The sequence below is a fragment of the Pangasianodon hypophthalmus genome, chromosome 12 (genome assembly GCF_027358585.1).
Source record: "Pangasianodon hypophthalmus isolate fPanHyp1 chromosome 12, fPanHyp1.pri, whole genome shotgun sequence".
Classification (NCBI taxonomy): domain Eukaryota; kingdom Metazoa; phylum Chordata; class Actinopteri; order Siluriformes; family Pangasiidae; genus Pangasianodon; species Pangasianodon hypophthalmus.
In genome coordinates this window covers 21631845-21776023 of record NC_069721.1, presented here as the reverse complement: position 1 = coordinate 21776023, position 144179 = coordinate 21631845, and the positions used below count along the sequence as shown (strand labels likewise).

The 144179-nt window shown below is 38.4% G+C and overlaps 2 protein-coding genes and 1 long non-coding RNA gene across 4 annotated transcripts; 1 reads left to right on the top strand and 2 right to left on the bottom strand.

The window, feature by feature from the left end:
* Positions 1-58300: 58300 nt before the first annotated feature.
* On the bottom strand, positions 58301-65768 carry kcnj2a (potassium inwardly rectifying channel subfamily J member 2a). The gene is made up of 2 exons (XM_026915823.3): positions 65338-65768; positions 58301-62231 (listed from the first exon to the last, which is right to left on the bottom strand). Exon 2 carries the CDS (start codon positions 61972-61974, stop codon positions 60691-60693), a length of 1284 nt encoding a protein of 427 aa, XP_026771624.1. The 5' UTR covers positions 61975-62231; positions 65338-65768; the 3' UTR covers positions 58301-60690.
* Positions 65769-68181: 2413 nt separating this feature from the next.
* Positions 68182-139577, top strand: LOC128319585 (uncharacterized). Of its 2 annotated transcripts, none has more exons than XR_008303052.1 (4): positions 68182-69094; positions 69446-69484; positions 69712-69797; positions 98185-102887. It is a non-coding gene; the product is annotated as an uncharacterized LOC128319585 (long non-coding RNA). The 2 variants fall into 2 exon arrangements; XR_008303051.1 differs by lacking the exon at positions 98185-102887 and adding an exon at positions 137566-139577 and having other exon boundaries at positions 68183-69094.
* On the bottom strand, positions 70840-94542 carry kcnj16a (potassium inwardly rectifying channel subfamily J member 16a). Its single transcript, XM_026915418.3, has 2 exons — positions 94050-94542; positions 70840-73121 (listed from the first exon to the last, which is right to left on the bottom strand). The coding sequence occupies exon 2, from the start codon at positions 73110-73112 to the stop codon at positions 71994-71996; it is 1119 nt and encodes a 372-aa protein (XP_026771219.1). The 5' UTR covers positions 73113-73121; positions 94050-94542; the 3' UTR covers positions 70840-71993.
* Positions 139578-144179: the final 4602 nt, after the last annotated feature.

Genomic DNA, 144179 nt, shown 5'->3' with positions numbered 1-144179 from the left:
TTAGAGGAACCATTTTTGGTATCCCAATTAGTGTGTATTCCCGCCTCGAGCCCAGTGTTCCTGCGATAGGCTTTGGCGCCACGACATTCCTGACCAAGTGGCAATGAATTAATGAATATTTGGTCTATGATTCTTTACACATTTTTATTGTTGCCACAAGACAGTGCACTCCCAGTGCCGGTCCCAAGCCTGGATAAAATTGGAGAGGGTTGCGTCAGGAAGGGCATCCGGCATAAAAAACTGTGCCAAATCAAATATGCGGACCAATGAGCCACTGTGGTGACCACGGATGGGAGCAGCCAAAAGAAGAACAACATATTAATAACATTTATGGTGAGAAAAAAATATTATTATTATTATTGCAAGAAAAATATTCTCTGTGGCACCAGCAATCTCAGCAATCAGCAAGATCCATCAACCAAATGGCACTACTTTAAAGAACCTAATTTCATTTTCACATCGTTTCAATAAAATATATTTATGCTTTCTTAAAGTTAATGTGACAAAGCATGTTTTTTTTGCCAAAAAAAGCCAATTTTAGTGGGAATTTTTTTGGAGAAATTTTTGTCCTTTTCATTTATTTATTTTTTCTTGGCTGTTTGGTAGGATTCAGCAACAACACTATCCGACTGCCACAAAAATATTAAGTCAAAGGATTACACTCTTCTTAAACAAGATTTGCTTTTATTTATTTTCTTGTTACTATCTTCCATGTATTGCTTTCTCAGTCGTCCAATCAGTACTTGAAGAAGCAAAGAGAAATCACTTAGTGTCTGGTCATCTCAAAACAATGGCTGGCCTATTACAACCCAAAGAAACATCTGGTGGCATTAAGGCATTATCAGATTAACTAAATTATATGATGTAATCAGGACCAGTAACCAGTGATCTCCTTGCTCATGTGGCTCACTGATCTATAATTAAGATAATTAAGGAAATAGAGGCAGAGGCCCAATCAGGTCCCAGTGTGTCCTCAGTTTTCCATGCCGTGTCCTCTATCGCTTCTCATGCCCTCCATCCAGAATGTTTGTGCCACTGGCATTGGTTTACCAGAGCATGGCAGGCTGCCATGCATCCTCTTTTAGTCCTGCTCTCACGGGGAAAGTCTTAGGATAACCAGGGTGTGGGCCAAGATACCATCTGTCTGCTCCTGTGCCAGCCGACCATCACACATGCCACTCCAGTGCAGCAGGTGTCCATGCCAGTCTTTTCACACACACCTTTCAACAGACCAACTGAACTGGCCACACACACATTCACAGAGAATGCTTGGGCCGCCTGCTGAAATAGAGGCACACACACACACACACACACACACACACACACACACAGTTGAACTGCTGGGTTTTGGATTGTTCTTGGATTATCAGTGGCTAAGGCATGTTCACCACTCTGCTGAATGTTTCCTCTCTGATAAATATAATATTAATTATACTATTTCACCATTATTAATTTCAGTTTCCTGGCAGATGTCTTTTTAAATTACAATCATTAATATTTCCTTATGGGCATTATTTTCCAATACAATCTGAGTAGCCCTTATTATTGCAATGATGAAACTAAAAAGCTAGGCCCTCATTTATAAAATATTAGTACAATCAGATTTGATCTTAAATTCCATGGATTTAGAATTTCTGTCTTCTTTTTTCTTTTTCTTTTCTTTTTATGATTGTGAGTTCTTATTAAAAAGCTTATTACTTATCAATTTAAACCAATGATTAGTTACTGATTTACATGAGAAGCTCAGTTGGTGGTGTAACTAAATAAACTCCATGGCTCTGGACCAATCATGTTCAAGATTAGAAGATCACATGGTAACCAAAAATATTAGTTATTTTGACTGGTTTTACTGATGTAAAATCAATTACTGAGAAAATGGCGATGCAAATCGAGACTGGAGATTGAGATACTGAAACCCCACTTGCGTCAAGATGCTATCTAGCTTACTGGAGGTTAGCTACATAGCTAGCAAAGTTAGCTAATGTTAGTGTCATTGGGCTAATAGTGCAGCATGACATACGTGTGTATCCACATTGCATATCTGTTCATAAATGTTTGGGTTACTTTGCAGTAAATTCTCTACAGAGTTCCTAACACGTTTTTTTTCCCTTTAATGATCATATCCTTTTGGGGAATTTTTGAATATTTGAATGCTGCAGCAAAACTCTATCAGTTTTGCTAAATTCCTCTAAGAAACGAAGAATAAATCTGAGTTAGTATTGACAGAGAAGTGTTACATAAGAGCTAATCATATTCCAATATGCAAACTCAGGCCCTGTAACACCTGTTTCCCAGAGCAGTTCTGTGTAGGAGTGGGACATTTCCAATTTGCATATTCATATACTCATATATTCATAATTTTCTCTTTTGTAATACCATTTTTGTGGTATTACAAAATATAATACCAATGGTAATACTATTATTTTTTCAAGAATAAATACATCAAGTACTTTATCATCCAAAATAGAAAACATATATGAGTTAATTTTGTTGGCAAAAATATTCATTGACATTTTTTCTATGATGAGTACTAAGCAATAAGTAAATGATAATTCACTCTTCCACTCAAATTATACAATGAACTGTAATGACATTTTTGCTAATGAATTAAAAACAAGATGAACCAATTGACTGGACAAATGGGAAACTTTTTTCCTCTCAAATATTCACCCCTCTTGAACTTTTCCACATTCTGTAATGTTACAACTTGGAACTGAAATGGACTTATATCTGTGATTATATCTGGGAAAATATCCCGTAATACTGAAGTGGGGAAAATCAGTATAGTTTGCTAAATTATTTACAAATAAAAATGGTAAAAGTTGTAATTGCATAAGTATTCTCCCCATAAATGATCTCTGGTGCAAGCAGTTAACATCAGAAGTCATGTAATTAGTTGAATGAGGTTAACCTGTGTGCAATTAAAGTGTGCCATGATCTCAGTATAAATATACCTGTTCCTGGAAGGCCCCAGGGTTAGTTAGTTAGAGAACATACCTAAACAAACAGCATCATGAAAACCAAGAAGCTATCAAAAGAAGTCCAGGACAAAGTTCTGGAAAAGTATCAATCAGGATTTGGTTATAAAAAAAAACTTTGAACATCCCATAGAGCATCATTAAACCCTTGATTAAAAAATGGACAGAATATGGCACAACCACAACACTACTTAGAGGAGGCTATCCACCGAAAGTCAGTGACCAGGTAAGGAAGGCATTAATCAGAGAAGCAACCAAGATGCCAAGGGCATTATTGACTATTTTGTGTAAATTCAGGACATATAATCCCACTTATATCCATTTCAGTTCCAGGTTGTAATACTACAAAATGTGGGAAAGTTTAATGGGGTGAATATTTTTGCAAGCCACGATATATAAGGGATTTAGATAATAGATAGATAGATAGATAGATAGATAGATAATAGCTAGATAATCTCTGGACCAGTCTTCACTCATCTGTGTATGCATGCTAATGTTAAAAGTTTGTGGTTGGAGAAGATGCTAGCAACCTTTTCGCATATAGTAACATTATTTTGTGATAATGTGCATTACTCGTCAGCCCCATCGGGCTACTACAGATAACATCATGCCGTCTTGATTGCACTCACCTGTTCTGTGTTTCACCTTGATTAGCATCCCTATTTAAGTTTTTAGTTTTGTTTGTTTAGGTGCTAAACTTCTGTTGTGTATATTGCGTATATGTACATATTGGGGGGGGAAAAAAAAACTCAAACCTGCCATTTTCATTAACCAAAAAACTATTCAGTATTAGTTGAGTAAAATTAATGTAGTTTTGCATCAACTAAATCTAAACTAAAAACTAGCAAAAACCAACTGACTTGCATATGACTATACAGTTACCTTTTCATTTGACAGCTAAATTAGCTGTCAAAATTAACACTAATAAATGGACTTCAAAACATAATTTTTGTCTTTTTGGTTAAAGCTGACTGCAAACAGCAATAATACTACACTACTAAGTCCAGGATTCAGATAATTTTATCTATCACAAATGTTAGGTATTCAAGTAAAATTTATGAAGGTCCGGCCATGTAAAATTTCTTGTCCAGATAAGCAGCTAACATGACTGTAATAGTGACCTTTTAATAATTAACCATTAGTGATAAGTTCTTGTCTTTTAATAAGACTCATTCATTCAAAGTAGTCATATTTAATTTCACATTGTGCTTCACGGATAGGAGAGATACATGAGTTTTGAAGTGGATGCTCATCTGTGTGTTTCTCTGTCCATTCAGCTTTAAACATTCTGTTGTTCATCGTTGATGTTGAGGTGTTTTTTTTTTTTTTTTTTTTTGTGCAAGTCGCTTTACTAGTCAGACCAGAAAGGGAAATGAAATGCAAATGAAATAAAAAAAATCTCTGAAAATTCTTATCTTTTTGTCTTAATGTGTCTAGCCCTGTAGCTAGGCTCCGGTCTGATGAGCTGCCTACAGCTAAATCATTTTCATAAATGAATGGGTTTTAATAAGCAGCAATAGTGGATCTGCTACAAAAGCTGCAATGGTTTATGTTTAGAAAACTAGAATCGCTGAACTAGTTTTTTGTGATGACCCCTGTGAGGACATACACACCATTCGGTGTAGTGAAGCTAAAGAAAGTTATGACCGATGTGGGGATTAGATATACTTTAAATCATCCTCTGTGTGAAGAGCGCTAACAGACTAATGAAGAAATAGAAACCTAGCGGAGACTCATTTACACCCTTTCATCACTATCCTACATCACTCACTAATCACTCTATTGCTGTGTGTGTGTGTGTGTGTGTGTGTATGTGTGGTTAAAGATACTTGAGGAACTTTTTTAAATAATTTATTTGTGTACAGCGCAGAGCGAACATGCATACATGCCCGTGTGTGGGATCTGTCTCTGCGCCCTAGCAACCTAAACTAGACCGCCCTAAATGGCCGGGCAGCTTGGATTGCACATCTGCATATGTGTGCGCGCGTGTGTATGTGTGTAAGACAGCAAGCATGAGCGATACGTGTGCAACATGTGTCTTCAGTGTGTTTATTTATTGCCTGGTGATGGCGGTCATCCTGAAACATTACCTCAGTGTCTTCTCGTGCATGTGAAGACCGCAGAGGCTAATCCATCTCGACTGGTATTTACAGCCACTGTAATATTTGTCTTAATTCGTGACCTCAGAATGAACGTACCATTATTACAGAAACGTGTGCATGCATGTCAACAGTTAAAATTGTGTAATTCAATACAGAAGGTCTGTGGAAAATGGTTTGTCCCTTCCCAGAAGTGGTCAGGTGGGAGCATATCTTGTTAAATTATGCAACCGCTAACATTTAATCCTGCTGTTCTGTAAATCCCTACTGTTTTCATCTGCATGAGATAAGTTATTCCACCACAGTTAAGATTTTTTTGAGTAAAATGAAAGAGTTTATATTAAATTGGATGAGAAAGAATGGGAATAGTTTATGTAATCGCCAAGCAGAGCAGAGCTCTAGTACTGTAATTTGATGACAATTGAACTATTTGATGTGATGAATCATACCGAAAGACAACATGAAATCTACTACCTACATTAACACCTCTGACTCCTAGATGTATAATGTTCCATGATGTTTTAAGTCCCTAGATCTTTCTGGCACTGCATTTTTATAGCTATGTTTCTTCCCATTCTGCTGATTAGGTAATATTTCCTCTTTATAGTAGCTGATATTATAGCTGTTATTTTTCCTGCTTTCTGTAGTAATTCCAAAGAATTCTTTCACATAGGTAGCTATCTAGACAGCTAATGAACCTTCCTTGTATATCCAGACGAAATTATCTCCACTGAGCTTGATAGCTAAATCTAAACACACATCTTCATAAAATATACTTATTTTATTTGAATTGATTTTCATTACATTTGTTAGGGAATTTGTCCAATTATGGTGGCTACTGTAAATTAATATGCAGTCAAAAGGTAGAAGAACATTTTGTATTTTTTATCCGTTTAAAGATACATTTAATGTTATGGAACATCCCTGAAGCATGTTGCAGAGAAACCAGGAAATGGCAAGTCCTCTGTCCTGAAGACTTTCCCAAAACTTACTGACTGTTACAAAGTGCTGACACTGGAGACTCCTTCCAAAAATGTTCATCATATCAACAATATGGTTTTCTTTGTTAAACACATTTCAATTTGTTTGTTTGGCATCTGCCATATAAGTCTCTGTGTTAGTTACTACAGTAAACAATATTGTAGTACAACAAGTCTATTAATATAAACCTGTGATTTGCCTTGCAGCTTGAACTATTGTCAGATCTGCTGTTATAGAATATTAATCAACACTTTCTGACCAAACAAATTTGAGAATTCAGCAGTGCTGTGATAATAACATTTACTGAAATTGCTAATCAGAGCATCAAATCTGCTGGTGAAAATATGATGACTTGATGACCAAAGATGCTAGTTTTGTAGTAATGTAGTAATTTGTCTGATATTAGGCTAATTTTATAATTTGGTGCTAGTTCTGGTCTATAAAAGAAGAAAACTGTGTTAAGACGAGGCTTTCCAAATGTAGTTAATTAAATGTAACCTCTAGGACAGAAATGTGAATATTGGTAAGTTGTTTAATCACGTTTCCATTATACAGACTATGAGAAGTTCATATAATTACACATAAATTAAACAACAGATTTACCACAGTGTTGGCATTAAAAAATTAGTGCTTCTCCACCTCCTAAATTCCAATTTAACCCGTGATTGTTACTATCCACTTTTATCAGTTATATAAAATATAGAAGCAAAAAATAACCATTGTCATAAAACTGTTCACTTGTGAAGACACTGGAAAAAATATTTGACTGACTGAAAAGTGACCCTGATATGTTTATCTCACTCCACACACTCTTGGCGTCAGTGGCTGTAGGACAGGGGTCCTGACATGGCCACAGCAGCAGGAGTAAACAGAAAAGTACTGCATGGACACGACCAGCTGCCAACTTGTTTTTGGAACATGAAAAGACAAATGCGAGCAGAGGGAAAGGTTTCTGTTTCATAATAAGGAGAGCGTGAATAAGAGGGATGTGCGGATTAGAGAGAGGTGAAATGGGAGAAAGGGCATGGGGAAGGGCAGAAGGTTAGTGTCTCAGAGTGTACGTGATAGCACACTTTCTCACCCTGTCTGTTTATAACTCATGAACGTTCATGCAAAGTGCTTTTCTTTATAATTGGGGGTATTTCCATCCTTTTTTTGTGATCAAATTTTTAAAATTAGTTTCCAAAAGGTAACATAAACCATCTAATTTTACGCATTCACAGCACAAATAAGCAAATGACATGAACATAATAACACAAACTGACAAACTGAAAAAACAAAACAAACAAAAAAAACAAAGCACATACAATAAACAGGGTGGATTATTTACTGCATTTATTAATGAGATAATATTAAGTCCTTAAGAGACAATGCAATCTCTGAGCAACTTGATTTATCACAGTGAGACAATACGACATTGTGATTGTGGATTAATCTACTCACTTTCAGTAAGCTTTATAATGGTCAGAGTCAAGCTGTGTCTAGAGCTTTTTCCAAGGAACACTGAGCGTAAAGTGGGAATACATCCTGGACAGGATGTCAGTCCAAAGCAGGGCACCATACACACATTCACACACTCATTCACACCTAAGCTGTTTTTTTTTCTTTTTTTGGAGGTAGGTAAAGATAAATCCAATTGTGCAAAAATAACTGTTATTAAGTTAAGCAAAGAAAATGTATGTTTTTCAGAGAGTGTGAAGTTAAATAGCTCTCATCACTTACAAACAAAATATAAAAACACAGATAGGTTCAGATAGTGTTAATAATACATTGTCCCAAAACTTGATAATCAAACCACAGTCCCAAAACATGTGCAAGTAGCTACTGACAGTGTCTGTGCTGGGAACAATCTGGCAGTAATTTTAATGTTTTTGACCACAGTGGTCTAGCACTTCCAATTTTGTGTCACAGCAAATTTTAGTCATCATTTTATTATATGTATGTGGAGCGTTTCTGAAAATGATTTGCTTGGTTTATTTAGTGAAGAGTTTAGATATTTGTCAAGTTTTACTCAGTGGGAAAATGGCAGTCAGAAATTTGGTATCAACCAGTAGACTGAAAACAAAATCAATGAAACTTATTTCTTGTAGCGTATTTCTATAAATTATGTTAGCATTAAGCTTGTATAAGCTTGTTATTGTACAGTTTGTCCCTTTAAGATTTTCTTTATGTCCAGACTCCACTCAAACCACACCTGAAAAGATCTCTCTAGTGATCTCTTTTTTTGATAAAATATATTTGTAAAAATATATATAGAAAAAGTAGACTTTTTCTTCTCCCAACTGGCTCATTGCTATTTTTTCTAAACCAGACAAAGTTTGCAATATTATGACCACTGATTGTTTTCTTGAAATAGTTTCATAAAATCTTAAAATCTTACTCGACCTTATCGTGAACAAAATAGATTTCCAGTGCATTACATTTTAAATAATTTAGCTCAATATTTGTTAAATCAGCAAGGCAATGCAAATGTACATTGACAGATATAATAAGCATCAGTGTGTTAATGTTATTGTGCTGCTGTGTCTGTGCTTTGTTAAGAAAATTCGTTAACATTTATTCCTATATCAGGATAAATTGTTTATCCAAAATACATTAACTATGTACAGTCCATCTTCAACAAGCAGTGGCTCAGTCAAACACACACTGCGTCCTTTACGCTAATTTTTTACACTAAGCAGTTTGATGAAATTGCACTGTAGGTGAACAACATAGTGTACATTTTAGGGAAATAAAAAGGAGAAAAACACTCACATATGGGAGTCAGCATTCACCTAAAAGTGTCATGGCCTGGTTTCTTCCATCCAATAGATTCAAGATTCAAAAGGTTATGTGCCACAAAAGTGCAGTGAAATGAGATGCGGAAACTAGGAAGACTGTGCATAGTGACAAAAAAATAAATAGACAATATATCAATGGGTATAGGGTAGGGCGAAGTGCAAGGCGAAACAAGAGTATACAAAAATACACATATGAAGTATGTATGTATCTGCATATGTACAGTAGGTGCATGTGTATATAAACTAAATGTGCCAGGTGTGTTCTAGTGTCCTGTGTATTTATTGTGTATATTTTGCACTCGTGTCATACTGTCTTGTCTTTGCACTTTATGTTGTCCTGTGTACCATGCTGTTGTATTGTTATTTATTACACCATGTTCCCGAAGAAACATTTTGTTTCAATTTTAAGGGTCATATGGAGGAATGACAATAAACCCCACCTGACTTGACCTGACTTGACTCAAAGAGCTTACTCCTCAATATTTGCACGTCATTAATGTTCTTTTAATGTTTTACCAAGAACTGAAATTTTGGAAGTGAGTCATGATTTTTTAAGTACTCGTGAACTGTAAATGCAATTATCGGTGACTGTATAAAGCTCCAATTACTGAAATTACGCTACATTGGAAGTTTTCTTTTAAATTAAACATAAACCCTAGCGCTCTGCCCTAGAACATCTGGGGGAAAAACCCAGGGCTTAAGGAAAAAGACGTCGTTTTCATTCACAACATATAACAAAAAATTCGCAAAAGTTCTCAGTTAATGCAACAACCACATTGTTACCAAATAATATTTTAGCAGATTTGCTATACTTTAGTTTTTGGGTTTGTTAAATTCCAGAAAAATCAGAAAAGTTGACTGGACACACTACTAGAATCTACTATAAAACTGGGACACACTTTAAGAGCTGCTGCGAGTCAAACTGGGATCCTTTAAGTGACATCTCATTATAATGAGATGAGATTTTCATTTATTAATAATGAAGAATACTGAAAACATGCACAACTAGCATACAAGTTAATATTTATTTAATTAATTAGGCTAAATTAATTTAGAGATACGGAACTCAGTAAGGCAGTGTTCAGGTCAGGGAACTGAAGCAACCCTCTGATGACAGACTGAAAAAAAATAATAATAATGCACCTCTGATTCATATCTGTATGTCTATCTGTTTATAACACATTGTCTGTTCATTTCAAATAATGTATTCATTCATATTTTGCTACGTTTCTATTGTGAATAGATTCCAAATCATGTGAACAGGATGTAATGTGTGTGAACTGTACGTGGGCAGTGTTTCTATAGAGTGTATGTTACAATACTATGTATGCACACTTCTGTGTGTGTGTGTGAGTATGTGTGTGTGAGTGAGTGAGAGAAAAGATGGAGAGAAAGGAACTGACATTTATTTACTGGACTTGAGTGTCGTATGGAGGAAGGAGAGGAGGAATTTCCCATGCGGTCTGCGGTGCATTTAGGAAGTAAAGAGAGCATTTATAAAAAGCCCGGGCGGAAACTGGGAAAGAAGGGAAGGCTCAGCAGCGGGCCAGGATCTGGTGTGAAGTTATTCCTGCCCTGAGAATTCCTCACACACACCGGATAAAAACACTGTGAAGAAATGGCCTGTCAGTAGCATATCGCTCCTCCTCTCCTCTGCACTTCTCGCCTTTGTATCGAATGACCTCAGCTCGCAGTCTTTCCACCAGCTCCATCTTTCGTGTCACTCGATACGAGCTGCCGAACCTGAGCTAACGACAAAACAGTTAAGTGAATGGCCAGAGGAGAGACTTGGATCAGAACGGACCTTAATGAATGCGAGAGCCGCTCTCGTGGGATCACATTATTATTTTCCGTATGTTTTTCAGGGCGCCTGCTTTTTCCATTTTCCAAGGCTGAGGTGGTTATGCTGCCTGATTGCAATCCATTTCTTGCTTGTTAAAATGAAACAGTCGGGGTCTGGTTATGGACTGACATCTTTGTGGTCTTGTATGACCTTTGACCCGAAGTTGAGTATTTCCGTGCCTCTTCCAAGAAAACCAATGTTGCAATTTTTGATACTAAGAAAAAACCAAGAACTCGTATAAATCCCTTGAAGTTCTGTGAGATTTTGAACAATTTTATCAGAATCTACTGAAAATGCCCTTCAAGTGTTCAAGTTCACTGTTTTGAAATTAATTAGTGAGCATGTGAATTTTAAAGCAGTGATTATTAGCTGTTAAAAGTTGTTAAAATTATCAGAATTTATTTTTTCTCAACTTTTCCCAGTCCAAACATCAACCTACCCTATAAATCTCATGATGTGATCATTAGCTGATCAGTCAATTAGCTTTCCACCATGCTGAATTTGTTCAATTTGTTCATGCTGATCTGGCTTTCACATCAATCAGATTACATAAACTCATATTATGTAATCTACATACTCAACACAAACACACAAGGACAGTGTGATTTGATTTCATTCTATGTCACCCCTAACCCTAATTACAACCATGAGACTGTTTCAGATAAATGCTCCTACAAAAATGGAACAAATTTATCTGTTGATATTTACAGTTACAGTTAAATAAGAGTAAATGGGCTCTGTGTGTGTCATGTAACTTAAATTTTTCTGAAAGTCTGCAGGACAGAGGAGTTTATGCTTTACTAATGTGACAAGCTGCAATTTTTGTCTTATTAACTTAAATCTGGGTTGCATAAAATTTATTTTAATTTCAAAATGTGTTGTGGACATTCCACAACACAAAAATGTAAGTATATATAAAAAGTATGTGTCATTCTTTAATGAATAAAAAATGGTAATCTTTGGTAAATTGCTGTGGTGGAAGGGGAGTAAAACACTACGGGGTGGTAAAAGTATCTCTGTTTCATGTCGGACCACATCACACCATCCTGGCATTGAATATTCTTCTATAAGAGCATGCGTAACAGAGTTTTATTCCTCAAATACTTCAGCACAGTTAACCTAAAAAAAGACTCACTTTCATCCAGCACAGACATATCTCGAAATTACTGCCTTACAAAAACCTATTTTTAGAATATTTTTTTCTTACTTTCAAGAAACTGACTGAGAAAAATGAGAAGTTGAAATATTCAGCTTCAAGTCAAAGGTCATTCACGACCATCAGTGCAAGCGCCAGGTAAAGATGTCAGTCTGTAACCAGACCCTGAGTGTTTCCTACTGACAGATTCAGAGTGTGGGGAAAAATCTGATCCCATGATAAACGCTGTTTCCATTAATAACCCCTGACAGATTGTTCTGTCCAAAACAGCGAAGCAAGAGAGAGACTGAGATGCCAGATTTTTCCCATCAGACTGGCCATTTAGCCTTCAGTAATGATGATGGACCACCAGTGGAGGAAATCTGACCATTTCACAACCCAGTCTTTTGCTCCATGAGCCGAGTTTTTTTTTTTTTTTTTTTTTTTCTCCCTCGGTCATTAGGTTCAGAGGATGGAACGGGAAGACACAGGATCATTGTAACACTTCCAGCTACAGTCCCCTAAGTTATAAGTATTAACCATAGGTATTAATTACAACTGTATTCTTCTCTGATCTCTCAGGACTCATTGCCTGGTCCAGATTTACATTCCTTACTCTTGTAATGACATTTTTATGCTGTTCTGTGAGCAGTACATAAAAAATATGCAACTTCATGTGTCTCAGAGGAGGTATGCGTTAGCCCTCATCCTCACAAAAAATTACATCAAGTGAAAATATCTATATTATATAATATAATATAGAAATGTATCTAATATTTTTGATAGTGATAAAAAAATATAAGATTATTAAGCAGTCTGTGTATGTAGTGTTTATTTTTTGTTTTGAAATTAAATTATTCGCAACCCAGATTTTTAGGCCTTTATATATAATATATAATATATAATATCTTCTAATAATATCTTGAAGGACCCAGATTTGTATCAGTAATTACTGGGTAGCTAGTAGCAAGAAGAGGTTAGATTAAAGATCGCTACTGGTGCCTGATGTACTGCACCATGGATATGGATCACTATACTCTTTTTAAAAAGAGGGTGATAGTAAAGCATATTGCTACCTATAAACATTTGCTCAAATTACCCTCAGACTAACAGATTGAAATGCAGTAGTATATCATCAATAAAAGATTCCCAAAAAATAAACAGTGAGTGGAGTATTAGCAGAAGTGCCTGAGACATGATCCTGCGAGTGCTGTAAGAAGACTTCACTGGCATTGCACAAGACAGTAGCGCATACCAAAGAGTTATTTACAATGTTCCAAAGGGTCTGTCTAATAGTTACTGCACGGCACAGCCCATGTGTGCGCTGTCACTGACTCTATACTATTTGTATTTGTATGTGTAGTTGCTATGGCAGGGGTATCGCCGGTATGGAGCTGAACGTTGTGTGAATCGTGGTGGACGTATGAAGCTGAGCAGTGTGTGAATGAATACACATTCAGGCCGTGTCACCCCAGGAGAGATGTCACACGGCAGGTTGTGACGTTCTCTCCTCCTGTCCAGAACAATAGAAGGAACCAGCTGTGGCAGGAGGCTATGTGACAGCAGAGGTGCTGTTTACACACAACACATCTCCCTGCCAAGATCACACACGACAAGACACAAGCAGACGTCAAGCACATATTTTCAAATAAACCCCCACTTCCACTGACTTTCATACTCAAACATCCACCTGTACCTTCATCCCAAGATGTGTTCAACTTGCCAAAACATTTTGGAAAGCCATCAGTTTACACTCTCCCTACACTCTTAAAAAAGCAGTTCTTCCAAAGATAGTTCTAGCTGGAATCCTTTCTGATGCATCCTTCTGACACACTCTGTTTAACTGTTGTCACAGAAAGCCAACCGGAGAACCGGTTAACCCTATGTTCACACTAGCAAGAGACGAAGTGACACAAGACCATTCATTCTCTACCCATTTTCAAATATGAGCAATTTCTTCATCCGAAAGTTACATGCATGGTTGAATAAGATTCACATCCGTATTTTTTTTTTTTTTTTATTTCCTGACCCTGAATCACTACATTCAACTTTTTGCTAGAGTCTTGTCCTTGATAACTGCTCTGCTGTGCTAGCCATGTGGGTAAATTTAAAATGATTTGTAACATTATTTAACATTAATGGCACTTTTTAATAAATATCTTATTTTGAGCATTTTTTCTGCTTGCAGTCAGTGGGATGCTGATATAAAGGCAGCATTTTATGACATGCAAATTCATACTGGGCACTTTAGACATTACAATTGTACCACATTGCCTCTGATTAAAAAATAAATAAATAAGATTTGATAATAATCACTTGGCAGGCTAAGATGGTTAGTCATTTAGCTTGTGTTCAGTATGTAAATCTCCACCTCATTAGTTCCTGATCTTTGGACAAAAAGCCAAAAACGCTTACATACTGCAACTACAGCCCACAAGTTCTCATTGGTTTGTGGTTCATTTGGAAGAAACACTCCTAAACACCCACTAAGTGTACCAGTTGGTCAACAGCATTTTCAGGTGTTTCTTGCGTCATTAATTGATGCACAAGAGTTAACAAAATATCAGTAGATGATTGTAGGTGTAACATTTGCATGTGGCCTGTAAGTGTTTCTCACCACAATGACCAACATGTTTCTGAACAAGAGAAATGTCAATGCTGAAATTTGAGAAACAGTAAGAAAGTACTGGTTAGATCAGCAGTAAATGACTAAAGAGTACTTTTAGTCTGGGGCTAACACAGCTCTTTCTATATAAATGTAACAACTTTAATCCTATAGTCATGATTTAAATTCAAATCCATAAATGTTGAAGTGCAGAAACAATCCAAATTTATCTCTCGGTGGAGTGAAAAAACCAATTAAAGCTTGATTGGACTCACACATTCTCCACAGACAGCTGACAGTATACACACACGACACTGCACTGTGACGTGCGATCTATTCCTTCATAGCTGCTAAGGAGCTCCAGGTAGGAATATATTCTATTTGAACTAAAGCAGTTTGCAAGCCAGTTTACACACTGCTTCATTAGTCTACTGTTTGCTGAGTTTTATGAGGCTCAAAATGAGAAGGCAGACAAAACAGGATGTCTGGAATAGTAGCATTCATTCATGACCCACCTGCCAGTTCTTACATGACAGAAAGCATTTATTTTGTCTGTGTGGAGAATAAGATAAGATAAGATTCCAGTGTTACAGCAGCAGACAAGAGACAATAGAGGATATAAGACAAAAGAAAATATAGCAAGCAGAAGACTATTTAAATAAGTTAAAAATAAACAACTATGCAAATATACAAAAAAAACAAACTGTAGAGCATATATAGACAGAAAAATATATTATGTGCAAAATGAGACAAAATGGCCACTGATACACTCATATGCAGGTTATAACAGTGTGCAAAAATGTTGTTTTGCAGCATTGGACTGAGCAAAATTCTTAAAGTGTGATATTTATCCTCCAAGAAGTAGTTCCAATGTTCCTTCCCAGGTGCAGAAGTTATGTGCAGAGTTGTACAGTTTGATGGCTGAAGGTAGAAAGAACCTACGAAAGTGCCGCACTCTGCCCCGAGGCAGGAGTAACCTCCCGTGTGCTCAGTGTGCTCCTCTGTGCAGTGAGTGCTGGATGGAGCGATTGCTCAGGATGACAGTGACATGATTCTCCTCTCAACCACCATCTCCACTGTGTCCAGTCTGGAACCCATGTCTGATCCAGCTCGCTTAATGACTTTGGTGTCTGTTGGTGTCCTCTGTAGTGATGCCACTGCCCCAGCACACAACAGCATAGAAAATGATTTAAAATGTTCGCTCTGTTTTTGTGTGGGTTTCCTCTGGGTTCTCTGGTTTCCTTTACCTCCCAAAAACATGAACTGGCTTGTCTAAATGACCCCAAGATGAGTATGCGATCCCTGGATCTACTTTGACCCTGCCCAGGATAAAACTCTTACTGAAGAAAAATGGATGAAAATGTGAAATAAAGAGAAAAAAACTTGAAATAGAGAACACAGCATGCGGTCTTTTATATAATAAATTACTAGGGTAATTAAATACAATGTACTATATAATTAAGAGTACAATAGACTGGTATCTTGAATAAACTTGTAATTTCCTCTTTGTGTAATATCAAATCTCTGCTGTCATTTTTTGCTTTATAATTTTTCTTTTATAGTCACATATATAATATATATGTATATATTTTTAAGCAGGATAATACATAATAAAAAAATAATTAGTTGATAATTATTGATTGCAAAGTGGTTACTGCTTTAAGTTACCGATTTAGCTTAGAAATACTATATTTAATTTCAAATACACTATGAATAATTATATACCTATTTCTAACATCTTCAGTAGTAACCTATGTCTCAGCCAGTAATATGCAATTAATTAATAATCAATTAATGAATAGTTATTTTTTTGCAACATTTTTGCAGCATTATATAAAATATATTTTAAACATTGGAAAATAGAATTATAATTATATAACTAGTTTTTATATTTAGTTATCATTTTGCAAACTTTAAACTTAGTTTTAATAAAAGGTTTTTATTTATTTAGTGCTAAAATATAATGCTTTATAATAAATGTTTCCTTACTATTAATAAAATAATGTTTTATTTAAATGACGTCTTAGATATTTAATTAGTAAAGTATGTATTATTTGCTTAGAAATATATATATATTTTTAACTGAATCTTAAATTATAGTTGCACCTTCTTTGTAAATGCTAGACTTAAGAAACTAGGACATGTTAATGGTCATATACTATTCAAATGAAACTGCTATCCGAAGGATAACAATATCAGCAACATGTGAGCATCTAGTAGGGTGGATAATTTGTAAATTATATATTCATATTATGCAATGCAGAAAGCTTATGGGAGGAATAGTAACAGTGGGACACGTGCGTACTTTCTCGTCTTTCTCACATCACCATACACACATACACACACTCAGACACGTGCACACCCACCCACACACTCTCTAGCTCTTTCCTGAAGGTAGGCCATGGCCCTTTATATTTAGATCACAGCTGTCCTGCATGGAAACATTCAAGGCCTTGAGCAGCCACACCGACGGGAGTGAGACTTTCACCACAGACCCCCAGACACACCACATCCACTACACAAACAAAAGTGTCCATGACTGGAAGACAGGCAAGTAAGCAAACCGTCTCACACCAAAAAGATAAAAATAATATGTACAGACAAAATACTTGGACTAGATCGCAGATATTTATGCTATTTCATATACAATGCATAAAATACATGATAACAGTGTGTGAAACAATGTGCAGGTGTGTTTTGACCTGAGAGGAAATTTAAAGGGCAGTCAAAATACAACTGCAGTTAACAGGAAAGATGTTACTGGAAAGCTGCTGATCATTCACATAATAAGATGTACACTTACAAAACGGTACTTAAAACGGTTCAAGGAGTTATGTAGGTTATGTTAGGTAAAGTTTATGGGCCTTTGAAAATTCACTGAAATTCACAACCTTCTGGTCTCTATAGTGCAGAGGTTTTCTGTGGTTATAGTATGCTCAGTGCATTGCTTTATGCACACAGCACATCCATTTGCACAAATGCATCCTAACTAAGTCTGGCTTAACCACTCGACCTACCTTTATTCATCTTAAATAACGAATAAAACATGACAGGGCATGGGATAGGGTGGTGTGTTGATTATGCTATGTTTTATTCCACTCATACCACAGCAATTTGCTGTGACATTCTTTTTATCCGTTTATAGTTACATTTAATATTGTGGAACCAGTTAGTTTCTGTCAGAGGTGTATTTAAGGGGGTGTGATTTTAGGTTTGAACCCAATTCCAATTGCTTATCCATGTTATTCATGTGTGCCAACATAACACACATACAGCACAGCTCATTGTATATACCGTTTATGAACATCACAATTATATAGCACAATTAATGCACATGAATGTTATGGAATGTCAAATGAGATTTGTGCGCAGTAATTGTGCTATAATTACATTCATAAAAGGTCAGCAGAGTCATCATTGCATTTCTATATTTAACTACCCAAATGTCAGGAACAAAAGGAACAAATCCCATAGTTTGTTTAATCACATTAAGAAGAAAGAGGATTAACCAATTAGTTACATCTTTACATCTGTCTGCTGATCATTTAATACTTTATTGGCTATCGATTTTTGAGTTTGTCTGCTTCAGTCAATAAAACCCTGCACTTGCATCCAAACCCTGTCCATTCCTTATGCATAATAACAAATTAAAAGAAAAGTCAACACTGAAAATATTATCATGGTATGTAAATGAATGTTTGGCTGTAGAAGGACGGCAAACAGATGTAAGAAAAAAATACATCTTTTGAAAGTTGTAAGAAATTAGGTTATAACTCGAAAGATCTATACATCCAACCAGCAGGGGTCCGAAACTATCTGTGTATTGCAATAATGTTGTACATAGTTAAATCATTAACCAGTGTTTCAAGTCTGTACTCATGCTGTGTCTCTTCTGAATAGCAAGCACAGCAAAAAGAAAAGCTGTTCTTTTATTTAACCACACAAAACTTATTGTTCTGCCATTTTGTTCCTTCATGTAATTGGAACAATATTTGCTTTGTCTATTTACTTCTGTTTTCTTGTCCAAAGACATTTTGAAAAATTATCGATTGTGAAAGTAATCTACCTTGTTCACTATTTTAACATCTGCAATTATATTTCATGTGCGCATCTCTTATGGAGATTGTCTGTTAATTCAATTCAATTCAATTTTATTTGTATAGTTCTTTTAACAATAGACATTGTCACAAAGCAGCTTTACAGAAATAAATACATTCAAGATATAAATTTTAAATGTATGATTTTATCCCTAATCAGCAAGCCAGAGGCGACAGTGGCAAGGAAAAACTCCCTGAGACGATATGAGGAAGAAAGCTTGAGAGGAACAAGACTCAAAAGGGAACCCATACTCATATATTATAAATAATTCCCTTTCATAACTGTGTACTACATTGACAAATAGTGCAATTGTGTAACCAGGAAAATCATTAAAATTTTCGCAGGAAGTATGTTTTGTTGAACTTATCCACTGTTCACTGATAGAGACTTGAGGGCAAAACTGTTTGTGGCAATTGTAGTCCTAAGCCATCATAGCATAATTGTTGACATGAATTGTGGTCCAAAGCCATCTTCATGGTTTTTAAGCGGTACCATCCTGAGTAATCTCAATGATCTTCAGGCTGTCCATGTGGGGCCATCCTCTGCAGCAGTGAGTGATTTCCAACTGGAGAGAACTCCAATCAGAAGTAGGGCATCAGGATGGATCAGGCAAGTCCAGAAAGCAAAAGGGGTCAGGATCACTGGTATCTCAGGAGTAGCATGTGTAGCTCAACAGAGGGGGGAGGGAGGGGTGGCAGAGAGATGGAGAGATTATTAGGTATGCTTATTGTCCCTTAATGGTTAAGGACAATGTACTTTGCATGCAGAGTGCAGGCAGAGCCTCTGGCAAGACTAGCTATAACAACATAACTAAAAGGGAGAGCCAGAAGGTAACATAGACATGAGAGCACCCTGGGACATAAAGTGGCCAGCCACTCCACCGTCAACAAACCTGAGTGACTGTATGAGAGTGGGTGGGTGACAGCATCCAAACATCCCAGTTCACCACAACACTCTATGCCTGTGAACCCTCCAGATATGCTCCTTCACCTAAGAAAAACATATTCACAAAAGGCTTGACCAAACAAATATATTTTAAGCCTAGACTTAAACAATTATCTAGTGTGTAGCGGAACGTTGAATCAGTTGCCTGATCAAGTTCTTTGGGATCAGATGGTGATCAGATCATAGTTGATAACTTTGGGAGATTATCAATAAAACACAATGTAGTAGCTGAATGTACATTTGACGCGGTAACGTGGCAAGGTGTATATATTATGATTAAGACACATTTTAAAAGAGATGAGATAATGATCTGAGATAGCTTCAGAATATATTTTCTATATTTAATCCAAATGTTAGTATTAGATCAAGAGTGTGACCACCATTATGAGTGGGTCCTATTACATTCTGATTGACCCCTACTGAATCTAGAATGGACACAACCACTGCTCCCAGAGGGTCTTCTGGGTTATCAAAATGAATATTAAAGTCTACAACAATTAATGCTTTGTCTAAAGAAACAACCAGGTTAGAGATGAAATCTGCAAATTGACAAAGGAATTCAAAATAGGGCCCTGGGGGTCTGTAAATAATAATTAGCAGAATCGACTGGGTAGACCTTTTTGGCTACATTTGTTAGGTTAGTATTAAAAACTTAAAACACGTTGAATTTATGACTAGGTTTTTGTGTGATGCCTAAATTATCATAATAAACAACTTCAACATCTCCTCTTCTGCCAGTTAGATGGGGCTGATGTATATAACTGTATCCAGGAGGACTAGTTTCATTTAATGCTACATACTCATTTGGTTTAATCCACGTTTCTGTTACACACCATACATTGAACTCTTGATCAGTAATAGTTTCATTAACAATAAGTGCTTTAGATATAAGAGAGCTAATATTTAAGAGTCCTAGCTTCAGCTCAAAGGTGCTGGCTGTGCATTCAGTATGATTTTAATTTTATTTTTTAATTAAGTTACTAAAATAAACTTTCTGAGTATTTCTACATTTTTGTTTAGCTCGGGGAACAGACATAGTCTCAATATGTTGGAACCTAAGTGATGACTCAGTGCAGCTAGCATACGGTCGGTTTAGCCTGCTTGTCTGCTCCCTGGCCTTGGCTCTGGATTGTCACCGATTAAAGAGGCCTGTTCTGAGACTATGTGCTATGCTGCAAGAAATGAGAGCAGCACCTTCCCGAGTGGGCTCGATACCATCCTGCCCTAACAGGGTAGTCTTGCCCTCCAAACTACTCCAATTATCTATAAAGCCCACATTGTTTTCGGAGCACCACCTGGACATCCAGCAGTTCAGTAACCATAACCTGCTGTAACCTACATTGCCACACCACTTTCGGATGGGGCCAGAGCATACTACTGCATCGCTAATTTACACACCTCTACAATGTTACTCTTAGTAACCTCTGACTGACAAAGCATATACAGTCAGATCCGGAAGTATTTGGACAATGACAGAGTTTTTGTGATTTTGCCTCTATACACCACCACAATAGATTTGAAATAAAACAATCAAGATGTGATCGAAGTGTAGACTTTCAGCTTTATTTTAAGAGGTTCCACAAAAATATGGCATTTACCATTTAGGAATTACAGCCATTTTCAACAAAGCACCCCGATTTTCAGGGGCTCAAAGGTATTTGGACAATTGACTGACAAGAAGTTAATTGACCAGGAGTGGTCCATTCCCTCGTTACTTCAAAACAAATGAAGCAGATAAAAGGTCTGGAGCTGATATCAGGTATTGAGTTGGCACTTGGCAGCTGTTCGACTGGAGCTACCAATATGAAGTCGAAGGAGATCTCAATGCAAGTGAAGGAGGCCATCATTAGGCTGAAAAAACAACATAAATCTATAAGAGAGATAGCAAAAACCTTAGGTGTGGCCAAATCAACAGTTGGGTACATTCTTAAAAAGAAAGAAAGCACTGGTGTGCTCAACAACATCGAAAGGCCTGGAAGACCATGGAAGCCAACTAACGTGGATGATCGCAGAATCCTTTCCTTGGTGAAGAAAAACCCCTTCACAACATCAACACAAATAAAGAATACTCCAGAGAAGGTAGGTGTATCATTGTCAAAATCTACAATCAAGAGATGCCTTCATGAATGTAAATACAGAGGGTTTACAACAAGGTACAAACCACTGGTAACATTCAAGAACAGGAAAGCCAGATTAGACTTTGCCAGAAAACATCTAAAAAGCCTCCAATGTTCTGGAATAAGATTCTTTGGACTGATGAAACCAAGATTAACTTGTACCAGAATGATGGGAAGAGAAAAGTATGGCAAAAGAAAAGAACAGCTCATTAACCAAAGTATACCACATCATGTGTCAAACATGGTGGAGGCAGTGTTATGGAATGGGCATGTATGGCTGCCAATGGAATGGGCTTACTGGTGATTATCGATGATGTGACTGCTGACAGAAGTAGCAAGATGAATTCTGAGGTGTATAGGGCTATGCTGATAGGACGCTGCTTCACAGTTCAGGTGGATAATGACCCTAAACATACTGCGAAAGCAACTCAAGACTTTTTGAAGGCAAAGAAGTGGAATATTCTTCAATGGCCAAGTCAGTCGCCTGATCTCAACCCAATAGAGCATGCTTTTCACATATTGAAGACAAATCTGAAGGCAGAAAGACCCACAAACAAGGCCTGTCAAAACATCTCCAGGGAGGAAACTCAGAATTTGAGTTTCGAGAACATAGGCTCCAGACTTCAGGCAGTCATTGACTGCAAAGGATTTTCATCCAAGTATTAAAATTACGGTTATATTTACAATTATGTCACTTTGTCCAAATACCTTTGAGCCTCAGAAAATCGGGGTACTTTGTTGAAAATGGCTGTAATTCCTAAATGGTAAATGCCATATTTTTGTGGAACCTCTCAAAATAAAACTGAAAGTCTACACTTCGATCACATCTTGATTGTTTTATTTCAAATCCATTGTGGTGGTATATAGAGGCAAAATCACAAAAACTCTGTCATTGTCCAAATACTTCTGGACTTGACTGTATCATTAGCTCCTACATGAAGTACTATCTTATAACCTACGCTTGCCTAAGACCTTAAGATTACTTGCTATGTCCGGTACCCTGGCTCCCAGTATATACCTAATTAAAACTGCTGGTGCCCCTAAAGGCCTAGCTAATTTGACATGCCTTCAGATAGAGTCTCCTATAAGCAGATCTCTTTCAGGTTTCCCAGCAGGTGCTTCACTGAGGAGAGCAAACCTGTTAGACACATGAAGCGGAGAGGAGTGGTGCTCCCATGGGTGAGCCTTTGCATTAGCTTTGGTTTTGCGATTATGCCACCAAGTTGTCACCCATTCGCCCCGCTATGAGGGCTCTAATGCCAGGGTTGGGGGATTGCTGTCTCCGCCTAAGGCACCCAGACTTTCCCCTACAGAAACTACGGACTCTTGCTTTCGCTATCTCTCTCTGGAGTGTGGATATGCTCCTCTAATGCTGCAATCTGCAAATTAGCACTAATAAAGCTATTACTAACGATGGGGGAAGAATGACTAAACATCTTGCACTCAACACACTGAACAAGCTGAATGTTGAACGTTAAATCTACTGTAGCCAAAGATTAGCTGAGATTATTTTATATGGATCCAGGGTGGATTGCTTCCACTCGCTGTCTTTAGACAAAAAACAAAAGAGTTCTTCAAAAAAATGAAAATATGGCAGAAGGGAAAGTGAAAAATACAACAGATGAAAACTACAGCACAAAAATTATTGATGAAAAAGAAAGAAACAGAATAGTTTAAATGGTGACACAGGCAAGAAACTCCTGGCAAACTATTTGAAGGAACTATGTCACCCGTCTGTTCTGGATGTGTCAGAGAAGTGGGCTTAAATAAATTAGCCTCAATGCACACAAAATCTACGAGATGTTACACTCTGTGTAATTCACCTGACACAACTAGCTGTGTGAGTCTACAGTTTGATCTAGAAAGAAATCAGCCCCAGCCTCACTTCTTTATACCATTCTGTGTATTTTTGCTTATTGACTGTTGCTGGTTCTTTTGTTCTTAGTTCCACATAAGTAAAAAAAATTATCCACTTTAAGCCATTTGTTAACAGCAAATAGGATGGTTTGGAAAAAAAAATATTAACCATTATTTAATAGAGGGAGGGCTTGGCCCTGGTAGCCCATTTACTCCAGCCATCAGTCCCTAATAATACCCTGTGTAAAAACCAGCAATAAGTATTGTTAAATCTAGCAAAACACATTAACAAATCAAAGTCGGTACTGCAAATCTGAAAACACAACATCAGAAATTGTAGGTCCGAATAAGTTTCTCCTTTTATTATAGCAAGGAGTAATTATTTCTTCTGAACAAGCTGGCTTCCTTCAGGCAGCTTTTCAGCATTTGCATAGTTATATTAATTCTGTGAAAAGTTGACAGCATAAAATATGAATGTCCTTAGTAAAAATAAGTGCAATTAAAAGCATTAATAGATCTATTTAGACACATAGTACTCTTACTGTAAGCATTCTCTAGCTCTCCGTTTCCATCGTCTCTCAGACTGACAGATGCTGTAGCCAATCACGAAGTCTACTCTAATTAAGTTATGCTTTTATATATATATATATATATATATATATATATATATATATATATATATATATATATATATATATATATATATATATATATATATATTTAAGATAAGATAAGATAAGATAAACTTTATTAATTTCAGTTATAGTTTCAGAAATTCAGTTATATGTGATATACATCAGGTATATACGATGATGAATTATTATTAGGGGAAAAGGGAATAACCAATGCATCATAAAACACACACGATTACGACAAGACGATTACGATGTACCTACCAGAGTGGACATGTGTCTGCTTTCATGAGGGTCAGCTGTGCATACCCCCTCCTGGGATTTCCCACAACTGTGTGTGCGTGTGTGTGTATGTCTAACCATACTGACTTTACTGACCTTAATGTGTCAGCACAAACAGCTGCTCTCTGCCCATTCTGGACAGACTTTGAGTGCGAATGAGAGGGAGTGTATTCTGGTTGTGTGTGTGTGAGGGGGGGAGAGTGTTGATGCTGTGTGTTTTTAAATAATCTGACCCCTTTTCAGAAATGTCTCACTCCCTGAGTCTCCAAGGGAGCTGCTGAAGTCATTTTCACTAGCAGAGTGGGAAAAAGGAGACAGCTGGAGTGTAACATGAAACCACAGCAGACAGATATTTAAAAGGAAAAACTTTAATGATGAACTGTTTTTGGCATGGAAAAGGCCACGGGTCAAAGGTCACCTTCCGGGAATTGTCCCAGTATTGCCTTTGTTTCCGTAATAGACAATATACCCTAACACCCTGTCAGTAACTACACGCACAGAAGTAATGCCTGTAATCTATTATTTTTGGTTTCATTTTACGCTTCAACAGCTGGCACTATGAAATTGAGGAAGTGCAGTTGAGTGCAAAAGTTTGCACCTCCCCACGGTTTTTGAATGGGAACATGGAAACTACACACCTATGTATTATTAATTGATTAATGATTAATTTATATCTTAATCACTAACTACATTTTAAATTAGCTCAATCAAGTTTAAATCATAATATATGACGCAGTGTAGAAGAGTCATACACGTTCTACTTAAAACTGCAATTTTTTTCAGCTCAAGTAAATGTTTCCCATTAGATGGTGGAATTCTGGAAAAATGAAATGTGGGTGTATTCTGCAACAAGACACCAATCCAAAATATGAGGCACAATCAACATAAAAAAATGATATGCTACAAACCTCTCTGACTCCAGTCCTGATCTGAAGAAGGAAATGCATAACATCTAGCAGAGTCAGAACTGCAATATACTCTCAAACTAAATCTGTCAACCTCTGTGTCATCGGTACATGTGTTGTAGATATAGATGTAAATAATGTGTGTCTACCTGTAAGTTACAAACATAAATATGAAACTTTCTTCTAGAGTTATAATTACTGCTGTGTCATATGGAAACATGCTTCGTTAACACTTCAGACATCTAAAGCAGAAGTGTGCTTTCACAAGAGTTGCTAGGTCTTCTATATCCAGTGCTTCTTACAGAAAGTAAAAGATGAAAAGGAAAAAAGTAAGAAGAAGTAAGTAACGGGACATATTTTAGACAAGATATACCAATCAGCCATCAGCCAAACATTGAAACCACTGACAAGTGAAGTGAATAAAATTGATTCTCAATTGAAATCTCATTACAATGGCACCTGTCAAGGGGTGGAATATATTAGGCAGCGAGTGAACAATCAGTTCTTGAAGTTAATGTGTTGGAAGCAGGAAAAATGGGCAAGCGTAAGGATCTGAGCGACTTGACAAGGGCCAAATTGTGATGGCTAGAGGACTGGGTCAGAGTATCTGCAAAATGGCAGGTCTTGTGGAGTGTTCCTTTATGCAGTGGTTAGTATCTACCAAAAGTGGTCGAAGGAAGGACAAACAGTGAACCGGTGACAGGGTCATGGGCGGCCAAGGCTCACTGATGCACATGGGGAGCAAAGGCTACCCTGGTCTGGTCTGATCCCACGGAAGAGCTACTGTAGCACAAATTGCTGAAAAAAATAATGCTGGCTATGATAGAAAGGTGTCAGAACACACAGTGCATCGCAGCTTGGTGAATATAGGGCCACGTAGCCGCAGACTGGACAGAGTGCCCATGCTGACCCCTGCCCACCGCCGAAAGTGCCTACAATGGGCATGTGAGCATCAGACCTGGACCATGGAGTAATTGAAGAAGGTGTCTTGGTCATGAATCACGTTTTCTTTTACATCACATGGACAGACGTGTGTGTGTGTGTGTGTGTGTGTGTGTTGCTTACCTGGGGAAGAGATGGCACCAGGATGCACTATGGGAAGAAGGAAAGCCGGCGAAGGCAGTGTGATGCTCTGGGCAATGTTCTGCTGGGGAACCTTGCGTCCTGGCATTCATGTGGATGTTACTTTAACACTTACCACATACCTAAACATTGTTGGAGATAAAGTATACCCCTTCATGGCAACAGTATTCCCTAACTTCAGCAGGATAATGCACCCTGTCACACTGCAAAATTGTTCGGGAATGGTTTGAGGAACATGACAAAGGGTTCGAGGAGTTTACTTGGCCTAAAAATTCCCCAGATCTCAATCCAATCGAGCATCTGTGGGATGTGCTGGAGAAACAAGTCCGATCCATGGAGGCCCCACCTCGCAACTTACAGGACTTAAAGGATCTGCTGCTAACGTCTTGGTGCCAGATACCACAGCACACCTTCAGAGGTCTTGTGGAGCCCATGCCTCAATGGATCAGAGCTGTTTTGTGGCACATGCAGGATCTACAAAATATTAGGGAGGTGGTTTTAGTGTTATGGCTGATCGGTATATGTAAAGAATAAAACACGACAGCATAGTGTTATAGGAGAATACTCAACTAGCAGGTGGTGTGGTTGTCTTATTATTTTCCTGTCGGATTTTGATAATTTAACAGTATTAAGATTTTTTATTCATTAAAGAACAAGTTCTACTTTTATCTGTTTATTGTTATGTTTATGTGTTGTGGAATGTCAACAAGTTACTTTTTGTTATCAATTATATAGCAGTTGTAAACACTCATTCCCTCACCAACCTTTCTTTTGCCCTCTCTCTTGAAGTTTATGAGACTAGAATTTCAGCTAGTCATGTTACAAATAAACTGCAAATTCCTGAAGACTTTCCTGTGTCAGAAAACCTAAAGTTAAAGTTTTACTCCTTACTGTTACAAAGTACTGACACTGGAGACTCATTCCAAAAATTTCCAAAAATTCTAAATGTCTTCTCACCATATTACACACACTTATTTAAAACTATATGTGAATCGTTCAACATAGGTGTAAATTGTTACTATAGAAATAATATTTGAACGAGTGCGTTAATATACAGAAACCTGGAATTCGCCTTGCTACTATTAGGGCTGCTGTTATAGAAAATTAATCAAGCTCCTCTGGCCAATGAGATTCGAGAATTTGACAGTACTGTGCTATATTTTTAATGTAGTCTTTTCAAAATGTTTGTTTGTAAGGTTCACTAAATGAAGAGATATTAGAAGAACATGAAGTAGCAATTTTGGGATTCCCATTCTCCAAAAAACTCTTTCTTGTTAAAGTGACATCTGCTCCATCAGTTCTCTTAATTGCTGTGGATTAGTTTTCTTGAAGCCTAGTGTAACAAAGTGGACTGGATTGAAAGGGGATGAAAGGAAAGTGTGTGTGTGTGTGTGTGTCCTGTAAATTTATAGTGGTTTGAATATGAGAGTTTTCTTTTAGAGAAACATTTTTTACATATGTCGCTCTGAGAAACTAACAGAGTGAATAGAGCTAAACTGATATGTAAAAACATCACAAGCCATTGACTATTATATACAGGATCTTTAATGTACTATACTTTAAAAAAAGTGGTGGGACAGGCACACTAGTATGTTAGCATAGTGTATATTACATCTTCAACCTAATTTATCTGCCTACAAACAAACACAAAAAAAAAAAAAATTGCACCGGTAAGCCAAAGGCTAAAATTAAACGAATATAGAAAGACAAATATATGTGCTTCTGCATATGTGTGTGTTTGTGTGTGTGTGTTTCCTTAAGTACATTTGTGTGTGTACGAGGGGTACAGAGGTCCTAAGACCCTTTCATCATTGTGTTCCCATACCATGGAGTATAAAGAGTGCTGTTCCTCAAGCTGAGGAACCAAAGAGGGCATTGTCTCTAAATTAGGGGCTTCAGCTCGATCCACAAAAGATCAGACTCAACCGCAATGGCTGCGGGTTTGAAGGAGGTCATCAAATTTCTCTGGAACACTCTAACCACAGTCCTTGGGGCGTTTGGCACTAAAAAAAAATCCCAAGTGGTTTTAAATTTGATCCTGGTCAAAGATCAAAGATCAGCCAGCGTGGAACAAGCGTCTCTTCAAGCACTGGTCAAGCTGAACTCTTCTGAACCGCTCTGATTTCCGTTCTCCTGAGACGTGGCCAGTTTAGCATGTCATATATCTCATTATGTCTTTTCCATTTGGACACTGCTGTTGTGTGTCTACTCATAGGTCTGGAAAATATACAGGGTAATTGGATAGCAATTTTATCCAGAGGAATCTAAGAGTGTGTTGTGACAAATGCTGCTTCATGCTACATTGATTTTTTTCTTCCTCTTCTTTTTTTGATGAGGTTTGAGCTTCATTTGCGACAGCTATTACTTGTGCAAATTAGTTATTAGGAAACGTGATGTGTTAGCGCCATTGTCGGTAATGTTTTATTTAGCATGCAGCTCCTTGCACGGCTATTGTTGTAGCCTAAAGGTGTGTTGCTGGGATCGTATTGAAGGCAGGGAGGTGTTGTATTAGGTTTCATGTAGTACAACCACAGCACCCACCACTATAGACTGTGTATAACACAAAAATGGTAGGATAGCATGAACATCCTTTAAAATTCCTATTCCTTTTTCATATTTTACACCATATAAACATTGCCATAACAAATCCTCTTATGGAGACATGGCTATTGACATTATAAGCTTCTTTTCTTTCAAATCTAATTACACTCTATAAAGTCAAATTTACTAAATATACTGCAGAGCTAGATATATAATTATCTAGCTCTAAAGGTCAGTTGTGAATTACACCAGGTAAGCACACAATTAAACATCCCAAAGGATATCTTCGTATGCTATAGAGTTACAATTTCCCTTCACTGGAACTAAGAGGCCCAAACCTGTTCCAGAATGACAATGCCCCTGTGCACACATGAAGCTCCATGAAGACATGGCTTGCCAAGGTTGGAGTGGAAGAACTCGAGTGTCCCGCACAGAGCCCTGACCTCAACCCTACTGAACACATGAACGGGAACACCATCTCGAGGCCTCTTCGCCCAACATCAGCTTGATCTCACTAATGCTCTTGTGGCTGAATGGACACAAATCCCCACAGCCACACTCCAAAATCTAGTGGAAACCTTCCCAGAAGGTTGGAGGTTATTATAACAGCAAGGGGAGACTAAGTCTGGAATGGGATCTTCAAAAAGCATATATAGGTGTGATGGTCTCGTGTCCACAAACTTTTGGCCATATAGTGTGTATTGCACAGACAAAAAACTCCATTTTGGAGTTTTCATCCTTTCTAGGCTGCTTTAACTCACAGACATAAAGCTCAGCAACTCTTGAAGTGGTTTAATTTGTGGAAAAATCTGGGCAGCGTGAAAATCTCAGTTGGAAAGTCTGCCCGTACATCTTTGTCTCTCTTTGTTTTTCTCTCTCTGTGGTTTCCATATCGTGACAGCACACAGGCGCTAATGTCATTTCCTATTTGGATGTCTTATTAGCTTTCATTAGTGCCACACTTCAGCGCTGTTTTAGCTTTGGCATTGTCATAGCGACCAGCTGTTTGAATGCCTCTTAGCTCTTGTGTGGGCAAAGCTGGCTTAATTTGACACTCTGCCTCCAGAGCCATCATCCTTGTTTTTGTTCCTTTTGAAAGATATTAGATAAAAGCAAAATGGAATTTTGTTTTTCAAACCAAATGAAAATTATAGCATGGCCTAGAAACCAGTCAAGTGGTGGTTTTTATTTCTCTGTGAGGAGAAGGACAACTGGTCGTTACTTTAGGTCACAAATGTCTCTGAAGCATTCTAGCTCAAAGGTTTTGCCTTGAAGGCCTGCAGGGAGAAAAGGAGATAAGTGCAAATGATACAAACTGAGAAAGGTTAATTTAGGGCACTTGAACCATGAGAGCTCCTCACATATCTGTGACTGGAAAATCCAAATGCCATTTATCACTTTCTTAGAATAATGTATCACTATTACTGTATAACTGTATATTCATAATTCCTGGAAACATGACAGAACATATGGTATAATGAAGCCCCACAATTAATATTTGGTGAAGCCTCCTCTGGAGAGAGTAGCATCACTTAGCCTCTTAAAGTTGGAGACATTTGTAGATGGATTTTGGACCCTCTACAAACTCTTTTATGTTCCTAGGTTTGCACATGTGAAAGACCTCATCAATTAACAGGTTTCAGTAGGATTCAAACATAGATGTAATGTGTGTGAAAATCAGTGTGTGGTTTATTCAGAATTGTGCAGTAGTCATAGTCAGTGTTCCAGACAGGGGTCAAATCACAGGCAGACAATATTAAAGTTGGATAATCCATAATCAACAGTGTAAACACGGGCGTAGGTCAGAACCAGGAAGTCACACGAGAAACAAAGGTCAGGAAACAGGGGAAACAAGAAACTCTCAGAAACATACAATACAATCGATGGGACTTGACAACGAGACAAAGACACAGGAGGATATAAATAGATTAATCAAGGGCTGAACAGAAAATAGGTGAGAACAGGACAGGGGCAGAGCAAGATTAGAATCATAACCAAGTGCACATGGTCAGACACAATCACATGACATAAAACAAAACCGCATGACATGAACTCAAAACAAAACATGCTTGGAACTGTGCTTCACACTGAGAGGAGGAATTTGTGACACCAGAGACTCAGTGAGCCAAGGCAAAACACAGATTTTGTTTTCCTGCAACCATTTCCTTTCAACCATTTGGGATCATTATCTTGTTAAAAGATTCTGGTACAGGTAAGTTAACCTCATGGCATATGCAACCAGGATTTAGGGTAAAATATCCTATTTTTAAAAAAATATGGTTTCCACACAGGCCACACACTTGCTTGGACTACTGCAACTCACTCCTGGCAGGTCTGCCTCTGAGCGCCATTCGTCCTCTGCAACTGATCCAAAATGCAGCTGCACGATTGGTTTTCAACCTTCCTAAATTTTCCCACACCACCCCATTGCTGCGCTCCCTCCACTGGCTTCCTGTAGCTGCCCGCATCAGATTTAAAACACTGATGCTTGCCTACAAAGCCAAAAACGGACCAGCACCCACTTATCTCGAAGCACTTATCACACCTCGCACGGCACCACCCCCCCTCCGATTCCTCTAGCACTGCTCGACTGGTCCCACCATCTCTCAGGGTACAAGGAAGGCATGCGTCGAGACTCTTCTCTGTTCTGGCACCAAGGTGGCGGAATGAACTTCCCCTAGATGTCCGAACAGCTGAGTCACTGGCAGTCTTCAAACCACGTCTAAAGACTTAGCTCTTCATAAAGTACTTAAGTTAGCAATTACCAAAAAAAAAAAAAGAAAAGAAAAAAAGTATCGTCTGAGCGCTTGTCTATTACCTCCCCAGCAGAGTTTTGGACTGATGGTATTCCTAGTTTGTGATCTAGTGAGCCAATATCAGAATGTATTTTTGATAGACTTCAAAGCTATCACTTGTAGGTCCTTGTAGGTCCTCTGGATGAGGGCGTCTGCCAAATGCCATAAATGTAAATGTAAATGTATCCTGCCCTTAAAAAAAAAAAATTCAGCAATATTTGCAGACCCATAACTTTAAAAGAGCCATAAAGCATCGGTATAAAATATCATGGCCCTATTTTGCAGAGTTTGGAGGCTTATCCTTGTATGCGGTCCACAGTCCAAATTATTTTTTTCAAGGACGAAAATGTAAATTGATTTTTAATGTTTAGAGGTACGATTTGAGAGAAAACAGAACACTGTTATCAAGAATTCTTATCAGATTTGTTATTAGAAGAAAGTGAAGTAGTTTCTCTTGTTTGAGAAGAAAACTATTTCCTCAATCTCTGCCTGTAATTCTGCATATACAAGGACTATGCATATACATGCAGAGGTATGTATATAAGCCATATAACACTCAAACATGCATGCTACCAAAGTCACAACCATACCCAAACACATCAGTACACTCACCACCAGCATGGGGTTACTCATAAGGGAACATATACAGGAATTAATAGTCTGGCATAGAGTTAAACACACAGTGGAAACAATCCTGGGTTTGGACTTCTCCTGTTACTTCTACTGATGATTAGATGTGGAAAACCAAATCAAGTGCTCTCCTTATCTCGCTGGAACCTTTGGACACAGTTAGAACCAACAAGGTTAAAATTACATTAGGACTGAGTGTGTGTGTGTGTGTGTGTGTGTGTGGATGCCCAGTGCATCAACAGGGCATGTCCTTATTGTAATGGGATCTTGTGCAAATAAGATCATCAGGATCTGATATGGGTGTTTGACTTTGTGTGTGCATGGGTGAAGACACACTTTCATTCATCACAGTGAAACTGTACACGGTGCTGTGCTGTAGCTGTACTGAGAAGGCCTCAGTGTCACTGGCTAAGATAATGTCTACCTGCGCTAATTACCCTCCAAGCCAAATATTTACCTTTACGATCCCCTGTCTCTATTTATACCCTCACAGGAAATTAATGGAATATTTTTTCTAATCAAGATACGAGCACACACAATGAAGCGAATGGAAAATATAATAGAAAAAAGTTATAAAGTTGAGAAAGTTCTGGAAAATGTTTGGGTTGGCATTTCCTTAGAAATCCATTTTGGGGTTGGAATATTAGATTTCTTAATTGCTTGCAAGTGTGTAGATGTTAAGTTAAGGTCAGCATAAAGTATCATTGTCTCTTCTTAGGAGTGAGATCTCTATATAAAAATGTTCAATTCTGTAAAAGAAGTTGTAATTCATGGAAATGAATAACTTACCTTTACCTAATAACTCTTGTCACATGAGTCATGATCATGTCAGTGGTGATTCATTCAAGCAACTGGAATCCATGTGAGCTGGATAGGACATGGAGTTGTTGTATTGTTGTATTTTCAGTGTACTAAGCCACTATGAAAAAAGGTACCATTACTGTGACCCTTAAGGGTCTGTACCTTTTAAACCTAACTTATTTAGAATAATCTCGTACCTTATGAACTAGACTGTACCTTAAATGTGTTTTAAAGGTATATCTCATTCTTTTTACCAGGTAAATGATGCATACAAAAGGATCTCAAGGCATACCCGTAAGGTGCACCATTGACAAACAATGGTACATTTCAGTACTGTGTGCATGTTTGATGCAAAAAAAAAGGGTGTTTAGTTTGTTTTTTAGCAAATGACAAACTGGATTTTAGCATAAAACACACTGTAGTGAACTGAGCTGCAGTAAGAGAAGGAGTTGCCATAGGATTTAATGAGCAGAACCTTTAATTGGGTGTCAAAATAGCAGGCGGAACACACACCTCGTGATCAAACATAGCATTTTCATTAACACCTGCACTTCTGTCATATTCAGCTGACAGCATGTTCGATGTGCATAAACTGCAGGATGGTGCATGAACCACACAACAACACATAAATTGTACAGCGTGTAATATTCTGTTATAACATGGTGCTTCTAGCAACAAGGCCTCTTATGTGCTCTTTTTCATTTGTTCTCTCTCTCTCTCCTGAGACTTTACCTGTGTAGTGTTTACCTGTCTCCCACCGCCCTTGCACGTTGCTATGGCTGTGTGTTTATGGTGGAAGAAGCAAGCAAGCTGTAGCAGCAGGTCAGGTGATAGAGGCACACACAATACACACACACATGCACACAACCATTAGTGCTGCAAAGAGCTTGGCCTGTCAACATTAATTTCCCGCCACCCCGTTATTGCAGAGTCTTAAGTAGAAAAGCGTTATCACAAACGAACATGGTGAACCTTTCCATCAAGCCAGATTGTGTGTGTGCAAGCACATGGTTAATCCATCATGTTGGAGGTGCTAGGGATTTAAAAAGTCCCTGCACCTCTACAAAGTTTGCATTTTGCAAACCGCTAATAAAGTGTTTTTAAACCATAGCCCATGTGATTGCATAGGTGTGTGTGTGTGTGTGTGTGTGTGTGTGAGACTAACATCCTCTTGGTTCCACCAATCCTTCATCTTCAAGGTCTGTGTGCAGTTGCCATGGCGTTATCCAATGTTCCATGTTCTATTATTGGATGGCTAATTGGTTTTATAGAGACAGGTTTGCTGATGCCATTATGACAAGCAAAACACTTCTGCATCACCTGATGTCTGATTTTCTTCTGAAAAAAAGAACCACAAAATGTTTGACTTGGACTTACAGCCTAGCACACATGCATAGACACTTGGACAAGTGCTCTTTAGAGAAGAATCACATTTAATTTAAATGAATACGTTACACAGGCTGAAGAGTACACAGGCGTGTGCATAGGATAAGCTCAATTTGACTAATGCAAGGGTAAGCAAGAAGTGTAGCTTTTTTTTCTGATTAGTTATAGAGACATAATGCAAAGTAGTATGACAGGATTTTCTACTGCAAAATGCAAGTACAATGTCAACTCAATGGTAATACAACATGGTTAATTTGGCATCAATGTGAGTTTCTTGTGGTGATCTGCTATGCGTATATTTGTCATTAGGATTTATCTGGAACCTTCACCCATCTCTCTATGTCTTGTCTTCTCTCCCTCTCCATCTCACTCTAGAGACCTTTGGCATGGCAGTGAAAGTGCAGAGCACCAGTGTGTCAAGTTTTGTTTCCACAGCAGCAAAGTCTTACGGAGTGTGGAGTTGTAACAGTGCAGACTCAGGAGAATTGTCAGGGTCCATGTGAAGAAGTTTATTTGTGTTTCTATCAGTTCACAAAGTCCAGTGCAACCAATATCCATACTGATGAAATACCTCATTAAAAAGTACCACTGCCACAGCAGTGCAGAATTCAGGCAACACAAGTATCATGCAAGGCTTGGACTTAGTCAATGACAGCAGGAGATGGTTTGAGGAGACTGGCAGGGACTTGTCTACGGGGCTTAGATGGAGGGAAAAATTTAGCAGTCTTCGTCAAAGTTTGTAATCTCTGCCTCAGGGAAGGAAAATAAAACTTCTTTCCCACCAGGAAGTCTAGATTTCCAGAATTGAGCAGGATGGGAACCAAATAAATAAGGCCTGGGCACATAGGTGACATGTGAAAAATGATCTGGATCTGTGGACTGTGGTCTGTGAATTACTTCTGTGAACACCCATCACTTATACATGCAGTATATGTAAGATACATGACTCAAACAAGCTAGTTTTCTTCTAATTTAGTGCCACTGGGGCCAGGGATAAAATTGGAAGGTCAGATCCAGGTCAATTGGATCAGAGCCACAGAGCTCCACCACATTTTAGCTAGTTTCATGAAGAGGTTTATTGACATTTCACCATATAATAACACATAAATTGAAACTATGATAGAAATATAGCTCCCCCACCCCCTAGATCCAGTTTAACCCCTTGATTGGGATCATTATGCTGTCATAATATTAACTGTGGGTAAACATAAAACTTTATATGATATGATGTATGCCCTGAACAACTTTCACATACTTCATGTCTGTGTGATCACTTGTTTGCTGTAATGGTGGGGGATTTAGTTACCAGGCATGAAAAAATATTGTTGTTGGGTGATTTTAACATTAATGGTTGTTGTACTTCTAAACCATATTCTGTAGAATTTTTAAATTTGATTGAGTCATTTGACTTTGTTCAATGGGTATCTGGTCCCACGCATATCCACGGCCATACCCTTGATTTGATTTTAACCCATGGGTTTTCTGTTTCAGATATTGAAATCAGTAGTCCAACTTTCTCTGACCACAAGCCTGTACTCTTCATGGTCCCTCCTACTGGCAGAACCCTCAGAAATCCATCCTTGGCACACTTAACTCACTCTCTTACTCAACACTCCAGTGAAGAGTTTTCTGTAGCATACCAAGGAACATGTAACTCCCTGGAATTGGACTTCACTCTACATAACCTGGATGTGGATGAACATCTTAATCTTTTTAATTCCACCTGTGCAGATGTTATGAACCTCATCGCCCCCCATGATGTATAAATCTCAGAAGCCTACACCAATGCTCCAGCATACTGACACTACACGTTCCCTTAGACAGGCATGTAGATGTGCCGAACGTAAATGGAAAAAGGACAGACTACAGGTTTCTTATGAAATTTTGAGAAACTCTTATAACATGTTTCAGAAAGCTGCTAAGGCTGCAAAATGTAAATGCATTTCTGAACTTATCACAAACAATTGTCATAAACCTCAAGTTCTTTTTTCTACCATTAATTCGGTTTTAAATCCTCCAGTGCATTCTTTCTCTGAGCCCTCTATTTCTCACTGTGAAAACTTTGGGAAGTTTTTTGTAGATAAGATTACAACTTTAAGATCTCAGATGTCTAATTCTATACATACTCTGCTAGATGTTCCACTATGTTCCTCCACTTGGTCTGAGTTTGACTATTGATCCGGTTTTATGTAAGGAAATTGTTGGTCACCTAAAGCCAACTATATGTCCCCAGGATGTTATCCCGCCTCTTTTCCTTAGACAAATCATTGACACAGTTGGTCTTGGCTTGTTATTGGTCATCGACAAATGCTTATCTATTGGTTCCTTACCTAACTGCCTTAAGCATGCTGTGGTGACACCAGATTCTTTGTCTCTGCCTAAATTTCCTCCTAATTCTAATCTACCTTTTATCTCAAAGATTCTTGAGAAAGTTGTACTGATTCATTTACAATCATTTGATCATTTGATTCAATTGTAATCTTATTTGACTGTAAACTCTATCCATGAAATATTTCAATCTGGTTTTAAAGCTTTACACAATACCAAATCTGCTCTTTTAAAAGTCTCAAGCGATATCTTTACTGAAACTGATTCTGGAAAATCAATGGCCTTAGTCTCATTAGATTTGAGTGCTGCGTTTGATTTGGTTGACCATGAGGTCTTGTTGACTCGTCCTGAGATATAAGTGAGTGTTTCTGGCACTGTATTACAGTGGTTCCATTCCTATTTAACTAACAAGTGTTTCACTGTTCGCATTGGTCATCACTCCTCCTCTAGCATACCTCTTAATTGTGGAGTCCCACAGGGATCAATCCTCGGGCCAGTGTTGTTTTCCCTGTATATGCTCCCTCTGGCTTCCATTTTTAACAATTATGGAGTGTCCTATACGCTAATGATACTCAGATGTATCTTCCCTTAAAACATAATAATATAAATGCTTTACAACCAGAGGTGGCCTGTTTAAAAGAACTAAAGCTATGGCTCTCAAGGAATTTCCTAAACCTAAACAAGAATAAACCTGAAATAATTCTATCTGGGTCTAAGGAAAATTGTGTCATTGACCTCGACCTTGGTTCTCTTGCTCCATATGAAACTCACTGTGCTAGAAACCTAAAGTAAAACCCTTTTAATCTAAGAGTAACTTTCAAACTGCGATTCATGCTTTCATAACATCTCGTTTAGATTATGGCAACTCGCTTTATTATGGTGTCTCTCAGTCTTCCCTTTCCCGTTTACAGCTGCTACTAAATGCAGCTGCCAGACTTCTTACAGGGACTCGCAAGTATGAGCCTGTTACTCCTATTTTAATTGCATTGCACTGGCTACCTGTTAAATATAGAATTGATTTTAAAATTCTACTGTATGTTTATAAAGCCCTCAACAATTTGGCCCCTCAGTATCTGACAAATTTGCTCCATCCATATACTGTACTCCCTCCAGAACTCTGAGATCTTGTGATCTTGGCTTACTTTCTGGTCCCAGGTCCAGACTTAAAACACGAGGTGATCACGCCTTTTCAATCGCCGGTCCGAAACTCTGGAACAGTCTACCTCTCCATATCAGATTAGCCCCTTCTATTTCAGTTACTAAGTCTGCTCTGAAGACATATTTATTCTCTCTGGCCTTCAATATTCCATGAACATTGGTTTGAACATTGTATTTGCCTTCCTTTGTTGTCTATTTTGTTTTTCTAGTAGTTTTACTTTTTGTAGTTTTCGTAGTTTTATTCTTTGTACAGCACTTTGGTCAACCTTGGTTGTTTTTAAATGTGCTTTATAAAAAAACATTGATTGATTGATTATAAGAGATGGGTCACCCTCAAGCCTCCTCCTCCAAGATTGCTTTAATGGTTTACAAGTTCCTACATTATATGTATTTTTTCTATATGAAAGTGAATCTATGGTGCAGAAATTGGTGAAGCTGAGATATCTTGTACATTCTTTATATTTTGAAACCTTCTGTAATTTATGTGAATTGGACAAAACTTAAATTTCGCTTTGACATGTTTAATTTGTACACCCTGCATGCTGACAGTGTATTTGAGAAGCAGTATGGTGGGTTATGGATTTGACGTTTCTGTAGTTTCACATTGAGGTACTTTTCCATTAGACATATGAGCGCTTGGAAAGCACATGACATGCTAAGGGAGCATTTATCACACCAAATAACATCACTAAAAATTCATAGTAACTTAATTTACTATTGAATGTAGATTATCTGCAGTATGTAAGTGTAACTTTGTAAACATGTTGGCATATTGTATAGACATATTTCAGGAAAGGAATACAGACCTATATAAGGGCTGAGACTATCATCCGCATTTTGTATACAGAAAATAATTTGTGTTACTGGGGATGTAAAGTGCATGTGCAACCTACACTCTTAGGGTAAAAAAAAAAAGTTTCATCGTTTTAACCATCACCCTTAAGCATTCTTCAGTTTGTCAATCTGGGGAATACTAAAAAAATTACCGTAGAACCCTACAACAAATTATTTCCTGAGGAGAAATACTGTATAGAGCTAAGAATCCTATCTATTCAACACATTCCCAAGGAATCTTTCTTTTTTCTAAGAGTGTAGTTTGGGTGCTTTCTTCATTTATATTTTCATTGCTCAAGTATCAGGCAGTGATTAACTTCTCGTATTAAAACCATGGTCGATAGGGAGATAGTTTGGCAGCTTTGTTTTTTTTTTTTTACTGAACATTTCAGCAAGGTCTTGAGGTTCTTTTGTGATTGGGATTCCTTTCTCCTATTGAGGGATTTCAGTGGGGGAGATTGCATGTGACAGGGTAGGGCTTGACAGAAGAAGTGACATTTGGGCCCAGACCATTAATATCTTGTTTGTCCCCAAAATGTCAAGGCTATATAAGGCAAATCAATGATTTATGGCTTTGCGTGTACTGGAGCTATAAGTGTACTGAGTAATTAGAGGAGATATAGTTTTATATTAAAGAGCAGACCTGTGTATATGTGAATGAGGATGTTGCTTTGCTGTTCCTCACTGTATCCAAGGGGCTGACCAAGGCCTTGATGTTGGCAGGAGGTGAGCAGGGAAATAAGGATGGGAAAAAAATTGATAGAATAAGTTCCCTGCATTCCCAGATCTGGTTCAGGAAAAGCAAACATCATTTGAGCACTAGGATACTCTGACATGAGGGCATATCAAACTCTTTATTCTACACTTGTACACACAAAGGAAGTCACCAGTTCAACTGGAATCAATGGCTCTGACCTGATTAAAGATAAAGACTCTCTCTATTACTTTTCCTTAGCTGATACTTACCCAGTTTATCTCCATGGCATCACTCTTTGTATTTGAAATTGGAGTCTGGGACAAGGAAGTGAACTTGGAGAAAGGATGTCTGGCTTGTAAGTACTACAATTGGCAGCTTTAATATAACCAACTACATATTTAGTGCATTTTTTTGTAGTTCATTGTGTTGAAGCTACTGATTTTTTTTCAGTGTCCTGAAAAGGCAAGCCACTTCCTACCTTACTAGTAGTTCTTAATAACTAAAAATTTAGGCAAGGGACTAATATAATGCCTAACTTGATAGCAAAGTATTTCGAACTAACCGAAGCATCCTACAGTTGTCCTCAGGATGCACAATAAGGACATCTGTTTGATCTGCATTCAATTAGAGAAAGTTATGAGACATCCTATCTTTAATGACTGCCAGGGAATGAATTAGACTGACAAATTTACTATGGTCATTTCAGTTTATGGACAGGTTTATATTTGGATATCATCAGCATAAAAAATTAAGGGAACTATTAAAACTCTGTATTATGTGACAGGTATAGTAAGTAGACCACATTGGACCATATTTTGATTTGTCCCTCTGGGTAACACCTATTCCTGTTTACTATCCAAGAGGGCTCCAGGTAAAAACCCTTTAAGAAACTAAGAACTGTTCCATAAGCTTTTCTTTTTCCCCCAAGAATTTACTTGAGGAAGCACATGCAAACTACAAGATGAAGTAGAGTTTAACATTAAAAACTGGAAATTGACGTTTCTGCTTCGTGCTAGTTTGATGCACTAGTGCGACATTATTGCATAATTGTGTAGGCGTTTATTCATACAGTACTGTGCAAAAGTCTTTGACACCATACATATTTTATGTAAAGTTTGTGTTTCATGCTTATTTTATGCCTACTTATATTTTTAAAAAATGTTCAAATGTAGTGTTACAGAGAATGTTTTGTATTAAGTAATAGACTGCACTGCCGCAAAAAAAAAAAAAAAAAAAAAAATCACCAATGCTGTCTGGGATTTTACCCGCAGAAACAGAAGTTCTCCAAGAAGCCTGGAACAACCTACCAGCAAGAAAACTGCTTAACAATCTGCACACATGACATTGTACCTAAGAGAATATATGTCATCTCATTTTTTGATTAATTATTTTACTATTTACTGCTCAGAATAGTAATTATTCAGTTCAATTCAATTCATTTTTATTTGTATAGCGCTTTTTACAAAGGTCATTGTCTCAAAGCAGCTTTACACAAACAAAGTAAAATGAATAAATAATTATTTTGATACTTAAAAACGTTTCATTTCATTATTTCTTTAACTCATTTGAGCTTCACAGAATCTTGTAGAACTCCTTTAGTATTCTTAAATGCCTAAGACTTTTGCACAGTCCTGTATATTTCATTTTACCATTACACTTTCCAGGTTTCATGGCAAATGGCTGACAAGCTTTATGTGTACTCTTATAGGAAAATAATACACGACAAGGTGGTACTGAAGTGGATTATTTTTCTCTAACATGTCCCAAAGTGTTTTATTCATCTTATACCACAGCAATTTACTAATGATTAATCATTTTAAAATTTATTACTGAACAACACATTTTTATCAGTTTATAGGTACATTTATTGCTGCGGAGCATCTGTAAGGAAAGTTAGTTCCTATTATCACTTACATTATAGCAACTATAAACAGTCATTCCCTCATCAGCCTTTGTTTTGTTCTCTGTCTTAAAGGTAAAATATGGAATTACGTTGGTATCAAAAGTATCAAGTCAAGAGCAACACAGCTTGTCATGTTAGTAAGAAACTGGAAAGTGTAAACACCCTTTGTCCTGAAAACTTTCTCATGCCACAAAATTTACTGATTGTTACAATGCACCTGACACTGGAGACTCCGTATGCAAATGTGAAATAAACATCTTCTTACAGAAAACTTCACCATAACAATTATGTTTTTCTTTGTTAAATAACACCATGTTTGTTTATCCATTCCTTATTAGACATACTGTAGATTGTCCACTACAAGTCCCTGTGAATGAGTTTTTGCTATAGAAACAATAACCTGTTTGAAAGAGCACATTAATATAAACCTTTTGAATTACAGAGAAACCTTTTACAAACCTTTTGAATGACTGTCAGAGATGATGTTATAGAATATAAACGAAGACCTTCTGACCAACCAGATTCAAGAATTCAACAGCGCTCTGGCATAAAAGCTGTGTGGTATTTAAATCACTTGTGGTCCTTCAGCAACATGTCACGCATCTCAGTATAACTTCTCTCTCTCTCTCTCTCTCTCTTTCTCTGGTGTTACATCGCTGCTGTCTGCCAGACCTCTACCACTCCTGTGTTTACGCTCCAAAACAATTCCATTCTCCTCACAGCTGTTGTTTTCTCTCTTCTAGTTTTGCTTTTTCATACCTGGCTTCTGTTATTATTGCAGTGAACCGAATGTAACATTACACAGTCCTCACTGTTCCTCCGCTCAGCCATGCTAATCTGCTCTGTTGTTTGTTAATATTTGGCATATGCATACAGCCTCTTTCACGCACACACACACGCTGACACGCACACATATGCAGTGACTCTGAAACCAACTTCTGCATTTATAATAAGCATCATGAAATCTGTTTCTTTCAAACCAATCCTAGATATTTTTCAACTTGTGTAATGACAGGAAAATTAACTTTATAGCACAGTGCTTGCACATACTGCCATCATTATTAACTACCAAATATCTTTTTGTTAATGTGAAATTTACATTCTGTCCCGGTAATCAAGATTAAGCCTGGTTCCCTCATCCACCAAAATGATCGAAATATTAACTAGTCTTTACTGTCAGTGTAGCTCTTCTATGTTGAACCTTTCATTAATGTTAGCAGGACTGATCTTATATAATACCCAGCGGAGCACACATTTTTCTCTAGAGTAACACGTTTATGATCAGGCCAGAAGGCAAGATTATTTTTACACCAGGGGGTTATTTTTACATCGATACACTCTCACACTCAGAGCAATATAACTGCTGATTGGTCATATATTAACACCTGTAACATTACATAGAATGTGATAGAAATGTGAACTCAGAGTTTGGCCCTAATGAAATGTTCCATATAATCAATGGTGGAATTGTGAAAAAAATTGAAGGGGGAAGAACAGGTTAGTTAGCTTACCAGCCTATCTATGTAGAGTCATCTAAATAATACAATGTAATGTAATTAAATACTAAATTAAATATACTGAGCACTATAACACACAACCACACAGTTTTGATCATATGTTGTTGAAAAGAAGATGGCTGTTTTACTAGACAAATAATTTTTTTTTTTAAATTTATTCCTCCTCAAACCGAGCCCTGTATACACTCTAAAATTGCTGAGATGAGGGGATTGCCATCTTTCTGTTTTTTTGTTAATATTATATTACCCCAGTTTTTAAGTACTTAACAACATAACAGCTGGGTTACGATTAGAACCCAGCGATTTCATTCCTGCACTGGTGTGTGTCGACAACCCAGCATATTGCATGAAATTTTGTACTTGGTTTTAGTGTTTAAAATTGACCGGATTATTTAACACAGGTCTTGTGGCAAAGTAATTGCAAACTTTGGGAAAAAATTCAAATAAATGGTAAACAACTAAATACATTCCAGAAGAGTAAAATCACAACTTCCATTGATTTGTTTTTATTCTAACTAAATGTATTCAAATCTGCTATCTTGATTAGAAATAACCATGAATAACGTGAACAACCCAGAGATAAGGATAAAATGACCTGTGGCTGGGTCTTAATAAAACATTTTTTGAGCAGTTAAAGCATCCCAGTACATTGGCTTCTACATATAACCCAACAGTGTGTAGTCAAATTAATCTGTGTGTTCTGTCATATATTGACCCAAAACTGGGTTACATGAATGACTCAAATTGGGTTTCATTTAACCTAGCAATTTTTAGACTGTAAAATCAAATTGTTGAATTCAGACCCATGGTTTGTGCAAGCATTTACCTCTGCACTGAAACACACCATCTGTTTTCCAATAATGAGTTCTTCAGCACTGGAAAGAAAGGAAAGTACTGAAAAAACAAAATCAGGTGGTTATTCAAACATTAAATATTTTTGTGTACATTGTATATATTGTTACATGGTTCCCTGGTGGACTAGTGGCTCTCGCCGCTGTGGCCCGGCTTTGATTCCCAGTTGGGGAACCAGCCACTGGAGAGTTGCACAAGCCAGTGCACTCTCAGTGCCGGTCCCAAGCCCGGAAAATGGGGAGGGTTGTGCCAGGAAGGGCGTAAACCTGGCGTAAAACTTGTGCCAGAATCAAAATGTGAGGACGGATGACCTGCTGTGGTGACCCTGAAAGAGGAGAAAAAAGTATATATCATTGCATCATTAAAGACAAACATCTGCATGTTTTATGTCAAATCAATAGACCTGATTGGTGTGGAACTCCAAAAATTCTAATCATATCATATGCCAAACTATAATTATAGGTTAGCAGAATGTTTTTTTTCAACATTACAGTTATAGAAACATAGTTTGTAGAAATGGTATATTCAATCTATCAAGTTTTCTAGGTGTCCTAAAAATATTTTTTTTTACATATTTTTACATTTAACTTTATAAATGTTCCTACAACATTGCTGTAGCATTTTAGTTTTTGTCTAACTGGGAAAGTGGTTTGAGCAAACGATTATTACTGCAGGTGTTTACAGCAGGAACATTATTTCTTAGAACCTGTTGGATACTCACTGAACTTCTAATAATGCTTTTTGTTAGCTGGGTGTTCCTGTGGAGATCAAGGGTAAAGCCAAATGCTGGACGATAGTTACCCTTTCCCTTGTCAGCACTCGGTTGTCAGACCATTGGAAGGACAAGTGCATTACCCGAAGTCCTTCCAGAATACCGTCATTCACATGGAGAGGAACCTGCACGTCCCTGACCTTAATCGAGCAGTGTTTTTAGCCCGAGACCCAAATGTTTGGACCACTGTCACTTGATCTGTGGAAGTATCAGATGCATTTAGGGTAATCCTGCTTGATATCAAGGCCAATGAGAGGTCTGACATTAGAGAAAGTGCTGAAAGGGGCTTGAGTCTTGGTAAGTGTTAGACCGACTTGATAAACACTGACGTGTACACACAACCATGCCCGCATGCAATACAGACATGGGCCATGTGATGATGGGTCACTAAGCAAATGCTGTGTGCTCGTGACCTTGCATAATGGTGTTTGGCAACTCTGCACAGTTATACACATGATAGCTAACTGGATACCCATGGATTTCCTGTCCTTAATGGCAATGATAAGTAGCATGAGAATGTCATCCTCTATGCTGTATTTAAGGACAGGAGTATTTTGTTGCCCTGTGATTTCTCAGTTGGTAGAACTTATATCTTAATGGTCTAAATGTCAAGCCAACAACTCAGTGTGCATGAATGAACTGAATATAATAATAACATTTAGAGAAATACACACCAAGCCTGATTATATTTGATAAATCATAAACCAAATAATCATAAATAAATTATAGAACATTATCTAATGAGGAATAAATAGGACTATGTCAGTGTTAATGAAAATTATGGGAAAAATAATAAGGATAGACAGGCCTAACATGGATTTAGTTCATACATTTATTCATCTTTAATAACCTCTTTATCCAGGTCAGGGTCGAGATGGATCCAGAGCCTATTCCGGGAACACTTGGGAATACGCCCTGTGTAGGATGCTGGTCCATTACAGGGCACCATGCACACACATATTTAAGGGCAATTTAGCATAGCCAATCTACATACCAGCATGCGTTTGTAAGGTGTGAGGAAAACGGAGAACCAAGAGAAAATCCACATGAGGGAAACATGAGAAATTTCACACAGCTCAGGATCAAACTGGTGCCCATGGAGTCGTGAGGCAGCAGCACTACCCACTGCTCTACTGTTGTACCCATGTGGATTTAGTGTAGAATTTGAAATTTTATTTTCCAAATTTACAGGCCTACAATGTATATAGTCATTTAGTGCCGTATATATTGGTACAATCTTCCGTTAGTGAGTTGTTTTTTTTAAAGTTAGCGTGAAAGGTTAGTAATCTAGTATATTCAATGCTGTATTTTTAAGATTTCATTTTCATAAAGAGTGTTCACTGAGATTTTGTATTTGTATGTGTCAGGAACTCGTCTGATATTTATCTAAGTGTTAAGTCAGTAAGTGAGCATGGCCATTTTCAGATGTGAAATGGGCCATTAAAAAAACAACATAAGAAATGTACAAGTATGTTTTTTTAACAAAAAAAATAATAATTCGAGTGATATTCCCATTTCCTGTTTCTTACATCTACCATTTTTGCCAAATTAAACACCTGCATTCAGTTTAACAGTTAAAAAAACTGATATAATGCAACGAGTATCTTTATCTTTACTTACTATCTTTACTGATATAATGCAACGAGTATCTTTAGATTAACTAAAGGTGTAACCACTTTGGGTATTACAACTGACTCTATCACTCTTAGTCTGCTGAAAATATTGATAATAATTTTGTAAAGAGTGGATTACAATTGATGCCACTCCTTCAATGATTTAAGCATGTGATCTGTGAGCAATAAGGCATGGGAAATTATCAATAGTTACATAAGAAAAAAAAATTTGGGACATGCTGTTAAAGGCATAGTAAATGATGGGGCGGTGTGATGAAGCGGAGATACTGTTAGCACCATGACGCTGATTAGTGACTTATAACAGCATGTCCTGAAGTGTTTTATTCCTCTTATGTCATCTTACCACAGCAATTTAACAACAAACAACAGAACAACAGGTTGTCCATTTTATCCATTTATAGTAACATTTAGTTGTAAGTTGTGGAACATCATTGTCCTTATTGGCTTTCATGTTACAGATAAACCTAAAATGCAAAGTTCCCTATCCTTAGACTTCTCATGGAGGAAAAAACTAAAGTTAGAGCTTTACCTCTGACTCTTACAAAGTGCTGATACTGAAGACTCCTTCCAGAAATGCTAATTCAATAAATGTTTCCTCAAAGAAAACTTCACCATATCAATGATTATATGTTTTTCTTTATTAAATAACAACAAATGTTCTATCCATTTATTATTAGTAATGGATTATGTGAAGTGTCCACCATATAAGCCCCTGTGAATTAGCTGTTAACATAAAGATGATAACATATTAGAACGAACACATTTATATAAGTCTTTCATTTGTAGTTGGCACGGCTATCAGAGCTGCTGTTCGAGAAGATTAATCAGTAGCTTCTGACCAATCAAGAGTCAAGAATTCAAAAGCTCTGTAGTATACATAATAATAAGCTATGCAATAAAAAAAAACAGAGGAGCTACTTGATGTTTACCATCATTTCTGTTCTTTTGGTTAATACAATCTGCACCAAGAAGAATTTGAACAGGATCTATTTCAGTTCTTGTCATCATTATTGTCGTCTTTGAAAGACAGCTGATTATATAACAAAAGGATAACTGTTGGGAGAGCAGATTAGCTTTGGCAGCTACTACTGCAACTGCTGAGCTAAACGTATCCTGAGTTTATCTCGCAGTCGAAAGCACTGCTAGCTCCAGCAGACAGAAAAAGCTCTTCCCATTGTTCTGAGCATTCCTGACCTTCACAGCTCCACTCACTGATGCAGCAAACACACCCACACTGATGGGTTGTAGGATTACATCTATCCAGGGCGTTGCCCATGGCTTACACACCCTGCAAATGAGACTCAGACCAGATTTACTGCCCAGTAGTCTGCCACTGGGCCACTGGTTTCATGTCTCGAGTTATTATTAGACTGCTTTATTCACTACAAGAACGTGGTCAGACCCAATTAGCGTTATGCTCCACCACCCAGCCTCCCCAGGCACCTGATGGTTTTGATATTTCTAGTGATTGTTTGCTCCACGCGCCAAGTACCATGACTAGCAAATGGACCAGGAAATAGAAACTGATTGCACAGCACCTGTAAAGAAAGCTTGAACCATGTATGGCTTGTTTTTATTTGAAACACCTGAGCAGAAATTACAACGCAGCTTCGAAACCCATAGTGCACTTCACCATTAATATAATGCAAAAAAAATAATAAAAAAAATTTAAAAAGAGGCTAAAGTGCACAGGTAATGAAACTAAAAATGGCTAACCCCCATTCAGCATGCAATTATATTTAAACAGAATTGCCACCTAAAAAAAGCTTCCATCTAAAAACAACAATCTGTAGGCTGTGTGGAATGGGATATATTTAGTAAGACTTTGAAACCATTTTGTATGGGAAGCTCACACATTGTCATGACTCATAGAGGACAGAGAGTGACAGCTGGAATTTCTATCATTGCCTTTCACATTGATCCAGAAGGAATGATTTTTGTATATATGGCCATCAGATGGGTCTCCTAAGCAGAAACAATCATGTTAACTCATGAATGAATGATCTAACTGTAGGTTGCATGACTAGAAAAGATGAATTAAAGTTGTTAGTTGATATATATCCCTTTTATTTCCTGTGGGAGAAACCACTACCGAACTGTACAACCCATTTTTTTGTCCAACGGCAGTTCCATTTCATGTTGAACCAGACATGACTTTGCAGTTGTGCAATCTTGTGGTCAATTTGCCAGGCAATGCAGTCCTCACCACACACAAACACATTCCCTGGACTACACTAACCACATGTTATTGCTGCGGGAATGTTGGTGTCATTGTTTTTGTTTATAGAAAGAACAAAAAACCCACACAAACGAGTGAGATTTGATTTGAAACGTGGGCTCTCAATATCGAGTAAGGATGTGTCATGGTCTAAAATAAGGCTTGAGGGTGGCCAAGATCAAATTAACACAATGATCTAGCTCCATTATCATCATCATGATGGTTCTGCTGATGGTGATGGCCTTTCTTTAATGGCTTCCCTGCATGTTGGCTGGTGTGTGTTATGCGTTTCAGGAGTTTAGATAGTGCAGCTTCAGAACACTAGGCTAAAGCCCAAACCACATGTTTGTGTAAGTCCATATGATGCTCAGGGTGGAACCATGCACAGCAGCCATTGCAAGGCAATTATTTCCTTTTTTTCCATCACTAATTCTATCAATATTTGATCTAAATGAAGAAGGATGATGGTAATGCTAATATTATTTCCTGTGCTATTTTTGGAATTTTCCAGTTTCCATTTGTGGCTACAGCAGACACACAAAGGGCCTGAGATATTTCAGTCAGACATCTGCTATACAAGAAATTCTCCAAGCATGTTTTGAATTTTTAGCATCTTATTTGGACCATTTGGAGAAAGTGATATAATAGCATGCTGCCATAATAGACAGGGACCAAGCACATACTCCAGTGTATATATAATCAAATATAAGTCTAATAATTTAATAAATTAATAATATTTAATATTTAAAATTTAATAATCCAAAATATATGTAAACACAATATGGCATGCTGTTATGGGAAAATAATCAACAGTGTGGTATGATGTAGTCCAACACAATGTGGAGTTACTGTTACCACCCTGAAGTTGATGATTTTCCAATAACAGCACAAAGTGTTTTATTCATTTTATACCATAGCAATATGGCAATTCTAACAATTTTTTTATTTACTACGTCACACTTATTATACATTTATAGTGACATTTAATGTTGTGGAACGTTCACAAAACAAGCTCCTTCCTGTAATCACTCATAGCGCCTGTAAACAGTTTTTTCTTCACCACTCTTTTTTTCCCTCCCTTGAAGATAGTACAACAAAGAAATGCAGCTTGTCATGTCACTAAGAAACCAGAAACAGCAAACTCCAGTCCTGAAGACTTTCCTGTGTTAGAAAACCTGAAGTTATATCTTTACCTCTGACTCAGTCTCCTTCAGTAAACATTATATAAATGTCTCCTTGCAAAAAACTTAACCATATAAACAATTACACGTTTTTTTAAAAATAAGTTTATGTATAGTGTCCATCATACAAGTCCCTGTGTAAGTTATTACTATAGAACAACAACATATAAATCTGTGATTTGCAGCTGCACTACTGTCAGAGCTGCTGTTATAGAAAACTAATCGATTTATAGAAAACTAACCAATTAACCTTCTGACCAATCAGTATCCAGAATTTAACAGTCTACGCAGTGGCAGGTAGCAGTATCTTCAACAACATGTTCATGTGGCTATGATTATCAAATATCAAGTCATCAGGTAGATTATATCCACACTTAGTTTCTTGATCTGAGGTCTTTAGCAACCTGGATTAGCACCTCATATCCAATGTCACAGCTGCTTGATGTAAACAATATTACTGCTATAACAAGAGGGGATATTTCAGACAAGAGTATTTCAGTAGGCCAGATGGATGGAAAAATACCTAATTATTCCCTATTTACAATAGCCATCTCAGTGACCTTATCCAGGATTACTTGAGAGCTAATTAGGAAAAAGCATGTCGGCATTTGTTTCTGAAGTTTTGGCAGCTTATGGGTTGGATGATTTATTTATTCAGAGCAGTGTAATATATCTTTGAGATGTGAGCAGCAGGTAGCAGATCATGATTATAGATTTTGGTGGGGCAGGACAACCTTTATGACAGCTTCAAACAAAATTAAGTCGAAACACACTTGACTTATGCTATAGGCTATTATCTAGTGACTTTTGAGATTATTCCCCATAATCTGCAGTTGATCTTCGACAATACTTTAAGAAACTTGAACAAACTAACTATGTATGCCAGTTTTCAACAAGAGAATAGAAGTGATGTAGTCTGGTATAAAAGTCAGCCCCCTAGCATCGACGAATAGCCTAAAAAAAGTCAAACAAATTTCCTTATTTGATCATACTGTTTAACTTTGCCTCGTTTGTAAAGAAATTTAGCTAGTTGATTTTTTAGATATGCAAATTTTTCAATCACAGCTTTATTGAAATTATATGTTATAATTTTATAAGCAGTTGGTGTAATTACGATGGTTTCTGGCTGTTAATAATTGCACTCCAAAGACACAGTAGTCATTGTATTGTAGAGTCTTGTGCTGTCTGCACATGTTTGCACTTGTGCACTTTATGTATACATTTATGTAGTCCCTTGTAGTTCTGTGTTGTTCTGTGTTTGTCTTATGTCGCACCTTGGTCCTGGAGGAACGTTGTTTCGTTTCACTATGTACTAACTGGTTGTATATGGTTGAAATGACAATAAACTCCACTTGACTTGACTTGAAGTAGCTAGCTCCATAGCAATGTAGAGTTAACTTGCTAATCTTTCTAATCAAGTAAAAGACTGAAACCTACACTTTTAATAGATTTCATTTTGATAATGTATGTTCAGTTGGATTTTTTAAATCAATATTTATGTGTGATAGAGGAGGTGTGGTTCCCGTTGCCATTGTCAGTGTATGAAATGAATACAGAAGATGTAAATTCGTTAACCGTCCTGCCCACTGTTCACTCCCACAAACAAAATGTTCATATTGCAAGCATAGGGCAGCATGCATCTTGCCCCAGTAGGCCTCTATAGTATGCTAGCTAATGTTATGTATAGCTTCCACCCTGACTTCCAATTTAGTTAGATTTAGAATTTTTTTTTCTTTAGATATGGATATGTTTTGGGTGGCCCCAAGGAAAGATAACTCTTGCTCTCATTCATGTGTGAGGCCAAGCCATCTTTCCCAGAGCTGCCTGGTATAAAAGGGCACGGCTGGGGAACATTTGTCAAAGTTTGAAGCCTGGTGTGGAGCTCAGGTTTCCTGCCAAAAAACAGTTGCCCAAGGCCTCCTCTATTCTCCCGTCCATTCTGCCTGGCTGTTACTGTAGCCAGGTCAAGGTCATGTCCCGGTTCCAGCTCCTGTCAATCAGAGCTATATCTGGCCATGAGTGTAGGTGAAATGATGTGCATTTGGAGGAAGGCATAGACAACAAGAAAAAGCAAGACACCAAAGTTCATTTCAGTTGTCCGTTAGGGAGCATTTGTGTTGAAAGTAGGGGTATGATGATACTATCTCCATCTGTATCTGTATTCAACTTTAAACCCAAAGTGGGGTGTGGCCTAAACCAGAAGGCTCATTTTTTTAAACAAACCCTACCACTATGTCCCTGAAAACACTACAAAACATTGGGGAATTCTGGCTTTGACAGTTCCTCAACTTTATCTACATCACTGGGTTCATAATTAATTCATAAATAGTGTTCTCCTTCATTAGACTCGTAAGCATGATGTTCTAGTGGAATGTACCTGGATTGTCTTCAGCTACAAAATGGCCATGGCCATTTTTTTATTAGGTCGATTTTGGACTGTCAAGTATAAAAATTGTCCAGGTATCATCTGGCTTCATGCACGATTTACAGGTATATCATAGTTTTATGTCAGAACTAAATATTTATGTTCCCTAGTTTTGATTTAATGCTGTGAAACTGTGCAGATGGGAGAATGTACTAAAAGTTATTAGTTAGAGAGAAAGTCTGTTATGGAAACTTAAAAAGCAGGATCCTCAGTTTTGCCAGAAAAGACACTATTTTAGTTAAATACCTTGTATTGATTTTTGTTTTTACCTTTTCCACTGAAATAGCTCTAATGTTTATAGCTTATTGGTTTCCCATTATCATTCCCCAGGAGTTTGGTCACATGGGTAGCACACAGTGACAACTAGCACCCCCAAGCAAAACCCTGTCTCCTCCAATTAACAACCCCTTCTCTGGCCTCAAATAACATCTCTGGGAGGATAATTCAGGCAGAATTAATAATAAAAAATTTCCACCTCCCAAAATCATGCCACTAGTTGGACAGGATATGCCAAATTGCCCCTAGGCTTGAATGAGTGTGAATGTGTATGTACATGGTGGTCTACAATGGACTGGTATTCTGTCCAGGGTGTATTCCCACCTCATGCCCATTCCACCACAACCTTGACCAGGACAAAGCACTTACTGAAGATCAGTGAATGAATCTAAAGTAATAGATATATGTCACTTTGTGTCCATAAATACTTTGAACCAATAAATACGTCAAATATTCTGCAAATACATTCTTATCCGATATATAAACAGATGGTGCCACACCTTTGTGTGTTTGCGCATATGCAGAAATATACCAGGAATAGGACAGACACATACCTTTTTCTGTGCGTCACTAATCGAGCAGTCCACTTTTTTCACATCTATCATGTCTTTCCCGTTTTCCCCACTTGAACGTCAAGACTGAGCCTACATTTTCCATCTCTAGATCTTGCTTTAGACACTGGATCTCTCCTTACCATAACAGCAGGAGGACTCATGTTAAGGAACCAATAACACTACCCCTTACACCATACAATGAACAGATGTAGAGGAAGGAAGTGGCAATCAGAGTCTCCACTCCAGTTTCTAGACATGTTTCTGAAGAGGAAAGTTGTATACAATAGTATAACTGTGTGAGTAAAATACTCCAGCCTTCACCACATCCACAGAAGAGTCTAATTTGTGTTTAAGGCCAGACTTATTCCTGTACTAATTTGCACTATTAATGGTGATTTTCCATTTTCCATTGAGGGCACAATATAGTCAGAGTCTAGAGGATTGGTTCCTTAAAGGGAAAATCCACCCTGAACGATTTGCATATTAACCTTGATAATTAATGTAATTTTCCAAGCATGCAAGATTTATTTTGTAATAAATTCTGAGTTGACTTTTTTAGTTTAACCTTCTTTCAGCATGTTGGTGTATTAACAGTTTCCTACATTACCCTCAGTGATATTCACCAGTACGATTCAGCCCTCATCTGTACCACTTCTTCGTCATTGTGCTTGTCATCTCATAGTTTGCTAACTCGCCAAGCCGAGTCTCTGCCAATGCCTGCATCACATCCTGTAAGTTTGAGTCCAGCATTTTCAACAGCGTCTGACCTACCTCTACCTTTACCTCTACCTCTATTAACATTAACATGACATTGAATGTTGCTGGAAAATGGTGCGTGAGAAAATAATCTCTTGCTCTTTTGTTTTTAAGGGATAACAGTGAAACCTGACCATTATCACTTACTGTATGTTTGAGATTGTAGACATTTTTTCAGCTATTAAAAACCATTGTGATTTGTATCTGTGACATCACCATGGCAGACAATAAATTAGCACCAGAATCACAGAATTTCAGTATAACCATATTTAATGTGTTTCATGGTGGAGTTATCTACACATGTTCATACTGTACATGCGGCTGCCATTCTGGGAACTTTGTCAACAATTTGGCAGCATACTTCACATGCCTCATAGGAAGTGTGTGCCTTTCTCCTAGAATTGTACTCTGAGAATAAGAGATGATTAATCTTATATTGTGTATTCGGCATGGTCCAGTAGTCTGAATCATTAAGAATCTAAGAACATTTTTTACCAGCTTGTTCAATAAGAGAATCAGTCACTGATATAAGTCTCATCATCTCATGAATCATGAACTGATGTGATCTGCAAAACTCTGAACTGAAAAGCTGGGATGTTGCGGTTGCACGGTCCGTGTGAAGCAGGAAACCACCTGATCCAGACAGACACAACAGTGGAGGGATCACAGAAGGTCTCCAAGTGTGTGACAGAGCAGTTCCCAGACTCACACTTCTTAGAAGGGTGTTTTCCGGTTATAGTTTAGAGAATGGATTGTTTTGTGGTTGTTTTGGTGAAGGAAGCCCCTCAGGCCTGCATTGTTTACTGTTGCTTCTGATCACAGCTGGTCAGAAAGGTTTAAAGTTCTAGTGACGTATTGAAGCTCTGAAACAAAAAAAAGATGTCACTGAGGACAAATCATCAGTTACACGAGAGCGGCTGACTGACGAATTTTATCCTTGCGCTTGTTTCCTAAAACCAGTTCCTTGAAAACTTGGTATAAAAATAGAATAATCAAACAGGCATGTTGTGGTTGTAGCACCTGCACACCACCTGAAAAGCTTTTCTATTCCATACAGCTTTCATTAGTAGGCACTACGATTTGCTGAATGAAACAAAGACCTTTTTTTAAAAATACATTTCAGGGCACTTTTTTTTTGGCAAATTTGCATAAGATTCAGATAGATGGTGTCACATTCAACGTGCCTTTTTTCACAAGCACAATTTCACTGGAAAATGAATGTAATTTATTTGTGTAAAATGAATTCTTTGGATTTTTAGTACTCTTCAGTCTTCTGTGTGAGAGCCTGAACCCTTTACCCTGACTCACAAAAAAAGGTTAAATTTAGCTTTGCGGTAAAACTGCCTTTATTCTAAAGCTCCAACAAGCTTGACAGGCTGCCTCCCATAAAGGGCCTTAAAGTCGAGGGTGGGGTGAGTGTAGAACAGCATAAACTCACCACCTGCTAATCTCTCTAAGGCACTTAACAATGTGCACTACTCTTCCTTTCCTGCAGGAAGTACTGCCCCAGTGTGCCTTTCCTGGCCACCGTGTTAAATTAATAATTCAATAAATAAATGGAATATTAAATGGTGTGACCGGAAAAGGGTGACGCTCGAATGTATATTTTCCCACCAATAGAGCAGTATGACTAGTACACAGTCAAGCCCAATGTCATAGACTCCTAGAACACACTCACAGTGTAAACCTTCAAATGTGCCTACTGCCCTTTTCTGCAGTCATTACATCAGCGGAAAGAGTTCACCACTGCCTTTAGAGCGTCACTGTTCACTGCAGTTTGAGTGAGAGCCATGCATTTTTTCCCTGTGAAACTAGAGACATCAAGCTACAAAGTGAAAGTCAGTTTGTCAGTGTGAAACATTTACATAAGGAATAAAATACAACAAGGTGTGCTGTTATAGGAAAATAATCAACGACTGGGTGCTGTGATGTTTGTATGGCCTGACATAAAGCTGCTCCACCCCAAAGCTGAATTTTTTCCCTAGAACATCACTTCCTGAAGTGTTTATTCTGCTTATACCACATCAATTATCAAATTACAGGTTTGAATTTATTACTGAATGATACTTTATACTTTTAACCATTTATAGTTACATGTAACGTCAATGAGACAAGTTAGTTCCTGTTATCACTTGCAGTAGCTATAAACAGTCGTCCAAAGTTGTCTAAAAACAGACTTACAAAGAACGTTCACTTTTCTGTTATTAATTGTGAATTCTGTGGAAGTTGCAATTTAACAGTGAATGATGTCACAAGCCTTCAATATTAAAGTAGTTACACATGTAGAAAATTTAGAACACTTACAGGTCCTTAAATTGGCCCAATTGGGTAAACCTTAAATTTTCCATGTAGAACTCCAAGTAGAATTGTTTTAGGAGGCCATTACATATACATAATTAAAAGTTGTACAATAATTATACATAATTACAAGTTGTAAAAGTTACACATAATTATAATTGTTGTTGAATTCTCAAATCTGATTGGTCAGAAGGTGTTAAGAACCCTTAATTATCCAATGAGCCATTAAAGAGTGTACCAAACCCTGACAGGTTCTAGGTATTACAAAGAAAATAATTATCAGTAATCTGGAGTTTGTACCAAACACTTGACCAGTTAACACATACTCCATAAACAATCCTAACAAAAAGGGTTCTTCAACGATTCCTTAAGGGATTGTTGTAATAATTTAAGTGTTCTTAGATGGGTTCTACTTAGAATGGACTTGAAGTGTCCCCCCGAGAGGGACAACTGAAGAGCCCTGAAGGGTTCTAAACTGTGTAGGGATGTAGGATTATTAGGGCATGTCAATGTTTGATACATCAAACATTTAGAATAATTTTCTAGTACTGATGCATAATAATAGTTATAGTTTACCCTTCTACCTGTAAATTTGTTAAGGCATTGTGTGCACGTCCATAGTAATTACTTATTTATGAGGAAAACAGTTGATACAATAAATAATGCATAATGGAACACAATCAAAGATTCATTCCTTCATCTTTATTAAGAGATTTACCCTGATCCTGGTCGTAGCAGATCCAGAGTCTATCCAAGGAACACTGGGTACAAGGCAGGAATACACCCTGAAATGGACACCATGTATACATACATTCACACTCGTTCACACCTAGAGGCAATTTAGACATACCAATCCACCTATCTGAATGTTTTTGGAAGGTGGGAGAAAACTGGAAAACCTGGAGGAAACCCACACGGACACATCACAACATGCGCAGAAGCTCCACACAGACAAGCAAGCAAGTGTACAAACAAACTAACAAAAACATTTAAATTGTTTTCTTTTCAAGTTTTTGAATTGTCGTATAGACCTACATCCAAGAATAACCTGACTTCTTTAATATCCTAACGTTTTCATCTTCTCTAAAACCACATTGAGAATGTGCAACATAGCAGCATGTATGAGGAAGGCTGTTTCTTCTAGTGTCTATACAGTAAAGATTTACTTTCTCCTGTAGCTAATAATATGCATAAGAAACACATGCCTAAAAGATGCAGAGCACATTTATTTCTCATTTCATTATCTGATTATATTTTTACTGTCAATAAAAATTATACATATATTATAACCATCAGAAATAAAGTTATAACATACAGATATTGTCATGTTTTTAGATAGAAAGATAGATAGATAAAACAAAGGCACATCAAATTACGACACACGTAAGACAGTAAGAAAGTAAGGAAGGAAGGAAATTAAATATTTAAAGTAATGAAAGAATAAGTAAAATGATTGTAGCGAAAGCAATCAGAAAGATTTACTATATAATGGAAATTATTTTATATTTTCGTTGGCTGAGAGAAACCATCTGCCTTCTCCTCTGTCTCCCTCTCCATCCTCTCCTTGTACTTTTCCTGTCCATCTTTCTTATTAATGGATCTTGTAATGACTATTAGCAAATAAAGGAGCGATCTCTCACATACGTACACACACAGACACACACTGTGTTACCCTCTTTCCATTGGTTTCAGAAGTCCAGGCTCTTTAAGTTGACATTAGTGTCCATAGTGCTATCCTGTGAAGGACGATTTTTTCCATCGAGCTTCCATCACTCCACTAAAACATGAATCACAGCCTGAGCTTGTCAGGGGAAGCGACTAGAGCCAGAGTCAGCTCATAATACTCAAAATGAGCCCCATTTCCTCTCATGAACGTCCTGGGACTTCTCACCTCGACATAATGACAGAAGATTACACAGCACATTGCTCACGAGCGCAAAACCACAGCCTTTTACGTTAAGCATGAGGCACATGAGGAGTGCATAGGTATGAAGATAGTATTTGTCTATTGTTTATGATGGTAGGAGCAGGAAAATTTTTGGTCAAAACCAAAAAAATTCAGAAGGTAAATCCTGCATCTGTAATCACATCTTCTTCCGATAAAGTGAAATGGTAAGCAGAAAGAGAAACGCAAAAAGTGTGAAAGGAAGAGAGAGGTACTGACGCTGTCTGAGATTATTCTGCCTAATGTCCAAGGTGAATGTTTAAAATAACAGTTGTCTAATTCATTGCCAACCTTAAGCTTTTTGAACTTTATCCAATCAAACATACAGTACATGGATAATTCCAATACAAATATGGCAAAATAAGAAGTTATAAGGATTTCAGGGGAGCCAATACTTTGGAATGCTAGTCTACAGGATTATATGATATCTACAAGCACACAGTGAGAGTCAAGCAACACTTCCTTTAATTCTTCATTCATATTTTATTGAAAAACAGAAATAAAATAGTATGTACAATAATTATTACAACAATAATAATAACTTCAATAATATTAGTCATAATATAAAAATCTGTACATTCCATTGTTTTTTGCAGTACAAGGAAGACTGATAGAAAAAACAGACTGCAAAAAGTACTGGGATATTTACAAACCAAGGAGAAACTGCACACAGACCATCAGTCATTGAGAAGGGCTTCTTCAGTTTGATAGGTCAGTATTCATCAGGCCTATTGATTCTGGCAAATAACCTAGTGATGTTTTTTTCAGATAAATGCACAGAAATAATAATAATATTAAAAAAAAAACAAATGTAAAAAAATACCCAACCTAACGCAAAGCTAACACAAAAGCAGATACCGATTCTTGTTGATTTGTACGCTTTTTGAGTGTAAAGCTTTATTTTAAGCAACCATTTGTTGATCTGAATATTATTATCTCCATTTAGAGAGCATTGGAGAATATTTGCTCTGCTATAAAACTTCCTGACATGGAGAGAGGCTGGTTTGTTAGCATGACATCGGCTGATAACATGAAATCTCAGGTCATGATCCATCCTGAGCTCAGTGCTGGTGACGTAATCTTGGTCTAATTACTCAGTCCTACAGGTTTCAACGACCCAGCGCATGTAGTAAATGAGCCATTAGGGTTGAACTGCAGTTCCTCAGGTAAAGCTAGACCTTAGTGCTGTCTAAAATGTCATGAAAAAAAAAAACTAAACACTGTAGGGGTAAGAACATCTATAACAGTGCTGTTTCTATCCAATTCTACAAAGATTAGCTACCTTAAATCTCAAGGCCATAATACAGTGCAGTTTTACATATTGAACATTTAGGTTTTGTTGTAAAAAAATATATTTTGAATTCATACAAGTTGCTTGTATGCAAATCTACACATTTCTAGCAACCTTGGAACACTTACTTATGCAGCACTAATAATATAATATAATATAATATAATATAATATAATATAATATAATATAATAACACTGATGTTTAGGGGATAAGGAGTTTTTCAAAGAGGCTACCCTGTAGCCTTCTTATTTCTTATGATCTCTGTGATATTTTCCTTTAAAAACATTTGGCTTTGTATATGAAAAAAATATCTGATAAAATAAGCATGTTTAATGATGAACAAACAAAACCAAAATCCCATCAAAATATTAAAAAAAAATTTGTACTATAGTCCTACATCTAATTTCTTTAAAATAATTTGATGCCTTGTTTAGAATACTCTTTAGAATATTTCAGTCTTCTCCAGAACCCTATTATAAGATGCAACATAGCAGCATGTATGGAAAAACATTCATTAGCGCATTCTCACTCTCTCTTCCCCAGTGGATGGGATGACTGCTGTGTCTGGCTTTGACACCGGTCTGACCCTGTGGGAGTTACCACTGTAAACAGGCATGTTCCTTGCATTTCCCCCAGCTCCTGAGCCTGCTGCCAAGCCTGCAATTAAGCCCAAATGACCCACGCAGAGCAAACTACTCGTTACATTAATAGCAAGTAAACTGTTTGTATTGTGGCCACAGGTCACACACACACACATCTAAATCAGAAGTCCCCAACAGGACTATTTCAGGGATACTTTTGACCCCAGGTGAGGCCTTTGGAATCATGCTAACAAGAGTTGGTAGAAACGGTAATACATTAAATAATAGATTAGCCAATGTTCATCATTCTTATGTTAAAAATTGGACTTCTGTATATCTATATGACATGATAGGACTCTATAAGCACAGGTATTTATCTATACTTACATCTGTCTGTACTGAACAGGTGTAAAGCTTTCGTGAGGTTACTGCCCTATCTGGCAAGTAAAGATTTTCTACATCGGAGATGCTTGGCTATGTAATACGCATAAATTAAGGTAAACATGCACACATTATTCTCAGGAAGAGTTTTGTTTTTTCTCCACAACATATACGTATAAACCGCAATACATGATTTGAGATCATTCGTGCATCACTAAAACACTTTTTTTTAGCCTATTCGTATCAATCGGCCACTGCTGGACAAATGCACAGGAAGACATGCCTGATATTTTCAAGTTTTACATAGCAGTTACATCCTCTCCACTGTGTGCCATCGGAGAGCAATGGTCTAAAAGGTAGAGTTGCATAACTGGATAAACCCACCCACCCCTTTATGTGCACTCATCTTCAGTGCAATGCCTCTTTATAAACTGGATATATTCATCATGAACGCTCTTGTTCAGTTCATCTCTTAACCTCTCCTTGCAGCTGTACCGTCAGCTTAAGTCTGCATCCCCTCAGGACCTCAGTTCAGCTCAATGTGCCTATTTGATCAACAGGCAATTACTAAACTTTTCACAGGAGGCCTATACAGTCATATTTCTGATTCTCGCCTCAGTGGCCGTGACTCTAAGGGAACATTGGCTTGATTGTGGTCAGAGTCTGAGCCAGTGTCAGTGTGTGTGCTCGTGGGCACCAGTCCACCCCCGTCTCCTTCCTCCTTCTCCTCTTTGTTCGGAAGCACCACCTCATTCTCGTAACAGAAGGAATTGGAATTGGAAAGGATGTATTTTTTCTCTGCAAGGTCCCTGGCGCTGCACAGCGGGGTGCTGGGCACCTCATAGGTCTTGTGAAAGCGCGAATAGTCCACTTTGTAGTAGTTCTTCTCCTCGAACAGGACTGGCTCAAAGCGGTGGCCCCAGAGGATCTCGCTGGCCAGATATGAGCTACGGCACTGAGTTGTCATGGCTGTTGCTTCCACCATACCTTCCAAGATCACCACAATCTCAAACTCTGAACTGTCTAGCTCCTGCTTGCTCATGTCATAAAATGGGCTGTCCTCGTCAATCTCGTGGACGATGGTTATTGGAGAAACCAAGAAGATACGGTCAATGCCACTATCAAATCCAACATCAATGTCTATTTGGTCCAGGGGGATGTATTCCCCCTCTGCTGTAGTACGGGACCTAAGGAGCTGAGCCCGAACATGGGCCTCTACCAGATGGCTCTTGCGCAAGTTGCCAACCCTCCACATTAAACACAGCTTGTTGTCCCTCATGGCCACGGTAGCATTGTGGCTGAACACCAATGTCTCGTTTCGCTTCTTAGGCTTGGCCATCTTGGCCATGACTGCACCGATGATGAAAGCATCAATGATGCAGCCCACGATGCTCTGAAAGACCACCATGAAGACGGCAATGGGACACTCATCTGTCACATAGCGGTAGCCATAGCCAATGGTGGTCTGCGTCTCGATGGAGAAAAGAAAAGCTGCAGTAAAGCTGCTCACATTCGACACACATTTCGGGCTGTTGCCTTCCAGGTCTCCGTGGAAGATGGCCACCAGCCAGAAGATACATCCGAAGAACAGCCACGAGAGCAGGAATGCCAAGCAGAAGATGATAAGCATCCAGCGCCAGCGAATGTCCACACAAGTGGTAAAAATGTCAGCCAAATAGCGCTGACCCTTCTCACTGACATTGATGAACTGTACATTGCAGTGTCCATCCTTCTTGACGAACCTGCTCTGGGGCTGATGCCGAGTGTGCACCTTGCTCTTCCCGTTTCCATAGCCGTTCTGCACCGCCATAGTGGCCAACTTCATGCCGTCCTCCTCTGATGACACAATGCTGTAGCGGTTAGCCCGCACACTTCCCATCACCTCTGTCTGGGAGGGCTGTGCTGCTTCTGCTTTGGAAAACAGTCTGAGTTTCTGGAAGAAGCGTTGGAGAAACAGTTTTGAAACGCTCACGGAAACCAACACAAGAAGGAAATGGTGGGACTGTTTACAGCCGGACGCAACAGGCGTCACTCTGCTCCAGTTAGACCTTTCGATTGACAGAAAGGTCTGCAGGGCCTAGTGTGCGCTGATCACTCTGCTCTCATCTGCTCCTTCGTTCTCATCAATGAATTGTCCTAACAAAAACAAGAAATGCAGGCAGACAGTTAGTTTTAATTTGCTAAATATATTGCAACATTTGAGACCAACACTGGGTTAAATGTCTGTTGGAACTAATACCAACCAATCTTAACAGATGTTGATACAGGATACACAAAAAAACCAAAATCCTACTACGAAGCCAGTGAGGACTCTGACTAATCTCTTAGGTTAGTTCAGAACCACAGAATGTGCCAAAAATATTTCATTTGGTTCTGAATAAAATAACAATGAGTAACTTTAGCTCCCATTCCCCAGAGCTGAGAGATTGTAAGGTAGTTGGTAAAGGTTTGCTCTGTAATTTTTGGCAGCATTACAGTTATAAGACAATTTCAACATTTGACTCAAGGTCATAGTGCTTCCTTGAGATCCCATGGAAAATCTGGCTTATGTCACGTCAGCGTTACATTGCATTTGCTGACTGCGCTTGTCTAATATGGTTTTGTACAGTTCCACCTGTGGAACAAACAATAAATGTGTTGCTGCAATTATGGCCTCAGCAGCAGAATGGATAGGAATTTCTACTTTCCCTGAAGCACAATGCTGCTTTCCAGCAGTCGCTTGCAGCACTTTAATGCCCCACCAGTGTATTTGTCAACCTGTTCGCTCCACGCTCCACCAGCCTTACTGCTCACTGGTGCATTATTAATGCCCATTTTCACATACTTTGCTAATCACACAGTCGGGGAAGATGGAAAATGTTTTGCATGACTACATCCTTTACCAGTGCACTGGTACACACTGGCTGGATTTCTCTAACCAGTAGCAGAGTCCTGGAAACTTTTCCAACCACACTCTAAAACAGATTATTTTGAGTATGCCGGCCTGCCCAGATAGCAGATTATTCCGGGCCAAATATGGTTCAGTTCAGGCAAAATAAGGACCAGTTATGGCAATGACAACTGGATTATGGGACAATAGAGCCTGAACTATGAGCAGGCACAGTTAAGGTTTTCATAAAATTTGGAGAATTTGGAATTGGCCCAAGTGCAGCATTTTTGGGCTGGTCCATATCATGCCTGAGATCGGTCCTCATCAAGGTGGAGTTGTGGCTGTGTTTTGGTAGCCAAGTTTGGATGAGTTCATCACCATCATTCCACAGTGGTAAGTGGGCTAGATGAGTAAGCAGCTAAGTGTAAACCAGCACTGAACCATCCATCACTTTATCATTTACTGATGATACTGGTTGCTGCTTTTCTAAACAGTCTAGCACAGTGGCTTAATCAGAGATATTTCACGTATTATAATGAATGCAAATCTTAAACCAATTTGATTTCCACAAACTCCAGCAGAAAGCAATAGTTTGTGATCGTCTCTTTCTGCTTGGAGCAGAGCGGTGAGACAGATGGGACTGGAGAGCTCATCCACCGGGACCTCATCTTCTCTCAGCTGTGTAGGGCTAGGCCTGTGAGCGCTATAGCATCACTCATTATGTTCCTAGGTCTGCTCAACATGTTTTTAACGCGATCCCACAGCAACCAGCTAAGAGATAAGATGCATTCTATGTTTCCAGAACATTAAAGTATGAGAAGAATTTGATTTTGTGAAGGAATAAAATGACTAGATGTAAGATTTGCTTATTCGTACAATATATTTGTACTAATCTGTACTTTTTCCTGTTGCTCGGGTGATGCTCTCAAAGGTACGTCAGTTGTGTCCTTCACCTAGAAAGATGCATGTTGTGTTCCTCTAATGAAATGGAGATTATATAACTTAAATCATTTTTAAAGGTAGACTATATTCAAGTTTCCATATGAAAGATACATATTAAAGGTACAAAAGATGTATCTTTGAGGGTACAGTTTAGTACTACGATTTCTTTCTGAGTGTAGTAAATAACTCTCAGCATGGTTTTTAGCACTGATTTGATTGGGTCCAAGCCAGCAAACACAACTGAAATAGCTTTTTAATGGATTAAATGTGATTCAGAATGATCTGTGACAAAGATAAAAGTGAGCTGCCTTTGAAATCTGATGGTTGGAAATGGAAATGCTACAGTATATTCTACTGGATAAACGATCAAATACCTGGCAATGCACACGGGCAGATTGACAGATGGGACTGTTTCTTTGAGTAAATGAAATGTAATATAACAATGTTTATGTCTAGGAGGAGTGTTTACTTTAATAGCGTGGAACAGAGACACACAGTGGAAAATGTGACCTAAAAACCCTACTTTTCTTTCTTTTTTTCTTTCTTTTTTTAAAATCGAAGGCGATTTTCTGTGACTGGGAATTTATTTTCAGGAATTACGGGAGAGGGATCTACCTCTTATGCATCACTTTTAAAAAACGTGTCTAAAACAACACATGATGCATAGTTTGGCCTGGAAGAAGTTATGTATGAGTGAGTCAACATTGCCACGAACATGTGGCTTATCCTGCCGGCTGTCTGCTAAGAAATGTAAGAGCAAAAGAAAGTGCGACAAGTGCGCTCTCTCCAAATAAGCGCAAAGCGCACCGCAGTGACCGCGTAACGCGCTTAACTCGATCCTAATAACAAGAAATCCACACCACTTCTGCTTTTTTTTTTCTTCTTTTGGGCTGTGATTGCACAGGAATGTATCCGCTCTGGAAACGTCCAAGTCGAAAGTGTCCTATGAGCTCCAACAGGTGCAAAGCAGAAGAAACACTCAGCACGTTTTTCTCGTGCAGCGCATTTCCGAGCTCCTTCTCCCTCCCTGTTCAATCCTGGTGGTTATTTACTACAGTGTCTGGCATGAACTTTCATATTTTATTTTATTTTATTTATTTATTTTGCGTGCTATGCATAGCCTATTAATGCATCTTTTCCCCCCTAATTTGGCTTTCAAATAGCAAAATAATTAAATAATGCATTTCCTCCTATTTTGCATGCAAAGCTTGCAGGATATTTGGATATTCAGCTTGCAACATTATTTTTTGTTTTAGTTTTAAAAGAAAAAAGCAAATATTTTTGTATGAAAAGCTTAATTCTACATTGCAGTAGGCTATCAGGTTTAAAATATTCTCTATTTATAATCTCGAGTTGAGAATGACAGTTTCAGACAAGCAGGTGAATAGGTGAACATGAACATCCCAAAAAGCTTTATTCATTCAGACTTACCTGATGGTCATTGGTAGTCAAAAGTCAAAAAAACAACAGCAACAACCAAAACATTCTACACGGTATATCCAAGGAGACGTGACGCTTTCCACGTTGATGTCCGCTGCATCTGTGTATAAAACGCGGATTATTTTACTATAAAATAAACTAAACACGCCCACGTGCTCAGCCGGATCCTGACACGCGCTTACACTCATGTGTTCGTCAGTCTGTGCTCCCAAAACCATTTAAATAGAACACAACCGGTCCACTCCGCCCCCGGTTCACATCCAGCCAATGAGAACAACCTAAATACAGCCTAGCCCCACCTCCTCCTCCACAACCAGCCAATTACAACAGGCTAAGATGAAAAGACCGGTTCTTTTCTCTCCGGCTCACAACCAACCAATCAACGCGCTCTAAACGGAGCCGGCTCGAGTCTCCCTGCTTTGAACTTCAACCAGCCAATCAGAAGACTCGGGTAGTGACGTCACCTGGAGCGGCGCATAAATCCATCTGCTGGGTTGAGACATGTACAGAACAAACGGAGACGTGAAAGGGATTCATACACAGCAATAATGAGCTTGTTCTGTACATGTCATAGATGTGTTTACGTACACTGTGAAGGATAATAAAATTTTCTGGCACAGTTAGTGTCTGTCTAATAAATAAGCCTTAATAATATTTATATTGTCATAATGTATGGGCTAATTTACAAAAAAAAAAAAAAAAAAAAAAGTTCATTCCAGTAAGTCTGTCTGCCCAACATAATTGGATTAGCTGTAAATTAGTCAGGGTTCATCATGTACATTGTTTTCCATTTTTCCATTTACAGTGATGGGAAACAGAAAAAAAAAAAGAAAACACACTGGAGGGTGAAACAGTTTCCACTTCATTATTGGCAAACTTTACATTTTCCCCTTTGATTGCCTAATGTTTGTCTACTGTGTCTTCCAACAGAATGCATGCAACTATTTTATTGAAGTATTGGTGAGAAAGTCACATTTCCTTGTCATTTCCTTTTAAATATAAACAGTAGCATAATGTAGCTGGTAGATAAAGAATGGTGTGACCTTGAACTATGGAACAACTTATTGAATTTTATATTGATCTCAGTCAATACATAGGCCTAGGCCTGGTGTTACTTCTCATTTGTGTTATTAGCTTATGCAAACTGATAACGTTTGCTCAGATTTATGGAACGTTCTACATATTGTCATTGCTTCCTTAGCAACACTGCATGGCAGTATATGTTTATTTACTCAGAGTAAATGAAATGAGATTTTAAGCAATGCATAGCAAAATGCTGAATATCATCATAAATGGCTTTCGGTGTGCTGAATAGCTAATCAGGGTTTGGCATGTTAATTCTGAATACAAAGGTTTTAATCAGTATAACCTCAGTACAATAATAATTAAAATCAACACAACTGCTGTGCTTTTTTTTTTTTTAAAGAGATCCATCAATTATCCTGGAATCTGGAATGACCTTGCTTTTCTTCTGCCCTAACCAGCTTCTGTTTGAACAAGGGCGCAATGTCACACTGCTTACTAATCATAAGCTAATGAGGCGTATTGGACTATGTTTGTGAAGCTGTTTTTGAAGCACCTATTTTTAGATCCTTTCTTGTTCGCTCTATAAATAATGATGCCTATTTATAGCTGTCTGCTCTGAGCCGGTGTTTGCCTTTCAGGTCGATTTCAGTCGATGCTTGGACAAGAGCTGTTACTAACCACAAGGTGGAGGCCTGGAGGCTTTAGTATTTCCCGATGTCCTCTCAAAGCCATGGCCAATTGAGGAGAAACTGTTCACAGAAGATGCCTAAAAACATCTGCTATCCAGTCTACATGAACACAGGGCTGCCAATTTTCAGGAACTGATCTGTGAGAGGACTGGGATGGTGTCAGCCAGAAATGACTGTAAAAGCAATGATCCTATTAACACTGTCAAGATGTACATTTTTGTTCCCCAAGTGACAAATAAAGTACATGTAGCTTGTCTTTTAGATCTAATTATATAGGTGATGCTTTTTTACAAAAAAAAAGTAAAGTAACTGTAACCTCAGAGGTAAAGCAGCCTTTTAGCTTAAACTGCATTATGCTCCACTACTAGTGTGTTCCTCCGCACCAAAGCCGCACTATTACCAACACAGTGAAAACTATTTGTAGGCCTACTTTAATTACCTACATTATATTATCCTCATTATTTATATCTATATTATCTGTACTTTCACCCTGCAATGGACATATGTCTGGTGGTTAATGTTTTTTTTTTTTTTAAACTATTGCAAAAAATGTGACGAACAATTGGGCCTTTCAAATGCTGAACAAATAAATATTAGATATTTAATAATAATAATTTAATAATTATAGATATTATTGCAACATCATGTACTAAATTCCCACTTACCTGCTAGCTTGCCCCATCATGCGACAGCTACAAACTGGGGAGGGAGAAGACTAACACGTCCAAGCCAGCCAAACAAATCTTTTTGAACTGCTGCTCATGCTGTGTCACAGGGCAATGTAACACTCACAGAGGAAAACGCTGTCAACCCTCTTCCACATACATGAGCTCACAGATGGCCATGATTGGCTTGTGTCACTGTGACTGAGAGGGGAAAGAGAGCTGGCCACTCCTCCCAACCATAGAGCAGGGCCAATTTTGCTGCCTTGGCTCTCGCCCACAGATGGCTGTGCATTCGGGATTTACACTCATGATCCCCCAATGATAGAGCGAACTCTTTTTTGTTTGTCATCTGACAAATCAACAACCAATTGGCAATCTGTCTTTGGTTTACAAAGCCAAAAAAAAAAAAAAACATAAATAATAAAATCACTATATCATACAAACTAAGATAATTTGTTTCATCAGCTAGAAGTTTTATTTATTTTATTTATTTCATGATTTGTCCTGTTTGAGGAGCGTAAGACAGGACTGAAAAGCATTAAGCGATGCATCCCAGATTATCAAAATATTGTGATAACGTTTCTCTAAGTATGTATCAAAGTCCTTGTAAAGCATGTCCACTTGGCGCCCATCTTGTTGACTGGCAATTACTTACCAGAAGTGGATCGACAAGAGGATGTTTTAAGCACAGATTTGAAATGGTTGTAAATAATGTGTGGCTTTTGGTTCAAATAACATATTTACATATTTATATTAACATATTTATTCAGATTGCTCTATCTACTATGCACAAGTAAAGAAGAAAAATGCCCAATATCTGCTAGTGTCAGTTTAAGAATCTGATAGGCCAGCATTTTCAGCTAACATCTTAACCAACAAGGCAATTGGCTCTTTTTTACTGGAGGGCGGGACTTGCTTATTTCAGCCAACATATTAAGTGTTACATTCTGCCTTATTCATATTTCAAGCAGTGGGTTGTTTTCACTCAAACTATCTCTGGTATGTAATTCCTACTGCTAGTTTGGCTAAAGCACTATTCCCTGGCAGGGGTGTGACAAGATCCTTGGTATAATCCAAAATGTCTTATTACTTTTACATTTGCATTCACCTCATTTGTCTGATGCTTTTATTTCTGTGGCATAGTAGTGGTTGTTTTTAATATATGAAAAATCCTATTTTATTCAATGAAATAGACTGCTAAAATTGCAAAATTAAAGGAAAACTGAACAAAATAGCTCACCCCCATAGTTCACAACAGTGGACTAGTCCTTTTTGCTTGGTTAGCCATTAGCTATCTTTCTATATGTAAGTTGGTATGTAAGCTATTACCATTAACTAATAAAACAGTAATGAGAGTGGCTGAGAAAGGTAAAAAATACTCTCCCTTAGACTTTTTCTTTGCTTACTTTTGTGTAATATTCACTTTTGGTGAATTTATTGTAAAATTTTCATCAGGTTTGCATGCTAGCTTTAGCAGCACTAAATATTGATTAGCATGCTGGTTGACTGTAAATGTTGGCTAATGTGTTAGATATATTTAGCTATATGTTAACATTTATGGTAGAAAACAAAAGCAATTACATTTGCATGATGCCAATTAACCACAACAATGCCAATTTTACCTCACACATGTAGATATAAAAACTTTTTAAAATATTCTTGTACTATGTTTCTTAGTGTAATAACTCAGGTATTTGGTCTTTTTTTCCCCCCACACAGACACCTTCTTTTACCAAGATGGGTATAAACCAGAGGAAGGTATAAACCAAGTAAAAGACCTCATATGTTGGCATCCAACATATGTGACCAAAACTGGTCATTTTTTAGCATACATGAGACCATTTATTTTTAAATAATATAATATGCTTGTCCATGGTGTAACCATCATATGGTGTAACCGATTCGGAATGATTTGTGACCAAGTGATGATTATGAATGCAATTCTTTTGTAAAGACGTTTGCATTTAATTCATTAAATTTCACAGGATACAAGAGACAGGAGAAGAGGTGAACAAGTAACCGAGAGAGGAGCGGATGTGAATGCTGAAGCAACACAGAGACAGGAGAGGAGGTAAACATGACTAAGCGACATGATTTGTGTTGCGATTCATAATATGACAAATCTACCACCTAGTAGTTATAAAGATATGACTGGATCATTCAGACCCAAAGAACCTTTTACACCAGAAGCCAGGCGTGACCTGTAAGTATCATAAAAATATGCATTAACACTATATAATATTTATTAAAGTGATGAGATTTGTGCCTATGAAATAACTGTAGGTTTAAGAGAAAGACCACAAATGAAACACTTATCTCTTCATTAACTCCCTTTATACCACAGCATTTAATTCTTGATTCAGTTTGGTTAGAAGCTGTTGATTAATTTTCTATAATAGGAGCTATGACAGTAGCACTGGCTGTAATTAAATTTATAGGTTTCTTTTAAAGCACTTGTTTTAATAATGTACGTTATCGTTTCTATGGTAACAACTCATTCACAGTGACTTGTACGGCAGACAATCTAAGGCAAAAAATAAATGAATAGTAAAGTTGTTGCATTTTCTGTAAGGAGATGTTTATGGAAGAAGACTCCAGTGAAACCACTTTGTAACAGACAGTAAGTTTTCTGCCACAGGAAATTCTTCAGAACAGAGGGTGTTTGTATTTTCTGTTTTTTTTCCACGACGTGATAAGCTGTGTTTTTTGCTTTATTAACTTTAAGACGGAATACTGAGAGGCTTGTGAGGAAATTACTGTTTATAGCTGCTATTTCCTAAGTTATAAGGAACCAACTTCAATGTCTTGTGGACATTTCACTACATTAAATATAACTATACACTATTAAAAAAGATCATTTATTAATTTATAAAATAAATATTGCAGCTGTTAACAAATTGCTGTGGTCACAGCGCCCCATCCTGGATTATTTTCCTATAACAGCATATGTGATGGTCACATTCCTTACATATATTTCCCATCTACCTTCTCTGCTCTTTGGATTATTAACAAAATGAAGTTTGGGTTATTACCAACTTTGTGGGTGCCCCTGGTGCAAAACCCTTAAAATCAAAATATAGTTCATGTGTTTATGTAATGAGGAGCCAGCACAATATAGCATGATACTTTATTCTGCCAGCATGCTCTGATTGACTACGAGCATAAGAAATGTGCCTGCGTCCACCGTGGTACTGACGCTTGCACGGTTACAGAGTCTGGTGTAAAATAGGTTTAAGGAAAGACATTATGAATAATCTACAACCTATACTGGGTCAGCTGACATGTCACTACTCACAAATGTCACTAGTCACATTAGTGAATCTAAAAATAATCTCATATTGCACTGTGAAATTGGGAAGGCACACATCATTTTGGAGCTATTGATTGTAGGCCTTATACAAATGACCAAAATTTCATACAAATACAGTAATGATACTGATTGAACAGTTTCAAAACGTGTGTGTGGTGTAGACAGCATGAATTATAGTTTCCTGTGAACCTGAAAACATATGATCCAAAATTTCTGCCTTAGCCTTTTAGTTGTAAATGTTATTACCAAATGGATACTATGTTGTCATTAGGAAGATTTTGGAAGAAGGCAAAAGCTGAAACATGATTCTGTTAGACTTAATTTAAATTTTCCTGCTATGGTATCATGACACAATGCATAACACTTTAATGTTAGCCTTACTGCATTATTTACCATATGGATAATACAATTCAGCAAATGGCACTGAAATGACCAACATTTAGCACTAATGCACAGCAAATCCAGTTAGCCACATAGAGGATTAAAGAAGCTGATTCTTTACATGTTTATATTTCTGTCATAATATATAGCAAACCACTTTTCAGGGTGAGTTTTCTAAAGCACATGGACAATCAAGTTTGATCATGTTGTTTAATAGATAAAGCATGGTCCTACAGCACTTTGGATTGCCTGCATAATAAATAATATAAATCATTAAATTATTGCACATATTTCGTGATTTTGTGGAATCAGATACCTGAGCAAGGTGGTCTACAAGTTCTATTTATAAAATGCTATTTTGAGGAAAGGCTTAATTAGAACATCCTGAATGACTCACGCTGGAATCTAACAGTCCACATGTATATATGGCTGAACATTAACATAGCTGTCTTGAAGTGTTTATGATATATTTCATTTATTCATGTCGCTTCGTGTGTATTTATACGTAGCTTTACACATTTATTGCCCCTTTAATGTACCCTAAGTACTATAAAGTCCTATAGATACCATGGTTTGTTATAGTTTTTCTTGTCGAATAGCAGTGCTGGTATGGTTTTGACCTAAGATGTCTTCAGTCTCCACTGCTAGAGAACAGCCCATTTGTGGGTCTTGTTTACGGCTTGGAGGATGCTTGTTTAGTTCATAATCTTCAGCTCTGCTTTCCGTCAGTGGGACTTTAACTGTTTGGTGAAAGACCGCATAGTCCACTCTGTAGGACTTCTGGGTAACTCTCACCATCTCTTGAAACTGCTGACCCCACAGGATTTCACTGGGAGTGTAGGACGTGCGTGACTGGTGGAGAATCCCACTGCAATCATCTGTGTAGGTGAAAGTCACCACCAGGTCAAAGCTGTCTTTGCGTAGCTCTTGCAGTCTCATTTTATACAGAGGACTACTGGCATTGATTTGGTGGATGATAGTCACTGGGGTGGCCAGAATGACATGACTGTTTTGGATTTCAAGGTCATGGTAGGTTATGTCAGCTCTGCCAGTTGTGTGCACTATGTATCTGACCAGCTGGGCATGCGTGGTTCCTTCCACCATGTGGTTTCTACGAAAGTCACCCACTCGCCATGACAGGCACAGATGCCCATTACGACGGTTAATCACGGCAGTATTGCTGAATCCCACCGTCTGCGCTCTTTTCCGGGCTGATGCCATTTTGGCCACAACGATCCCAATTACAAAGGTGTCGATGAAGACGCTGATGACGTCCTGGATGGTCACAGTAATGATGGCTAGCATGCAGTTCTCAGACATGCCGCGTGAGCCATATCCGATGGTAGTCTGTGTCTCAAGAGAGAAGAGAAAGGCTGCTGTAAAGCTTCTCACCTCATAGACGCATGGCTCATTGTTTGAGTCCTTTGTGTCACCATGCATCAGTGCGATAATCCAGAACAGGATCCCGAAAAAGAGCCAGGACAAGATATATGAGAGGGCAAAGGTCAAGAACATGACTCTCCAGCGGATCTCCACCAGTGTGGTAAAGATGTCTGTCACATATAAAAGCCACTCCTCAGGCACGTGGCGGAACGCTATGTTACAGCTGCCATCTTTATGCACATAACGTCTCTTCGTGGAGATGTAGCCATCATCAGTCCATACGTTGGAGTAATACACTGTTCGTGAATTCATGCTGTTGGCCTAAAATAAGGAAATATAAACAGACTCATGTCAGAGTTGTGGGATTGATATTGATGGGGTAACAGGGTGACCTTCATCAGTTTAAACCTTGGGTGTCCTGGAAATCTGCTGCCCTGTATACTGGGCATTAGTTCAGCCTTACACACCTGGCTTTTATATTCATGTAATCTTCAAGACCTTGATTTGGCAGGTTCCTAAAACAGGCTTGAATACCTCTGTTATAAATGATTCTCAAATAACACTGTATGGTGCCTGCAATTATTCTGTCTGAAGCTAGTAAAACAAGGATAGTGCTGCACTTTAAAACCTGAAAGGATGTTTATTTTGTCTATGATGCTTACTATCTAAGCATATTACATTATCAGAGATGACTATTTTATTATTCTCAAAGAACATTAAAACAAGAAAATATGACATAATCCCAGTACAGATATTTCAATATTATTTGCTTTACATTTGCTACAAAGGGAACCCATAATTTACAAAAATGGTTTCTCAAGAGTTTTTTTTTTTTTTTTGGATATTTAAAGATTCCTTTATTCATTTCTCTTTAGTAACTGTTCTATTTTGGTCTGGGTCATAGTTGATCCAGAGCTGGTTGTGGAAACAGTGGGTGTGAAGTGGGAATACACCCTGAATGGGAAGCCAATCCATCACAGGGCACCAAGCACACACAAATTCACACACCAGAGCAATTTAGAGTAGCCAGTCTACTTACAGGCATGCTTTTTTGGATGGTGCAAGGGAATTGGAGAACCCCAAGAACATGTGGAGAATATTGAAAACTCAAAAATCATTCCAAGGGTGTGTGTGTGTGTGTTTTTTTTTAAATTAGTGTTCCTTAAGTGTAATAGAAACAATAAAATCTAAGAGATTATTTTGTACAGTTTCCATATTTATCCCAGTGTTCGCTTAGATTTCTTCTGGGATCTCTTGTTTCCTCCCACTGTCCAAAAAAAACATGCAGGTAGTTGCAGTAAAGCCAATTATATCCTAAGTATGAGTGAGTGTGTGAATGTGTGTGCATGGTGCCCTGTGATGGATTGGCGACCTGTTTGTTCCTGGGATAGACTCAGGACCTACTGCAACGCTGACCAGGATAAAGCAGATACTGAATGAATGAATGTTGCCAAATTTAGGCTGTGTTGGATGAGTGATGTGTTGCCTGTGTGTAGGTGGTGAGGATTGGTTGTGGTGGAATAAAGGAAGGTTTGTGGTCAGGGGGCTCTGGTCATTCCACAGCAGTGATTTAACACCAGGCCAAATGAAAACCAGCTCTCAGAAGGCCACTAGTACAAGTGGGCTGGATCAGGAATGGTACTGGGAGTTCCTGAGGCATCATCTACATGTATAAAAAGTCTGCACACCCCGTTACAATTGTAGGTTTTTGTGATGTAAAAAAATGAAACCAATCATGTCAGATCTTTTTATACCTTTAATGTGATAGATCAACCAAAACAATTCAAGTGAAAAACACATATGAATGTTTTAGGAAAAAAGAAAAAACTTACAATAACCTGGTTGCACAAGTGTGCACACCCTTTTATAAATGGGCAGGTGACTGTGTTCAGAATTAACCAATCACATTTCAACTCATGTTCTTACACCTGTCAACATTCTGATTGACCCGAAATAAAGATCAGCTGTATAAGATCAGCAACAGAGAATGGCAATAAAGATCTCCTTGGATTCATCATATTGCTGAAGCTGTGGTCCACGAAGACCTTACAAAGTATGCACTTGATTTCATTGTCTGAAGGCATCAGTCAATGCTGCTTCTCTTCAGCTGGGACTGGGGCTGTAGTCAAGATAGAGTAAATTGTGGATAGCTTCAGATACCAATCTAATTTGGTACTTGCAGGCTTCTGATAGACAACTGAAAATGAAGAAAAAGTTAACCTTCCAGCATGACAATGACCCAAAGCACAAATCCAGGTCAACAAAGGAATGGTTTCAGAAAAAAAGATCAATGTTTTGGAATGGTCCAGTCAGAGGCCAGATCTAAATCCTATAACTATCACATTATAGGTGGGGAAAAAGTTATTGTGAACCCTTCTTTAGGTGGAAGTGGTCCCTTAATGTTGAATCAGTATCAGCAAGCCTTATAATAAGTCCTAATTGGAATCATTTTAAGACATGCTACATCTGATATCCATCTGAAGGATACAATAATCATCATCAGTTATGAGCCATAGAATCAAAAAAGTGACTCGTACAATAAAAAAAAGTTTAAATGATTTTGATTTAGGTTGGATGCAGACTTTAAGTCCTGCCCTGCAATGTGCTGTTTTCAATTTCCCTTCATGACTCAGAAGTGTGTATAAGCTGTGACACATAGTGATTATAAAAAATCTACACATATATAAAATTGCAGGTTTTTGTGACATAAAAAAAATCAAAACATGAAACCAAGATAAGTCATGTGAGTTTTTTTCCTACCTTTATTATGATACAGCAATCAACAAAATTGAAAATTGAAAAAGAAATAGAAATGTTTTAGCAGTAAAAACTTACAATAACCTGGTTGCAGAAGTGCACACCCTTTAATAATGGGGCATGTGATTCTGCTCAGAAGTGTCACGTGTAAAAGTAATTATCATACACCTGGCATCAAGGAAGTAATTCTGGTTAACCCCAAATAAAGATCAACTGTTTTTATAGGATTTTCTTGACATCATTTTGATTTCATCTGTCTGCAAAGGGCTTACAAAGTATGTACTTTATCTCACTGTTTAAAGTTATCGATCAGTAGAGGGGTATCAAAGAATTTCCAAAACATTAGATGTACCATGGAACACTGTGAAGCCCATCATCAAAAAATGGGGCACCACAGTGACATTACCAAGAACAAGATATTCCTCTAACAAAATTGACAAAAAGACAGGTAAAAAACATATCAGGGAGGCGGCCTATGGCAGCATTAAAGGAATATATGGCAAGTACTGGTCACTCCCTGCATGTGACAATAATCTCTCATATTCTTCACGACTGGGCTATGGGGAAGGGTGGCTAGATGGAAGCTCTTTCTCATGAAAAAAAAAACCAAAAAAAACATTCATACCCATCTAAATTAAGCCAAACCACATGGCAAAACGTGTTATAGTCTTATGAGACCAAAGCAGAACTTTTTGGGCCTAATTCTAAAATACATGTTTGGTGAACAAAACAAGACAGCTCATCACCTAAAGAACATCATACCCATGGTGAAGCATGGTGGTGTCAGCATCATGCTGTTGCCTGCTTCTCTTCAGCCAGGACTGAGGCTATAGTCAAGATAGAGGGAATCATGGATACCAATCTGTTTTGGCTCAAAAATGAAAGGCCTCTGTTAGACATCTTGAGATGAAGAAAAATTTCATCTTCCATCCCAATAACGACCCAAAGCACAAATCCAAATCAACAAAGGAATGGCTTCAGAAGAATAAGATCAATGTTTTGGAGCGGCCCAGTCAGAGCCCAGATCTAAATCCTATTGAAAACCTGTGGACTGACTTGAAGAAGGCTGCGCACAGGAGATTCCCTTGTAACTTGATGGATCTGGAGTATTTTTGGAGTGGAGTGGAATAAAATTGTCAAATCAGATGTACTAAGTACAAACAACAGGTGCTTTAACAGAGTTTAAGTTAAAGAGTGTGCACACTTCTGCAACCAGGTTATTGTAAGATTTTCACATTTTCTTTTTTCCCCCTAAAAGCTTTCTATTTGTTTTTCACTTGAATTTTGTTGGCTGCTTTATTAAATTAATGGTGGAAAAAGATCTGACATGATTTATCTTGATTTAATTTTTTACATCACGAAAACCTGCAACCTACACAGGGGTGTGTAGACTTTTTATATCCACTGTAAGTGGCTTCATGTCACACAGCAGTGTGAAGTGCAGGTTGAATTTTTTAACCAAACCTTTGGCAGCAAGAACAATGTGATTAAAATATTGTCCCTGGTGATATATATGCTCAGTAGGGTTGTACCACAATGACTCTGTGTCTGTATAGTCCTTCAGATGTATTTAGATCTATATCTGTATCAGTTTATGGATTTAAACCCAAAGTGGGTATAACCTAAATAAGAAGGTTTTTTTTTTTTTTTTTAATTGAATATAAACCTTGTGGTAGGAAACACAGAGGTAGAGCATTGTCAGCATGGTGTGTGAATTCTGCCTCGGAGAGTCCCTCAACCTCAGCTACATTACTCCACTTCATAATTGGCCTGAACTGGAGATATGTGCGGGACTGTTTCTTTTTACTCCGGCTATTATTATTTTTGTTTGTACCTGCCTGCAAAATTCAAACAAATTTAGGTTCTATTTCCCAAAACAAACAACAAACTAGTAGCCTAATTTATAACCGCCACAATCCTGCCAGGAGGTTATTAAGGGTGAATGACTGAATGGCAAAAATTCTTTGCATATAAATGAACGTGGTCTTTGTCCTGCAAGCCTCATCTGAATGCTTGCTTGTGCCCAAATGAAAGTAAAAACCCCCCACTCATTGACGGTTTTGTTTTGCATTTTTTCAGAGATGAAAAGTAGGCTCAAAGAGCCCCAGGGCCAACAGAATTGGTAGAAAAACCCTGTCTATAGTGAAACAAAGCTTTATAAAGCACTCCTCTCTCGACCCCTGGAGTCATATCGCATTGATAAGTTGATGTTTTGATTACCAGGTTAATTCGGTTATTAACTAGCTAGTGCAGTTAAGAGGCAAGGTTACATTGGCTACCACAAACTGCTACTTGGGAATCTTAGTGCCTTCTATTCCTGAAGGCTATAGTCATGTTAACCCATTTACCCTCAACTAATGGCAGCACAGGTTTGATTACAGAGGAACTTTGTTTCCACCAGTCCCATATCCTCCCTCCCTCTTCCCTCCAAAAACTGAGCTCCTGCTTCACTACCACAGCGAGTGTACACTGCTGCCCCCCTGAACTGATCTGTTTATCAGTCTCATGCACTCTTTTTGCATCACTCATGAATAAGATGAGATGAGAGCAGGTTCACTTGACTCACCGCCAGTATGTAAAGTCTGACTGAGTTGTGCTTGCGACCAATCACTGATCACCCTTGTTCCCAATGATCAATCACTGATCACCAAAGTTTGTCTCACCCTCACCCTTCATTTTTTGTTTTAAACTCTCTTCTTGGCTGTATTTACAAGTAATAAAAAAAAGCAAGTTATTCCATCTGTAACTGTTTCCTTCATGATCACTCAGTACCACTGCTTCTTTTTGTCTTGGTTCTTGATAGAAAGTGGTAGTATTTTGTAATTGTGTAGTAACTGTAATTGTGTAAGGTTAGTTTGTGGTGCCATGACCATGACTTCTTTCTATAAGTAATAAATTCTATTAATTTTATATTCTCATAAAACTCTATTCTGTTCTATTTCAAGTGTCTTCAGAAAATTGTCCTTCTTCATATACCCTAATTTGTAATTTTATAAAGCAGTGATCATGATGAATCAGTGAATATGCAAATTAGTCTATGACATCATTGAGTGACATTTTGAGTGTGCTTTAGCTATTTTCCTCTGGAAAGAGTTGCCAACATATAGTAGGAATATAGTACCATAAAATAGGAAATGCTGTTGAGTTGTAATTTTGGGAAGATTGATGCAGCAACTGACTGGAAACAAGCTCAGTAAGATTCCAAGTAAATTTCTAGATTGGCTTATCCCAGGAAAGATGATATCTTCCCAAGGATGACTATGACTCACTGACAAATTTTGAAGCAGCTGATTTAAATCAAAGGACAAGCAAAGCAAGTCGATGAACAACAATAACAGGATAGATGTCTGGAAATTTGAGTGATTCAGTAATGAAGAAGCTGTTGGCTATGTCGAGGACAGAATTTTGAGGTTACGTATGAACAAATAACCAGGAGGCTACAGGAATGTGAATATAAACAGTTAATTTCTGCTAAAATGAATAATTTGTTATTAGTCAAAACTTTCATGTGACTGCATGTATCCTGGTAAAATATGGTTTGAAGTTATTAGAATGTAAACACCATGGGAAAGAACCTGTCAGATGTTGCTGTTGCAGAATTCTAGCTGACAGGCAAAAAGAAATCAGAAATATTTCACCAAAACCGCATGGAAAAGTTTTATTTACTTTTTAATCTTGATTTGGGTATCTTCCTGCAAAGATCCTGTTAGCTAAGGAAGCAGTTTAAAGGTGCAATAGTCATTTTTTTAAAAAAAAATCTTTACTTCTACAAATAACCTGGAAGATATTTAGAACATGATTAAAAAAAAAACAATGAATTAAGTTGTGGCCTTAGCAAAAGTGTATTAAGCTGCCGAGAAAACCAGTTTGGAAACAGACTTCTGGTCCAGAATGCTTGTTTGTATTTGGATGCGCCTCCTGTCAGTCATATTATAGATACTCTATGCACCACCGGAAATCCTGGGGGTGGAACATCGTGAATATGGGTGGGAATCATTCAAATGTTTAACCCACCTAACTATTAGAGATCTAATTTTGAAGCAGAAGCTAATCTTACCTAATGCACCTTTAACAAACACAGTGTTAAAACATTTAGTCTGCCTAAAGAGGTCTAAAACCTTGCTAGCTGAGTGTAATTTCCTCAGACATTGGAAGTCATGCTTTGATTAAGTTGTTGGATAACTACATGTTGTAGCGAAATGGATATAAGCCTAATCAGTTCATCACAGACCAGCTGTTGAAATGTTCATGATGCTCCTGCACTGCAGATGGAATGTAATTTTCTCCCTTTTCACTTTTTTTGAGTAGCCAGACTTTTGATCTAGTGTATATGTAGTTTTCAGAAAACTATATAGTAGAAAATTTCAAAATGTCAGGCCACCAAACATTTCTTGTGCTTGTGATGGGTCTTAAGTACAGAAATATGTATTAAACAAATAAAGTTAATATGTCAGCAACAGAAGCATTTAGGAAATCATGACCAAGACTGCACTTACTCAAGCACTGACCAGGTTCTATTCTTTGGACTTATTGAAAGCCTGTGGCTTCCAGTCAGACATTTTTAAACAGATTGTTCCGTAATTGTGGAAATGTGGAAATGTTTTTTTATCGTGAACTTACAGTGTGAGTGCCTATTGTGCAAGATCAGTGCACTGACTGTGGACTTTCCCCGGCAGAACAGCACTGTGTTGTTTAGACTTAATTTCATGCATGAGCGCACACATCCGCTACAAACACACACACAGACACACACACACGCACACACACACATCTTTAATTATTGTTGAAATGAATTATGTATGAACATTCAAAGCATTAACATTGCCTATGACCTGTACTCTTTAGTGAGTCAGCTGATTACCACACATGCTCCTATGTGCATATCTGTCAATACTAGTTTTCAGAAGTACACACACACACACACACACACACACACACACCTTAATTATTGTTGAAGCTGTGTGTCAGAGTTCATTGCATTAGCATTGCCTATGACCTGTAGTGTTCAATGAGTGGATTAATGCCCAACACACACACACACATTCATAATTGATAATACTGCTTTTCAAAGGTAAGCACACACACACACAATGCAGACATTACATACATGAACATATATTTTCTACAACAAGCCCATTCACATTTAATATGGCTGTAGGATTCATTTCTAGCAACCGTGATTGACTGCAATCACAGCTGGCCTTATACCAGGCCTCAAGACCAGAATCACTACGGCCGCACAGATAAAATTTTATTTCCATTTCCTCTCATGAAGCAGTGCCTGGAAGTGACAGATAAATGAGCGGTCCATGCTCACTGCTGGCTGCCACTGGAGCTCTGTGGCTGTGTTCAGATGCAGGCATGCTGCCTCTGAGTGGACCACATGGCCTTTCACTCACCCAGCCCTGGCGTGCCCATGTTCGGCCTGCTTTCCTACTCTTAATGTTGAAGGAAGTAATTAAGCAAAATTGTCTGCTATGTATCAGAAAGCTGTCTGACTGTCTCTACTTTCTCTCTCCCTCTCTCCTTTCACGATAATTTTGTCTGATGGGCAAAATTCTCTTCGTCCCTTTTTAGATAAATGTGAAAAATTTGGATATTTTGAATGCTGCACAAATAGTCTTGAGAGAAACGGCATGTACTGTGTATGTGAGTGAGTGCGGATTCTGTGGTGTGTGCGTGTAGTGCCAATGGTCAGAGGAGATGGAGAGAATTCATTCAATAGTTTTTCCACAGTGTTTTTTTTTTTTTGTGTGTCATAATTTTGTTCATGTGTTCTGTTGTATTCCTGTCTGTCATTCAATTGACGAGTACTCATTCCTTCCTTTCCAGGTCTATTTTAAGATAGACAATCTGGGAATGTTTACCATTTGCGATTCTCTTTACTTTCCCGCCATTGCTTTCCTCTGTGTTCATTGTCAATACAGTTTATCATAATAGATCAGTTGCCTGGAGATGCAAACCTCCTCGCAACAAAGCATGATCTTGGCAGGTTGCAGAATTTTTAGCTGTTGCATGGCATTGCGTCTTCTATTCTGTGCAGCCTTCCTTTTATTTCATGCCAAAGTCAATATTTGTGTCTGCTATTTGAGGTATATTTAGGATAATTATTACCTCATTACTACAATTATTACTTTCCCTGCTGCATTTTATTCACATCTGCATCACTGTATCACATAACAGCCCTGAGGAGATGTCAGTTACATCTTTGCAGTTATAAAGTGTGAATACACTTGAATACACCTCTGCTTTCAGGGGCGGACAAATCATAAATTCATTAGCAGGCAAAATTAATTTTTTCATTTTGCTCCAGTGTTCAGTTCGGTCCTATGTTTTGGTTGCTTGGAAAACCTAATTGATATTTTTTTTTCTACCAGACATATATAAAATAACTAATAGCCCAAACAAGAAATCTGCTTGTCCCTAGCACCTGGGCTACTGATTTGGCCACCCCAGGTTAGTAAATGATGTACCTATGCAAATTTAGTGTAGCATATTTTAAAAATTAGACTAGGCTCCTGTGTGGCACAACAGAAATGTGTTCACCCTATTGTCAGGAGATCACGAGTTTGAATCCCAGCAATGCCACAGTCATTTGTGGCTGGGAGCCAAGGGAGCAAATTTTCAATCTATAAATGACTCATGAATCTATCTTTAGAGTGGCTTATGGATCTCTAAGCTGGATCTTTTTAGGTGAAAGCATGTAATCTAATATAAAACACTTGCTAAGCTGAGACAGAGAGACTCCTGCTTGGTCGTCCTGTCTTCTTGCCACCCACATTCCCTTGCTTCTGTGTTGATCCAGCACTGTGATGGCTTAACACGCCTTGGCAAGGCGTAAAGTGACTGTCGTCTGGGTGGAGTGCAGAATTCTGGCCCGTAGCCGGTCGAGGAAACTCCACACACACCCGGAGTGAGACAGGGGCAGAGAACAGAAAAGATGGAAACTGGAAGCAGCCCAAAGTGCAATCCACAGGCAAAAGACAGATCCGTAACAGCCAAACCACTACTAGCGTGCTCAGTGCTAAACACTAACCCCGCCCTGGCACTGAACTGACAAGTGTGAATCAAATCAAGAGTGCTGATTTAGCAGCAACCCATGATTATAATATCTGTACAATCATGACAGAAGGCATGACTGGTCACAGTTCATGACTCTCTGCTTCTTGATAAATGTAGACTCTGGCTTTTTCCTGGACACAGGCACAGCTCCGGTTGCCAGATTCTACAGCATAGTCTCAGAAGACATAGACAGAATGTCAGCCTGGTATCCATCCCACTGCACACTGGTAAAGGTAATGTGTCTCGCATGACATAGAGCAGGTCAGTAAGATGCGCAATAAATTTTTAAAAATTGTAAACATGTGTCTTGTTGTATCACTTTTGTGTCCCATCTTCTATAATGGCGTCATCCAGTGCTGTACATGACGTACAGATTTTTTCCTGTTGGGTTCAGATATATGTATGTGTAATGCTGAAGTTAGTTGAAATTGTTTAATTTGCGAACTAAGTAATGTTTTTTTAGTGATTGTATTTTATGATGCTTTTTCCCTGAACACATAATACTTGTAGACTTTGTCAATTCAATTCGGTTTAAACCAAGTCCTTCTGTGTAAGTTAGGATAGAGCCAAAACGTGAATGGTCTGGAAGGTTCTGAGGACTGGTTTGAGAACCACTGGTTTCACACACAACTATGACTTGGTTTTAGCTATACAAGTCTGTATTTATAGGGAACAGTGTCTAATACAGAGTTAGAAACCACATGAAAATGTCTGAGATACTGCTTCACATATTTTGAGGCAGTTGTCATTTTTAGCATGCAGTTTGCACAATGCTAAAGTGGTAGCTATAAGCTTCATTCGTTAGCCTTGCATCTCCAGTGCAACAAAAAAAGCCAGCACTACACTGTATGATCTTCAGCCCGATTTTGCTATTGCAGAAAAAAATTGCATGTTGTAAAAAAGATTCCTTGGATGTGACTTGAGATTGGCGGTCTTAGAATGCATAATGTGATGTGTTCACGGCGCTCGTTGAAAAGGCACCAGTAGGAGGACAGCGTAGGATTAGGTGAAACTCACGGGACAGCTACAAATGTGGTCATGCAATTGCGAAACACAAATGAAACATGTTAATAGACAGAAATATATATCCTAATTACCCAAGCTCACTTTGAATGTTTCATGATGTAAGCAGAACATAGCAATTTTCTTTAATCACAGGTCTGCTATTAGAGGTTCTTCATCTTCTGATCAGACATAGAAAACACACAGTCTGTTAAAGAATTTGGCCAAGGTTTTATTGGGATCATCTCTTACAGTGAGAGAAGTAATGATCTTAAAAGACTGCTATAATTGTACAGCCTAAAGCCTTCTTCAGAAGTCCTCAGGTACTAAACATGTCTTGGCTGGTCAGTTGCATTTGAGGTAAGTGGGAAACTGTGTACATTTAATGTAATTTAATTTAATTTGTTTAATTTATGCCTATTCCATTAATGAAAATGCATGTCTGTCCATAGACAAAGCCTTTTCTATGTTCCCTAAGGCAGGTTTTTAAGGACAATACATCCTTACACACGGTTTAAATAGAGCCAACTGTTGATTCCTTACATGCTTAAAATTCAATAAGGACTAATAGAAAAAAATATGTGTCCCATGAGGTCATCAAAACCTCCTTACTCCATCTCAAGACCTAAATTTCTCATCCACTTGATCTCCATTGGGGCACTGCAAGGCTAAAGTCTGTTTATTATTTATTTTTTAAATGCAGCAATTTTAGATAAATCTAGAAGATAGAAAGGTATATGCACATTTAACAGGCCAATTTTTTGTCTGAAATGAACAATAACAACACTTAATACTTTATTATGATTGTAAGCATAGGCAATTCTACTATAAACCCAACCTAACTGTAGTACAAGGAGTTGTCACTTTATAAAACATGATGTCCTACTGCTGACTTCAGTGTGGTTTAAATACTCTGTTTAATCTTCTGTTTACAAAATTCCAAAGTTGAACCAATTTTACTTTAGTGATTCCTTACTTAAACACACAAAAACTGTCATAATGTAGGAGAGTGAGACGGATGCAGTTGTAGTTGGGAATACATTTGAATGAAATAGCAGACAAATCCAAAACCAGATGGGTCAAAAGATCAGGGTCAAAACACAGACTAGGTCAGGCAAGGCACAAACAGAATAACCAGGGCTCAGACAAAACACGAAAGTCAAGAAGCTAGCAAAAGTCAAAAAACCAGAACAGCGAACACAGAAATTCAAGGCTACTTCACTTTACTTCATTGTGATAGTGTGTGTGAAAGTCCAATATATAGTGCCGATAATGAGTACTGACAAGTGTGCATAGTTTAGAAGTCAGGTGACTGCGTAGTAGTGGCCCTGTTTGTAGGCGGTGGTGTGTTCTGGGAAACTGAGTTTGCTGACTGTGATGTCCTGACAAACACTCATACTCTGGTAAAAGTTAAAGTATAGCTTCAAATTCTTCACTTAAAGTGCAAAAGTACAAACTTCTTAATCTACTTAAAATATAAAAGCAAAAGTACAAGAAAGAGCCACAAATTCAAAAGACATCACACTGATCACACACACAGATTTTCAATACTTACCAAAGATTGTCAGCAAAATTCATTTAATTCTAATAAAATACAGATATATCCCTAATCTCTTAAATGTTAGGGGCAAATGCAGCAGGCATTGAAACTAATGACTGTCCTCTGTTCTAGTAATTGGAATTTTAAGGTTTTTTTATAGTACTTTCAACAATAGCTTCAGTTTCACCTCAAGCAAAGCATTTCATGTACGCAGTGTAGTCTGTCCTTTCCCTGGTATTGAAGATGCTTTAAGTGCTTCAGGTTGTGGATTAAGTGCCATTTAGGTCTGGTGCAAAAATGATATGACATGTTTTAACTAGGATTTTTATACCACATGAGATTTTTTTTTTTTTTTGGCCACATTGATTTCCTGTGTTTCTTCAGGTTTAAAAGGCGAAATATCGGAATGAATGACTTTTTTTTTATTGCTGCAGTACATCCAAGTGATTGATATTGGGAGTGTCGTCTGCTGGATTAGGTTGCCTTCTGTTATTTTGAGGAGTGGTACAAAGTTTTCGAACGCACTGACAGCCTGGAGGAAATATCTGTTCCGAGGTGGTTTGCTTGGTTATTTAAAGCAAATTTGGCATTTAGTTTGCCAATTCCCCCTACTATCTAGTTCTCCTCTATCACACGATGACTACCATCCAGGGAGGGTGGGGCAAACAGGTGCTACCTCCAGGACATGTGAAACCTCCACATCTCTTTGAACTGCTGCTGGACCAGCTGTTTCTGTAGGATTCTCTTAACATCTCCTTGTGATCCGAGTGCTGAAACCATGGTCCACAAAGATTTTCCAAAGCGTGTACGGTATCTCACTTGTCGAAAGGTATCGATCAGGAGAGGGGTATAAAAGAATTTCCAAAAAATTAGATATACAACGGAACACGATGAAGGCCATCATCAACAAGTGGAGAAAGTGGGGTACCACAGTGACATTGCCAAGAACACGACGTCCCTCCAAAATTTACAAAAGGACAAGGCGAAAAATTACCAGGGAGTGTAAAATTACCTGACAAGTTCTGACTACTGTCTGCATGTGACAACAGTCTCTTGTATTGTTCGCATGTCTGGGCCCTTTCTCACAAAAAAAGCATTCATGCTCAACTAAATCACCTCAAACCATGCGGCAAAATGTGTTACGATCTGATGAGACCAATTCCAAAAGGTATAATAATTCCATAAGTCTAAAAGGTATATTAAGTACAAAAAAGCACAGCACCAAAAGAGCACCGGTGCAGCGTGGGTGGGGGCAGAATCTTGCTTTAGAGCTGCTTTTCTTCAGCCAGAATTAGGGCTTTTGTCAAGGTGGAGGGAATCATGAATAGCTACAGATACCAGTCAATTTTAGAGCAAAACCTTCAGGTGTGTGCTAGTAAGCTGAAGATGAAAAGGAATTTCACCTTTCAACACGACAATGACCCAAAGCATACATACAAAACAACAAAGGAATGGCTTAACCAAAAGAAGATGGTGATGGTGACCCGAAGCAGGCTGTGTACAGAAGATGTCCTTCCAATTTGATGGATCTAGAATTTTTTTGCAAGAAAGAGTGAGAAAATATTGCCAAGTCAAGATGTGCCACGTTGATAGACTCTTAGCCAAAAGACTGAGTGGTGTAATATAATCAAAAGTTGCTTCAACAAAGTATTAGTTTAGGGGTGTACACACTTATGCAATTAGGTTATTGTATGTTTTTATTTTTCCTTTTTTCCCTAAATATTTCAGATCTTTTCTGTTTTTGAACTCTATTTGTATAATTTGCAATTTCACATATAAAGGTGGGAAAAGATCTGACATGATTTAAAAACCTGCCATTTTAACACAAGTGTGTAGACCTTTTTTTATTCACTGAACACTATATGGTCAAAAGTATGTGGTACCTGATAATGACTCCCATATGTTGGCCTTCTCCAAACTTTTGCCACAAAATTAGAGGCACATGAATTTCGAGAATGTCTAGAGGCCCAAACCTGTTCCAGCAAGCACATGTGGGTGGATGATAGTGTTTAAGATTTTGGATTACTGATTGGAAGGTCGTGAGTTCAAATCCCAGCACTGCCAAGCTGCTACTGTTGCACCCTTGAGCAAGGCCCTTAAGCCTCAACTGCTCAGATAAGGGCGTCTGCCAAAAACCATAGATGTCCAGTGTCCACATACTATTGGTCACATACAAAGCAGATTGTATAAAGCAAACGGGGTGGCGATTCAATGTAGAAATGATTCGCTGAAAGCTGCAAAGAGAAAGGTCTAGTTGACTCTATCGAATGTTTTTTTTTCTGCATCTAGAAATAGTATAATGGTATCTAAGTTTTGGCATTGAGAGCTGTTTACTAGACTGATCACACATCAGCCTGTTGTTTGAGGAATGTCTTCTTTTAATGAAGCCTGTCTGATCTGAGTGAATGAGATGAGAGTAGCTAGAAGCTATTGCTTTGCTGATGATTTTAATATCAGTGCGGATTAGAGAAATGGGGCGATATCTAGGACACAGACTTGGTGCTTTATTAGGCTTAGGTGGTACTGTGATTAAAGTAGTATTCATATTCTGTTGTCTAAATGTGTTTCAGAATTCAACAGGAAAGCCACCTGTGTTCAGTATTGTTGTATTACAGTATTGTTGTTTTGTAGTTGCTTTAGTGCATTCTCATATTCTTTGCAGGATATTGGTGCTTCTAACATTCTTTTTGCTCTTTATTTAGTTTGGGGACTGATAATCAAAAATGTTTCAGTATCTCCAAGGATGCATTGATTGTCATGTTTTTAAGGGGATTTGCTAGTTATTTTCCTGATTGATTATTATGCTTTATATGGTTATTTTATTGCAATAATATTTAGTTAGAGTGTAATTTCTCTAATTTCTTTTGTAGTTTGGCCTGTGGGATTTGGTATGTAGGTGTGTATGTATTTCAGTTTTTGATGCCAATTGTTTTCTAATTATATTGTCTGCGATCTCTCTCTGCACTGCTTTTGATGGTTGAAATCATTATCATTGAGCAGGAGGTATTAAAGCTCCACCCAATCATATTTAATTGTTCAGCTTTAGGCTAATTGGGGTATTTTCCCATACCACAATAGGGTTTATTGGCTATTGGATATCTCTGGGTTGATAGATGTGCTTACAAGGAAGTGTTGGTGTTGAAGGGTTGGTGTTGAAGATTGATCTTGGAGACTGTGTTGAAATCTCCCCAATGATAATTGATGATGAGGAGAATTCTTGTAATACAGAGAAAAACTTGCTGTGCCATGAAAAAATATTTGTGTCAAAAAAAAATTATCAGTACCCGATTTTTTCTATTTTTGCATATTTGTCTCAATTATTACACATTGGTTTCAGCTCTTCAAACAAAATGTAATATAAGACAAAGATGGCCTGAGTAAATACAAAATACAGTTTTTAAATGATTGTTTCATGGCCATGTGTAGAAAATTAATTACCCACTTAGTTACTCAATAATGAATTAACAAAATTTAATTGATAATTGAGTTTAATTAGACTAGACACACCAAGGCTTGATCCCTGCCAGCTGCCATTTAAATGTCACGTAAATAGAACCTTTCCAGCAATATGAAGTAGGCTAAAAGGGCTAATCAAGCAGCACACTCTACCTCAATCAAAAGAAATTCCAGAAGAGAAGAGAAAGTTATTGAAATATATCAGCCTGGAAAAGGTTACAAAGCCATTTCTAAGGCTCTGGGACCCTCGTTAACCCCAGTGAGAGCCATTATCTCCAAATGGAGAAAACTTGGAACAGTGGAGAATCTAGAAGAGTGCATTAACTCATCTGGGAAGTCACAAAAGAACCCAGACAAGCATCTAAGGAACTTCAGGCCCCACTCGCCTCCTACAGTGTAAGCTCACTGTTCATGATTCCACCATTAGAAAAAGACTGGGCAAAATTGGTATCCATGGAGAGTTGCAAGGTCACAACCACTACTAACCAATAAACGCTCATCTCACATTTGCCAAAAGCACCTTGATGACCCACAAGCCTGTTGGGGTATAGTTCTGTAGACTGATGAGTCAAAAATGGAACTTACTGGAAGACACGAAGCTAACACAGTATAAAGCTAACACTGCATTCCACAATAAGAACATCAAACATGGTGGTAGTAGTGTGATAGTGTAGGGCACAGGTTCCCAACCCTGGTCATGAAGTACCCCCTGCCCTGCACATTTTATTATTTTTCCCTGTTCCCAACACACCTGATTCAACTAATCAGCCAATTAACATTCCTTCCTGAGTTGAAGTGGGTGTGTTAGAACTGGGAGAACATTAAAATGTGCAGAACAGGGGGTACTCCAGGACCAGGGTTGGGAACATGTGGTGTAGGAAATGCTTTTCTGCTTCAGGGTCTGGGCAACTTGCCATAATTGACGGAACCATGATTCTGAAGCAATTGGCTTATTCAGCAAGAACATGATTCAAAGCAAAGGAGCAAGTCCAAATGGCTCAAAAGAAAGAAATTAAGGTTTTGTAGTGGCATAGTCCTGACTTGAACCCCACTGAGCTGCTGTGGCAGGACCTTAAACAGGCAGTTCATTCTCAAAAGCCCTCCAGTGTAGCTGAATTAAAGCAATACTCCAAAGAAGAGTGGGCCAGAATTCCTCCACAGCAATGTAAAAACTGATCTCCAGTTATGGGAAGCATTTATTTACAGTTGTTGCTTATGTCTGTGTGTGAGTGTATGTGAGGGGGGGGCTTTTTCCATTAATAAATGAAAAGATTATTTAAAAACATGTTCTTGTCTTACGTTGCATCTTGTGTGAGGATCTGAAACCATTTAGTGTGACAAACATGCAAAATGGAGGAAAGGAGAAGGGGCAAATACTTTTTCACAGCACTGTATGAAAAATGGAGGATCATCTGAGTGAGACATGAGACACAGAGAGAGAGGGAGAGAGAGAGAAAGGAAGAGACAGATTGAGTGTGTGTGTTCCACGGTACAGTTTAGGTTGGCTTAAAAGTTTGTGTACTACTCACTCAAATTTAGTATAGGCATTTTCACATGTAGATCCATCATTGCTGGACTCTTTTTCTTTTAGAAGAGCCATGGTGCAGTGTTGGTATCTTTTGAAAAGCTGACTGTTAACGTAGAGTTTGTCTAAAACCAAACAAACGTTTCCCAGATAGCCTGAACTGTTTGAACAGAGGATACAGTACTTTACGCCGTTTGTTTATTTCCCAGGGGACCGGGTCAGTGAGGCTAAAGTTGGTTTAGTTCTCTTCCTTTACTCTTGACTAGTTCTTTTTTGTTGGTAATGTTCAACTTTAGCGATGATGGGTCTGGGTCGGTTTTGTGATCTGGCTCTGAGGCGTTGGGCAGGATGAAATGTGGTGTTTTTAATGGTCTCGGTTGGAAGATTTAGCTCGCTCTGCATGAAAGTTTTGATGAGATTTTCTGTGCTGTCATGTTGCTTTCCGGTTTTCCTGAAAAAATTAGATTGTCTCGCATGCTTCTGGTTTGTATATCTAGTATTGTCTCTTTCATTTCTTTCTTTTTTCTTCAGCATTTCTGTCTGGTTGGTGATAGAGGTTTTTTTTTTGTCTCTTTGGAGGTCATTGATTTGCTGATGTATGTAGGCTGGTGCGTATATGTCTTGTTTCAATGTTTTAATATTGTTTTAATATTCTAGCTTGTTTTAATATTTCTATGTCTTGTTTTAATATTCTGAGAATGTCCAATTTATTGTTTATTGATTTTCTTTATACTGAACCTTCATATCCATGGTGTTTAGGTCGTTAGTGTCTGTTCTTGTCAATGCTTTGTAAAGTTAGAGCTGAGGCTGTATATTTAAAGCCTTAAAACAGAAGGAAAATCTTCAGGATAGAGAAGCTTGCAGTTTTTCAGTAACTGAGCAAGCTGCATTTTCCCTTATTAACTTCATGAGAGGAAAGAAGAGGCTGGTGAGAGACTGCTTATAATGTAAGTGATAAGAGGAACTAATTTGTTTTGTGGATGTTCCATAACATTAAATGTATCTATAAATGTTGTAACAGTAACTCTGCTTTGCATCAGACTACACCAGCCCCCCCCCCCCCCCCCCGATTATTTTCCTATAACAGCATGCTCCCAAGTGTTTTATTCCTTGTGTATCTAGTAGCGATTACATGTTACACGAGTATTACTTCAAAACAGAAACTATGTAACGTGGTGTATTAGAATAGTGTGCATTCAATCAACATAAATCACAGCGTGTACACAGCAGCAGGTGGAGTGATCCTCCACACTCAGGCAAGAGTGGATGCCATGTATAGAGATATATGGCCACATATAGACATAGCACAATTATACACAGACACAATTTGATTATATCTCCATTTGTCTCCCAAACCTGATTCTGTATCCATGCTACAAATCATCATTAACAGATAGTGTTTCAGGAAGATTCTGTACAAACTTCCGTATGCTAAATACATGCATGAGCCACCCCTTCAATTTTCCATGCAGTCATTTTCTGCTGTTTGATTTCTCTACACGCTGCTGCTCATGGGAAGTGACATGGAACATGGCCTTCAGCTTCTGGTCATCTGGGTCATATGGCAGCAGTCTGTGCTCCAGCACTGCCATTATGTTTCCTGTACTGCTCCAGGCCCTTACAAGTCCATTACATGCGCACTTTACACAAATAACATTCTTCCAGCCATTCAGGGTTCACCGGCACAGAACCATGCCGTGATTTGCCCAAGGTCCTAACTCGCCTGTTCTGACCTTGACTGTTTCAGTGCTCTGGAAGTCAAGTGTACATTATTTAGCTAAAGTTTCACCAACAAAAGGATGCCATGCACCGGAACGTGAAGGCTAAGTTTAGCAAAGTGAGAGGTTGCACAACATGAGTTAGAGGAGGAAAAAACAGGCTGTTAGGGACTGATCTGTGCTGTACTTTGGCATAAGGTTAAGTGGATAAGGCATCACATCTCACTTCATCTCTGCTGCCTCAGCAATACATTGTTGGGTAGAAACATGCTACTGTACCTTTATATAAATCAGGATACATTTAGAAAAAACCAGTAGAATAAATTCAGTAGACTGATGTAGTATGTCTGTCTGTCTGTCTGTAGTACACTGATAATAGCTAGGACCAAATAGATAGGCTCAGGTTGGAACACTGCATAACAGTTCTCTGAAGATGACTTGATGTAGATTTGCTTAAGATTCCTCTTAGTACTGTAATTAGTACTGAATTTTGCATGCTCTAATTTGAAATCATGCTACATAAATAATTGTTTCTTCAACAGTAAATAACATTACTGAAATTATGCAACTACAGCATACTGTAATTTATTAAGAGACACATGCCTAGCTCTCCGGTAACTCACTCAGAACTTGACTTAGATTTTACTTTGCAAGGTTTTATTTTTTGATGATAAAATATGTAGTCAATAAAGTGTATGTCTAAATAGCCAGTTATTGTAGCAGATGTAGTCCAATAGTTGTCCAAAAGTTGTTAATAAGTAAGTAAGTATTAATGGATTACACTTTCTATGTCATGCAATTTGTAAATAGTAACAGATAATTTACAGTAAGTAATTTAATAAGTACAGTAATTTACATTAACACCATTTAGCAGACGCCATTATCCAGAATAGTTTTATAGCCTCTACCAAAAACATATACGCATTCTACTACAAATAGATCAGCATGTAAGAATACTATTAAACTAAAACCCTGTTAGCTGGGTGTTGGTACACTAAATCAGTACAGCAACAAAAACAGTTGATGGCGTTTTTGCATAGTGCTTAGTGATTTACCCAAACACTTCCCAGTTACTGAACACTGAGATGATGATGTTGGCTTTAAAAGCTGTGAATGTTCTTTATTGTGGTGGAAAAATTCAAACAAGATTTTTAGCTTCTAATAATTGTATTAATTTTCTATAAAATAAAATAATCAGTGTAGGTCAATAGACATGAAATTATGCTGGATAACTAGACTGTGTTTGACAGACAGACACACATAAACACACAAAAAAAACCCTGAATGGTTAAGAAATGTTTGAAATGGAAAAAAGAATAGCAAAGCAATGATGAATGTCAGTGAATGATTCAGAACACCAGCTGGTTTGTGGCATTCCTTGGAATTTGACATTATGATTTATGGTGTATGAAAAAAAAATCACTTGTGAAAAATTAGGGTTGTTTATAATGGGGAAAAAAATTGATTCTGCCATAAAATTTCTACAGTGCTGTAAAGCACCTGGCTGTAAAGTCTGGTGCATTTAAAATAACATACACTGTTTTTAAGCCCATATATTAATATCCAAACCACTAAATATTACAGTTGTCGGTTGAAGTTATCAACAGTTGTATGTGTCAATCTAAAAACCTCCTAAAACCTCGTCTAGTTTTGAGATCCTGAGCGGCCTGTTGGCAGATTGCACTTTTTTCCTGTGGGATTGACTTTCTGTGATTTAAATGGATCAAACTGCAATCTGTTCTTGTGTCATTTCATCTTGGGGACAATCCTCCCATGGCCTTCAGTCTACCCAGAGGGCATTTATCCACACACACACACACACACACACGCACCACATCCGATTCCCAGCCTGACTCCAACAGGAAAATAGGAACCGCAAACCCCCAGAATAAAGAAGGGTGTTGGAAGTCTGGGCTGAGTATTTGCTGGATACAAGTTTCTAACCACACCTCACAATTTTCCTAATGCCAGGCACCCACAATCCACAGCTTAATAAGGCCGTGGGTTAATCTTTTGGCCACGAGCTGATGCTCGAGACAGTTTTATTGGTTGGCTGATTTGTTCGTATTCATGTCCTCACAATGTCCTTAAAATAAATGGTTTGGTTTTTTTACTAGAAGAAGTGCAAAGTCTTCATACATCAAAATATGCACATACACACACCTTTGAGAGGAGAAGAAGTAGCTTACCTGAGCTGTCCCTCTTCCTTGCGAATTGTGAGGTGTGAGGACCTGTAAGCAAGACGACACTCAATCTCAGCCAACAGCAGAGCCTGGATTGGGCAAGAGTGTGTGAAAGAACCAACCCACCTGTACCTTTACTAAGAAACTGACTCACATGTCTCAGATGGTGAAAGTTGCTGTGTGTGTGTGTGTGTATGTGTGTGTGTGTGTGTGTGCATGTTTGTGTAGTTAGCTTTAAAGTCTTATGTGAGGACAATCACCTCTATGCCAGCAGCTAATCAAAATAATAAGAAAACTTGACTTATTTTTAGAAACCGGCACTAAAGACAAACCGCATGTGCCTGCACAGCTTGTTTATGTCTAATATTACACTTTGTCCTCCATTAGACAATAACCTGTCCTTTGTAAATGACTGAGGCATTTCAAGAACTGTATCTAGAAAACAAGGAAATGGTTCAGTTACAGTTGTCAAAACAAAATTGTGATTACTTTTGATGAGGGTGAGGGAAAGTATTGCAGGAGTAATATGGGCTGGGAAGTCAACAACATGGCCTATTTTAAAATATTATGCTAGACAATCATACAAACAGGGCCATTTCTGAACATCTGAGGGCTCTAAGAGACAGCATACTTCTTAGGGATTCCCACCCCCACCAATCATATTATTTCATGTGAAAGAATGAACAGATTTACTTCATTATCTTGGATGAGGGAAAACAGTTTAATAAACAATAAAATAAAAAACAACTGAACAAGAACTATATACACAAGGAATTAAATCTCCAAACAAGGCAAATAAATAAATAGATAGATAGATAGATAGATAGATAGATAGATAAATAAATACTTAGCATGGTGAAAGGTTTGAACTCAGGAAAATCATTTCTTAATTGGCTATAATCATCTGAGTTGCTATAGTTGTGAAAAGAACTGTAGGTTTTAGTTTCGTCCACCTGACCGGTGATGATCTTTAAAGCCAGCAGGCTACTGTTGTCATAGCTAGTAGTAACAAGCTAGTAATTTGGCGTGTGTTCGAACTTAGTGTTAAAACTTCTCACTATTTAGCCATTTTCTGTTTTAAATACATCAACAAGCAGAAGCAAGAAAGTGGACAAATGGATTAAATCCAATAGTGTTTTTGGTCCCTTTCTCCACTTCTGTTTTTTTCTTTTTGTGTTTTTCTGCCCCACATAGATATAAATAAATGTGATAGATTCTTCTTGATCTTCTGATGTTAGTTACCTAATTTAGTTACATAAACTGTAGTTTCTATTCTTTTCACATTACACAGGGCCATTGCAACTGCCTAACACATAACCTTTTTTCACCAAATGACAGTAAAGAATGCTTTTTTGCATATCTGTTTTAACAATCTTGGGGTTTCCTGGTGCTCTGGGGGCCCTTAGCAACTGCTCATACCACTTATATCAAGAAATATCCTTGCATACCAATTATCCAGTACTCTACACTGGCTTGTACTAACTATACAATTGGCTTCATATAATAATAATAATAATAATAATAATAATAATTATTATTATTATTATTATTATTATTATTATTATTATTACTATTATTATTATTATAATACCTTTGCAATACCTTTACCTGTCTAAATCACTGCAAACTACACATAAGAGAAGAAAAGCTGGCAAGACATCCAGGAAGCATTGTTATCTTTCTGTGAGAAAGCTTAAACAGTGCTCCAAAAGCAGGGCTTTACTCTTAAATCCTGTTCTAAAGTTGTTCAACAGAGAAGAAAGTTGTGCTTGGATTGACAAAGAAGTTTGTGTCTCTTGTTATTGCCCTAATCCAAGAGCCACCTGAGAGCTTGGGAATGCTTTTCTTTGAATTGGTCCATTCTTTAGGTAGTCCTTCAATCAGAGTTTAGCCATCAAAGTGTTTTGTCTTTCCATTTTCCTGGAAACAAGGTTAGCTTTACTCATAAACAGCAGTGGGATGCATTGTTTTTAATGCTTGGAGGAAATATGAGACAAGTCTGTGGCCACTGGGCCTCTATCAACCGGTACAACTGAAAATTCCCTTGCATGTTAGTGCACATAAGGGTATATGGAACAAGCATCAAAAACTATTGAATGGATGCATTTTCTTCAAATTTGCAAATTTGGATTCATAGCATAAAGTTTAAGAATCTATACAAATATCATGGATTAGGTGTTGAATTGTTTCTTGTATTGAATGTGCCCACTGTTATTGGGTTTTTTCCTCTAGAGAGAAGTCTGTTGCATCCAGAGAGCTCTGTTTGAAAGTTGACCTAACTTTGCTTGCTAAAGATTCAAAGTTTTCCCAAAGAAATTTACACTCTGAGAATCTCTTTGTACATGTAACTATATCTATTAATAGTCTGATACCTGAGAAAAAAATTGGAATCATTTATAGTATGTATTTATAGGCAGTAATTGAAGAACTGTGGGTCCACAGGAACAAATTAAAAAAGACAAAACTTGGTTATGAGTATGTGGATACTTTTTATCGATTTATTGTTGTGTTTAATGTTATGGAATGTCCACAAAAATTAGTTCCTTATGTTATACAGGATGTCCCAAAAGTCTCCATACATAGGGTAAATTAACACTTTTTATCAAAATGTCTTCCAAAATTTTTCATATTTAGTTTAAATTATATATAGATATTTTTAGATAGCCTTTAAGAATGCCTTTGACAAATGAAGAACATATTGAAATCATTCTCATTGCTGGTTCGGGAAGCTGTTGCAAGGTTGTGATAGACTTTAACAGGAAACATGGCAAGCATATCGCACACGACATTCTGTTGCCAAACTTATGTGTTGCGGACCAACCGAGAAGTGGACGTCCACAAACATCCACTGACGAAGGCACAACCGACATGGCGCTGGCATACATAGTCCCCTATGTATGGAGACTTTTGGGACACCCTTATAGCAGCTATAAACCACCCTCTCTTTTTTCTCTCTTAAAGTTAATAAAAATGCAGCTTTTCCTGTTACAGAAAAACCACAAAGCCCTCCCTCCCATATGAGAAAACTTGAAGTTATAGCTTTAGTTCTGACTGTTACAAATGGAGACTCCTTACAAAAATCCTCATAGAAAACTTCACCATATACATGATACACATTTAAAACAATTTTTGTTAAGTGTCCATCATGCAAGTCACTGTGTAACATTTTACTACAGAAACAGTAACATATTAGAGTGGGGACATTAATATAAACCTGTGATTTGCAGCACTACTGTCAGAAAATTAATCAACATCTTCTGACAAACAAGATTCAAGCATCAACATTGTTGTGGTGTAATTTTTTTTTTTTAAGTTAGCTGCAAGATCAGTCTTTTGTTTTCCTCGCTGACTGGCTTGTTGTTGTTTGTCATTGTTATGGTAACACTGCCATAAAAAAAAACTGCTCCTACCATGTGCCTACCATGGATGCCATCCATGGCTGGGAGTCCAAGAGAGCAAAATAGGCCCTGCTCTCTAGGCGCCACAATGACACTAGCCAGTTGTGGGTGTCTGTGAGATTATGTATGTGGAAGGAGGTGAATAGCTCTTTGCTCCATGTGTGTTATGCTGTCCTGCGACACAGCATGAGAAGAAGTTCAAAAACTGGCTTCTTCAGTGGCTGGCTTCACATGTTTTAGAAGAAGCTTAGCTTTCACTGTGTTAGCTTTCACTCTCCCCAGTTGGTAACTGTTGTGTGATAGGGGAGAGCTGGCTGGTGGGTGGGAATTGCCTAAACCAAACTAGCAAAATCCTGTTGTAGAGCATGTATTTATTTGGTTTTGGTAAGGGAGCCCAAAACCTTATTAGTGCCAAGATCTTTCCCCACAAAGCCTAGGACTGGAATTCATATATGAGCAGTGGCAATCTGTCAGATTATTTCATTTTGTGCTCTTAGCTTTTAAAAGCTTTGGAAGATGCTATAGTGCACATGTGTGAGGCTGGGTCATACTGGATTTGTTAACTAGCGCAAGAATTTCATAGACTTTGTTTTGTCCACAGTGCTCCTGTTCTTGCAGGGTCAGAGTGTGTCTGCCATGCAGTAATCAAATCAAAACTTTTAATGTGGTTTGATGATTAGAGAATGCACATTTATGTGGCCTGTATACCAAACCTCTCACTCTTTTTGTTGCTCTTCACTTAGGGCAGGTGATGCTCTCGGATGATCTCTTCATTGCTTCTGTGTGGCTGGTAATGTGTTTAAACAATCAGATGGGTTGCTAGACTTCTGTGGCACTAATTATAGCTTTTTATTTTTGCCCTTTGATCATTATTTACCATCTTTAAAATGTATTATTATTATTATTGTTATTATTATTATTATTATAAGATAGTAATATGGTGATAGCATTTTGAAATGATGACTTTGTGTGAGCATGGGTGGGTGTCTTAACAGGTTCCAGGTATTTTGCATCTAATCGTTCAAAAAGAATCTCTCTTCTTTCATCGAACAAGCACACAAACAAACAAACTGTCAAGAAGACAAGATTGTCTGTGCAGGGCCCTTGCCGGCCACCCTGCCTACTGTATATTCACTGACTGCATGGGCTCTGCTTAAAGGAGGGTCATTAGCAGTTCTCACATGTAAACTATTAAGAGAAGAAAGGCTTGAAACAGGTTTATTTATGCCCTGGACTCCCAAAGAGCACCTACAAAAAAGTTAATGATAGCAGTTCAAGTAGGCTAATGATTTTGGTCAGACTTTAAATAGCTTTGTGCATGTGGGTGTCACGAAACCCTCGTGTTAAGGACCTGGTTTCACAGTTCCTGTTCCGGTTCTGCCTTGGCCACAACTCGTGATCATTGTTTGAACCTTTGTCTAAGTTTGACGCACACATGTCTTGTTTCCCCAGTAACAAATATTGTATATAATTTTGTTTGTTCTTTGTCCTTGTGAAGTATTGCACCTGTTAGTGATCCATTTCTGAGCTGTCTTTGCCTGTTCTTTGACCCATGCTATGGATTATGATCATGACATTTGGGAAAAAAAACTACTAAATAAAAAGACTATGTTTACATCCAGAAGACTTTGCCAAACATGAATGTAGTGACGCTTAGTAGACTGCAAGATAAACTGTTGGCTCAAGTTTCAACAGCAGCAGTGCAACCTTGAGGATAAAAAAGTTCCTGTCCTTTCTCACTTCCACCATTGTTCAAGCTGTCAGTAAGCTGTTTTCTCCTCTAGCCTTAGCAGTTTGAATAACTGGCTGTTGAATAACTGGCTTTTGAATAACTGGCTGGTGAGAAGCTGCACCCCATTCTTCAACATAATTCACCTTTTTGCTGCATCTCACCTGGACTTCCCAAGAATTGGGAGAATCGAAAATCTGTCTTCTTCTAATCTCAAGACTCCTGTTCATTATATTTTAATAGAGAACCATATGTATCTTTTCACCACCTCTAGTAATATTTACTTTTCTCTGTATAGCTGTACTATATTTCCCAGTATAGGCTTGGTTCCCTTTTGAGCCTGGTTTCTGTCCAGGTCTAATTTTCAGGGAGTTTTTCCTTGCCACTGTCACAGTTGGCTTGCTCATTACTGTATATCAAAGTCCATATTTCTGTGAAGCTGTTTTGTGGCAGTGGCAGTTTTTAAATGTGCTTTACGAATTAAACTGATATATACTGAATTGAAAAGTTTCCACTTTACCTTGAGCATGTATTGAGAACACCTCTTCCTGAACTAAATATTTTGCAGTCATTTTCTCACATGGTAAGTTTGTGAGTGATTCACTAATCCCTAAAGCCTAGACTGCAGCTTATGTCTTTCAATCTACTGACCCGTTAAATTGACTTCCAAAAACTCCCTCCATGTCAGCCTCTATGTTGTGTGGTTTCTTGTCTCTCTCATATGACACTGCATTTGTTGTTTCCTGTTTCCCTGGCAGCCATCTATACTGTGTCCCTAGTTGGTGCTCCTCTCATCTAAAAATTTCAGAACAACCCTTGTCTAAATCTTTGTCCTCCAGTCCTGAAACAGATGCACTGCTATGCTATTTCCGGCCTCTGTGAACTTTACAGGTTAGAGAAATACATTCTCATGAGACAGGATACAGAGTGAATAAGCCAGTGACAATGCAGTGGCCACTCTAAAGCTCTAAATCCAAGACTACCACAAAGCTAAAATCCAGTTACAGAGGGGCTAGTAGAGTGCAAGTAGAGAGTGTTTTTTTCTGTGTAGATTTAAGTGCTTAAGTGTTTAGTGATGAGGCAGTTCTTCAAATCTTTGTTTAAAGACAGCCAGTGACTCAGTTGTTTGGACAGCCAGGGGGAGTTTATTACGCCACCTGGCTGCCAGTTCAGAGAAAAATCTTAATGCATGTCTTCCACGTTTCTTGATGCAGAGCAGGTCAGGGTCAAGATGCTAGTGCTACACAACGGGATATGATAAGTGTCTTCAGGGAAGTGGAAGCTGGTTCATTTGTGGCGTTGTAGGCAAACATCAGTGTTTTTCAAAGTTGACAAAACACCTGAGTGGCCTCTGTCAAGAGAAAAGGCCAGATCCTATTGATGTTTTGGAAGGGAAACCTACATGACTGAGTCAGGTTATCAACATGAGCAGAAAATGACAGCTGTCCAGGTCTATACCAAATCTGTTTCATGGTCCATTGTCAAGTGTTGTGATCAAAGGGTTCTCCAGGGAGAGGACTTGTTGTGAGGGTGTATCTCCAGGCAAATGTAGGAGCTCAGTCTTGCTGGGATTTAGTTTCAGGTAATGAGCTGCCATCCATAATGAGATGTCTGTCAGGCATGCCAGAATCCAAGCTGAGTCTGAGGGAGAAAAAAAGGTAAGGTGTTGTGGAGGGTAAATAGAGACTAGTAGAAAAGGGGGAGATAGAAAGAGGACCAAGAACTGAATCTTGTAGGACACCAGTGGAAACTCTGAATGGAGCAGACTTAGATCCCCTCCATGTCACCTAGGTAGGAAACTAACAAGTCTCCAAAGAAACTCAAAAGAAAAAGACAGGAGATTCTTGTTATTGACCATATCAAAGCCTGCTGAGAAGTGAAGAGGGATCAGGACTAATGACTGGCTGGCTAATATAGTGCCATGAATCATCTCAGTAAAAGCCACAAAGGCAGTTTCTTTGGAGTCTGCCGCCTTGAAGCCTGACTATTTCGGGACTTGGAGGTCATTCTGTATAAGAAAGAGAGGCAGCTGATTGTAAAAAGGATGTTCTAGAGAAAGAAGAGAAGTGATACCAGTCGTTAGGTGTCTAGTTTGGGCTATTTTAGATTGTGTATAACCCTTGCTGTCTAGAAAGCTGCTGGTATGTGACCAGAAGATAAGCAAGACAGTTCCTGACCAGTTTCCTGTCCTTAACTCAGTTCCTTAGCCCAGGGGTTTTCAAACTGGGGTCCTTGACAGAAAAACTTGACAGAAATAAAAAAATTTACATGATTTACTTAAGAGTTTGTTTTAAATAATTTATTTTTTATCCTAAGACTATTAATAACCAAATCTGTATATAGTTTTGTGATTTATATGAGTGGATCCTTGTAATGTATTTATCCCAAAATACTTTGCACTTTTATTGTTTTGCATTTTACAGTAGGCTAATCTGAACGGAGCAGTTAGCGGCTGTGTATGTGCTCTACAAATAATGGAAAAATTTTTGAAGAATCCTGATCCTGCAAGCAGTTCGTGTAAATCTGATGAAACTAAGGCGGACACTAAGGCAAAAACTAGAAAATATGACAAATCTTACACTGCGTTTGGTTTTACCTGCATGTTAAAGCAGGGAGACCGCAGTGTGTTCTCCGTCAAGAGATTCTCTCCAACGAGTGCATGAAACCATCCAAGCTCAAACGACATCTACAGCAGAAACATCCCAATGAGGCAGGAAAATCAACTGACTATTTCAAACATCAGGAGCTGTGTTTGGCCCGGCAGTCTAGTATTTTTCGGCAGCAAGCATCAGTCCCTGAGAGGTGTTTAAAAGCATCATATTTGGCATCCCTCCACATTGCACGTGCTAAGAAGCGGCACAAAGTTGGCGAAACATTATTATTACCAGCTACTAAAGACATCGTCAGGGAGTTATTTGGAGAGGAAGCGGCACGAAAGGTAGATTGTGTGCCTTTGTCGGACAATACGGTGAGCAGACGCATAGGTGAGATGGCCAGTGATATTGCATTGCAACTTTTAGAATAACTGCAAGCCAGTGAATACTTTGTGCTGCAGTTGGATGAACGTACTGATGTAGCGAATCAAGCACAGCTAATGGTCTATATACGTTTCCTTGATAAGGACAAATTTATTGAGGAACTTCTCTTTTCTCTCGCTTCAAGTGCCCTTGAAGGCAGAACCATGGGGCAGGACATCTTTAATATGATGGATCAATTCATAACGGACAATTCAATAGACTGGTCTCGCTGTATTGGAGTGTGTACTGTCGGCCAAACATAATGCTTTTCCTTTAAACCAAAAAGTTCTATTTTAGATTCATGTGTCCAGAACATTCTTCCATTGGGCTTCTGGCTTATCCATGTGCTTTGAGCAAACTTCGGTTGGGCAGCAGTGTTTTTTTTTTGTTTTTTTTTTGAGAGAAGTGGCTTCCTCCTTGCTATCCTGCTATGCACACCATTCATGATAAGTGTTTTGCCTGATGGTGGACTCATGAACATTGACATTACTCATGAGTGGCCTGTAGGTTCTTAGATTTTACCCCAGGGTTCTTTGTGACTTCCTGTAAAGTTATTCGCTGCACCCTTGGAGTGATTTTTGATGGACGGCTACACTCCTTGGGAGAGTAACAGTGGCACTGAATTTCCTCCATTTGTATATCATCTGCCTCACAGTGGATTGGTGGAGGCCACAGTTTATGTTCTTGAAACGTGGGAGGGCCTGACCCTTTTAATTAACTTAAATTAACAGTTACCCCTTTAAATTAACTTAAATTAACTTAAATTAACTTAGCCTTAGATGTTCACATACTTTTTCTAACAAAGATATTTAATGTTGGATGAATTTGCTCAATAAGTAAATGTAAAACTATTTGTTTAATAGGGTTCTCTGACTCTAATTTTAGGAGTGAAGATCTGATCACATTTCAGGACAGATCTATACAGAGATACAAACATTGTAAAGGTTTCACAGACTTTCCAGTGGCACTGTATATGTTCTTTTAGAATAACTGCAAGCCAGTGAATACTTTGTGCTGCAGTTGGATGAACATACTGATGTAGCGAATCAAGCACAGCTAATGGTCTATATACGTTTCCTCGATAAGGACAAATTTATTGAGGAACTTCTCTTTTGTAAACCCCTTGAAGGCAGAACCATGGGGCAGGACATCTTTAATATGATGGATCAATTCATAACAGACAATTCAATAGACTGGTCTCGCTGTATTGGAGTGTGTACTGTCGGTGCTGCCGCTATGACCGGTAAGCGCAGCGGCGTTGTGACTCTGATCAAAGAGAAAGCCCCCGATGCCGTTGCCACACACTGTATGCTTCACCGTGAGGCTCTTTTGGCCAGACACATTGAAGATGATTTGCATCAAGTGCATATGTCTTTACATTACAAAATTTTAGTTTACGTGTTTATAGCCTACTTAAAATACATAGCCTTTATCTTTAGGCAAGGGGTCCCCTGCAAGGAATCATCATATTTGGGGGTCCATGGAATTAAAAAGTTTGAAAACCCCTGCCTTAGCCCTCATAGTCATTAGTTCAGGTCCTGTTGCTGTCTACCATTTTTTGTATGTTGTGCACCTGTGTCATGTCTCACAAAGTCTTGGATGTGCTAAACCTGCATTTCTGAGCTGCATTTCCTAATTATCTGCATGTTTTCAAAGTTATGTCATACTCTTTTACTTCAACTTTTGATCAAAGTTTCCAACTCCACTTTGTATAGAAGGTATTTCTTTAGACCAACACTTACATATGCAGTCAGTGCATACGTAGAGCATTTTTTACAGTTACATACTAACATACCACTCTAAAATCTTGTCGTTGCCCTAAGCAAATGAATTCCATTAAATGTAGTATGAAAAGCAGCAATACACAGAAAAACTTCACACACATTGCTAATGTGTGTATATACACTTGTGCCTGCTGGGCCCTCCCATGCTGGTTATAAGCTCTTGTGTCTCTGTTTCATAAGCATTCACGTGTCAGTGCTGTGTTGATACTAATCAGATGGAGCAGTTGTAAGGAGAAACATTTTCTGCAGCCCAGCTGAGTCCAACCAAACAAGGCAGGAACCGAAAGTCTTGATCTTCCTGCCATTTTCCTTTTCAAATGTATTTGTGTGTTGCATTTTACATTTAGTTCCTTATTTTTCCCTCTCTTTGTGTGTGTACATGCTTGCCATGATAGAAGAGTTGAGTAATTATGTGGCTGAGACAACTTTTTAAGACCTTTTTCACATAGTGACAAGGGCAAGTTATGAGGGAATATTAAAATGGTCCAGGAATGCAAACCCCGTCCTGGAATTCCTGTGCACTGCAGATTTCATATTGTAATGCATCACCCTGTAGGTTAAAATGAAGAGTTAATTTACATTAGCACAGGGAAATCAAATCAGTTCACCTACCTACAGTGCCTCTAGAAAGTTTGTGAACCCTATACAATTATCTGTATTTCTGCATAAATTCGACCTGAAACCCAATTAAACAAATGACACAAAACATTATAGTTTTTTACATTTATATATTGAGCAGAATTATCCAATGTTAAATATCTTTGTTGGAAAAAATATGTGGACCTTTGCTTTCAGCAAGCTCTTTGAGCAGCAATAGCTTCAACCAAACGTTTCTGGTAACTGATGATCAATCCTGCACAATGGGTTGGAGGAATTTTGGCCCATTCCTCCTTACAATACTGCTTCGACTCAGTGATGTTGGTGGGCTTCCTTGCATGAACTGCTCTTTTTAGGTCCTTCCACAACCTTTCTATTGGGTTAAGGTCTGGAGTTTGACTTGGCCATTCCAAAATATTAAATTTCTTTGTAGACTTACTTGTGTGGCTGCATGACCCACTTACAGTTAAGTTTCAATTACATTTTCTGTAGAATTTGCGGATACAATCCAGAATTCATAGGTCCTTTAATAATGGGAAGCTGTCCTGGACCCGAGGCAGTAAAACAGCCCCAAACCATGATACTGCCACCCCCATGCTTTACGGTTGGGATGAGATTCTTATGTTGGAATGCAGTGTTTGTTTTTTGCCAAACATAATGCTTTTCCTTTAAACCAAAAAGTTGTATTTTAGATTCATGTGTCCAGAACATTCTTCCATTGGGCTTCTGGCTTATCCATGTGCTTTGAGCAAACTTCGGTTGGGCAGTAGTGTTTTTTTTATTTTATTTATTTATTTTTTTTGAGAGTAGTGGCTTCCTCCTTGCTATCCTGCCATGCACACCATTCATGTTCAGTGTTTTGCCTGATGGTGGACTCATGAACATTGACATTACTCATGAGTGGCCTGTAGGTCCTTAGATTTTACCCCAGGGTTCTTTGTGACTTCCTGTAATGTTATTCGCTGCACCCTTGGAGTGATTTTTGATGGACGGCTACACTCCTTGGGAGAGTAACAGTGGCACTGAATTTCCTCCATTTGTATATCATCTGCCTCACAGTGGATTGGTGGAGGCCACAGTTTATGTTCTTGAAACGTGGAAGGGCCTGACTTCAATTACCCCTTTAAATTAACTCATACCCTTAGATGTTCACATACTTTTTCTAACAAAGATATTTAAGGTTGGATAAATTTGCTCAGTAAGTAAATGTAAAACTATTTGTTTAATAGGGTTAAAACTATATTTGTTTAATAGGGTTCTCTGACTCTAATTTTAGGAGTGAAGATCTGATCACATTTCAGGACAGATCTATACAGAGATACAAACATTGTAAAGGTTTCACAGACTTTCCAGTGGCACTGTATATGTTCTGTTTTGAACCTTGTATTCAGACAGTTGTTTGCCTTTGTTTTCTGTTTTTTCAGAAATTTGACCTGTTGTTGAGGAGAGTGTAGTCAATAAAGCTGTAAATCAGAAAAAAATACATTTTATTTATTTCAGTGAGGGTTTTGTGTCATGGTTGATCCTCTTTCAGTCATGTGATCTTTTTTTTTTTTTTTTAATAAATGCTAAACATTGTTTTTTTTCCCCTTTATTCTGTTTGCTTAAATTGATCCAGTGCCCTTAGTTTGAGCAGTTTCCAGTTGCACTAAAAATACCATTTGTTTTAGTGTCTGAGTAGAAGTTTACTAGCCTTGGACCCAACACTCTGAATTCTTGAATTAGGCTTTTAGGGCTCCTTGTAGTTCGAAAGGATTTTTGTTGCAATTCATTATATTAGAATTTTGCATGACTGTTTTAACAGGAAGTATTCTTTCTCTCTTGTTTTTTTGCACACATTTCTTCTCCCTCCTCTTTTACTAGTTGGAAAATGATTTCCATGAAGAATGTCTGACAGCCTTGTTTTCATTTGCACTGAGGAGGGCCTGAGTACACTGATTAACATGAGCACAAACGGGTGGCAGCGCTAAGCGTTGCCTTGTTTGGACTGTCTGATGAGCCGTGAAGCTCACACAAGGCCTCTAACCAAACAATGACTATAGATCAGAGGGCATGGAGAAAACCAACACTAAACATGTGGTGGGACGTTTCAGCTGTGCCACGTTGTTTGCACTGTTGTTGTGCCACTGTCAAAATTTCTCTGGCCTCCTTTTCTGTAATTGCCTTAATGACTGAAAGAAGCAGTACACATTTGAATGTGTCACTGTTTATAAAAGTTAAAATAAGAAAACCTTTTTACATTTTAAAAGACATGAGAGGGAGGCATCTAATCATTGAATCTAGCTGCAGCTGTGACTGTGCTCATTTCAGTAACTGATTGATTGATTTGATTGATTTATTTATTCAAACATATGTGCGAAATTCTAAACTCAATAAGTGTATGATTCTTGCCCAATGTGAGTTGGGTTTAAGTGTGTCGGCCCTTACCAAAATCTTTGACACTCTCTTTCTGATTGCTGTATGACCACATTGAAATCAGAGTGAACAAATCATAAAATTATTAATTAATCTATGAGAGAAGCAAATGATGAAATGTGCTTGGGTGCCTAAAATTTAAATCACTCTTAAATGTAAAAGACTTGACTTTATTTATTTAAGCTATAGTCATGTGGTCAGTGCTACTGCTCTGGTTATTTTCTTACTACCAATTTTGAGGTTTGTCCTGATTGTCATATCTTAAAAAAGCAAGAGCATTTTGCAGTCTAGGAAGGAAAATAAGCAATTAGCTTATGTGAACTGGTGAGTTTTTCAGTAGCCTAACTATATTATAGAAAAATAGTGTAAGTAGAAATTTAATTTACTACAGTAACAATGACTACAATTTCTTTTGTTGCCTTCCATAGAATGTACAGCTGAAGTGTAGTGCTATGTCCTTCCAAGTTCTGTGAAAAACTTCAGATATGTCGAGATTGACAGTCTGAAGTGGCCAATTTAATACTTTAAATGCCCCCATTAGACACCCCAAGGTACCACTAAAAAATTTTTTTAATCATTATAGTGCTAAATGCCAGGTCATTATGCATCATTATAAATCAAAATCTGTTCATGATTCTGTTATTTTTAGTACCAAGTTGCTTACACTACAGCTCCACAATTTACTGAAACCAAGAAACTCGTAGACAGGCACCAGTTTGCTTATCACCACTAGAAAGAAAAAACCTCAAAATTGATTTAATTGCTCCATTTCAGCCTTTTCTTATACAGTTTCTCATAGTTATTGAGACATGTAGGGGCAGTGGTAGCTCAGTGGTTAAGACGTTGGACTACTGTTTGGAAGGTCGTGAGTTCAAATTTGCCACTGCTGGGCCATTGAGCAAGGGCCTTAACCCTCAACTGCTCAGCTGTATAAATGAGATAAAATGTAAGTTGCTCTGGATAAGGGTGTGCACCAAATGCTGTAAATGTAAAATGTGTTGACTTTGGTGCCAGGTCACTAGCTTAGTTTAGCATTTTTCTATCCTCCAGGTAAATTAGAACAGGGCTTCTCAAACTTTTTGTGGTCAGGAACTCCTTTAGCTGTGAAAAAAAGTTGACATTATTTACAGGCCTACTTATTTTTCATTCATCAAGGTTTCAATTAAACCCACAGTGACCAGTCAAATAGGCTAATAACAATAAGAACTCGATTATACACCTGTTAAAACCACCTGCCTAATATTGTGTAGGTCCCCCTTGTGCCGCCAGAACAGCTCTGACCCACTGAGGCATGGACTCCATGAGAGCTCTGAAGGTGTGCTGTGGTATCTGCCACCAAGACGTTAGCAGCAGATCCTTGAAGTCCTGTAAGTTGTGAGGTGAAGCCTCCATGGATTGAACTTGCTTGTCCAACACATCCCACAGATGCTTGATCCGATTTAGATCTGGGGAATTTGGAGGCCAAGACAACACCTTGAACTCTTTGTCATGTTCCTCAAACCATTCCTGAACAATTTTGCAGTGTGGCTTGGCGCGTTGTCCTACTTAAAGAGACCATTGCCATTAGGGAATACTGTTGCCATGAAGGGGTGTACTTGGTGTGCAGTAATGTTTAAGTAGGTGGTATGTGTCAAAGTAACATCCACATGAATGCCTGGACCCAAGGTTTCCCAACGGAACATTGCCCAGCACATCACACTGCCTTCGCTGACTTGCCTTCTTCCCATAGTGCATCCTGGTGCCATCTCTTCCCCAGGCAAGCAAAGCACATGCACCCGGCTGTCCACATGATTCATCAGACCAGGCCATGTCACTAGTTCACCCGTTGTCCTTTCTTGGACCACTTTGGGTAGGTACTAACCACTGCATATTGGGAACTCCCCAAAAGACTTGCCATTTACCCTGTCGTCTAGCCATCTAGCCATCACAATTTGACCCTTGTCAAAGTTGCTCAGATCCTTATGCTTGCCCATCTTTCCTGCTTCCAACACATCAACTTCGAGAATTGACTGTTCACTTTCTGCCTAATATATCCCACCCCTTCATAGGTACCTTAGAAATGAGATAATCAATGTCATTCACTTCACCTGTCGGTGCTTTTAATGTTATGGCTGATTGGTGTATGTATATCTACAGCTTTGATAATGGTGAGTTGTGATTTCTGCCACTGTAAAAAACAAAACAACAACAACAAAAAAGAAGAATCATGTACCCCCTGCTGACTATGCTTTATGGACACCTGGGGGTCCTGGACCCCGCTTTGAGAACCACTGCCCTAGAATTTGTAATCACTGAATTTCCCAACTAGCACAGCTGGTTTGTTTAATCAGTGTTTGAGTTTAGTTTACTGGGGAAAAAAAAAAAATTATCCCATTGATGTTTACAGCCAAATAAATGCTATTGCTGAGAAAAATTGCAAATTGCTTCTTGGGTAGACTACAATTTTTGTGTCTGTATTTTATCTAAATTATAATATTCACACAACAAAGTGTTAATTAATGTTTTCTCTTAATGACCAGCCTATAATATTACTGCTATCGATACATCAGAACAGATTACTTTTACTCATATTAGTGAATGATAGTGTAATGTTTAAGAAGAACAGTTCAACAAATTGTTCACAACTGATGAAACAAAACATAGTCCTTGGTTCAAGAGGAAAAAAAGCATGCCAGAGAAGTTTTGTTGCTCAGAGTTAGATCTGACTGGATACCCACAAAGGCCAAATATTTTCAAAAAATGATGAATAGCAAATTTTAGCAGTGTGTTATGCGTTGTGTGAGACAAAGTACAGATTCAGCATGCTCATCTAACTATTTAACTATTTTTAAGGGAATAATCCTGTTTGTAGCTTTCTTTCTATCTCATAGTGATGCATTTCTGTCACAAATCCTGGCTATTACAAAAACAACATTTCAGCTTTCTAAAATAACAAATATTTTACACAACAGTGAGACTGCTAAGCAACTGATCATTGCTACGATTTTTAGTCTAATAATATGATGGATTTGTGGCTCTTCTCGGGGACTAGAGCCTCACAGCTTTTAATCACAATACAAACAGGCCGATTGTGCTCTCTCTTACCTGTGCCAATGGAAAGAGACAGAAAAAGAGAGAGAAGGCAGTGCACTTACAGTAAAAGATGGGCACTGGTTTACTGTTATGTAACCCTGTACCGAGCATGAAAAAAATCTCTTGTATGTTCTTTGAGATTCATTTTTGTCGTACACTGCCAAAGCAGACAAAGCAAAACGGCCTGAATAAGCAAGAGTCAAAAATAAAGAGTATGAAAAGATCTGCAGCTGTTTTTTCTTTGCGGCCCTGACTTGTACTCTGGTCTCGGTTGCGTCATACAGTGGTTTGATGTATAACGTATAAAATGGGAGCTTATTAAATTTGATTAAATATTAAACTACTGATTTTATGCATGCTTCATCCATAGTATTTTAAATTGCTCAGTCATTTTCATCAATAGATTTAGCTGCACATTTTGTCACAATCACACACACGCACACACACGAACACTAAGGCTTCAGCTTAGCTTTGGAAGAATTGCTGCAGTTTTTCTTTGTAGATTGAAGTGGATGAGGAGAATGGTCATGTGAATGTTTCCAAACACCACTTTTTTTTTTTTCCCATGCGTTCACATTTTTTTTGTTGTGATGGACTCACTATGTCTCTGATGTTATCTCCTCAGAGCCGGCCTGCAGATCCAAAAAAAAGGCAACTTGCCTTTATAAACAGTTAGTAGAATTATGAAAGTGCAATCACTGTGCATGTCATTACAGCGTGTTTCAGTTGATTCGTCTGCGTCTTGGCCAGGGATGCTGCCTGGTGTCTGATTCCTTGAGAATCTGTCCTCAGTTGAACTGGGTCAGTGAGAGAGAGACTCAGATCTGACACACACATACACACAAAAACACAGAACGAGTGAGAGTCAGCCCTGAGGCTTACGCTGAAAGGGAAATCAGCTGCTTAGGAGGAACAGATGCTCCGCCAAACTCACCACACTGTCTGGCAGACACACTCACTCTCTCTCTCATTCAGCTTCTCTCTTTCATTTTCACTAGCGCTTATTTTCACTTACCTAACCATTATCCTTTGAAGCTGTGTTTCTCATTATGGTCATGTTTCAACTACACTTTCCTTGTCTCACAACATTATTATTGTTACTTTAAATCACAACTTTCCTATGCAATATAAATCATTGTAAAATAAATAAGTGAGTTGATGAAACCCTGGCATTTCTGTTACGGGTGTTATTCTGATTCATACTTACAGTAGTAGTGTTAATCCCAGTGAATTCATTGACCAGATTCCTCAATGGAAGAGAAATGGAGGAATGGAATGAGGATGGAAGGAAGGTTGCTTTGCTTCTAATTTGCATGAGGTCACCTCTCTTCACCAGTGGTTGCTATACCTCATGTGGCTGTAAATCACAGTTTAATAAATTAGATATCTAACATATGATGATATGTTATCGTAAATACAACATTTTTGCTTTATTGTGATAAACAAGGCAGACATGAACATTCAGGAAGTAGTTTATCCTGGTTAGAGAAACAGTAGATCCAAAGCCTATCCCGGGAACACTGGGCACGATGGGGATACAGCCTGAATGTGACACAGTCAATCACAGGGCACCATGCACATACACGAAGAAACCCATACAGACACAGGGAAAGCATGAGACACTCCGATGCAGACATTAACCGCAGCTCAGGATCAAACCAGCGACCCTGGAGCTGTGAGGTAGCAGACTATACAATCTGTACAACTGTGCTACTACTCTGAAATGTTAACTCCACAAAATTCCTTTCAACAAAGGTAAACGTAGCATATATTTTTGACCCCTTGGTACATTGATATGGGAGATACCTGAAAATTACATTTTTATGCTTTCTCAGATAAAGCAGCTGGCAGAACAAACTTGAATAAAACTTGCCTGGCAGAGAAGCCAGATGCGATGCACATTTGCTTCTGCTATCAGTTACTTTTGCTTGGCATCGACTTTATCTTGGTGACCTGTAAATTCATGATCCTCTGTCTTGTAAGCCAGTAGAACACAAGAAGGAAAAGGGAATGTGGTCTCTCTTTTTTGGTAAAAATGAGTGGACACTGGCTTTTGCCTCACTGTTGTCTTGCTGTTTCTTGATGCATATTTGAAGAAAAAAAAAAAAGCTAGCAAGCTAACATTACCCCTACATTCTCTCCAAAATCACATATCATCATGATTGCCAGTGACTGCTTGTTTCTGAATTACCAGTGAGTGGTTTAACACCATGCTGTTTGAAAGTGGCTTTGGCCAAGATACTGTCGATTCATGTGACTCGTTGGTATCGCATGATCATTTGGTCATTGTCTTAAATTATTAAGTAAATTCTGTTCCCATTTGGACCAGACAGTTAATTGATTTTGTTTTTCTTTGATGCCAGAAACGATTATTTCAGACAATTATTTTGGTCAAAGTCAGTATGCTGATTTGGTTGGGGTTTGAGATAGAAGATAAATACTTAGAACATAGCACCTTTTGTTTGATCCCACCCAATTTTCAAGTGATCAAAAATATTGGAACATGTAATATCTCTGATTGTCAACTTTTGGTTTGAGCCCTGGGTTTTGCCTGGAAGACTGCATTTGTTGTTAAAAAGAATAAACCAACATGAAGACCTGAGAGCTGACTATGGGAGAAAAGCAAGCCATGTTGAAGCTGAGAAAAGAGGGGAAATTGATCAGTGCGATTGCACAAGCATTCAGCATAGCCAGTACAACAATTTGGAATGTACTGCCAAGAAAACAACAGCAGTTGATGGCAGAAACATTGTGAAAGCTGTGAAGAAAAACTCAAAAACAACAATGGCATCACCAACAACCTCCACAGGGCAGGGACGAACGTATCACAATCCATTGTTCGAAGAAGACTTCGAGAGCAAAAATATAGAGCCCAGGTGCAAACCACTCATCAGCAGTATGCATCGGAAGGCAAGATTAGAATTTGTAAAGAAATACAGAGATGAGCAACAAAATTTCTGGAACCAAAATTAACCTTTACCAAAGTGATGGAAAAATCATCAAAAATCAAATCAAAGTCACAGTTGCTTCTGGAACTTGCGCACTAATATTTATTGATAATGTAACTCATGATGGAGCAGCAGAATTAATTCAGAAGTCTACAAAAACATTCTGTCTGCCAATTTACAGAGAAGTGCATCCAATCTGCTTGGGAGGAACATCATCATGCAGCAAGACAATGACCCAAAACACACTGCCAACACAAGAAAGGACTACATCAGGGGGAAAAAGTGGAAGGTTTTAGGCTTCACCAGAAATTAACCCAATTGAGCATGCATTTCACCTCCTGAAGAGGAGACTGATGGGAGAAGGAGAAGTTGTTTAACACGTCTAGATTTAAATATCAGGAAACGAAAGGTGAAACTCTGATCTTTCATTTTATATTCATCTTTTGATCTCAAACCCAGATGTCTTCAGTGTATAGCATAAAACACCATTCCAATACTTTCAGAGGGGACTGTATGCTGGTAGCATGGAACCATCCCACCCTCTTTAACAATGCTGGCAACTCTGTAAACTGTACTAAAATGACTTGTGATGTTATCATGTAAATATCTCATACAGCTGCAGTACGGGGCAGTTCTGCTAAATTTGGTAAATAAATAAATTATAAAAGCCGGAAAATAATTCAGATTATGAGTACTTTTGCTGTTAAACATCTAACTTCCATTTGCCTTACACTGTGGCACCAGTAAATGTTTTTTTCCCCTCACTGCACTATTTATATTCCACTATGGCTAAGTAGCTACATCCAACTGAAAACATGGAAGAAAAATCAAGGTAAAAAAGTGTCAGAGTGAGTGCCTGTGGTATACTGGCTACGTAAGGAGAGTTGACTAATGCTAACAATACCTTTAACAAACAAAAAAAACAGGTTTAACCGTATTATAATAGAAAAACCTCTGTTGTGATTACAGCTTTTCCACATAAATTACACCAAGGTACACACTGGTATTTTCAAGCAATGTTTTTACTGTCTTAATACAAGTTAAACTCCTGCTTTGGTCCATTAACTACCATTGGCTGAAGTTACTTGAGAGCATGCTAGCTCGAGCTCTGGATCAATAGGAAACTTGCCATTGTTTATCAAGCCTGCAGAGTTTAATGCATCCTCTGTTACAAATTTATAATTTATCCCCCCTTTGAACTGAATACTTGCTCCTTCCACGTTATGTTCATGGGTCGTAAAAGGGCCATGGGTCGCTCATACAAAGGATTATGAAAGTTGCTGTGGGACCTTGAGGCATCTCAGATGAATTGTCTCCAAGAAAAAAAAATTCACAGATCCCTGTATGTAAAAGGCATTATAGGTTAACCCCCTTAAACTCCCAGGACTCAACAACTGGGCCTTCACTGTCAAAACTATCATAACTGCATACATTTCCTGTTAGTTCTCTGAGTGTATTTACTGAATCATTCATAGTGGTTACTGAACAATACGCTTTAAGGTGGACACCTGAATAATAAGCTGGGATTTATGCGGTTAAGAATGTGACTTAGTGACATCATAACAGTCTACAAGATAGTCTTGTTGTTTTAAGCAATAAAAGCGCCCTCTTGTGTTTTTTTATATAATTGACACAAATATGCTATAACATATTAAATATCGAAAGTTGATTATTATTTTCAGTTTAAGCTTGGTTATTAAGTTTAGATGAGCGTAAAGTGATGACTTTTGCCTAAACGTTGTAGTGTCCTGCCTTACATTTAAATCTCTACATCACAGCTGTTGTGTGTAGGTATCAGACTTCTGCTCTGGGATCAGTTTGTGCTTCATATACTCATACACTTATAAGAAAAGAGCCTTTTATCTAAAACAGCCTAGAAGTGAGGCAGGGTGTTATTCAAGGATGTAAGTACACTCTTGCTCAAGGCCCCAACAGCGGCTCTTTGGCAGTCCTGGGATTTGAACTCGTAGCTTTGCGGTCAGAAAACTGATCATGGTACATCAGAACTTCTAACTTGGAGATACGTGATCTGTAGCCTAGGTGCATAATTTTGTTCCTTTTCTTAAGGCTCACCAAGCCTTCCAATAATCTACAGTAGCACACAAGCACGCTTTCATAAATCGACTTACAGACCTAGGAGCACGCTTATGCATTTCAGATGTACGACCATCACCAGCTCTGGTGGAAATTCTGCGTCATTCTTCTACTCACAAATATATTTTATCAATTAACTCAAGATGTATACAATCCATACATGTTCTGCAGGACTTGTGCATTTAGGGCTAACTCATTCTACCTTATTACATTGATTGATGGCCTTCCCTGCTATTTTGTTCCTGTAAAGAAAGTTAATGATTGGTTGGAGTATAGAGAAAGGCAGTGCATACATTCCATTAACAAAGTATTTAGTTGTTTCTTTTGTATGATTTATGCTGTCCATATGTGAGAGAAAGGGTGGGTTATGTGGGCTGCTTATAAAAGATTCAGCACACTGTCTTGCCATCCGGAAAGGAGAGTGAGCAAGAGAAGAGAATGAGGGTTAAAGGGTGCTAAGAGCCACACACATGGCTTTCCTAAGCTGTAAATTTTATGGATAATTTCTGATGTGGTTACAGATTTACCCCCCAGTCCCCCAGCTATATCCAGCAGCTGAAGGTAATTACCTCCACACTCTCCCGCTTTTCTCCCACAAGCTCTCTACATTCTCTTCTGGCACACACACATATGCTTATACAAATGTATACTCTCGTTCACACATGCACAAATGCATTGTCACATGCTTGTACTTTCTGCTTAGATCAAGTTTCTTTTTTTGTACTCTCATTCACACACCTCTGCCCTCTCTTCAAGTGATTTAATGAATATTTACTCCCCCTATAGCATCATCTTCTTTGCAGTGACAAGTAGAACTCTTTCTAATTGGAGCCATTTTTATTTTTCAAATTTCAATCTCCTATGACTATATCCTTGATTTATCTAGTTTTTAGTGAGAATATTGGATGAAGGAGCGGACAAATCAGAAATGAATTACGGAGTCCACTGGGCAAGGAAAAATCTGAAGTGTGTTGTACAGTCTTAATTGACTAGGCTAAAAATTAGTAGCTGTCATGATATATGGTGAACTATTTAACTATCAGTGCATTAATACAGATTAAGGAAAAGAACAAGTGTATGATTATTAAACCCTTCTAACAGATGCCCCTCAGCAAAAAGTCTGCAAGTTGACTGAGATGTGGTGCTCTGTTTTTGCATTGTATGTAAACAATATTATTCGTGCCTGGTTAGCATCTTTATTTTCTGTCGACGTGTTTAACTGCGAGGTGACTGCATGTCATGCTAGCAGAAGTTACAGGTATATGACTGGACTTCATTTTGCTCTGTTTCGTCAGTTTTCCACATACCTGCATGTTTCTGATTCTGAAAAGGATCATCTGTTATCCTTAATGAATCCACCTAGAAAAAAAATCACACTACCATCATCCAGATCTCACCTCAGCTGGTGTGTGTAGTGCAGCAGGCAGTGGCATTCAGAACAATGTGCTATCCTTACAACACTGAGGTGTGTGACATCACTGTGAAGTGCATTAAGTTTAAACAAAGCTACATACCAAATGAAAAACATTTTTAGAAAATGCAATTAAAAAAAGTAATAGCCCATACACAAAATCTGCTTGTCCTGAGCACGTGGGCTACTGATTTGTCTACCCCTGACAGTAATGAGGTTTAATTTAGTTAATTTAGTTTAGTTTTACAGTTTACATGTGGTGTGAATATGCCAAGTTTTCTGACATGATTCTATCCGGCTGGCAAAATCCAAATATTTAATCATATTAAGAACATTTTGCTGTTTAGTAAATGTGAAGGTTTTTGATGATTATGTATGAGGCATGAGACTGTTATGTTATCATCATTATGGCTGCATGTTCACAGTGTTCTCATAGTAATTTTTCATTTTTTTCTATTATTTTCAGAAAGTCTCAGCTTTTTCATTGTAACTGGCTGTGTGTTGCGTGCTTGCATTCTCCCCCTCATTCATTCTCTCACTCCTAAGACCTGTGTGAATCAGACAAATTATTTTTTCCTCAGTTCGTCAGTTCACGTTAAGTCATAATATGATTTCTTGCCCATATCACAACAGCAGCCAAACCAACTCATTAGACAAGTGTGTGTGTGTGTGTGTGTGTGTGTGTGAGAGAGAGAGAGAGAGAGGGAGAGAGAGAGAGAGAGAGTGTGAGAGTGAGTGCCATACAAGGAGGTGGGATCAGAAAACGTTTTTGTCATCACAAAGACAGAAAGCATTATATTATTACAGTATCTCATGGAATCCAACTACCTGTAATATTTTCCATCCTGCTAATATTTTCCATGATATTCTCCCACAACTGTTCACATTCTCCCTCATATTATATCATTTAATTGTCCGGCAGTCATTTCTCGCACAATAATTATTTCTAAATACTACATAGATAGGATAAATCAGTCTTTTTAAAGCCCAATTCCAGTTTAATGTGCTTTTTTATAAAACCTCATTCAAAACAAAGATGCAGATCACACATCGCTTTCCAACCTCAGACTGATTAATGCACTACAGGCACCCTCAAGAACACGCTGTAACTTATGTATGAAATCACTATTTGCACGCACATTGTGACGTTTTTCGTTAGTTTTTAAAGACCTTTTTTAAACAACAGCTCAGTGATGCATGCAAGTAGCAATTTTTTCCAGTTCTTCATCAAGGCACGTTATGACCTGATGTGTGCTGACAGTTCGTTAACAGAAGGGCAAGCAGATGTTAAAAATGAGTGATATTCTAAATGTGTACTTTTTCACATTTGTCTTAAGTTTTCAAAAGGAATACCTATTCACAGAGCAGAAATTAAGAAAGTGAGTCATACTTATGGCCTGAGTGATGACTCATATCTTGAATTTTCTGGCTCTTGTCTTTTATGGCTTTAGAGACAACATTTATGAACTTATGATGGCTGTCATAAGATGTTCCATGTAACTATGATCAGACCTCAATCAGTGCCCTGTATTTTTAATTTGTTTGTTATCCACACATGTAATGGAGGCCAGGCCTTCAATATAGTGCCTTTAACATATTACTGATTTTTCCTTTCTTGATACTATTTAAAACACCTGACGTACACAAATATTGGAGAACCTTTTTACAGTGCTACATCTCATAACCCAGAAGACATCTGTCAGCTTACTATAATTAAGCCAATAAAGTAACCAAAGCGTGTATAAAGCTGAAGCTGTCCAAGTTTAGCTGCTAAGCTCTTCTGGGGTCATGTGAGGTTGGTGTGAATCAGTTCATGGCCTGGATTCTCACCCCATGTTCCCTCAGTGATGATGTTGCTGGCAGTCTTGGTTGGTGATTGGCTGGTGTGTATCAAACTCTTTCTCTTGCTCGCTCTTTTTCATATCCCCTCACTCATCACTTCTACCAGTTTCTTCAGCCCCATTGAGCCCCCTAGAGTGTCACCTGGAAGTGGGTACAACAGCACTCTCCTCCTGCCCCACTTCACCCCTTGCCCAAGATGTACCTTCTAAAACCTAATTTATTAGATTTAGTGTGTGTAACACAAAACTTCTGACAAGTGTGCGTTCAGAGTTTTATTAAAACACAGGAACATAGTCCACAATCCCATGAGAGGAATGAGAATAGTAACACGGGTGTGTGAAAGCCATAAAGCAGGTAATCCGTTTAAAAACCTAATCTAAGGGTCAGACAGAGTCAAAACCATATTCACACAATTCAGAAATAACCACCAGAAAATTGTCAAGAGCTTGCAACAAGCTGCTAAAACAAGAAAAAATGGATGTACCTTAAGTGACACCACTGTTCCGGAGCACGATTACGATTGCTGTCACCCTCAGGGTTCTTAGTAACCAGACTTTCAAAAATGGAGGCACAAAATTATTCATGAGATCTGCCGACAGAGACGACAGGTAATGCGCTAGTCATTGAGTGGGAATGGTGGAATGGACTACTGTATTCTTTTGTGATCAGAGATTATAACATTTAATTCTCAGTCGACTTTCATGATAGAGATTGCGTCCTCAGGGAGAGTTTAGAATATGTTTGTGACCAATAATTTGGATGAGAAGTGGATCATTCAGCTTTCTTCACAGGAGAGAGAGGGACAAAAAGATGGAGACTGTGGCTCCATTTCCCTGTGATAACTTTCCCAGTGGTGTCCCGGCAGACTTTATTTTCGCAATAGGCTGGTTCGATGCTGCCAATCAGAGACTGCACAGCTGCTCCAGTTATCCAAGATAAAAATGAAATTGGAGGAGATACAATGAGGTGAATGTGTTTCAGTATTCTTTCATATCCAAACTTAATTTTACACTGTGAGATTAATATGTACACATAGAGCTACAAATGACATTGAGGGGAATGTGCTGCATTTTTGCTGGGAATTGAACTGAGATGAATGAACTAATTCTTGCTTACATACCAGTGAGGACATTGTCACAGCAGTGACGCAGTAATTACGGCTCTGGTCTACTGATCAGAAAGCTGTGACTACAGATCGGAAGGTTGTGTGTTTGAATCCCAGTACTACCACACGGTCTCTGTTTGACCCTTGAGCAACACCCTTAACCCTCATCTTCTCAGCTGTAAGTTATAAGGCATTTTGGATGAAAACTCTTGTCAAATGAGTACATGTAGTATAAAAGAGATTGATGGAGAAAATTTTGAAAGTCCCACAGATAGGTGGAGGTTGAGAACCTCATTCTATACTCAGGAGATCATCCGTGTCATGATTCACTAGTTCCTTCTGGTGCTGGATACCATTAGCAGTAACTTGAAAAATCAGATACAACCTGAGCATTGTCAAGTTGGGATGGGTTCCATAAACATAATTGGGGATAAAAACCTAGCACACACCTGGTGACTGATGAAGGAGTCGTGTAGTGAATTCAGGGTATATTTGGGCCAGAAGAGGTAAGGAGTGTCAGCCCTTTGTAATGGTTAGTATGTTTTCCACCATGGGAGAATTTTCAGGACAAAGGACTTTGGGTTTTCTGGTTTCTCTGTAACACGAGTGAGAAAAAAGAGAGGCTGCTGAGGGAATGACTTTATACATTATAACGTAACATGAACTAAATAATAACAGCACGGTCTGCTACTTAGTTTCTTAATTCCCTGAATTAAAGATAAAGACAAGAAAGAAATGTTTTCATTTTATAACAAGGATACAGTTCATTTTCCCCATACTTCGTAGATAAGGAAATACTGAAATAGCTTTCACTCAACGAAGCACCCCACTACAAACAAACGTTTAGAAATAATTCTTGTTAGAATTTGATAATTTGGCTGTGGTCATAGTTAGGTTTAACCAGCTAATATAGTGTGCTTTACTAATTGAATCCTTACTTTCAGTTTTGGTAGTTGGTAGTGTTAGTTTTTTTTTCTTTTTTAAAGAAAAAGATATTTTACACTGTAGATCAATCCATTTCTATCATACTTCCGTGGTTAATTGTTATAATGTGATCAGATTGGTTTACAGTTAAATAGCGCTGTTTCCCATTAATTAACTAGACTGTGGTGGCTTGCCACAGTCTAATTTGTTCCTTCAGGTACAGAATGAACTGAAAATATTTTCCCACTTTTCATAATAAAATAAACTATCTCTGTTTTGCGCCATTGCAACTGCAAAGCATCTCTTGCTCCAAGTCAGTCAGACCCTCCCCCCCGGTCAGTCAGACCGCAACTCCTCCCCTTCTCTCCCCCCTGCTGTACATGCGCATGCTCACACACGCACTGAAACCACCTGGCTGCATCCGAGACACCAAGGCATTTTGAGGACACAACATCGTTTGAGGTAAGTAACATTATCCTCATTTCTATACATTTTCCACTAAATTACGTGATCTGACGAGCATGAAGTGTCGTATAGCGCTCTCCCTCTGTCTAGATACTGGGATAGATCACTATGACTCTCAGATAATATATTTCTTCTCATTATATGATTAAAATCCGCATTAGATCACAAATCGGAAGTTATTACAAACACTGAAGATATTGGTGTTTTAAAGTGAGTTTTGAGCAAAAAACATCGTATTAATCTCATAAATTGTCATGTGGGGGGCACGGTGGCTTAGTGGTTAGCACGTTTACCTCGTGCCTCCGGGGCTGAAAGTTTGATTCCTGCCTCCGCCCTGTGTGCACGGGGTTTGCATGTTCTCCCCATGTATTGGGGGTTTCCTCCAGGTACTCCAGTTTCCTCCCCCAGTCCAAAGACATGCATTGTAGGCTGATTGGAATGTCTAAATTGTGTGTGTGTGCAGTTGTGCCCTGCAGTGGGTTGGCACCCAGTCCAGGCTTTTGCTTCATTTGTTTGATGGCTCAGCTGTATGCCCTAGTCGATTTTGTGTTCTGACCATTTGTGAAACACGTTAAACTTCATCTCGTTTACTATGCTTTGTGGGTGTGAATTTCATCACCAGTCATATCTATACAACCAGTGTGTTTATGATTAAATTACTACTAGAGCACACTAGAGCAATGTTCTTCATAGATCTAGCCTCTTAATTTTGCTCTCAAAGTGCACTAGATTGATGCATTAACTTTAAAACGTACAAAATTTTCTTACGGGGGGAGCATACCTCCAGACCCCCCTAGAGTGTCAGAGGTCCACCAACCACAGTCTCACAAAATCCTATGGGAAACACTTAAATAGCAACAAACTTGATTGTGCCTTTAGTTCAATTTGGCTATGAAATTAGGCAGTGGCTTGCATTAATGGTCTAGTGATGCTTGGAACTTGGCCTGCATACATAGTTTTTGGAAATAAGTATTTAAATGTGCATAATTCATTTTCACCCTCTTTTCCTTCCTGCATTGTTATGTTTTTCTTGGCTAAAAGAGTGCTGAGCCATAAATACTTATGTGTGCAGTCAGCAGCCATATAAAACCCCAAAAGAATAAAGAAAATATTTCTTGTTATATTAATGGTCCAAAAAGTTGGCATGTCACTTTGACCTGTTCCATTTTCAGTGCCACTTGCAAAACCACATAAGCTTAATATCAGGTGTCTTGGGCTTAACTGATGCCACTGTGTGTGTTTTTGTTTTTTACTTACGCTAAAAACTGAAGGAAATAATGTTCTGATGGGAATCTAAGTTGTGTACATTGGCTTGTGAGTTTGGTCTTTTTGCTGATATGTGATGTATCTTTTTTATATAAAGACCTTCATAATAGAATGATAAAAGCTTTCAGTCTTACAAGTTTAGGAATTAAAGCCTCTCTGTGGAGGCTATGGAGTTCAATCTGTCCAGCATGGGGCTCCTTCTCTCAAGCCTGGGGCTTCAGTCTTCCACCATTGAGCTACTTCTGTCCAGCTTGCTGCTTCTTCTGTCCAGCCTTGGGCTGCTTCCATCCAACCCAGGTCTACTTCTGTCCAGTCTGGAGTTTCTTATGTACAGTCTGGGGCTTCTTCCATCCATATAGCCTGCTTCTGTAGCCTCCTCCCTCCAGCCTGGGGTTTCTGTCGACCACCTTGGCGCTACTAATATCCAGCCTGGGGCTTCCAACCAGCTCAGGGTTTCTTCTCTCCAGCCAGGGGCATCTTTCAACCAGCCTAGCATCTTCTCTGGTTATGCAGCCTAGGGTTTCTTCTGTCCAGCCTGGGGTTTCTTCAATCCAGTTTAGGGCCTCTTCTACCCTACATAGGGCCTTTTTCATCCAGCCTGTGGCCTCTTCCACCCCCATAAAGGCCTGTTCCATTTAGCCTGGAGCCTCTGTTGTCTAGCTGGGGCTTCTGTTGTCTAACCTTGGGCTTCTTATGTCCAGCCTTGAGCTTCATCTGTCTGTCTGTCTTCTTCAATCCTGCTATCCCATGGTCTCTTCCATGCCTGGGACTTCTTACACTTCCTCTGACTATTTGTCCATCCTGGGGTTTTGCCTTCCCATCCAGCGCTTCTTCCTTCCAGCCCAGTGACCTTTTTATGAGGTTTATAATAATTTATCAGCATTATAATAATTGTCACTAAGTACATGTCAAAAATCTATCGTAAAGGTGCTCTAGATAATGTGTTTTACCATTTGACATCAGCTGTCATTCTAATTACCACACTGCTATGCACCCAGACATAAACTGCCCTGACAACATATATCTTCCATGACATTAATTCACATCATTTACAGTATGATATGGTTTTGACTTACGAGGGGTGATGAAAAGTGTTATAAAATTAGAAAATGTAGACTCCTTGAACCACGTCCTGAGCATTACTGCACTTTGTCCTATCCAATAATACATACTCTTTTGCAGTGTATTCCTGAGTACAGAGTCTTTGACACATGCTCTGCAATGGCCTCAACCCAGGCCATGAAATTTCACATCTTGAGGCTATATCACAAGCTCAGTTATCTTGACCTACTACTGCTGAACTGCTCAGTATCCTGGATGACTAAAAACCTTCACCAATATTGTCACAGGTAGGCTTTTCCCACATGAAATAGGTCCTCTGCTTTGAAATAGGATCCAGGCCAGCCATGGCATGATGGGACATACAGTGAGATAGACAGTGCAGTCACCACTGCTCTGAAATAATGGGGAGAAAGGCGCTTGCTCTTTCTCCCCATTATTCCTAATGAAAGAGAGAAAGAGAGTACATGCTCGGGTGCGGCAGCATTTGGGCACGCTCCAGCTAGAACAACACTTGCGGTTTTGCGCTCGCATGAAGTGGAGCAGTTCCACATTCTGGTGGGTGAGCATAACGAGGAACTGACCGGGGGAAAGAGGCAAGACAGAGGATGCTGGAGAATAAAAAGAGTGCTAGAGTGAGTGCACATGGAGAGAATGCAAGAACAGAACAGGCCGTAATGTCAAAGGCAGAGCACGTGGTACAAACAAACAGGCATGGAAATTCAAAAGCCAATAAGAATGAAAACAGAAGATACTGAGTAGGGGGTTGTCACTGAAGGAAAGAGAACGGCTGACTGTGAGAGCCTGTACAAAACAGATGATAAGGTCAAAGGTCAAAGCATACAATGGAGATGTATAAGAATGATGCCAGAAAATGTCATCACCTACTGTGTCACCTACTGTGAAGCACCAAATGAATAAGAGCAGTGAGAAAATGCCGGTGATTGTCTAAATAAAGAAAATAAATAAATAATGAGGAATATGTAGTTGGTGCCCATTCCTTCCCCTTGCTCCAATTAAACCTTAAATCGTGGTTAATATTAGAAACACTAAGCATTTTGTAGGCATGTTGTATGAAAAAGGGCACTGGCGGCAGTTAGGTCAGGGTGACTGGAGACCCAGGAAGAACCGAGGCCCTGGCACACAAGAACATATTTATTCTGTCACCATGCCCAGACCTCAAACCATCACAGAGCAAAAGTGTGTGAATGTCCATGCGTGTGTTTGAGATTGTGGAGTGTAAATTGATCCAACCCTGCAGCGGTACCACAGAGTAAAAAAAAGTCCCTTCAACACCACAGGAGCCCGGAATGTGCATAGTTTCCACTCACTTTTTCACTCGCATTATAAAAATAATTAAAGGGGATGTTGTGAGGGCTTGGAGTGGCCCTGATGTCTTCCTCTCCAAAGTCTGCTCTGTCATCTCGGCAGGGCTTCTACTCTGTCTCCACAGGTCAGTTCACTTCAAACAATACACCACAGTCTGAGATACATCTACTGTTGAGTCAAAGTCAAAACACTGTGTTCACACAAAGAACTGATAATGCAAGCAGTAATTACTCAGATGGCTCTAAAGTTGCGTATTTATTGCCTCTGTGCAGTGGATTAACTTAAAGGTCTTCCGTAGTTAGTTCCTGCAGGATACATCGCACTGAATAAAATTTAGCAGTCTGTTTTTTATTGATTTGTGTTGTTTGTCTTAGACTTATTCACTTACTCTAAAAACTAACTACCAGATCAGTGTTGACATTGTTCATTTTGCTTCATTTTTATTTCAATTTCCTTTTTTTTGTAATTAAATAGCAATCTGTGGTATTGCTTGCAGGCCATTGGTACCACTGTCATCTTCATATAGTAAACAGATCTCTTTGTGGTTTCTATGTGTGACTAGGATGGGGCTGTTGTGTGCCTCACAAATACCTGTCTTCATTCGAAACACATTAGGAAGCAGTGCATTCATTCTTTCCAAAGTGAGGTGATGCACCCATCTGGTATGGAGTGCTGGGGCTGTGGGCGGCAGTGACGGGGATCTAAAAGCGTGTGCACTCTGCTACTAGTTAACATCCATATGCAGCTCTTCTGGACAAGGGGCTGGCCCTGTGAGGCCACAGAGCGGCCAGACCAGCAATGAAAAATGAAACGCAGCAGCCCCTCATGAAAACACGCGTCCGAAGTATATCCGCTTGCGTGTCTGGTGCTTGGGCTCTGCCGTTTTTTCCCCCTTCGAGCAGTAGTTTATGCGTCTGTTTGCATGTGTGTGAGCATGAGGGAGTGTGAGACAGAAAGGAAGAGCAAAAGGAAATGTGTTCTCCACTGCTGTAAGTGTTAATGAGTTAAGTAATAGCAGCAAAGGCATCACATGAACACTCCTATGCTGAATGGCGTGTTCACACGCTACTGCTGCTGTGGGAAAGCCTTCAGAAACACCAAAAACTGCAACTGGTTCCACTGCTTAAGTAATATAGTTATATAGGCAGAATTTGAAAACATTCGTAACAGTATCCATTATAATGACCAACAACAAATTAAAAATGGAGCATGGTGCTGTCTTTGGCCGGAAATGGGCCCATAGTGTGTTCTTACAGATGGGAAAGGTGGATGACTTATGACATTCTCTTCAAGTCTCTAGTATGGACCCACCATCCTTCAAGGTACGAGGAAGACATGCATCAAAACTCTTATCTGTCTTATACCCAGACCTGTTTGTACTAGCATGAGGATATGGTTTTGATGGAGACTACAAAGCACTTCTGTAGGTTGCTCTGGAGTAGGGCATATGCTAAATGCTGTAAATATAAATGGATACATATATGATTACAATATGGAAAAAGTGGATAAAAATCAATTTCCTGTCACACTGAACTGCTGAATAAAGCAGTACAGCTGAAAAAATGTTAATAACTCTGAAGCTTAAGCTGGAGATTCAATATCGATGCCAGAAGGTACTGGATGTCAAAAATTACTGAATACTTAATGAATGAAAACTGTTAAACTCTATTTATTAGTTTGCCCACTTTTTTGTTCAACATTGTGAAGTTTCTCCCACTGCACAAGCCAGTGGGCACTCTGATACTACACTAGGCTTTCAAGTAGAGTAACAGTTACTGATTAGATCCAGATGCTTAATAAAGGCACACACACACACCAAACCTACAAACACAAATGCCCTGCCACAGGTCTAATTTTTCCATCAAGCTGCTCTTTTGCCCTGCAAATCTGGCCAAAGTTGCCTTGAGGCACTCCTGCATCATCATCTCTTCAAAAGCAATACTATGGCTGATACACTTGACTGGCAATGCAAATGAAGCAATTGGGCAGCAGGTTCTTTTTTCCCTAATCACTTCAACAATAAAATGTAACCAAACATTAAGCTCAGTTTCCAAAACCTTACACCATATCCACTGACCCAAAAGCAGTGTTATTGCTTTGCACCCTGAAATCTGCAAGGAATCACATGCACTACATTTCATACTAGTACTCAGACATTGTGTTGTCTGATGAATATACACTGAATTGTCACAGCAGATCTATACTTTAATATAATTTGATATACAATATGTAATGGCTCAAACTTGTATACAGTGTTATAAAACAAGACATGCTACAGATGTGTAAAACTGGGAAGTGTGTGTGCGCTGACCCACGAAAATTTTCACCTGGTGAAATATTGACATTTTCTATTATATATGTACTAGTTTATATAATATAAAAACCACAGACTTTCCTGAACTGGAATATGTTTTTCTTTTGCATGTATTTTAAAGTAATGTGTTTATATGTTACTAACAATTGTTTTAAAGAATTGTTAGTATACAATGGGAAATGAGCTCTTACTCTGATTATCAGCATCACCCACATCAGTCTCTGTCTCATCACCTGATTTAGATTGGATTTATCTCGACAATTTTTAAACTGGTTGCTTAATCAACATAATAGCCGACAAGCAGCTAAAATTTAAAAAAAAATTTTGGTTCATTTTTCTCTAAAATTCAGTCATAGGTACAGTAGACAGGTTTTCCCAGGTGGGAAATATATATATAGAGTATAAGCAATGTAGTGACAGTCCAGATTACAAATGGGTGTTTATACTCAGGGAGACATACTAAGGAAATGCAAGGTCACATGATTTGTTCAGGCCACACTGCATTGCTCCATGTGTACCACAATATTTTATTCATTTGGACAGTTGACAGTTTGGACATGTACAATTAAACATGTGTAAGGTGTTTAAACAACTGTAAACAACATCCCTATGCAGGTACCGTACGTTCTGCAGATTTTACATAGGTGTGGAAACTGTTTAATACACCCTAGCTAGAGACACCTATTACAAGGCGGGTGGTGCAGTAAAAGTCTCAAAACTGTTGTAAAATTTGTAAATATAAATGTAAAACATACATTAAAACAGCACTGAGTATTGTGTAAGGTATATTTTGTGTTTGTGTGCATGTGGTTCTTTAGCGTATTTTTCAAGGTAAAAAAGAAGCATGATGTAAAGCTCACATGAGAGAAGGAAGTGAACAGCCTTTTATCTGAAAAACATGTTTTTTTCCCTCTAATTTTATGCTGCTATCACATGTTGTGTAATTAAACACTGAAACATGCTGTGTAATTAAACATTTGACACATGGCATGAAGTGGCATGTGAATGAAAGGAGTGCCAGGATTCTGAACCTGATCTGTTTTGGCAGCTGGATGTCCATTTACATTGGCTTTGATAATGTTTTCTCTTTTGATGTCAGCAGACTTTTTTCAGAATCTGTGGATCAAGAGGTGATTTTCCATGGCATAAAATTAGCGGCAAATAGAGGCCTAGTAATTGACTTAAAATAGCCTCCTTTTGCACAAGAAGTCAGTAACTTTTTTAAGCTCAGTGTTGGCACTGACTTTGCTGAATTAAAATTTCTTGGATAATATAATATTCCTATAATGTTGCAGGAAAAGTCAGAAAAACTCAGTTGAATTCAATATTATATTAGATACAAAGAGCAACAGACCTATGCTTTAGTTTAGGTAGACTGTGGATGCTTGGGACCTCTTAGGTGTGCTGCATCCCAAGGTGGTGGTTACATTTAGAAAAGTAAAAGCTATAGTCAGTTAATTTCTGGAAAGTCTTACCACTGTAATGTTTCCACATGAACATAACCACATTCCATGTGTTTATATTGTTTGTCTGGATAACAAAACTGCAGTGGAACTGTTCAGGTAAGAGGGAATATTTTAAATTTAAGACAGTAATTTTCTTCTTCAAATTCCATTAAAAATCCAGACCTTTTTTTTGGGATTTTTCTGCTCTTTTTCTGCCTGATTACTGGCCATAATTCTACAATTCACAGCAATTCTGTTCAATTTCAAAATGAAATAATATTTCAGATGACATGGAGTAAAAGGAGTTTACATGGGCTGAACAAAAGTATTCCACCTATGTATTTGTTGGTCCCAGTTTCAATCTCGTGCCTGTCTATCATCACCCAAAACGTGCATATTGGCTACACTAAATTGCCATTAGCTGAAAATGTGTATGTGTATAGTGCCCTGTGATGGTCTGGCATCCCATCTACAGTGTGTTCCTGCCTCGTGCCCAGCGATCCAAGGATAGGCTCCAGATTCACTGCGACCCTGATAAAGCATTTACTGATGATGAGTGATGGGTAGTCTCATGGGAATATATATATAAATATATATATATATATATATATATATATATATATATATATATATATATATATAAATATATATATATATATATATATATATATATATATGTATATAATTTGTTCATGACTGGCCCTACAAGAACAGTAAAACTATTTCTATTCTAGTCTTGGCATCAGGCCCAATGTGCATAATGCCCAGGCCTAGGATTAAAAAAGCCTACATATTTGTCCTACCTAGCCCCGCCAGTCTGGTACAAACTTGGTTGGTGTGGCCTTGGTCGCCCACATGTGACTGGAACACCCGAGACAGATGTTAGTACCAAATGTGAACAAGCCCTAGGTTGTTTCTCCTTTACATGACCTGGCTGGGAAAGGTCCCAGACCCAGAGGGTGGCAGTAGGAGTCCAATGACCATGCCTTTCACACCAGGATCTTGCAATTCAATGGTACTAATTTGGTTGGAGGCAGTGAATGCCCTCCAGCACCACGTGGGTACAAAAATGCTCATAATCTGTCACAGTGGCTGTATGTTACCTTCTAACATACAGCCACTGTGATATAACCTTCTAAGAGATCCTTCTAACGTCTACAGGATTGATGCAGTGGAGATGCAGTGTGTGTAGCTGGCAGATCCTGAGTTGGAAGCTCTACAGAGCTGTTTCTCGGCTCCTCTACCAGTCCTGCAAATGCCAGTCCCAGTCCTAGGGTCAGGGTCTGGTGAAGGGCCAGGGCCAGACTCGAGTATAGACCGGCTCTGGTGCAGTACAGACATGAGTGATAGTGAGCAGAGAAGAGGTTCTCAGACAGGGTGCAGGTCAGCTCAGCAATTTAAGAACTATAAGATTATAGATCAGTGAGTCTAAACTGAATGAAATACTTTGAATGAAAACTAAAATGGTTGTTTGTTCACACTGCTACTCAGAGGAAACAAATGTAAGCATGTATCATCACAAACATTTTGACATTGGAAATACTCGAAGGTACATCATTCTTTCACTTTCTATTAACTCTGCACTATTTGTTTTCTTGTCTGGTCATCAGATGACTGAGTCAGTAGACAGCTCTCCTTTTTGGTAGCCAAACACATTGATGTTTGTTGGTGTGGACCGTAGACCTCAAAGCTCACTTAACAGAGCATGGCTTGAATTAGACCACACTGAAACAGTCTGTGATTCAGGATTAGTCAGGAGTGCACACCCTCCATGCTTGCTTCCTATTTGTTCCACAAACTGTTTTCTTGATCTGTACACAAATAATGCGTGCATGGCATTTGCTCAAACAGCTTGTCATAATTTGACAGTTCTGTCCACATATGTTCGAAAGATTCAAGGTTAAACCAAACTTAACTCCTTAAACTCTTGTCTTATTAAAAACAACAACAACAAAACAAAGAACATACATAGGGCAAGAACTCTTGACCTCTGAATAACCATGTCTGCATGCAAACTCTTTTGCGTCACACCTTTCCTAATCCTCTACAGCTGAAAGCAGTCACCATCTCTACACATAGTGTCGATCTCCCAGAAAAACAAAAAGGTCTCCTGCCAGAGCTAAAAATATCTGCCAGAGACAAAACCAGGCCTGATACTAGTGAGTAAAAAGCCACATTCCTGTCCATCCGTGCCTCCAGGCTATCCGTTTCTAATCACCGTAATTTAACCTAACAGAGGTGTGAAGCAGAGTTCTTGGCCTTGATTTTGTGCCTGCCTTTTTTCTGTCGACCACTCTCACTTTATCTGTGTAATTTCCCTGCTTTTCCTGTCAGGATGTGTGGCGTGCCACTGCCTGAACCCAACATTGAACATTGTGTTTGGAAGTGTATCTGATGAGTGTGAAAGTGTGTGTTAGCGCTCAGGAGGTGAGTAAATAGTTGGAGTTGCCTGCACATTTACTGGAAAGGGAAAAAGGGAGAAGAACCAGAGGAAGGAGAAATATCTTATTACACGGTCTGTGTGTGAAGGACTTTTTTTTCCCCTTTACACCAAAACTGCTCATTGAATACAGTCCAACTGGAAAATAATAAGAATACTGGTGTTTAAAAGAACTTTTGGAAAGAGAAGTAAAAAGTAGGAGAAAAATGGCAAAAGCTGCACTTTTCCATTCAGCCATCACACCTGATTTATCTGAAATATTCCTGGAAAGCTGGAAAGGCGGCCACCGGCGCTGTGTGCAGCCTAACAGGCGAATACCCAGGCCTGAAGCCCTTAATCACAGAGCTCACAAACACTTATGAAGGGTCTGTGGCTTCGGCACTGTATTTCCAGATATTAACATAACCACAAGAGGAAACATTTACAATTAAACATATTAATAAAAGGTGAAAAATAAACGAGACAAAAACCAGACACAGCTGTGACATCAGACAAGGAAGTCACAGCAAGAGATTTTTATGCAGTCACTACTTATGTGTGTTTTATGTGAATAATGTTATGACTATTATATGAGTATGTAGCATTTTTTAATCGAACATACTTATTAGGGACATGCTGTTGTAGAATATTAACAGTAATATACTTAATCTTTCATGATCAGATTTCAGTATGAGTAACTCCAGCCTACAAGTGACTAAAGGTGTAAGTGCATGCATTCAGGATACAATCGAGATACAAACTGCAAGGAATGATCAGCCCTTGAAGCTTTCACTGGAAAGTGTGGTGCCTTATCTGTAGGAAACAGTGATGTCTGAATGATGGTTAAATTAATAGCCTGAAGTTACTTCCAAGACCCTTTGAAAAAAGCATTAAATATATTGTATTGTGGCTCGACTTTAAAACAGCTAATAACCATCAGTATAGTATGACCAGTCCTCAAGATTCAGACTAATACTAGAACAATTGATACTAAAGTGCAGACAAGGTTAAGACTGAGACGATCAAGTCACCAATATTTAGATGTTGCAGGTTTCAGGTAGACTTTTGAATCTACAGTTGTGTGTAGATTCAAACTGAACTGCACTAAAAATTCATTTAAAAATTCCTTTAAAATTTCAGTAATGTTAATTCTCTCAGTACTCACATGTGTATGTTGATAAATGCCAATCAGATGACCAAGCGCATTCACAGCATAGCTGATTTACATTTACTGATGCCAACAAAACTCTGTAAAAATAAAGCTCGAGGAGAGCTGAAAATGACAGTAAGTGGTGACTAAACAGTGAAAGAGCACCATCTCTGCTGAATCTTCCAGTATTCCACTGCAGAATGTCAGGTACCATACACACACACTAACACTTCCTCCTATTACACTAGGTAACAAATTTTTATTCTTGGGTAGTAAGTCTTCTTTCCTAATTGCTTATACCACAAAAGTATAGAAAATGGCTGTAATTCCTTTCAAACTTTGCCTTTGTGACCAGGACATTGGTATTTTGAAATCTACCTATTTTCATTGAGAAAACAGGCAAATTTGCATCTTTTTGTTCGCAAGAAGTCCGAAAAAACAGGTAAATTTAAAAATATGTTTTTTTCTGACTATGTGAATGAAAAGACGCAAATTTACCCATTAAAATAAAAAGTATCACTGGAAAGTTCTAAAAATTTTAGATGTCTGGAAATGTTCTGAAAAATAGATCTGCAATGTTCTGGAAAATAGGTAAATTCCAAAATATGTTATTTCCCAGAACATTTCAGATCTATTTTTCTGCACATTTCCAGGCTTCCAGAACTTCCTAGAACTTTCCAGTAACATAAATAGTAGTATAAGTACAGGGGCCTTAAGCCCACCGGTTTATTTAGTTCCAGCTGCCGAAATGGAAACATTTCAGCATTTTTCTTAGATGGCATCAAGAGGGTATAAGCATCCAGCAGACGCATTTTGCTATGTCTGTGGCGAAAGACAATACAAGAGTGAAAAAGTACTCCGTGGAAGCATTTGCTAAGATGCGTGAGGCCTACAAGGCATATATCGGCATGCCTTTTTTTTCATACAATTTTACTTTATTCTTTTCCCGGATGGTACAGAGGGGAAAAGAGAGCCATGAAGTTCGCTATCCCAAGAATTTGGAGGGAACGCACTGACCACTCAAGCAACCTTCTTCATGGACCCTTCCAAACGTCTGAGTGGCAAGAATGCAACTGCTATCATGTATCCGGACCTTCCTTCACCCATCGCACACTGCCCTGAGCTTCGTGTACCCACCCCTCCAGACTGAGAGCAGCTGTCTTCAAAAGTGAGCAACAAATCGGAGCGCAAGGAAGACATTGTAGATCCAGACATTGTAGATCCAGTGTACAAGACATTGTAGATCCAGTGAGCAACAAATCAGAGCACAAGGAAGACATTGTAGATCCAGATTACAATTTCAGAGGTGGAGCTGAGGAGAGAGACCCATATTACCCCAACCAAAAAGACCACAGTGACTTGAGAGATCTTGGTATCACCAAGTCCAATGCCAAACTTTTGACATCTAGGCTCAAGCAGTGGAACTTGTTGGATGAAAGCGCAAGTCACAGGTCATAGGAAGCATCACCAAGATTTTTTCATCTTTTTAACCTGTCAAGATGGGCTCTACTTCTGCCACAGTCTGTTTGTGGCCAGTCTGTGTGAGGCCATCAGAATCGTATGTATCCTGAACGATTGGCGCATCTTCACTGACAGCTCAGCCAGGAGCCTCAAAGCAGTGCTGCTCCATAAAGAGAACAAGTACCCGTCTCTTCCCCTGGCTCACTCTGTGTACCTCAAAGAGGATTACAACAGCATCAAGACATTGCTGGATGCCTTGATGCGTGATGAGTATGGCTGAGAGGTCATCTGAGACTTCAAAATGGTGGCATTCCTGATGGGTCTCCAAGGGGGTTTTACCAAGTTGCCCTGCTATCTTTGTCTTTGGGACAGCAGGGACACCAAGGCTCACTACCAAAGGTGGGACTGGCCACAGTAGACTGAGCTCGAGGGAGCAAGAGGGAGCCGTAGGTGGACCCCCGGAAGGTGCTGATGCCACCACTGCACATCAAATTGGGCCCTATGCTCTAGATGAGGAGTTGGCAGCCTTCAAGTACCTTCAAGACTTCTTTCCTACGCTGTCTGAGGCAAAAGTCAAAGCCATTGTCCTGAGATCCTGGAGTACAAGGAATTCCAAGAAGCTCACTAGGAAGGAGAAAGTGGCTTGGAACAGCTTTGTCACAGTGGTTTGGGGCTTCCTGGGCAATCACAAAGCTGAAAAATATGTGGAGCTGGTTGAGACATGTGAAAAACTATGGTACAGTGGGCTGCAAGATGTCTCTCAAAGTCCATATCCTTGATGTTCATCTTGATAATTTCAAGGAGAACATGGGAGTGTACTCAGACGAGCAAGGTGAGAGCTTTAACCAGGATATACTGGACTTCGAATGCTGCTACCAAGGACAATATAACGAGAACATGATGGGAAGAAAGTAGTACCCTCCCGCACCCACCCTAAAGAAAGTAATACACTCCTGCTCCCACCCTAAAGAAAGTGATATCCTTGCGTTCCCACCCTAATGAAAGTAATACCCTCTTGCTCCCAGCCTAAAGAAAGAAATATTCTTGTGCTCCCACCCTAATGAAAATAATACCCTCCTGCTCCCACCCTAAAGAATGTAATACCCTTCTTGAAATACCCGCCCTCTCCCACATGCATTAAAGTGAAAAACACCCTCTCCCATGACTTTTTTTGTTGAGCCCACAATGAAAATAATTCAATACACCATATAAATTTTTCTTGTATTACTGTAATACTTTACCCATGTTTATTATTGTTATTATTATTATTTGTCTATTAATTAACAAACCCTGTTGAGGACTAGTACTCTAGAATACTGGTGATGGGTAAGAAAACAAAGCAGATCCTTTGGTATAAAAGACATTTATTTTGCATTAACATCTCTGAAAGAAAAACTGCTATTATTATGATTTTAATGGATCCAGCAGGAGTTTGGGATCACTTTAGGGTGAGCATTAATCAAGCAATATTGCTTTTGTATCACTTTTGATTAGCAAATCCCACCCTCAGAATCCTGTATAAAGAAAAGCCCATTTTAACTAATGGAAACTATTGGTAACGTTGATCCTCCTCTTTTTCTTTCTTGCCCAGACAATAATTTGTTTTGAACTCCTAGTTGTCCTTTGAACCTTGGACCATGTCTGGCATGTTGTTACTTGTGTTTGCAATGGAAATGTATCAGATTAAAATATCACATTTTATTTATTGCCATGGTTATATCTTTTGTTATTTCACAACAAAATCAGTTTATGAAGCATTTGACAATGTAAAGCGATTTTTTCCCCCCAAACCAGAGATCTTCCATGATCTCATCCAATGCGAGATGCACAAGATTGAGGAAAAGGAAATAATGTCACTGTCAGAGATTTGGGCTCTAATACCAATACGATCAAAATACAATTCCATGATACAATTAACATTTTTTGTGGGATTTAATAAAATAAGACACCCTAATTAGCTGTTAGATTTCAAATAGGTAATGTAAGAGCACAGTGGAACTAGACTACATGGGCTACCAACAAATAACATTACATTTAAATTAATTATTAAAATGATTTAAGGCAAGTATTAATATAATGCAGATTAGGGTTATGTGTTATGAGTTTCTACCATCACATGGTTTTGGAATTAATTTTCCTTTTTGTGTGATTAAATGAACTATATGCCATGATTATCCATTATTCATGAAAGCTAGCTTACAACTGGCAAAGATCCAGGACTCTCTGTCTGGACTGCAAAAAAGCTATTTTAGAATTTCAATCATTGACAGATCAACATACAACCCAAAAGAATTCTGCCTGTCATCAGTTCAAGACAATACACGCAATAAAATATGAAACTGTACTAGTTTCCTGGCAGAAAGGAAATATTGTTAAGTAAGAAATAGACACTTTGGGACATGCAGTTATAGGACACTAATCAGTGATGGGGTAGTGTGATGTTTCCAAAGGTTTCCAAACTTACAGCTTTAGATTAGAGATGGGGTAGTGTGATGTTTCCCATGTTTCCAAACTTACAGCTTTACCTCTGACTGCCTGTAAAGTGTCTCCTCACAGAAAACTGTGCATGTTGTGTAAGTCCCTGTGTATGTTGTTTCTATAGAATGATAATGTATTAGAACAAGCGCATTAATATAAACCTGTGATTTAACCTGTGATAATATAAACCTGTCAGAGCTGCTGTTATAACACCTTCTGTTTAGAAATCAGCAGCACTGTGGTATAAATTACACTAATTTGTGATCACACTGCTGCACAGGAAAATGATTATTTGGCCATGCACCACCCTGTAATGTAGTCCGGAAACAGGGTGTGTGTTTTTGTTTCATTCCCAGTGTTGCGACTGGTGCGAGTCAGCTTGGGCATGAATGGGCCACGGCATGCACCTATTGTCTCTATCAGTGATTGGGTTCCTGGACAGCATGACCTCATTTCAGCTTTTCAACTGGAGGGGTGTGGTGTCCTGCCAGAGACTGACAATGTAATACCACACAGTCAGCTACCCTCTACTCTTGGCTGTTTTCAGGCGATCGACCACTCTGATTAGCTTGCTGCCTGAGACTGTAGCCAATTTAAAACACAGGGTATTAATAACTAAGTGATGTGTGCTACATTTTATTGTCATTTCATTTTGAATTTTACCAAGGACTGCGAGATCATTAGAGCTTAGAGAATTTTCAGTTAATACATGCATATACAGTATCTAACTCTAAAACAGTGGTATATGTGAGGAATAAAACATGAAAACCATCCGCTTATAGGAAAATAATCCATGTCTATGAAGTGTATCTGACGACTTATTTTCCTATAAGAGCATTGCCCATTTTTTTTTTTCATCTCGTACCACAGAGATTTGCCAACAATTGCAATTTTTAATTATTAAATAATGATACATCTTGCTTTTTAACTGGTTATAGTTGCATTTAATGTTATAGAATGCCAATGAATCTTATGTTTGTTATTGTTATCACTGACTTTATTGCAGCTCTAAACAGTCTTTCCCTCACTACACTCCCTTTTTTCTCTCTCTTGAATTTGTTGAGGCAAAAAGACTCAGCTTGCCATGTTAGCAAGAAACTGGAAAGGGCGAAGTCCACTCTTCTATGGCAGAAAACCTGCTGACTGTTACAAAGGGCTGACACGGTAGACTCCTTCCATAAATGTTAAATAAACATCACTGTGGCTGCGGGGGCGTGGCCGAGTGTCAGCTGCAGGCCACACCCCCTTTGTCATTAAAGAAATGCTGTGAACCAGACAGAGAGAGCTGAGCTGAACTCTTTGTGTTGGTGTGCCCGTGAGTTCCACTGGGTTCCAAAGTCACCTTCACCATATCAACAAGTATAGGTTTTTCTTTGTTAAATGACAACACCTTTTTTAATCGTTTTTTTTATTAGACTATGTGGAGAATCCACCATACAAGATCCTGTGAATGAGCTGTTTCTATAGAAACAATGACGTATTATAAGGTGCGCATTTGAATAGCAGCTAGAACCACTGTCGGTGCTGCTGTTACAGGAAATTAACACCTTCTGGCCAATCAGATTAGAGAATTCATCAGTGCTGTGGTAAACAGTGCATTTAATGGTCATTATGTGAAGCATACATGTGTGAGAGTGTGAGAAAGGAATACTGAAGTAATAAAAGTGTCCCTTTAATATCTGACAACTGATTAAATGGTGCACTTGGTTTAGTCCAAACAGCAGCAGCAAAATCCCGGTGAATCCACATCAGAAACAGCCCAATGATGTCTCTCATTGACCTGTTTTGCTCATGTTTCAGTGATCAATGAATAAGCCCAGCTGGCCATCAGAGACCCTGCTGAATGTAAGCAGCTTGTGATGCCACGTGTGTTTGTGAATGTTCAATTCTCCACACTTTCCATCTCACCCATGGGCACTGGGCCATCGATTGGCCCTGCTTTTATGGGAATCTGATTTAAACCGTTGGTATTTCCGTTTCCTCACACATTAAAAGTGAGTTCTTGTGGCTGCCCCACACATTGATCATTTCTGTCTGTGTTGAATTTGTTGAGCTTTACCAGAGCCTCTGCTCTGTGCACATCACATTTTTATTCTGTATGAGTTGCTCCTGGTTGTCGATCAGTCATTATGATGAAGTTATTTATAGAAATGCAGCTTGCAGTTGTTAAACAGTGGAAATATCTGCAGGCACAATATTAATTATATAATAGAATTTACAATATATACAATATAATGTGAACAGGAACAACATGCAGCCACTCCAGGTGCTGTTACATATGTGTAAGGATTATATTTTCCTACACTGAATGACCCTGAATTATGATGCTCAGTAAGAGTGAACACAACATAAAACCAGATGGACAACAAGAAACCCATTTAGAACCTTTTAAGAAGAAAGGTTGAGGTCAAGATGTAAACATTTAATGAAAAAGATAATTTAATATTTCGAGTATATACAGTCAGGTCCATAAATATTGGGACAGTGACACAGTTTTGGTAATTTTGCCTCTGTACACCACCACAGTGGATTTGAAATGAAGCAGTCAAGATGTGACTGAAGCGTAGACTTTCAGCTTTAATTCAAGGGGTTTAACAAAAATATTGCATTAACCGTTTAGGAATTACAGACATTTTTTACAGAGTTCCTCCATTTTCACAGGCTCAAAAGTAATGGAACAAACTAATATAATCATAAATATTAGGATTATTTTTATTACTTGGAGGTAAATCCTTTGCAGTCAGTGACTACCTGAAGTCTGGACCCCATGGACATAACCAAATGCTGAGTTTCCTCCCTTGAGATGATTTGCCAGTAAGTGAAAAGCAGCTCAGTTGGGTTGAGGTCAGGTGACTGACTCGGCCATTTAAGAACATTTAATTTCCAAGCTCTTGGGCTGCTTTCACAGTATGTTTTGGGTTGTTATCCATCTGTACTGTGAAGCTCTGTCCTATCAGTTTTGCAGCATTTGACTGAATCTGAGCAGAAAGTATAGCTCTATACACTTCAGAATTCATCCTGCTACTTCTATCGAGAGTCACATTATCAATAAACCCCAGTGACCCAGTTCCATTGGCAGCCAAACATGCCCATGCCATAACACTGCCTCCACATGTTTGACGGATGATGTGGTATGCTTTGGATCATGAGCCCTTCCTTTCCTTCTTCATACTTTTCTCTTCCCATCATTCTGGTACAAGTTAATCTTGCATCAGAACTGGTCAGGCTTTTTTTAGAGGTTTTTTAGCAAAGTCTAATCTGGCCTTTGTGTTCTCGAGTGTTACCAGCGGTTTGCATATTGAGGTAAACCGTCTGTATTTACATTCATGAAGGTGGCTCTTGATTGTAGACTTTGACAGTGATAGGCCTACCTCCTCCAGAGTGTTCCTGACTTGGCTAGATGTTATGAAGGGGTTGTTCTTCAGTAAGAAAAGAATTCTGCAATCATCCACTTTAGTTGTTTTCTGTGGTCTCCCAGGCCTTTTGGTGTTGCTGAGCTCGCCAGTGCATTCCTTCTTTTTAAGAATGTACCAAATTGTTGATTTTGCCCTCCTAAAGTTTCTGCTATCTCTCTGATAGGTCTGTTTTGGTTTTTCAGCCTAATGATGGCCTACTTCACTTGCATCAACACCTCTTTGGACGGCATATTGAGAGTTCCCATGAACAGCTACCAAATGCAAATTCAACACTTGGAATCAGATCCAGACCTTTTATCTCCTTAATTTATCATGATATAAGGAGGAAACAGGCCACAGCTGGCCATGAAACTGCTCATCAGTCAATTGTCCCATTACTTTTGAGCCTGTGAAAATGGAGGAACTCTGTAAAAAATGTCTGTAATTCCTAAACGTTTAATGCAATATTTTTGTTAAACCCCTTGAATTAAAGCTGAAAGTCTACGCTTCAGTCACATCTTGACTGCTTCATTTCAAATCCACTGTGGTGGTGTACAGAGGCAAAATTACCAAAACTGTGTCACTGTCCCAATATTTATGGACCTGACTGTACCTTTATAACTTTATATAATATTAAGACCTTTGGAAGCAAGCAGGAAATGGGCGGAAATGGTAAAAGTAACCAAAACTTTTACTCAAGAAAAAGTGTAGTTACTCATCTAAATAAATATTTGGATAAAAGTTGACGTAAAGCTTCAAATTCTTCACTCAAGTTAAAGTTGAAAAGTTGAAAAGTTTATGAACTCTTACATTTTGTTAGAAAATGAAGCACAAGATTCACAAAAGAAAAACATGTCTGTCTCTGATCACACACTGATTTTTAGTTACTTATGGTAAATTAGTTCCCATTTTAACAAGGATCCAAGGAACGTAAGAGAACTTTAGCTAAGACTAACTAACAACTTCATTTTTAATTTCTCAACTACTAGCTAGCTTGGTAATATTTGGCAATACAAACTAGTTGAGTGCTGTTAAAAATTGTCATAATACAAACTGCCAAGATAAATACAAAGTGACTGTAACAGCAGATAAATTACTGTGACAGGTATTTTAACACATCTGTTAAAGTTTAGATTGGTTAGAAATTTAGATCAAAAGTTGCCTTATGAACTTACAAATATACTGTATAATTATTGAAAAATGTAGTGATGTTTGACAGTGTAGTCAGGAGAAAGTACATATTTGTCTTTTGCAATGTAGTGAGTAAGTCACCAGGGGAAGAAAATCTAAATCATAAAAACAACAGTACAGTCTTACAAAAAGGTTCCATCTAGTACTCTTAAGGTCCCTATGGGGGAAACACTTAAAGCTCTATATAGTACCCTCCAACAACAGATTTCCCATTTAGAGATGGTTTCAAGTAGAACCCCTACTGAAAGTTTAAACACTTGTTCAAAGAACTGTTTTTTTTTTAAACTGTATAAGAATAATATTAGTTAATCTGTGAAAGGGGGACTTGCTGGCTCAGCAGGTTGCTTGTCCTGAGACCTAGGGTTACCTGGGTTTCCTCCTGGCTCTCCAGTTTCCTTCTGCCTACCAAAAACATGTAGGTAGATTGAGTTGACTATTCTAAATTGCCTGTAGGTGTGAATGCATGTGTGTGCATGGTGCTCTGCAATGAAACGGCATCCCATCCAGCCTCACGCCCAGTGTTCCCAAGATAGGCTCTGGATTCACCACAATCCTGACCAGGATAAAGTGGCTGCTGAAGAATGAATGAATAAGTAATTGGTGAAAAACATCATTCTGTATAATGAGTGTTGGTACATTTGAACTTTTGGCACACCGACACATTAGAAATTGTGAGCATACACTCATTCCAGTTCAGCATGTGGCACCTCAAAAATGAAATTACAGATGTAGTTGAGAAATTTCAGACATTAGAACCCACAGCACTCATGTACTGGGAGAGTGACCTAGAAATTGACCTCCATACTTAGTCCAAATATAATATTTTCAGAGTGTCCTGAATTTCAAATTTATTGCATTTTCATCTTCTTTCAATTGGATATAAATGGATCTAGTCAGAAATCATCCAAATTCTGAAAACAACTTTACAGATTTAGCGCTTTGTCTTCCTTTGACTTTTGATACTGATGAAAAATGGGCCAATATAAATTTTGGCACCACATAACGGTAATAATGTGTGTTATTGAAAATTTTCATTTTTTTCCCCCCTGTATATCTCACACTAAAGAGTTAGTATTAAAGTGTGTAGTATGGTCAGTATGGAAAACTCTTTAGTGGGGAAGTGTGTGTTTACCCCATTGTGGTGGGGGCTAGGGGGGAGAGAAAGAGTGGAGACTAATGGTTGCGGTGAGGTAATATGAGGGAAAGCGGATGAGAAACTGGAGTGAATGAGCTGATATGGAAAATGTTCAAATGGCGTGACTCAAGTACTGGATTTCTGATCCACACCCGTGACCACATCCATTTACCTTCACCGGAGACACTGATATGGAAGCAAATCGCTTTCCTAGTTCAGAACACAACAGTGAAAAATAAATTAGATACAGAGGATTGGCAGCAGCTGTAGGAGCACTCTTCTGTATGCTCATTCTTTTGGCTGGATTCTACCGCTCACATTTGTAGGTTGTGTGAGAACTGAGTATGTTCATATTTTGATAGCTGACTGTGTTCGAGAATTGATCGTAGGTGGTCTTTGATTTGTTGGGAGGTACAGTGAGATGAAATGTTTGCAAGATGTGCGTAGATGATAGCAACCAATACAACTGTCGATTATAATTAAGAAAAAAAAGTCTACAAAAGCTTGACATTGTCCAAGTCTAGAACTTAAACAGGACACATTGTTTGCTTTGTGCTAATCCATCATAGACGTTAAAGGCTTTTGTCTGGAATTTGTTGTAATCAGTGTGTGTGTCAGTATGATGACCAGCCAGTAGGGTCCGACTGTTCCTCGGTGATGAATTCAGAGGGTTGTCTTCTTCAAGTGTTCATATTTGAGACTTCATTAGAGTTCTGTGTGAAACCTGATGACATCACTGTTCACAACTCTGACCCTGGTTCTACCAAGTCTTGGTGAGTAATCTTTCAACTTTGAATAAACACTCTGGAAACTTCAGGAAGTACCTCTCCCTCATGAAAATATACGCAGCTCTGCAGAACAAAAAAGAATAACATGGAATTTGGTCCAGAATGGATATCAGTAGAATTGATAATTTTTAATCGGGGGGGGTTAGTGGTTAGCACAGGGGATTAGCACTGTTGCTTTGCACCTCCAGGGTTGAGAGTTTGAATCCCGCCACCGCCCTTTGTGCGCAGAGTTTCCATATTCTCCCCGTGCTTCAGCGGTTTCCTCCACATACTCCAGTTTCCTCCCAGTCCAAAGACATGCGTTGTAGGCTGACTGGCATTTCCAAAATTGTCCGGAGAGTATGTGATTGTGCCCCATCCAGGGTGTTCCCCGCCTTGTGCCCCAAGTCCCCTGGGATAGGCTCCGGGAGGGTACCCCGTGACCCTGTGTAGGATAAGCAGTACAGAGAATGGAGGTAGAGGTAAATTGCATCTATAACATCTTCTCGTAAACTGTAGTAATAAAAATGTGGAAAAACTCCAGAAATAATTTTTTTGTCCACTCACATCCAATGCATATCAAAAATTTAGCAACTCTGAAGAAATGTATGTCACTATGGTATACAATTTCAAAATAAGTTTGTTTCTATATTCAGACACAAAGGTCTCAGTTTCTAGATGACCTAATTTATAATGTAGATTATAATTATAATTATAATACATTCATTCCTATCCCTTATTAGAAGGACATTCCAGGGGAATTTCTCAAAATGTTGATAATTGGTGGATTTGTCTTGGATTTATGTAAAACTGTGGACAGCATTTAAAAACATTTTCTGACGATATTTTGTTTTATTAAGTAGCCAAATTTAAACATATTTAGTTGGATGAAGCCTCATTTGCATAAATAAATGTCAGCTCACATACTTTAAATCTCAAATACTTATTTCAGCCACCAACTGGTAACATGTGATTGTGATACCTATTGTGTAAAAAAAATTACCTAAATACCTGTAATGGGTTGGTATGAATCTAACTTTAATTTGTTATAAAATGACAGTACTGGTAAATTTGTAAAATGGAATCTTTATTTGAACCACTTTCTCTTCTTGTATGAAGTTAATCTGTACTTGTACTCATTATTAATATAATAATATGAACTGTTTTTATTAAATAATTTATCAAATACTATTGTTGTGATACATCATCTGGCACTGCACGCATCATTAGTAAACTGGGGTCCTCAGGAGTTTCAGACTCTCTCACCCAGACAACCCAACTCATGTTGATTAACAAAGTAGAAGCAATCTCCCATGCATCTTCTCTCTTAATCCAAAGCCACCCCAAGGGTCTCTCTGCAGGGTAATGAAGCATCCCATGTTACTTGGAAAAGTCCTGTGTGTCTGTTTTTCTTTAGTTGTCTCAATATATTGTTAAAAACTGCTTAATGTGGTAGATGCACTGTCTCCTCTTCTCTATCTTCTCTCTATGCCTTCCAGAGGGAATGTCTTGCAAAGTTTCTGCACCCAACTTCAAAAGATAAGGTGACACTATGTGTCACTATCACTATTCAAACCTTTTGTCTCCTGACCAGGAATTTGATGCAGTGTACCTTTGCCTGTTATAGGTCTGTGTATGTAAGCTTTCTTTCTGCTACTTGTTCCTATTTTTCCAGACTCCTTGCTGCCTCCTTCCCACTCCTCTGCTGGACCTCTCCTACTTGAACTCACACCTCATTTGGCCTTGTTATACTAGGGCAGAGGTGTCAATCTTAAGGCCCATGGGCCAAATATGACTCGTGGCCTCATTTTATTTGGCCCACGGCTAACTGAGATGGGCCACTAGAGCAGTAGCACTTCCAACTGGTTGGGTATAGTTACATTCTGTCCAATCCAGATTGCAAAACATAGTCATATTTAAAAAATA

What these genes read in the sequence shown, in the direction of transcription:
- kcnj2a (XM_026915823.3), bottom strand. Translation starts at nt 61,974, where the DNA reads ATGGGAAGTGTGCGGGCTAACCGCTACAGCATTGTGTCATCAGAGGAG.
- kcnj16a (XM_026915418.3), bottom strand. Translation starts at nt 73,112, where the DNA reads ATGAATTCACGAACAGTGTATTACTCCAACGTATGGACTGATGATGGC.